The sequence below is a fragment of the Anomalospiza imberbis genome, chromosome Z (assembly GCF_031753505.1).
Source record: "Anomalospiza imberbis isolate Cuckoo-Finch-1a 21T00152 chromosome Z, ASM3175350v1, whole genome shotgun sequence".
Lineage (NCBI taxonomy): Eukaryota > Metazoa > Chordata > Aves > Passeriformes > Viduidae > Anomalospiza > Anomalospiza imberbis.
Genome location: NC_089721.1, coordinates 60,197,182 through 60,329,488, shown reverse-complemented (window position 1 = coordinate 60,329,488; position 132,307 = coordinate 60,197,182). Strand labels below are relative to the sequence as shown.

Sequence of the window (132,307 nt, the reverse complement as noted above, 5' to 3'; positions counted from 1 at the left end):
ATCCATGGTTGGCTCCATCTGGCTATTGGTGTTTGAGACATACACAATAGCCCTCTTGTCTCCTAGGACTCTACAGCAATGAAGTCAGACCAGTTTGCTGAGGACTCAATCTGGTCTTGAAAACCCTCAGCGACCTGAAATATAAACTTTAAGGAATTTAGAGATTTTTAGAGGAGCTAAGATTTTAGTTAGAGATAAGCCTTATTAGAGTTAATTAAAATAAATGAGTAGGCCTTGATGAAGTTAAGAGTTAGTAGTTAACTAATAATTGATTGCTTGTCAACACAATGTTTATTTAGCTGGGTTTATAATGAAGAATATAGAAACTGACAAATAGCTTTTAGGAACATAAGACAATTGTGGGCCTCCTCTGTTCTGAAACCAATTGAAGACAGGGAATGGGAGTTCTACCAAGGTTCATGTGTCATATTTGCATTGAAAAGGTAGAAAGGTCAGAATGAGGAAGACTTCATTTGCTTCCTCATTTTGGGACCCCTCCCCATGAAAGGGACCACTGACCCATTTCAAGGAACAAACTACGCATGCTTAATAGCTTTTGAAATGATTAGCATATGAAGCGAGGAATGGGATGTACCAAAATGATGAATATGTATTTGTATTTTGGGTATTCAATATTTGTATGGATAAAAGGACTCTGTAATCATTTGAAAGGTGCAGTGTGTATTTGGGAGCTGTCCTGCACGCTGCCCCGTGTTGCAATAGACATACACTTTCTAACTTTAAACTATTAGAGAGTTTTTGTCCGTCACAGTTGGATATTGGATCTAGATCAATATCCATATTTCTTTAATAAATCAAACCGAGACTGCACAACCTCTTTGGGCAATTGATTCTCCTGCTGGATCAGTCCTAGGATAGATGCCACAACACAGCCCTCAGATAGGGTACAGCTCATTAAGCACAACCCTCTGACCTCATTCAAAGTTGGATCAGTTACACATCCAGACCATAATGTCTTAGCTTAAATTCAAGAACACTAGTAGACAGAGATGAAAATGTTGCTACATTCAAGGTAAATAACATCCATTGCTCTCACCCATCCACAAATCCCATTCTTTTATCAAAAAAGGGCAATCAGGAATGTTCACTGTAATGACTTATCCTTGGTGAACTTGTGCTGATTATTCACAATTGCCTATTTCTCCTTCATGTGTTTAGAAATATCATGCAAGAGAACTTTCAGTCTTTTTTGCCAGGAATTGAAGTGTGACTGGACAGTCTGCTGTTGCTTGGGTTGTTATTTGAGTTCTTTTTAAGTGTAAGTTCAACATTTCTACTGTTTGCAGGGATATCCATGGCTCCTCAAAGATGATTGAAATCTTGTGTTGGCATCAGACGGCTCTCTCAGCATCCTTGGACACAGCCCTTGTATTTCTATGGACTTGTATAGGCCAAGTTTTCTACAGCAACTCCTAACTCACCCACTCATGATCATCTCTCCACTCCAGGAATCCCAGGCCTGAAGCCCTAGAAGACGTTGCTGTGTAAAGAAGGCATTGAGTTCCTCGGGTTTGATTGTGTCCACTTAGAGTAAAACACCCAACCTACTAAGTGACCAGATGCCATTTTCCTTGTTCAGCTGCTTACCATTTAGCAGCTGAAGCTCTTTTTGTTACTATTGACATGCAAGTTAAAATTCCAGCTGAGCTTTTACTTTCCTGACACCTTCCCTACATGCCTGGGCAATGTTTGTAAATTCCTCCTGTGTAGCCCATCCCTGCTTCCATTTTCTGTATATTCTTTTTTTGTATTGGAGTTCTGCCACAATTCCCTATTTACCCAATCTGGTCTGCTTATTTATCTCTTTTGTTTTTCCTGAACACTGTTCTTACATTTGGTCGAAGCTTCAGAGATCTCATCACTGCTGGAAGGAGTGACAGAATGAAAAGCAGCTATGCAGCGCAAGAGGTGGGGAACAAGATGTCCCGAGCTGCAGAACTAAGGAGTCAGATACCTTAGGGCTGTACCTTTGGGTTGACTAGCGCTGAGTAAGTTGCAACCCTTTCATCATGGTTGAGGCATTAGTAATATCTTCCTGCATGGATCATCTGCTTGCTGCTGACACTGCAGGTTTCTGTGCTGTGGTGCTAATAGGTTCTTGTCTCTCCTTAGCTACAGGTTTTCAGGAAACTGTAGGGAGTTTCCTGATGTTAGGAATGCTGTCTCTCTGCCATGTATCATTAAAACTTGGTAACATTAAAAAAAAAAAAAAAGAAAGAAAGAAAGGAGAAGGAAATAGGCAAACTTACTAGTTTTGTGCATTCTGTACTATCTAACGAGCCTGCATGGTACCTGAAAGTGTAATTAAAAGCCATGCAGGCTCATTAAATACAGAATGTGTGTATGGGGGTGGAGGTAGAATTAGGATTGCTCAAGCAATTTTTATTCTGGCATTTCCTAATGTTTTAATGTTTAAATTAGCAAGTCTTAATTAATTTTCATTGCACAAAAATATGGTGAAATGTGCTGTTGTTACATAAATGGATCCACTGTCCATTGCTTTTTTTCTTGCTAGATCTCAGAAGCAAAAAGAGGTTTCCCTGGGGAATCCTGAATTTTGTTTAATCTGGATGTTTTAATGCTAATTAAAGTGTTAATTTGTTTGGTTTTTAGCAGAGAGGGCTATGAAGACTCATTCTTCAGACCTGGAGGTCAGTAATCATAGTGTTTGTTTCCACAGTGCACAGTGTGGAAGGTGAATTGAAACAAACTAGTTAAATCTTTATGTCAAAGACTGCCATCATACAAGTCTAAGACCATTCATGGAGCTGATCGTAAATTAAAAAACAACAGCAACAACAAAAGATTTCAGAAGGGAGAGCAATTGTTGAGTGCACAGAGCAAAACAGCACCAAAGTATCTCCCAGACTGCAAGAGTGTTTTGCATATGCAAGTTCCACATTACAGGCAGGTATGCAGAGGAAATAGGAATGCAGAAGTCGCTGCACTGGCATGTTTGCAGACTGCTGAACCAGACACTTTCCTAGATTAGCTGCTTGCTTCAACGAACAGAGCAAAACAGGCCAGTCAAATCACAAAAAAATATCACAGGAGACAGCAAAACGCATGTCCAACACTCCAGGTAGCAAACCAGTTGTCCAGTGGATGAATCTTTTCACAGTGAGGCAGGTCCAGGGAATGATTCCTTGTGTTGCCATCACTAGCAGTTGTGAGCCTGGAAAACCAACTGTAAGGGAACTGCAAGCAGCTGCCAAAAGCATGGGAAGCTGTGTCACCTCTGCTGCTCTAAGTGCCAGTGCAAGACAAGACCTTTATGCAGTCTCATCTCAGAATAATTTTCTGCAGGGTAAGTTAAAAACTTGTCTACACTTTGTCTCACTCCTCCTTGTGGAGATGTACCTTCTCCCAAGGCTGAGTAAAGATTTATCTTCGTAGCTACAACCATTCCTTCAAATGGCGAGATCCAGTCTCACAACAGCTCTTTTTTGGCAAAAATAAATTACATATGCCTTAGAAAGTGGATCCTGTGAATGTGAAGTAAAACACACTCCTGACTGCTGTATTTCTGCTGCTAGTCTTTTCTGAAGTCTAAGATTACTCAATGAAAGATGTAAAAATTTCCTAGTATTTCAAGGTATTTTCTTATTTTGTATTTAGTCCTCCTTGAGCTATTTTGTTTCCATTTATAGTTGTATCAATTTTTCCCAGTTATACAAGACAAGCAAGTGGAATTATAGTTCATCTAAAAATCTATCCTTTATGAACTCGCAGCTTCCTCAGTGCCTTACAGAATAAATTTTTCAAGAACAGAAACTGAAATAATACTTCAATTTACAATTTTATGTTATTTTCTGTGTAGAAAGACATAATAATTTTAATGGCTTTGCAAACATGCATAGCTGAAACTATTTCAGAATCATTATATCAGACCATACTTCATGATCCATTTAAAATAAGCAAATGCAAAAGCCAAACAAAATAGGTCCAATTTATATTTTGAAGTAAAAGGAAATTTTATAATTAGCTTTCCTGAGGCAACATTGCCTCTGCTCTTCTTTTTTCTTTTTTTCTTTCTTATTTCTTTGTCAGCACAAAGGTGGCTCACTGGGTCAGCAGTGTCTGGACCTTGTCCCTCAGGTGTGGGCAAGCCAAGACAGGCTTTTTCTCAGAAACATTCCCAGATTTGTCCTTTGTTCTCTGCACAAAGAAATGTGTTAAATGGGAGCTAATAAGTGAAGTAAGGATCCACATATTGCCAACACGATTAGATGCCTGATGCTTCCAGAAAGCAACAGCTACAATTCCAGGTGCACTGCAACAAAGACGAAGATGAGAAGAGATGGTCAGTGCTATCCAGATGGAGCACACAAGGGACTTAGTTAAATCTGCTTTAAGGATACTGTGCAAAGGCCATACCATTACTGGTTTTAAATACCTCAAAACATTATTGTTCATCTTCCCAGAAAGCAGTGATACCTGTGGACAGTAGCTCCTTGTTCTGCCTTTCTATCTCCTTCTCCCTCTCTTTCATCGTCCCCTTTCCTTTTCCTTCTCTCCACAAAACAACAAAAAAGGTTGAGTGATTTATCTAGGCCTTTCCTGCATATTGGTCATCTTAGTTCAATTTCTAGTGTTTGGAAGACCTATTTTGTGGTATTTTCAGTTTCTCTTCAGTGGACTTTACCATGTCATTAGATGCACATTCTGTTATATGCTCCTTCAGCTGGATATTTTTCTGGAATGGAATTCCCTTCCTAAACTTAATTCAAAATACCAAAGAGGATGTTGTCATTTTTGACTGATAATAACTACAGAGTTCTTAAAAACTTTTTTTAGTTTTGCCTTTCAATAGTCAAAGGCACTAATGGATTCCTTCTGCTTTATACAAATTTGCAGATGTAGAGAGAAGCTCAATTATATAGGCTGGGTGAGGCATATATAGGCTGGCAGAGGATTGTCCAAAATCCAAGACCTTTGCAAAAGTGCAAAGGTCTGCAAGGTTATTTCCCTCCTCTTTTGTTTTGCCATTATCTGTGCATGCTAGAACTCCCCAGCAGGGGACTTCTTAATTTCTCTGCAGGAGGACACACAGAATGTTCTCACAGCCACAACACGTGGAGGCATGCATGCTTGCTTTGCTCCTGGTTTTCCACTGTCAGTTTGTGTAATTGGAAAAGAGCAATTCAATATTTTTATTACACAGTGGTGGCAGAAAGTGGCCACCAAAGTGGCTTCTGTGAAAACTTCACAGAAGTCCAGAATTAACCAGTTAATCTCAGTCCTTCTTTTGTTTCTGATATGGCTGCTGACCAGTAAATATAAAACAAACCAACTGGGCCTAAACCAGCCCAGAGAGATGAGAAATGGCAAAGTAATTATGTTTGTCATGGATGTAGTCAGTGTTACTGAAAATGAGAGCTAGCAAGTATTTGTAAAAGGACAATTTGCTTAGTGCTGCACTAGAAGACTCATCCTTTTGCCACAGGAAAAGTCTGTGATCTGTGTAAGTAACTTTTTGTGTGTGTTGACCTGTTTCAGTCCTGCTGAAAATCCCAAAGGCCTTGATGTCATATAAATTTTGTAAAAATTGGTCTTTAGGAAGACAAGAAGGAAAACACAGCACTGTGCATAAAGGAAGGCAGAGAAGGATCAGGTATTGTGTCTTCTGGTGGGCTCCCCAAAAGCTCAGGGGGAGAGTTAAGCTGGGAAGTTGGCACCCTGTCTCCTGTTCCAAGCCAGCCAAGGCACACACTGTCCCTTGGCCTGCTGTCCACTCAACCAAAAAGAGCTCAGGGTCATGAGAGACACTCTAGGTCTTAGAGGGAGACCAAAAGAAAAGATTCATGTAGTAGAGTGGATACTGGGAAGAAATGCATGAAAAATATGTGGTTTCTGCAGAAAGACCAGTTTGTTTAGATTTTTATTATACCAGGCCAGAAAGTAAAAACCAGCTGGTTAAAAACCATGCCTATTTTCTTGCTCCTTTTTTCAGCTTTAATGATTTTTTTTTCACAATATCACAGAGTTGTTAGGAAAATACGTAGGGTATAGTTTAGGTCTGTCTTCAAATTTGTTAGACTAGGATATTATTTCACAAAGAACCTCTTCTGTGTTCTGTGTTCTGCTGAATTTCACAGTTGCTTCCCACCTTGAGCAAATACCCAGTTCTTGTTTCCATGTATATCTAACAGATTTGAAGACAGAATTATTTAATATATATCCCAGTTGTTATGATTTTAAATTCTCTTTATGGCCCTGCAGAATTACTGAAATGCCTTGAAGCTCAACTCCTGTTAGAGCTTTATCCACTAGAGGCTGATTTGTTCTCTGTCCCATGCTGTCACATGTGCCAATATATCTGAAAATGCAAATACACCATTTAAATGTTCTCAGCAGCACAAATTTTTAAAATCAAAATTTTAAATACTTTTAGCTAATAATTAGCCTCTGTGTAAGTGATGGGGTGTTTACATCCTGTGGCTTGAGACTACGAAGCTGGAATTATCATTTGACTTTGAAAAACTCATAGACTGCATGGATGGTAAAGCTTCCATGTGACAGACCTGAACAATTTTTTATTCCAGCAAAAATAATGAGATTGATATTTGATTGTCATTGTGGCCTTTGCACATGCAGAAGAGAGACACTGTAATGTGTTACCCAGAGGAGTTTTTTAAACAAAGAGCATGGGATAAATTACATACTACAGAGGCCAGTGAAGGTAACCTGTGTAGAACTGGTTGCTTGTAAAACAAAGGTCAACTGTGATAGCAGAGCCAATGCAGTCAGCCATTCAGGCTGGTGCTGCAGTATATTATGCTGGCTCATCACTAATGTAAAGAAAAAAACCTACACAAAACCAATTTATTTTACTATATTAATGCTCTAAAATCCAGCTGTTCATTTTTGTTATAAATGAAATATGATCCAGCCAAATTAAAAAAATAAAAATAATTTATTTTAGCAATAGAGATCTAATTTAGCCAGCCACACGGAAAAGGACAGTGCCGAGCCTGGGATCGGCGCTGGGTGCAAGACACAGAGATCAGCCTCAGCAGAGGTTTCACTCTATGCCCCCACACCACCATCCTGGTACAAGTGATTTTTATAGGGAAAATTTTGCCTGAGGCCAGGATTTCGGCATTCAGTCCTTTGTTTCATTCAAAATCCCATAAGTTGATGAGATTTCCTTCTCGGCGACAAGGCAGAGAAATTCTAAGTCCGGTGTCGTGGGAACTCTTGATGAAATTTAGGGAACAGAGTATTCACATGTATCGGCCCGGGGGGATGATCCTGATGTCCATCTCGGGTCGTTCACGCGATGATCAGCGCCTGGGTGTCTCCATATCGCCTCAGGTAAGGCCCATCTCCTGGCGAGCCACATCCCCTTGCTTGTAAATCAGGTTTCAACACACACCTAGTTTTGCCTGAGAAGGGGGGGGGGGGGGGGCTTCTAATGCCAAAGGGTACATCCTAACAACTATTTAATATTATATATATATCATGCAAAAAAAATGGCGTGAATGATACCTGTTACATATAACAATTTTCACATTGAACACCTCATCAATTGCATTTTTAGATGAGCTTCCTTGTAAGGTTTAATGTAAAAGGGGAAGTGTGCACACTCATTTCATTAAGGTGAGGCTGCTTACTTTTCACCTATGCCCTCAGAAAATAACACTGTTGTGAAAAAAGCACGCCCTTACATTTCTCATGTCAGAAGTACTGTGAATTGCAGCAGGAATTACTGTTGCCTCCTCAGACACCACATTCCCACACTGGAAAAAGCAGCTTCCTGTTGACAATAAATCAAGCTGCTCTCCTCTGCTTTGTCTCTGAGTAGAGAGTATAATCAGCATGAGCGCAACTGTTTAGTCTGCCTAGTTAACAGTCAACATGATACAAGGAAATTTTATTTGTCAAGGTAAGCTTCTGATTTGGCACTGAAATCTAGAAAGAGGACCAAAAAAAGTTAAGAAAGCTGTGTCTTAAAATTAAATCTCTCTTACATGACTTCTTGGGCAGAGAAGCTGTCTGAAATGGGCTGTGAACTACAAGTGACTTAGAGACTGCCTGGCTCTTGTGCTTCACCACGGTATGCTCACAGGCTTTCCTTGCAATCAGCTGCTATACACTCATTACTTCTGACACTGGTGGAATTTATTTATATTCCTGAATTCCCCTTTGGGTTAGGGATAAGAGTGTAGCTTCTGATAGCTTTTAGTAAAAACATATAGGCCAGGTTTTCTCCTCTGACCCATCTAAATCTTTAGCCTGCATTTTATTTAAAAGATAAGGATTCTCTCTGTATTGGAATAAGTATTTCAAACACTTTTGAGAAAGCAAAAAGACATCTCTCTGCAATTTAGCTATACAACCTTTCTCCCACATTTTCATTTTCCTAAGAGAAGTATTTTGCGTAAGACTTATTGATAACATTCTTAAAACCAAAGCCATTCATACATTCAAACTTAACTAATTTTCTTTTTTGACCTCTGACTATCTTATTGAAGTCTTGGCAGACTCAAAGTTTGACCTGTTATGCTAATTATATTGTAAAAAGTATAAATAAGTATCCTTTATTTAGGTCTGACATCTAGGTTCACTGCAATAAAAGACATTATAATAAAATAATCACAGAAGGTCTCAGGGAGCTTTTCAAGTATGCATTTAGGTCCTGTATTAATAGTTCATGTTCTGCTCTTTAATCTGGTTTTAACTGGGTGAAGTAGCACCATTTCAAGTAACAGCATATTAATTAAGGAAATAAAAAACTAAGTAGAATTATATCACTGAACAGTAACTATGCTAGATAATGTTCAGTGTTTAAACTAGGGTAAGTATCTGCAAGCCAATAGTGAAGAAACTGTGAATGGAGACACCTATTATAATGAAGAGTATTGGTAATGGAAGGAAGATAAATCATAACAGCATGGACATGCTTTTGCCGAGAATGTGCATATGGAACAACAAACACCACTCGACAAACACCATTCAAACCAAAGCTTCTCGTGCTCTATGGCACTGGCAAATTGTTTGCCTTTCTATTTTGAAGGCCTTCTCCTGATGTGGATTGTTCTGGATCACAGGGTCAAATACACAAATCATCTGCCTTGGAAACATGGTTGAAGAGCTGTGGAATAAGAGCCAGTCACGTACTGACAGTCAATTCTCCTTTGACTTGTAGCTCAAAGGCACATCAGAAATGCAGTTTAACTAATCTTATTAATAACATGATGAAACCCATACCACACACATTGGAGGGCAACTGTTAAGCTAAAACTAATTTGCATGAAATTGTAGGAGTTTTTGATAGTCCCAGTGGAGAAAGAAGTGCTATTTTAGCATGTTTGTCATATGTTGCTGATGTCAAATGTCTGGAAAAAGTATTTGGTGTAGTGTGCCCAATTACAAAACATCTGACACAGGCACGTTGGCTGTAATTAAGCCATAGAGGGCTCTGATGTGACGTTGCTTCCCTCTTTATAGGATAAGTTTCCATCTATCTCTCTACACAGATATAATGTCTCTTGAGCATGTGTGAAGGCCACAATCAAAGTAAAATCTCAGTGAGATTTCTGCTGGAATAAAAATATCATTCAGTTCTATCTCTTAGAAGTCTGCACAGGCAGATGGAAACAAACTAAGGTCTCTAGGCTGCTGAAGCATTACTGCTTGAGAAAATGAAGAAAAGCTTTCCAAATCTGCTCCTGCAATCCCTCTGAAGAGCATGCAGAAAGCCTGGCTTGCATTTAAAACAAGCAGCAAAGGCACGTCATAGTAATGAATCCTTTTGTACAGCAAAGTACCTATCTCCACCAAATCCTCCTAAAAAAGACTTCTAACAAGATAATTTACAGGCCTGGCCTAAGTGGGAAAATGCCTATTATAAAAGTCTGCTCTGTCCTGAGCAAACTGGGGAAAGACCAACTTTTGGGCAATAGCACATCTGGTATGGCAATGTGGTTTATCATTTCCTTCTTCAGATAACGCCTTAATAACAAAACATTAACATGTCTAGTGGTTAGCCCCACATCTGCCTGACATAAACATTCAGTAATGAAGATAAGATAATCCCTATGCTTTCCATTTTCCCTAATGCTACATAGATGGTAAATCACTCATTTAAGAGAAATAAAATGTGAACTTTATCATTGTCTCCTGGTCATCAGGCTTTTAGGAGCTCTCATTTGATTTTGACATTATTTCCAGAAGTCTGGAATTTTACTTATGCGTTAAAGAGGTCTTTCTGGTATAAATTTTACATTCACATGCAGTCATACATACAATCAGAATTAGTACTCGCTGCAGAGAAATCTGGAGTGCACCACGGTGAGGGAACCCCAATGCCCATTTGCAGCAATGTCTGCATTGTCCAATGTGTTTTCCTTTATGGGAATTATTACTCAGACTCATGCTTGGCATAAAATTCGACAATGTATTGTTGCCATACCCACATCTCTAAATCATTTCAAGTTCAGGAATTTTTTCTCTTGCTTCTATTTAATGAGTCAGCAGTTGAATTATGTTTGTTTAATTTATGTCCATCGAGAATGATTTGTTAGGCTATTTTTTAGCATCCTTTTGAACAAGGTTCATTGTACAGAGGAGAATGACAAGATTGTTTTTGTTGCAAGAACATTAAAGAACATAATAAATTAGATCAGCCATGCCCAGGTAATTTCTGCATATAATGTGTAAAATTGCTCTTTAAAGTAATTTCAGGGCAGGAATGTATTTGTTCAGATTAACAACGTCTTAAACGGTATGCAAAATAAAATCATGTCAGCTCCTCCTATCCCAACAAATGTTCTACCTCTGATGTGCAGCCTGTTTTTCCTGCTGGTAGTTTGCTGTGGGTGGGTATGGGAGGATGTTTGGAGCATGGAAATGTTATTACAAAGGCAAGTCAGTACTCCAGAAGCCAGGGCTCCTAAAGTCTATGGTGTTTGTGAGGGTTTCTTATGTTTATCACTCTAGCTGCACTTGGGTCTGCTGTTCATGACCCTGCCAGCACAGTGCAGCTCTGACCCTTGAATCATGCTGCATGTAAGCCTGTGGACTTCTTGTTTACTCTGTCTCACCACTATGTCCCAGAGACTGATCATAGCTTTTTATTGAGGCCAGATGCTGGCTCAGTCTCTGCACAGAGCTTCCTCCCACAGGCAGGGACAGCAAGCAAGGAGTTCCTCAAGAACTGCTCCATCATCACCAAGCAGTTTCTCTTCTTCCATAACAATGTAAAGCTACCCTCAGCACCAGCACTGGCCTCTAGAGAAGCAGCCTGTGTCAACTGAAAGAAACCTTTATCACATCTCAGCTAGGAGTCCATGTTTTCTGGGCTTCTAAGCTTTGGTGTGTCCTTGATCCCCAAGTCAGACCAGGAAGTGCATGGGGCTTCAGCTCTGGTGGGGCAGCTCTGCTCTGCAGCTCGGCATTCCATGATGAGGTGAGCCCCTCACCATTATCACTCCGCTTCATCTTTCTTCTGAGTGTGAGCTCCTACCTAGTGACTCCAGCATGTCAGGAAATGCTTCATCTTGCCCTCACCCTGCCATTGCAGCTGGTAGGGGACTTGCTGGGCTCTGGCACAGAGCAGGAATTAGGAGCTGAGACCTCCTGACCTGGGGTTTGACTGGGGCGCTGCTCTGCACAGGGAGGAGGGCTGTCTTAGGGTGGCTGCTGACCACACCTCCTCATTGCTGTGGTGGGGATCACAGCATCACAGGGCTGCAAAACAGCTGAGGGTGGCAGCGGTCTCTGGAAGTCCTGGTCTAGTCCAACCCCCCTGCTCCAGCAGGGTCACTGAGGGTCAGTTGCACAGATGAGATGTGAGTGAGCTGGATTTAATTGCAGAGAGAGTTTACATTAGACAGAGTCTGCAAACTCTGCAATTAAAAGCAGCTAGTGGCTCCAAGACTGTAGACAGTAATTATATGTGGTTTCTCACTTCCCCATCATATGAGAACAGAGGCTGTGGGTTTGCAACAATAAGCCCTTGCCACTCCAAGGAAAGAGCTGATCTTGCTTTCTCCACTCCTAGGGTTGTTTGCAAGTATTTTTTATCCAAAATGTTTATAGAAGAGCTGAGTTTAAACCATGGGATTTACTCTGCTAAAGTGATTGATTTTGGTTTCTAAAATTTAAATCTTAGTCAAGCTACTTAGAATACAAAAATAACTGATCATTTTTGAAGTCCAGCTCCAAATTCAACAGTTTACTTAAAGAATATACAATTATTTCTATGGATTTTTGTGTCTAAAATTAATTCTGTCTTTTTAAGAAAAGCAGTTTCAGAGACAATTTTGGATTAATTCTTTAATTCTGAAAATAATTTGTTTCAATGGAAGTGGATAGCATTTAGATCATTGTACAAAGACAAGTCTTTGAGCAATTTCTGAAAGGTACTTACAAAAATGTGAATTAAAATACTGTTGTCAATGTTGAAGTATTAGTATGGAGTGTAGATATTCCACATAAAGGTTAGGGAGCCTTTCAATGGTTTTCTCATGGACAAGAAATCCCTCTGCCCTGGGTAGACAGGCAGTGGGACAGTATTCATTTTACTGTGCTAGAATCTGGATTACTATTTCACACATCAGCATCTGCCAGAAATGAAAACCAAAATTAATAAGTACAGTTATTTAAGGGGTCTCATGGCATAAAATAGATTACAATCTAATATCTGTCACTTTTTTACCTCTTATGAGGCCAAAGAAAATCAGGTACAAGGACTTAAGGCATAAGACAGTGGAAAGAAACACATCTAGTCCAGCATCCCTTGAGGAGAGTTCTAAATAGTATTCCCCTGCAGGGCTGGCACAGTGTTAAGGAACAGTTCTATACACCTGATTCTATGCCACTCACAATTAGATGTCTCCTCCTGGAAAAAATCAGTATCTGGTACACAAAAACTTCTTACCCAATAATTCCCCTGTCAAGTTCAGGAGAGCACCAAGAGCACCAGTGCTTCAGATGACTCTAACAGACTCAGCTGCCTGAATTTGCTACTGTGCCACTTCATCCCAAATTTAGGTGTTTTTCTCCTTGCATCAGCATCAGTGAGCCTGGCTGCATCTGGAGACCTGTGCCCAGTTTTGCCTCCTTGAAGCTGGGTAGCCACTGACTCCATGGAAAAAGCCCAGCAGATGCCACAGAGATAGAGAAGGCGCTGGAGCACAGTACATCTGGAAAGGGATGGAGAAAAGACTTTTATACAATCTGGAGACAAGAAGGGAGAGGAGGACTCTTTTGGATGTCTTCAACTTCCTTGTGGTGGAGAAACAGAAAGGAAAGAGACAGACCTCTTCTCTGAGGTACAGAGGGACAGTACCAAAGACAATGGCCAGAGACCAAAGGGGCCCCTTTATTCCCCAGCAAGATGCTTGACTGAGGAAGGCAGATACAGAGAAGCCATGGGATCTGCACTCCTGTAGATATTCCCTGCTATACTGAACAAGTCCTGAGGCACCCTGGTTCAGCTGGCGCTCCTTTAAACATGGAGTTTAAATGAGTGATGGGGCAAGTGGTGGATCACAGACCTCCAGAGGTCTCTTGTGAAAAAAAAAAATTCTACAATACTATGTCACAGCTTCCTGAACACTGTTTCAGCTCATTTTCTGAAATATCCTCTGCAATCTGTTAGCATTCCAGAGCTAACAGAAGTAGTGCTTGGTTCCTACTGCCCATTCCTCAAGAAGCTATGATGCCTCGATTTATCCCGATTTCAAAAGTTATTAGTGTTTTAAAAAAGAAACCTGTAATGTGTCATGTTACAGCCAGGCAAATTAGCTGGGATTCTTACAAGTAAAGCTTTAAGAAAGGCTTACAGGAATAAAGGGCTTCTGCAAGTCAAGCTAGATGATGGCTACTGTAGAGGACTAAGGAAAGCTGGTGGTGGTAGTAGCAGCACCAGTGCTGCAGTAGCAGCAAACAAGAAAAGACTAATGGCCTAATCCAGGGTGAAAGTAGCAGAAGACAACTGAAGAAGTTTATGAACATATTGCTGGAATAAACAAAACAAAACAAAACAAAACAAAAACCAACTTAGCAAGGAACAGGGTAGACCTGAAGTCTAACACAGGTACATGCTAACAGGGTAGACCTGAAGTCTAACACAGGTGCATGCTTTCAGTTTATCACAAAGATGGAATACTATCTGTTTGGCATGCTCAAGATATGAAGGTTTTTCAGGGGAAAATTATCACACAGCTACGGGACAATGTGTTTCCCTTTATAGATAGCTCTTCTGAAAAATAATGTGTGATTTATAGTTAGATATGGTCTTTGGGATTATTTTCTATTTCCTGAGTCTGAGCCTTGTATCCCATGATTTGCCCTGGTTTCCTTAGCAACAAAACATCAATGTGCAAACTGAAAACAACTGAGCTGTGATATTTTCCTCATAAGAAGCTAAAAATACAGTCTTTGTATTCCTCTGGTATCCAGCTTCACAAATGCACCCATTGTTTCTGTTTTTCTGCCTGCTGCACTAGAAATATTGAAAAAGTAGTGCTGTAGTTTCAGAGCTGTACTTGGGAATCCAAGAGCCCTCAAATCTCAGCTCCAAACTTCTGCATGGCTAGGACAGTGTTTCTGTCTGTGTTTTTGCTTTGTTATCTCTGGGGAACACCTTCATCCTCCTTTTAAAGTGTACTCAACTCCCCTAAAGGTCTGGCTGCTTCAGGAGCCAGGATTCCACACCAACATCTCTTATCACTGTAGTCTAAATCTGATACTGCACTGGTCACCATAGTAATACCCTGTCACTGTGAGTCTTTCATGCATTTCTCATCATGCAAATACATTTCTCAATTTTCTTTTTTAAATCTGAACTGCAGTAAGCTAACCCACAAATGTCTTGGCATGATCACACAATTAATCACTGGCATTGCTTTTCAGAAGCCTGGCATCTTGTTTCATTCTGTGTTTGCAGTTTGCTCTTTGATATTAAAGCTGACTTGTGAGAAGGGAAGAAAGGTGGGATGGCAGCTTTACTGCCCTCCAACTCTTTGCCCACTCAGGGCTGCAAAAGCTTATGGAAGTTCTATGCCACTGAAATAAACCTGCAGCCTGCAGATCCTCCTCCACATGCTTGGAAACGTGGCACAGATGGAGCTGTACTGTCTGTGAGGATTGCATACTGGGGAGAGTGGTTGTGCATGAGAACCTTGTCAGTATTTAAACCCACTCACTGGAGGTTCATGGGGTGAGTGGGTAGAAAAGAACACTGAGAAGGTTTATGGTATCCCAGTACTGGGCTGGGTACTGTCCTGGGCAGGGAAGCACAGATTGAGAGGTTTTCTTCTGACCAGAGAGAGAGAAGAACCTCTGGAGAACCACAGTGGAAATCGATTTCCTAACATCTCTAGGAAGGCCTAAGTGGGGCTGAAAAGTAGATTTTTAATGGGCAAAAGACAGGAAAAAAATCAAACTATGTATATTTTCTGTTTGTACAGAATGTGAGTTACAATCCAGGGACCTAAAAGGATCCGATCATATCAAATGGAAATCTGTCTTTTGCTACTGTTCTCTACAGGGCTGCTTCTGCTCAGCTCCTATTTTCAGGACACAGTAACTCTTCCATGTTACACCACGCGAAGGCTACACATATTACCAAATCAGGAAGTGCCAAAAATCGTTGTTGAGATAATTTCTCCTCCTCAAAGGAGAATCATGTGCTGTTTTGTATTCAGGAGAGTTTTAGGTTGTTCAGTGTCCATCTGGCATTAGACATGGGGCTAATGAGGAGGAATTACTTCTGAGGCCACTTACTCAAGTGTAGGTCTCTGAGCTCACGCAGATTTTTTTATTGCTGTGCTTTTTATACGATAGTTGAGCATTATATGTATTTTGGATAACATGGTAATTGAGCTGGTACTGTTGACTGAAGAGGCTGTTGTAATGAAGTCATGGATGGCTGCTCAGTATGCAAATGTCATAATGACACTGAACTCTGGAAAGCGAAAAGCACCCGTATGGGAACTGTTTGCTCTAGCATGCAACAAATCTTTGAACTGCCCAGTGTTAAATGAGCCAAGCTGAATCTTTAAATAAATGGGTGTAGATTAACCATTAGATTATTATCTTCAGTAATTGATTAAATTCTAACCCACAACACTCAACAGAATTCTCTTTGACAGAGATTTGGACTCCCCAGGAGAACCCCTTCCCACTCTCACCCATCTCATTCCAAAGAGAAAGGTCGTCCTGTAGGAATTTGCTGAGGGATTTGTTAATCTCTAAATAAGGAACATAAAACAGCTGCAACCCCAGCTCAGATGGTCCCAATATTGTTCTCAGTCCATGCCACAACCTATCGAGCAGATTGACCACTTCATTAGACTGGAGATAAATGTGAAGATTTGACTCTCTCTTTACATATAATGAAAATTTAATTTAAATGTCTTAGGCATAAACTTAAATGCAAAACTTTGTATCCACAAACTTGGTTAGTTGACCTTAGGAGCTGGATCTGATTTCAGAGAATGCTGGCTAAAGGAGCCATATAATTGGTATTTGCCTTGTTAACTGCTCACCTGCTCCAAAGTCCTTTACTGTCAGCCTAGTTTTCTTCCAGGTTAACAGTGAGGACTAGCTCACCAAAACAGTGCTAATAAGTAGCATTTGAGGTAAAAATAAGGAAGAAAAATGTTAAGAAAAAAATCCAGAATTCAAAGCAGGCTAGTACATGGTTGGTACTTCAGCAGTGCTTGTAGTTTTATTTTTTGTTCTCTTAGAAACATGGCACTTTCATTCAAGCAAAAAATTTGAGGGAACCTAAAAGGGATTTAAGAATGGAAGCTAGGTTCTAACGCAATTTTGCTTCTTATTAAAAAAAAAAATAAAGGCCAATATATTTCAAAAGGGGCTAAATGTATTGATTTAAGAAACCAAAACAAGATGCCTGAATTCCAGAGTGATAATGCAATGCTTCTTATACTGCACCAATTTGAAATACCCCAAGTCATTAATCACTGGTGAGTAACATCATCTTCAGAGTTCATAGAAGGAATAAATGTGTAGCTGTCCATGACTGGGAACCTTAGCAGACTAAGATTCATTAATCAGAGCTGCCTTTTCCTCGAGGAAAATGACAGCTCTTATACATTTTATCTGTAGTTTTCATAAGTGTGGGTGATTTGGCTGACTCATTAATCCAGGCAGAGACTGTTAATCAGTGGATGACTGCTATGCGTGCCACAAAACCATGATTCAGATTTGCTCCTTTATGGGAATGCCTGATTGAAATAATAGTATGTCTTACATTAAGCTGTAGCCTTCTTATTTTGATCTTTGTTTTCCTAAGAAAAATGGCTTATGTCTGCCTCCTCCAAATCTTTGATTTCCTCTGCCAATCTCCAAGATATTCAGCAGTAAAGTGGTGACCTCAGTCTCTAGCTGTCATGAGGTTTATGATAGCAGGTGGCTGGGTCGAGAGACACTACATCACTGTAGCCCTCTTGATGGAAAGAGCTGCAGTCCTTACTAGACCTGGGAGGAAGAAGGGGTACAGGAGCCAGGCCTTCACTTCCTTTGTTAGGCTCAGTGAGTATGTCATTAAGGGAAGCTCCTTTGTGGCCAGCGCAGGAGGAGTTTTAGATAGGCAATTACAGATCTCCTACTGAAATGCTTGCCCTTTTTCCACTCAGAGACCTGATTTATTTCTTTGGTTTTGAGGGAACTAGTTCTTCTGCAGTTGTGTAGAAAAGCTATCCATGTGTGCAGTTACAGAATGGGGCAGATACTGTAGAAGTGAAGAGGACTTAGAGAAGATAGTTAGTATTCAAATCTTAGGATTCTTCAGTTTAAACTACTGTAAAAAGGTTAGTCATAAGCCTGAAAGTATTGCAGGCTTTGGTACATGTTGCTGGACAATGGCTAACTGCCTCAAATCAGCAATTCCTTTACTAAAGCTGTTTAAAATAAATACGAAAAAAATCAACCCAGAAATTCCTGGGCTGCATTTTAAAAGAAGGCCTTCATTCTAAATGTCTTTTCAAAACTTGTCATAAATTCACAGCTTCAACTATATTGCAGTTCAGCATATGTTTTGAAAATAAAAGGAATGCACTAGTGTCAATTTGAAAATACAATAAATCTAACAAGCCAGGTGGCTTTAGGTCATGGCACATAACCTTGAGACACTGCCACATAACCTCTTAGGCTCAATAACAAAAAGTGGCAGACACAAACAGAAAGGGAGACACCCATTTCATTTTCCCTACCAATGCTTTCAAGTCTCCTGCAAAAGAGAAGTGTTTTTGCAGAATATCCGAAAGTCATAAATGGGGAAATGGCTTTTATGTACACTTATTACATTTTCTGTAAAACTTAAATCCAAACTTCATATGCTCTTTCTTCCACTTTCTCTTTTTGCCCTCTTTCTTCCCTCCTACAGACTTTCAAAGTTTATTTTATTTTTTTCCTCCTTCTCTGCAGTATTCTTTTCTCCCCTAGTATTAATCTGTGCTCAATTTTTCCCCTATTTAGTTTGCCTAGCAGATCTCAGGGTGCCTATCTCCCAGCCTCCTTTTATTCCTCTAACACAGCCCATTACTTTGCTCCTTGGCCATTCTCTTAGATAAAAAGGAAAAATACTATGCAGTATCAGATGATGGAGAAGTGGAGGAACCAGGTAAAGTTTTATGAGTAGGTTCTGTGATTATAAAGAGGAATACAGTCCAAACACTTTCAATGTCAATATCTACAAGAGATTTGCCTTCAATTTGAGATGTCTAAGACTGTCTTTGGACAATTATCCCACAAAATTGTATCAGTATCTCATACAAAAGAAATAGCTACTTTGGGGACTTTCAGTCACCATTAAACATTTATCTTTGTCCAAGGTTCTATCTGTTCCTCCTTATTGGTATAAACTCTTCCAAGTATATATCACAGAAGCAGGAAACTTGTTCCGTTGTGAGACAGGGTCACGAAGATCAACCAGAAAAAACTGATATATAGTAAAGGGCCTTGCCTTGCCAAGTGGCTTGCCAAGGTGGCTATTTTTCACTGAGTCACATTATCTAACTGAATATTAAATTATAAAAGGTAGTTCCTAGGTGTGGGTACAGCTCTTGAAAGGTCCAGGTCACTAGCAAACTGGTTTAATCAAACAGCTTCAGACATTCTGTTTGTCCTTCATATAAATACACATTTGAATCTTCTTCAGTCCTGGGAGTGAGTCTCTGCCTAAAGTTGAGTAGCTCACATGCTTCTGTGGAGCTTCATGGTAATTAGGTGGTGGTGTTAGTAGTTCCTGCTTTAAAAAAGGCCGTGAGAATCACTACATGATGCAGATCCAGGTATTTCACGGGATGATTTGTGTCACTTAGCACAGAAGGTCTCATACAGAATCCTGTAGCTCTTTGAACACAATCATAGTAGAAAGTCCCATCAACTACCATCTAAAGCTGCTCAGGACATGTCTTCCCCCTGTTCCTAGAGGTGCAGCCTATTCTTGTCGTACTCAAGTCCAGGCATATGATGCAGCTTATCATAAGATAACTTTTTCATAATGGACTACAAGTGTTTCTTCAGAGTGGGGTGGCTGTTTGTGGCTGTGGCTGGCACAGTATTAATATGCTAGTCCCCCAAATGTTTATATCAGAAGGTAAACATATGAATTCCTGAGGTCTTGATGGCAGTAAATTATTATTATTGAGCCTTTTTTACTCCCTATGTCTCTCTCCTGATTCCTAGGTCAAGAGCATATTTCATCTCAAAAGCTGCAGCGGCATCTGGAAACATTTGCACTCCAGTACCTCTGCTATTGTCACCAATCTGACAAACTTTAGCATATCATCAGGATATCCCCGTTTTTCCTGCCACAAGAAACCTGATCATAAATTTATAAATCCTGTGGTGGACTTTCCTAACTACTTGTCCAATTCCATATGGATACATTACCAGCTGACCACATTTATAGGGAAAAGATGTTTTCCATCAGCATACAGGACATGTCCATCTACTTACAAGATAATTCATTAAGCTCTTGTTATACCATTGTGAAAAATGCTATAGAGAAGCCTTCCAAAGAATTGGAAAGCTTAGGAGGGAAAGTCCAAGGATGCTCAGGACAGGTTTAGAAAGGAAATTGTTAAAGGCCTCAGGAATCCCTGTGCCTTGCTGAAGATCACAACATGGGCTATATGTGTCTTTCCATGGAAGGAAGTATTTGCACTTCAGCACAAAAGACAATAGGTGATATGAGTCAGGATCAGCCAGGATGCCAGTGGTTTTCTTGGCCACCTGGGCACAGTCCTGGCTTATGTTCAGCCAGCCATCAATCAGTACCTCCAGGTCCTTTTCCATCTGGCAGTTTTCCAGCCTCTCCTCCTCAGGCCTGTGGCACTGCATGGGGTTGTTATAACCCAAAAGCAGGACCCTTGTTGAACCTCATAGAGTTGGCCTCAGCCTATCAATCCAGCCTGTCCAGATCCTTCTGCAGAGCCTTCCTGCCCCGCAGCAGATTAACACTTCTGCCCAATTTGGTGTCATCTGCAGGCTGACTGAAGGGACACTTGTTCCCTTGTCCAAATCATTGATAAAGATGTTAAACAAGAGTGGCCCCAATACTGAGCCCTGGGGAAAACTGCTTGCAACCAGCTACCAGCTGGATGTAATTCCATTTGCCACTACTCTCTTGGTCCAGCTCTTCAGACAGATTTACCCACGTAATAGTGCACCAATCCAAGCCATCAACATCCAGTTTCTACAGAGAATGCTGTGGGAAATGGTGTCAAAGGCTTTGCCAAAGTTCACAGAGACAACATCCACAGCCTTTCTCTTATCCACTAAGTGGGTCATCCTGTTATAGAAGGAGATCAGGTTGGTCAAGCAGCACCTGCCTTCCCTAAACCTTTGCTGGCTGGGCCTGATTTCCCTGGTTGTCCTGTATGGGCTGCATAATGGCACTCAACATGATCTGCTCCATGTCCTTCCCTGATACCACTGCCAGAGTGACAGGCCTGTAGTTCCCTGGGTTGTCTCTCCAGCCCTTCTTGTAGATGGGTGTCACACTGACTAACTTCCAGTCACCTGGGACCTCCCTCTTTAGTCACGCCTGCTGGTAAATGATTGAAAATGATGTGACACCACCTTATGAGTGTCTAAGTGGTAAATCAGAAAATGCTGGATAGTCAAGAAGGAATTATTTTTATCCCTTTTTCTAAATGTTCCTTTCTCCTGTAGCCTGCTCCTCTTTACGGACTTTACTTCTAGTTTACCACCTCTGTTTCTAATTTTGTACAGGTTGCGTGGAAGTGTATCTGAAACTGAATTGCTGGAATTTAAGTATTGATGTTTGTTGTTTGTACTTGTGTAGTTTATCAAAAGACTGGCCAGTGTTCTTGTCAGTGTTCAGTCTGGCATACTAGAGCCAAATTAAAATTGATGGTCATAAAGAAGTCAGGAAGAGAACTTCCTCCTTAGTTTCAATGCAGTATCTATAGATGACAGTCACAGGGATAACACATTGCCTTATGCAATGCAGTAGACTGCTGATAATTTTCTTCTTACTGGAGCAAGCTCCAGGTTCTGAGAACAGAATATCCAAGATGCAGAACTCCTGGGAACTGAGCATGAGTTTCTGTTTTGCTTCTCCCTACTGCCCCCTGCCCTCAGTATAAATTTCATCATTTAGAAGTAAGTATATTGCTAAAGCTTTTGTGTTTAAAGCCCAGATCATTGAAGGGATCTAAGCTGTATTTATAGAAGTAATTAGTGGCAAAAGATTCTTATTTTTTGAGTCACTAAATCCCTCACTATTTCCAGTTTTCTATCTAATGCTCATCTTTGAAACACTAAGAGGTTTTCTGGTGAGGAAGACTTCATAACCAGAAGTTTCTAATTGCTAGCTAACAGTTACATGCTCTGGCAAGAGCACTAATCTTTCACGTACCAGTGGAAATATTTGTAAGACTAGAGATACTTAAACAACTGGTATTTGCTTTTTCCTCTTTTACAAATGATTGCTGAATCAGTTTGTCTTGTACCATTCAGTGGATTTGGCTAAGGAATGAACTTGATTTATTTGACATTGAGACCAGAGAGGAAATGAAGAATTTTTTTTATCCATGGGAAATGGAGGACCTTGAAAGCCAAGTAACAGTGACTATTGAACAGCTCAAGTGGGTTGGAATGATTGAGGGTATTGTTAAATATTTATCACCTGGGTTTAAAACTCTTTGAATTTTATAGTGTCCTTAAATCATAAAATAAAAATTATGCAGATCAGTTTAGGAATAAAACTGTTTAGCTAGAGACTAAGAGAATGCTTTATCAATTCTTTAGCAAGGACAACATGGAGAAAGATATCAACTCACCAAACCCAAAATATTAAAGGAAACAGAAATTTCCTACTATTATATAGATGCAGGAGGTTGCAAAACAGTTATGGAGTTAAAAACTTATGGTTATTATGCTTATGCTCAGGTAACATCTATAAAAAAATGCTGAACCGTATTTCATAATGTCAGAATTTGGGGAACAGTGAACATCCAAATAGTCTCTTGCAAAGAAGTTTGCTGGTTGATTGGCCTGTCCCCTATGCAGCTGTGTCCATAGGGTGTGGTAGCTCATCGCTCCTTCTGTAAAGAACGTCTCGGTCTTTATTTTTAGATCAGAGGATTAATAGACCGTATCTCTGAAGCCAGAATGTAACTGTGGTGAAATTGACGTTCAAAAGATGGTTCAATGGGCAAGAGTGAAGTTATCATTCTGGGGCAAGAGTGAAGTTATCATTCAATCCTTAGGATGACCATGCAGAATCTATAACGTAAGAATGGCAGAGCTTGGTCTGGTGATAACTAAAGAAGTGACACTGCTGCTCTACCTTATCCTCCTTTGTGCATGGAGACTGTCCTGAGTGATCTCCAAATGCCCCTTCCAACCTGTAGCGAGCGCGGGTCTCCAGGACGGTTTGGATGGATGAGAGATCTCTGAAGTCAGGTCTTAGAAAATGTGGTTTATTAAAAGGGGTGAAAGGCCCTGCTTGGAGTTGCCAGGCGCAACTTGTGGCAGGCCCAGGGAGATAGGGAGAGGGAGAGAGAGGGAGCGAGGGTTCCAGGTGAGGGTCCCAGGGGAAGGTCCAAGAGAGAGTCCGGTCCCTCGGGCACACCTCATCAGGGGGTTTCAAGGTGAGCTGGAACAGGACTTGGGCCAATGGGGTCACAGATACCTGATACTTCAGGGGAGGGTCACAGGTGTGGGATGAACCATACATTGGGGTGAGACAGAGCATTCCATGTGACCTTTGGACCTATCTGCAGGTAAAGGGCGTTGTTTAATCAGAAGGGGGGATTGCTTTCAACCTGGCTATACTATTGTTTTCTAGTTATTCAGTAGTCAAGGTTTGTTATTTCAAATCTAGTTCTCATCTCAATGTCTGCATTTTCCAAATCTTTTGCCAGGCAATCATATTTATACGGTTTTCCTATTTCATCTTCCCCAACACAACCTCACACATTCTCTCTGTGTGTGTTCTGATAATGCCCATATCTTATAGACTGACCCATTAGAATATGGTGCTTAAATAATTTGTGCCTGGTACATCTGTGTACAAGAAATAAGCTGGTCAGTGCTTGAGGTCTTTGGTGATGTTCGAGCCCAGCTCTGAGATCTTTGATTTCTCCATGATTCTCAGGAACCAGAGGGAAGCTGTAGTTCTCTAAATTATCTTTCTTACTGTTTTCAAAGACAGGTGAAATATTTACTGTTCTCCAGTACTGAAGGACTTGCCTGGTCACCGTGATCTCAAAAAGGTCATAGTTGGGGAGTAACCTTGCAATGCCATCTCTCATTGCACTCTCTCTCAGCACTCACAAACAGTCTCATTCACAGATCTACAGAATCAATGTAGCTCTTGTGCTCTAAGAAACTACTGGAATTATTAGTTCTCAATGTTTAACACTTTATCATTAATAAGTCTTAAATTACAGTAATTTTGTCCTTTATTTTCCTGCTTTGTGCTTTATTCATTTTATTTGCTACTCTTCTGCTTTATGAAAATGTGTTGCTTTGTTTGGTTTCTAGTAATTTCTTTGTTTATACCATTACTATTAACATGCTCATGCTGACCAGTTCCTTTTTACTCTAAGAAGACCTAAAGAAGATAAACCTGAGATGTTTGGGGTTTTTTTCTGTCAAGAAGTTCTCAGATTCTGTTCCATTAATTGTTTTAGCAAGGAAATACATGCTTCTAGAAGATAAAGATTCAATTTACCCATGTTCACATAATGCCCTAATTTGTGTGAAAATTGTGAGGAGTAATGCATGTAAAGCTAACTTCAAGACTCCTTTAAATGCAGTTCCTAGTTCTCCTCAAGTCACTCTCTGAAATTCTGTAGTTTGACCATGGGCTCACTGACTTGCAATGAATGCAAACAGAAATTTTCACTTCTCTTCTAATATCCAGTGTTGTAGTTCAGAAAAGGTACTCTAATTGTGATATTAGATACTGTAGTCACTGAAAAAGCTTATATTTCAGAAACATCACTTATGGCTAACACACACTTTAATGGTATTGCCGAAGGCATTAGAACTGATGTTAGGTGATGAGATTGAGAAGAGAGCAAACCACTGTCTGTGCTCTGAGGGTCACAAATCTTGTCATTTTGGGTATATTACAGTAGATTGCTGTAGTAGGCATGGTTGTATCATCTTGCTTAAGGCGCCATCTTTTAAAAAAATTCTCTAGTAAGAGAAAGTCAACACCTATACACCATGGCCTTAATGGTTTTCCTAATTTGTAGTGTTTGGTCTGGAAACACTAGGAAAAATAAGCCAACCAAACAAAAAAAAAAGGAGGCATACAGTTTATAATTTCATGCACATTCTTATAGTTTGTTACTTTTGCTTCTGGCTACCTGAACCCCAGTTCCAGGGGTCAGATAGGAAGCCCCATTACTTTCTACAACACACAACAAAGGCCCATACAAAGTAATTTGTGGTTAAACTGGAAATAGAATTTATATTTCAGATAGACAAGATACACTCATGTAACTACATAACCCTTGAACTGAAACAAAGCAAATCTAAAATGCTGACATATTTTCCATTAACTCAGGCTTAGCATCTGGAAAACATAGCTCCCAGAGCCAAGCACAGCCCCTGTCTTGGCATGCAATAAAAGCTCAGTATTTTGTAGAACATGGAGGGCTTGTGCCATATCAGATAGCCCATTTCCAATGGCATTTTTAGACAAGGTGGAAGATTGTCTCATGGCTCATTCTTTGCTGGAAAAGAAGTAAGAAAAGAGGGAAATATGCAGGTATTTTTAAAGGATTACATTCAAAATATATGCATATTTGGGAAGATCAGTTTGATGTCTTTAGACTTTGGACAGGTTAATTTTTTAAGTAGTTGTATTTGCAAGTTAAACTTTCAGCTGTTTGGTGCAAACTTGAACTTGGCATGGGCTTTCCAAGCTTTATGCATGCTCTTTGACCTGTGACTTCACACCTTCAGGAAGACAGGATCTTTGTAATTCAGCAGTCAGGAGTGTTTTGAGCCACCTACAGTTTGATACAGCGTGTCTTGCGACCAGCACTCTTATTAGTTTCTCCTTCCACCCAGCTCCTACTCAAGTTTCCACTCTCATCAGTTGGAAAGACACCTGTGTGCTTTTGAGGAAAACCTTTCAGCGAGAAGAGGGGGCTTGGAGCAATGCATAGGCACATCCTGCCTAAAAGCCAACCACCTTTGCTGATCTCACCTTCCTGCTCACAAGTTGCATGCATTTTTCAAGGTTGGGCACGTAGCCTCTGCTCCTACCTCTGCTCTCTGCTGGTGTGGCCCCACTTTGAGTGTCATGTACAGTTCTAGGCACCTCAATGTAAGAAAGGTATTAAGCCATTAATGTCCAAAGGAGGGCACTGAAGACAGCTTTGAGGGGAGACCATTCAAGCAGTGGCTGAGGTCAGTTGGTCTGTTCAGTCTGGAGGAGACTTGAGGGGGGATTGGGGTTTCCAACATCCTCACCAGGGCAGATGGACTGGCAAGCACTGATCTCTTCTCTGTGGTGCCCAGTGACAGGACCCAAGGGAATGGCCTGAAGGTGTGTCAGAGGTGCTTTAGGTTAGGTGTTAGGAAAAGGTTCTTCACCCAGAGGGTGGCTGGGCACTGGAACAGGTCCCCCAAGGAAGTGGTCACAGCACCAAGCCTGACAGAGCTCAAGAAGCGTTTGGACAATGCTCTTAGGCACACAGTATGATTCTTAGGGGTGTCCTGAGTAAGGATAAGAGTCAGACTCGATGATCCTGATGGCTCCCATCCAACTCAGCGTACTCTGCGGTTCTGTGACCGGAGCACGGCTTGGGGCCAGGCCTATCGGGGGCTCCGGACCCCCTTTCTCCGGCCCCGCTGCCCGGGGGAGGGAGGGAGGGGACGGCCGGCGTCGCGCCCGGGTGAGCGCCCCGCACGCATGCGCCGCGAGCGCGGCGCCCCCGCTCGGCTCCGCTCGGGCTGCACTCGGCTATTTCCGCCTCTTTGTTTTAAACTCCGGGCCGAGCCCTTTAAATCCCCCTTTTTTCTTTTTAAAATTTTCTTGGGAAAGGGAAGAGGGGCCGGTGTTTCCCTCCGCCTCGCGTTTCCGGCTCCTCTGCTCTCTGCCCTGCGGTGGCGCTCGGAGAAGGACGGGCCGGGAAGCGGAGGGTCGGCGGCGGCGGGGGGAGCCCCCGCTGTAGCCCCGAGCGGCGGCCGAGCCCCCCCCGTCAGGTCAGTGCGGGGCCGGGGGGGGCGTGGGGGTCCCGGCCTTGCCCCGCCGAGGGGCTGGAGGGCACCAGAGGGGCTCGGGGGCGGGGCGGGCCCGCCTGCGGGGTATTTGCGGTGTGGGCTGCGGGGTGAGAGGAGGGGGTGAGGGCCGGGTGTCTTCTCCGCACCGCCGGCGTGGGGAGCTGCGGAGGAGCGGGCCGGGGCTGGGGGGCCGCGCCAGAACTTTCGGGGCGAGTGCGGGGAGGGGGGGTCGGTCACAGGCGGGGTGGGGGTTTTGAGGGTTCCTCTGCCGAAACTGTGAGTGAGTCTCCGTGGGCCGGGGGAGCGTCTGTACCTGTCCTGCCGCGTGTGCCCACCGCGGGGGAAGGTAGCTCTCGGCCGCTGGGGGAAAGGAAACCCTCACGCCCCCCGCCCCACCCGTTCCTACCCTCGGGAGGAGTTGCCGGTTGTGTGGAGGGGCCTGGGCAGGGGACAGAATCCCACGGCTTGAGGAGAAAGGGTCTCTTTGAGTGGAGGGGTGAAAATGGCGTTTCCAGTAAGGTGGAGGTAGAGGGGACACGTCCCTTGGGTGTGCGACTTCAGCCGTGCAGGTGTGTGACTCCAGTGCTCTGTATCTGTGATATGAAGTTGTGAGAAATGTGAAATTAATCGATACTCACAGGGGCTGGAATTGTTTTACAGTTTAAAGTCTGTAGTCTGTTTTACAGTCTGGACACAAATATACATATATATATATGTGCGCGCGCACACACGTGTATATACACGTATATGTATTCAGTATTAAGAAATTTGGAAACTTTTCTAAACCATTTAGTTTCTAGTAACTTGTGGTGTCACATTTGGCCTTTTAAGTTGGTCACTTCTAGCCTGAAAGTGTTGGGTGTTACTTCAGTGTCCTGTGTGGAAAGTTTTGCGGGTCCCAAAGTTAATAAGGTTCAAAGGAAGTTTGATTATTGAGGGTTATCAAGCACTTGGATGTTATTTTGCTACTTCACATATTTGCAATTTCTTCTTTTTTTTTTTAAATTATTTTTATGGTTACTAAACTGTGCAGGCTTTCTGTCAGAACAGTTTAGGCTCTTCTTGCTTTCTGTATGAAATGCATGCCTCTGAGAAACGAGTTCAAAAAATTCTGGTTTATGACCACTGCATCCTCTGGAACGTTCTGAAAATATTTTCTTTAGTGTTTTTCAAATTAATACTGTGTATTTTCTTCCAGAGTATCACAGAAGAATTAAGTCTGTGGATGAAAAGCTTTGAATTAAAACAAAAAAAGTTGAGATAAGCCTTCATGTTTAGGGAGCATCCCATGTGTCATGTGTGTGTCTTCCATTATAGATTGGTTTTGTTTATACAGAATGAACAATTAAGCATATGGTAGCTATGCTGTTAAGAGTTGTTTTAGTACTAGGTAGTTGTTTTAGTACTAGGAAGTACTAGTAGTAATTACTGTTAGTTATTTTGGGGTAGGATACTTGTAAAGTTTTGTGTTCATTCTTTTAGTGGCAGATCAGATTAGAATCTCAATTGTGATACTCATCATGAGTCTCATAAAGGTGCTCTAAAATTCATGAGTGTCTTTGGTAACAAGGGGAATAGAAACCCAAACTTTGTACCCTTTCAGAAGCGTTACTATTTCTTTTGAAGCTTTACTTATAGACAGTTTATAATATGTTTAAGGGAATACAGAAGCTGTGCAGAACTTGGTGGAAACACATAGGATGCATTAGAAGATGGTCAGGCGACTTTCTAGAGATGCATAGGTGCACACTGACAGAAAGCTTGGAAATAAAACATTTCATAAACCAGTTTTTGAGGAAAATCTATTGGATTTCTTTCTGTGGGCTGATCTGGCTGCTTCAGTCTTGTTACGCTGCTGTCACTGTAGAAAATCGAGACTAAACACTTGTAAATGTTATAATAAAGTCAACTTAGAATTTGTAATTATCCTAGCCTAATAGTAATGCCAAGAATGGCAGAAATTAATTGCTATGGTATGAAAGATTTCTGCTACTAAGAGAATGTAAAGTACAGCATTTAGTCGCTGCAGCTGTCCTGCTCTTATATCTTCTGTCTACTTACATGATTTAGAGGAGGTCATCTCAAAGCTTTATATTTGAGATACAGATAAGTTTTCTCATCAAGAACCATTCTGCACATACTTTAATAGCTTTCATTTTTCTTATCCCATATGGCCATTTAATCTAGGTAGCTTGGCCTTTTTAGCTTTTATCATGTAATGAACTCCCAGGACTGAAATAATTCTGGATTAAATTCCTGAACTCCTTGGGTAACACTGTGAGAAGAAGTTGAGGCATTTCCATTAAAACTCTTTAAGTGGAGCTTCTAAGCTCTAAGCTATAAAGTGGATGTGGACATGATGTTTTGAAAAGCGTGCATGTTGATAGCCTTTCACTCTACAACTACTGTTTTAAATTGCAATACTGGATTACAAGAAAGTGTAATGACATCTTGTATTTTATAAAAGAAATATTTTCTCTACTTCTTGCTTTGAAACTATTGTCGTTTGATATATGTATGTAGTAAGTCAGTAGTTACTAAGTGGAAGTTTGTTTTGATAGTAGCATTTGGAGATGCAGTTGATTTATGACTTTCAGCATTCCTGAGAGTTTATTAATCTAAACTCTGGTCTCTTTTTGTCAGTGCTACTGAAGATGTTTAGTGGTGCTTAAACTTCAGTTAGGTTTGCTGTTATATTTAAAGGAAATGTGGAGGAACTCAGGGTAGTTTCACTGCAGTAAGTTAGAAGCTGGGCAGAAGGTGCCCATGTCTTCTAGCTTTCACAAAACTTACTTGGAAGCTCTGTCTTGAAGTAGTTTTGCATTACTTACACCACCCTTTTTAAAATACAAGCTTGCTATATTAGAATAGTATTGCAAGTTTAGCTAGTATGTGAAAGTCTTACATGCAGTACAAGAGAAAAAAGGAGCAGGTTATTCTGTGTTAAAAGCAATCTTACCTATTGTGATATGTAACATATTTTCATTGCTAACTGAAGAAACACTATAAATAGTGTTTGGAACCACTATAAATAGTGGTTTGTTCTATAATTGCTCTGAAGAGCCTAGACAGAACTCACTGCTTTTATCGAAATTCATAGAATCATAGAATGTTTGGGTTGGAAAGGACCTTAAACATAATTTTGTTCCAACTTCCCTACTGTGCAGAGGGACACCTCCCACTACTTCTCCCAGTTCTCAGGGCAGCATCCAAATTGGCCTTGAACACCTCTAGGGATGGAGCATCCACAGCTTCTCTGGGCAACCTGTTTCAGTGCCTCACCACCCTTACAGCAAAGAATTTCCTTGCAGTATCTAATCTAACCCTCCTGTCTTTCACTTTGAAGCCATTCCACATTGTCATGTCCAAGAGTACATGCTCTTGTAAAAAATCCTGCTCTTTTCTTGTAGGCTCCCTTCAAGTACTGAAAGGCTGCTGTTAGGTCACCCTAAAGCTTTCTCTTTTCCAGGTTGAACAACCCCAGTTTGCTTTGCCTTTCCTTGTAGGAGCTGCTCTAGCCCTCTGATCATCTTGATGGCTCCTCTGGACTTGCTCCAACAGGTCCATGTCCTTCCTGTGCTGGGACCCCAGAGCTGGATGCAGGGTTAGGGTTAGACCCATGTGGGGTCTCACCAGAGCAAAGCAGAGGGGCAGAGTCCCCTCCCTTGCCCTGCTGGCCACCACCAGCACCCCCAAGTCCTTCTTCCCAGGGCTGCTCTCCATCTGCCAGCTTGGTTGGCTCTCCAAGGCTTCCAGGTCTGGATGCAGCTCTGAGCTCTTGCTTAGGAGTCTCTGAGCTTGGGAACCTCCCTGTAAAGCTTGATCTAGTGCTCACCCCCACATTTAACTCAATCACTGCAGGTGATGCTGCCTCATTGTCTGACTGAAAATTAGCTTTTCTCAAGTTAATTTTACTGATTAAGTGTGTCTATACTTAAATCAACAGAATATGAAATTGAAATACTCAGTGTGGCGGGAACTAATTGGACTGAAAACCTTATGTGCTGCTGAAAGTTTGATTGCAGTTTGTAGAGACCTGAAGTTTTGCAATCATACCGAAGAGCCAGCATTGTAGGAACAAATAAACCAGCAGTGAGTTCTTCAATGCCATTATTTTCTTTCCCCCTTCTGCCTTCTTTCTCTTTAATCAGAAGCAATACTTTAGACTTGGAACTTCAAACTATATGTAGGAACTTAAGGGTCTCTTTATTCCTTTGACAAACACAACACATACTTTTCAAAAGTAGGAAGTGGTACGCATCATTAAAGGTAGGGGGAATGACGAACTCTGGTGAACTCAAGTTACTTGTTCTTTGTGCCAGAAAATGACTGTTCTCACAGTTATGACTGCCTCTTTCAAATCACAATTATAAGTTGATTGAGCCAGTGGGAGAATTTGTTGAGGGGGTGGGGGTGAGAACTGGAGTAAATCAAGGTATATGTGGTAGCATTACGATAGTGCAGGGATTGTAAGGAAGAAATATGCAAGAGTGATAATCAGTCTTTTTTGTAGTTTTGTTGTCAGCAGAAGAACTCTGACACTCTGATGCTCTGATACTATTTTTCATCTCTGCAAAGTGGCGTGGAGAAGACTTACTCTCCCTGCAGACATTTTTGATCTTAAGAGATAACTATTTTATATTCTGAATTTTTAACTGACAGTAACTTAGAACTTTGTCTACATTAAAAAGGTCTGTATTCTGGCAGCAGTAATGGTCCTTCTTGTTTGATACGGAGTCTGTCCTTATTGCTGGAAACTGTTGCTTTATGAGTAGTGTTATGTTCATTTTGATTTAAGACAGAAAGAATTCTGTGTATATTTGGTGTCAATGAGAAAATGCTGTGCAGTTCCTGTGCAATTAGGAGAGGAAAAGTTAATTTTTTAGGTTAATGGAATGAGTTTGATGTTATTTGCTAACTTGCAAATGGCTGCGTTGTCAAGATTTTCACTTAAGGACTTTTTTTTCTCTCTGCATAACCAGACTTCATATGATACCTTCTCTAGTAGATTATTATCCAGTAACATTACAATTACTATATATAATACAATTTTGGTGCAGATTCTTATATTATACCAGTACAGGTCATCTTTGTTATTCTTTTACAATATGCATGCAAACAATACAGTTTTTGTAATCATGAATGTCATTTTTCTTGTGGATGTGTCAGTGCAGTGTTTGATGAATTTTCAGGTAATGTGTTGTGCTGTACAGTTTTTTCTGATTTGTCACCTGAAAGAAGAAGATGAAAGATACAGTACAGCTGGCTAAATTATAAATTCTTTATTTATGAATAATTGTATGTGACACTTATTGTTCTGTTTGAACTATTGAGTACACAGATTGGCATAATAAAAGTCATGGGTCAGTTGATTACTTAGTTAAAGGACATTGCCAAATTTATTTTAACTGACTAGACAAAATGTTTTACAATAAAATTATTTTTGTTGTACTAAGCACTGGCAATCAGTAAAACAGATTTGAGGAACAGGAATTTTTGGATTTTTTTTTTCCCCAACATAGTGCTATCTTTTCCTTCAGAGTGGCTTTTCTCAAAAATCGTTGGAACATGGCGACATTTAGAAGCTTGAGTTCTGCCTTGGCACTAACATCAACGTGGTCTGGGATCCTAACTCCTGCTTGTCACATTATTGTATTTCATACTTTTTTGTTGTGATAATAACTGGATTTTCTTTCATTTACTTTTTTTCCCCTTGTACATAAATTATGTTCTGGACACAAGGACTCAGATATTGATTTCAGGATTCAAAATAGGAAGAGGTAAGGGAATTTTTTATGTGCTGTGTAAGTACCTAATCATGCATGCTGCTAAAAGTATATATGCCCCCGTTCCTACATCCAAGTATTTACATTTTAGAACATCTGTTAAAACTGTACTTGTTAAAGATACTTCTAATAGTATTTCATCACTTTAAGAAAGTGCTAACACACTGTATTCAGACCTGTCTGCTTAATGCTTGGAATGGTTTTCTTTCCATCTTTGAGTTACTCCTTTCCTCTGAGGTCTGGACCCCACACCAGTGCACAGTGTTTGCCTGATTGCTTCTCTCTGTACTTAGGGAAGCCCCCCAGCTGCAGTGCTGCAGCAAATGATTAATCTTTTTTGCTTTAGTATTGTATTAATTGCTTGTTTACTATCTGTTTTTTAAGCTTTACTGAACCTTTTTTAGGAAAAAGCAAGCATAACTTGTTAAATGCTCGCTTAAAATTTCTGGTCCGCATGTGCAAGTTGTTCTTACCGTGTGCAAAAGACTACACCTGTGGAAAAGTTCTGTGGTGTGGAAAGTGTAGTAAAAAATTACACTTTTGTGTGAAATCTGTGGTCTTAGAGAAAAACATCTACCTTTTTTAGTAACATTTGCATGGATTTATTCAATCTGTTGAATGAAATAAATAATCAAACTATCTTTTCCTGTAGCACTTGCCTTAAACTAATTGCAAAGCAGACTTCCATCTTAAATCAATTTGTGCTTTAAGATCATATGTTTTTTATTGGGTTGTCATAAGATGATGATTACTTCACAGATATTTAGTTCAAACACTAAAATAAAGTTCTCTGATTTATGCTTGTTCTCAAATTGCAAATGGCCAATATTTTTCTATTTTCCATTGAAAAAGCCACATAGGCCTTTTCTGTGACTGAAATTACTGTAGTAATAACATATTTTACCAAAAGTTTCAATCTAACTATTGTTGAATAGGAGGAGTTTAATTGAAATGCTTTTTAATAACATGTGTTCTTGTTAATAGTAGTGTTAGACTTGGTAGCACCTGAGTAAGTAATTTATTTGCATATCAGTTTATTGATTTATTGTTTCCAGTCTTGTACTTTTCTTTCTTCATTGACTAGAATGAGGTAGAAATCCTTCCCAAGATCAGGTTATTCTGCAGCAATTTCAGAAAACTTGTGTTTATATTGGTAAAATATTTCATTTGATATTCTTTGGCCATTTGACACGGGAAAAGCAGCCTAGACTTGTATCAGATGCATTGTAAATGGCACCACACCAGGAAAAGAGGACTCCAAGTGGAGCAGTGTTCTTCTCTTCACTTTCTTGCTTGTGAGATTCTTTCAAGTTTTGATAAAAGTCAGCAGAAGCAGTCTCTACACTGATCTATGTGGTATTACTGTCTTAGAAATACACAGGTGTAAAAGTACTGTATTAGTTGCAGTCATTTTTAATGTAACATTTTAAGGATAATCTTAGATACTGCCACTGGAAATTATTTATCTAAATCTGTTTAATCTGTAGCAGTTATTCAAATTATGTAAGGTTATTTTGTCCAGACAATAATAGCTCTTGGCTTGTGTGATTTTGATTTTATTACTAAAAATGGCTTGAATTTCGACAAAGTTTTGCAGATACAGGGAGGACAATAGTTGTTTTGTTTCCCATTGATTTTGGTAGTTTTGGTTTTTCTTTTTTTTTTTTTTTGGACAAAGATATATTTTACCCTGGCCTTTTTTCTAATTTACTGAATTTATCAGTGCTATGAATTGAAAATAATTGTAGGACTAATTATTTATGTAAGCTATTCTTGATCAAATATGTAAATTGATTGTGGTCTTTTGCTGCTTCCCTTAGGGAAGAGAAAGTACATCCTGTCCCCATTCTTCAGTTCCTCTCTCCATCACTCCACCAAATGGGTCAAATTACTTTCATAGTGGAACTTGATGTATACTTCCAAAGCCAGTGCTCTGTCAAAGCATTTGTTCTCCAGTCACAAGCATTAGTTGCCAATGAATTGAATTTCTGGAGGAGTTTGGAAAGTATAATAGTTTTTTTGTTTTGTTTTGTTGTTTGTTTGTTTTTTTTGTGGGTTTTTTTTGTTTTTGTTTTTTGTTTTTTTAACTTTAGTATGGGAAATCTAGTGTGTAAATACATGAGAAAAGTTTCTGGAGTCCTCTTCTGTAGTTTCCATTATTAGGCCTGATGTTACCATAAGATATTTTCCCTGTAAGAGCGAAGACAAGGGAAAATGAGCTGCTTTTGCTTCTCCCCAGATTCCTTAGCCATTTATGGCTTCCCATAAGTAACCTTTTTTTCGACTTATTCATCCATTATCGCCATCTGCAGAGTTTGACAATTTTAGCATTCAAATGGAAAAAAAAACCCAAATTCAGCTCTCTTCTCCCAACTTTAATCCAAAACCAAGGAAATTATTTTTTTTCTTTTTCCTCTGAAATTACTTATTTTGAGTATGAAGAGACTTATACATGGTAAATCCTGAGAACAGAAAGTCTTTCAGATGCCCAGGATTTGCTTTGTGGAAATCACTGGGAGGCATGATCCTTTCTGATCTTGTCAGCCGAGCTTTTACTGGTGCATGTTTGTTGTGATGAATGTTGTGTTCTGAAGAATGAAGGGAAGCAAGTGTCAGTGTGGGTGTCATCTATTAAAAAGTTATTGCATTTTTAATAAAGTTGGTAAGTTATTTCGGTTGTCTCTTATGGCATAGTTCAGTCACCAAAAGCAGATCTTCGTGAATTACAGAGAAAGACTAAATTCAAGCCTACAGATACTACTAGCAGACTGCAATAGTTAATAACTTGCAGTGAAAGATTTTCATTTCTTTTTACTGCAAGTCATACATCCAACCACTTGAAATTTGTTTAGGAATTTGTAGGGGTGTAATGAAAGTGATTAGGCTTTAAAAAATTCCTGAGGGTAGTTTAAAAGTGTATCTGGAATACAATTATTAAGATAAGTAGCAGAGATAGTGTTTATTTATTTACTTACTCCTTGCATGGACTGTCAGTCTCTGTTTAAGCTGAGTCTTTTCAGAGAATAGTTTATTTCTACAGTTTTTGAACAGTTTGTATCAATGTGCAGCTAAACAGTTTTGGGTGGTAATGACTGTGTATTTTAATGTTAATTATCAATTCTGTAAGTTCAGTGATGTTTCTAACGATGGATACCTTTTTATACAGACTGACCAAAAGATAATTATAAAAAGCTGTACCTCATCAATGACTTGACAGTGCTTTCTTTGTATTTTGCTGCTTTCTTATCTTAAACTTTGGATTAGAAAAGTTTATCAGTACATCTGAAAATTATTATGTCCATCTGAAATGCTGTCATGACTCCTCACAGCATAAAAGCCATTTTAGTCATATTTTAGTCATTTTAAAATCTACTTTCATACTAGTTTTCCACATAACCGATTTTACTTCATTTTACCTGTCTGTTAATGCTGTCTTTTTTTACTTGAAATTGGCAAGAGGTAGCTGGTTATTCGGTTTCTGTTCCAGCTTCTTTATTTTCACTAACAATTTCCCATTACCTATAAAAGGCATTGACATTAATGTCTTGTTTTAAGGGATTCTCAGGAGTTTTGTGCAGAGATGCACAACATGCAGAACATGTCTGCAACTCTTTTTTGGACTAAAACTAATATATTCCAGAAACTGTAGAGTACCATTAACAGGACTGGATAAGGAAGAGCAGCTTAAATTTTGCACTGCTCAATTATGTGTTTTCTATATTTGTAAGTCCAGAGAGGCTTCTGTTTAGCAAAATGACTATAGGCAAGACTGGAAAGGGAAACTTCTACTAGCTGCATTATGTGAATCTTTTGTTAATGTTGCAGCAAGTGCTGAGGTGCTTGTAAGAGAAACTGGTAACCACTTACTTTCTCTGGGATTCAGTTAAGCAGATGGTATTTGGCAATTGAGCAAGTGTTTCCTTCTCTACTCCTTCCTGATTAAACTACAACTCTTAATGAACTAGGGGGAGAAAATACAGAGTATCATTTTGGCCGATCTTAATAATGTTTTCTGTTAAAACACCACTTGAGAATTCTGTCTGTCAGGCAGGTTGGTGGAGGTACCTCTTTTTACACCTGCCTTTTTTCCTGAAGTTTCTCCTTGCCCTTCTGCTATATGAAGCCTATATTGCCATGAAGTTGCCTTCATAATTAATTTCTGGTAGTATCTGTTAAAATAAGCATCTGATTTGTAAGAAGGTTTTGCTTCCAGGTGGTCATCTCCAGCAAGGGGAGTGGACAGTTCCAATCAGTAGTTTCTAAAACTGAAGAAGTGAGTTTGTCTAGACTCTTGCACAAGTGAAACTAGCCTGTGGTGAGATTTTGTTGCCTTAGTAATTTAGACCTTTCAGCTCCTGCATACTGCCCAGCAAATTTTCTTAATTTTAAGCCAGCAAATGTCACCTCATGGCAGTGATTAGATGACAGCAAAGAATTCAGATGTAAGGGCTGAAGCATCTCATGCTACTGTTATCCATTGTGGGCAATGTTCATCATTGACACTGACAGACAAAATAGTGGTGGTGTGATGGTGTCACTCTGCTTTTTGGTCAGAGATTAAGGAACTATCTGTTAATAATGACTTTGATGAGATGTTTGGAATGATTGATATTCTCTATTTACTACCAGGTTTTCTTGAGCTGTGACCCATTATTAGATTATGCAATAAAAAAAATCATAACAGTAAAACTTTGGAAATCTTTTCTTTCTGCAACATTTACAGTGAAATATAAAAACAAACCCAAAACCCACAAACTAACCAACAACCTGAAACAAAACAATCAAAAAACCTCAAAGCAATGCCCAGCAAAACAGAACAAGTTTTGGTAACTGCAGATATTTTTTCTGTGAAGTATCATTTCATTATGGAATATAATGCATGTTTTCATATTGCTACACATTTAACTTCTTCCTTTCGTTCCTACGTGCATGCAAAACACCAGATCTAATGATGACAAAGAAATGAAAGTAAATAGAATGTGAGTGCTTTAAAGGTATCATTCTTTCTACAAGTGTAAGTTTTCAAATGCTGTCATCCTGCTGAGAATATTTTGAACTGGAAAGTGGAGTAATCCTCATTGCTGAAATCATGCAGACTTGGAAGTGTAGTAGTTGTTTTATATGAGCACACATAGCAATGTAAAGAAATTTCAGAGATGCCAGGCTCATGTCTCTGTAATTATTTCATTAAGCCTGCCACAGGCATGAGTGGAATCTTTCCTTCACATAATGGGACCAATCCTAAATACAAACATAGTAAGAAAAATTCAGAATACATGAAATGTGAGAGACATGGCTGATGAAATCTAGTTATGAATGTCTTCTGTGTTTTGGTAGAAGATCCTTTGAGATCTCTGTGCTGTCTGCTGGTTCTAATGGATACAGCACCTAATTGCTAAAAAATTGTGAAGGTTAAAAAAACCCTCTTAGGACAACTGGGTTAGTAGTTTAGGGCTGCTCTTTATGTTCCTATTTTGATTTAATTCGGTAAAAGTGGTATGTTCATTATGTCAAAATAAGCTCAGATCTTACAAGCTAAAATTTTACTGTATTGGAAGGATGTGGTTTCATGCTTATTGGATGAGTCTAGGGTTTTTTATGCCTTGTCTTAGTCCTCCTTTTTTCAAACTGCTGTTTTTCACTTTCCTTTTTATTACCTGTTAATGTGTCCATTTCTTTCCTAATTCCTCTCAGCAATTCCTTCTTCTGCTACAAGCCTACATGTTTTTGTCACTCTGTTGGCAGTTTTCCTTTTAGGCTGTTTATATTGAAGGCTGTTATTTGAGTGCAGTTCGCATTGGTACAAAGGAAGAAAAGGAAAGTTCTGCTAGGTTTGATTTGTCCAGGTTGCTGTATTTTCCCTGCCTTTGTTGGGCTGACAAGTACTTATTGCCCTTGATTCTGCAGAGGACAGATGGGCCTAAGGGGTTTTTGTGCAGCTGAGGAATAGTGTCTTACATTTTTCGGACAGTTCTGCTGTTCAGTTGCAAGCTGATGGAAATGGCTTTTGGACCTTCACTGCTGGCTATCTGCTGTCTTTCAAGGGAAGTTCATCACATGTCATGAGTGGTACCTGAATGAAAAAGACTTAACCATGAGAAACATAAGTGCAGTACAAGGCCTGTGGGGTTGACACTGAAGAGTGGTCTGCTAGAATAGGAGTGGATGCTGCTTTGTGACACATGCACTCTCACTAATAAGTGATGATGTTTTCCCAATATATTATTTTGCTTGCAGTGACTGACAAGTGTGGCTTTATCCCAACTGTTAATGGATTAATGTATCATTGAAATTAATTGCAGGTCTCCTTGTTAAAAAAAGGGAAGCTTTTAATAGTGTATTCTGGCATATATTTAACAAGGAGAAATCTTCCAGTCTTTGTGAATAACACATAAAAGTCTCTTGTGATTTAACTCCAGCCAGCAGCCAAGTAGATCCCTGTGTTATCAACACTGTTCAGCGGTATCCCTGTATTATCAACACTGTTCATCACACAACCAAGATGTGGCCCCATACTAGCCACTCTGAAGAGAATTAGCTGTGCCCTATTCAAAATCAGCAGATTCCACCCCTTATTCCATACCATTTACATCATGCTCAGGTTGCACACTATTCCATCCGAGCTCATTAATGACCATTCCCCTTCCCTCTCTTTGATAAAATACCCAAATGTCATTCCTGTAGTGTGTGGACCATCCCTGCAAAATGTCCATAATATATCCTTTGATTTCATTTAATCCATGACTTTGGACTCTATCTCTTATGGTAGCCACTCAGGACGGGAGAGGAGATGTGTTGCATGCAATTAATTAAGTCCAATTACTGGGCACCAAAGCCAGCTCAGATTGTGTCACTGCTGTGCTTGGACTTCTTGGAAGGTTTCTCCTTCCTTAGCTTGAGTAGTTCCTGTTATATTTATTCCTGCAACATACAACTCAGATAATGGATTGTAACAATTTAATGATATATCCATTATAATCTTCACACCTGATCCTTTTGGGTTTACAGGGTGTAATATTGAGTGAAATCCTCTTCTTGTCCCCAGCCTGGCTGCAAGGGGGTTCCTGGTAAAGTCTACTGTTAGTGGAGTCCACATTGTAGTCCTCCCGGGGCTGCAGGGACACAGGCTGCTTCACCATGGTCTTCATCACAGGCTGCAAGGGACTCTCTGCTTCCCCTACTCCAGTGTGGGGCCCCACTAATGGGAAACAGTTGTTCTTGAACTTTTCCAACGTGAGTCCTTGCCATGGGCTGCAGTTGTTCATAAACTGATCCAATGAGAGTCCCTGTAGAGACACAGGTCCTGCCAGCAAACCTTTTCCACCATGGGCTTCTTACAGTGTCACAGACTTGTTAAGTCATCTTAACAAGCCTGCTCTAGCAGGGGATTCTACATGGGCTGCAGGTGGATGATTCCTCGACCATGGAGGGACACATCACAGTCTTTTCAGCTCATCTTTGGACCAAAATTGACCCTTTCAGCACAGCAGCACTACCCTGGCCATCTTCCATCCCAGACACATCCATATGGTGTTACCAGAGTGTTCTCAGGCATAATTCAGGAAGGTGAGAAGTAACGCAGCAGTACAGAAAACAGTGAAAGCAAAAAGCAAGCACTAGAAAGCACTAGGTTCTTAATACGTGTCAGGAAAGCAAGCCCCGGGGCAAGCACAGGAGGCTGCTCTTTACCAGCTGAACAGTACTGACAGCTATATATTCAGTCTAATATGTCCCAATGGAATCTGTCATTATCTCGAACCCTTTGTGCATCATATCTGGTGCAAAAAAGGACTGTCACAGTTTAACCAAGCCCCACGCAGCTGCTCACCCACTCCCCTGGAGCAGGAGGGGGAAGAGAATCGGAAGGATGTACGGTAAAAAAACTCATGGGTTTAGATAATGACAGTTTAAGAGGGAAAGCTTGTGCAGAAGCAGAGGAAACAAGAAAACAAATTCACTGCTACCCATGGGCAGTTGTTCAGCCATCTCCAGGAACAAGGTCCCATCACTTTTAACTGTCACTTGAGAAGACAAATGCCATCAAGCCAAATGTTTCTCTTGTTCCTCTTTCTCCCCCCCACTTAATATACCAAGCATGATTTCACTTTAACAATATATTTGTTTTGAGAAAGAAAAAAAGATGGAAAATGTTGTCAAAACCAAAGTTTTAAGACATCAAGTTAAGAATTAAGGGAATTAAATGCTGAAAGAAATGGAGGACTGAACAGCTGTAGGTGGAAAGTAAAATAGTTTTTGTGCTCTACTGGTTAAAGTCCCACTGTAGTATTTAATATGAAATAAATAATGTAAACTATTTGTTTGTTTCTTATTGCCAGACGTGAGGATTGTGTCTGAGGTAAGAAAGCTGCTGCAGCAAGAGTTCAAAGGAGACTGAGTTTGTTGTATCATTGCTGCAATGTATATCTGAAAGAGCTGAATGTCAGAATAATGGGAGAATCAGAGTGCATCTTAGAGTCCTTCCAGGCTTTTAGGAACAAAAGAACAATTTTGCAAGGCTCCTTTAGAATTTGAATTATATGGTACATGGATAGCTAATTTTATGTAATATACTGTCTGTACATTTGAATACAGAAAGACTCCAGAATACCATCAAACCACTTGCAGGTTATGGAGCAATTCTAGCAACATTTTTTTGTCATCTGTTGCAGCAGCACAGAGGCAATTATTGGGCAGATCAGTGAAGTTGAAAGCTTTAGTCACCTAATTTTTTTAACCAAAGGATATGTAGTTTCTCCGGCCATTTCAAGTCTTAGAATTAATTAACCATCAAGTGCTGCTATCTGGGCTTAATCTACATGGGAATAGGAAAAAGTGTTTGTAGGTAAAATGTGTCTTCAGCTGAATTGTAGTACCCTCCTACTTCTTACCAGCTGCTAGCTTCTGGCCTGTCACTACAGATTTCTCTTTTACTGGTCTGCCAGTGTACCTGGACCAAAAAGTGGAGTCAGGTGACTGAAAACCTGAATTTTTATGAGACTTTTAATAGATAACAAGAGAAATTGTCTTATTACAATTATATGAAGATTCTTCCTCTCTATTTTACAAACTAATTGATAGAGAAAATTGTTTCTGATACAGATCTGTGATGAAAGATATAGAAGTCCTAATACTCAAGTTATCATACAGTTACTTGCTATGGATACACATTTTTCCTGCCTTTGTTAATAAGTGGTTGATTTCTGGGGTTATAGAATGGCATTTAATTTCTTACATAACTAGATATTTTTATTGTATAATTAGGATTTTTCAACAACGTAAGTTAAAACATACATGTGTAAGTGGAATGAGGAAGGCAAAGATCACCAAAGCTTAAAGATTTTGGGGAGTTGATGGCACAGATCCATAAGGCTTCTTGCTTCTTCATGGTAAACCTTTCAAGCCCTCGTTTTCTTGTCTGGATGAAGTCAGAGCAATCAGTTCAAACGTATGCCATTAGATTCAAATGACAACTGAAAGTAATTTGTTATTTTGAGTTGTCCATCTGTTCTGCAGAGGTCTTCATAAATGAACATTACAGTCTGTTTCAGCTGTGGTTAAGACCTTAAATTACTTCCCTGAAGTGCATGGATATTAAACATTCAGAATGTGATGTGAAATCAGGTAGTAAAATCTCACTGAAGGTTTTTTTTCTTCATGAGATTCAGGGGTGGTTTTGATCTCAGTTTTAATTACTGGAAGTTAAGGATCTCTTGGTCTGTGTGAAACAAAATGCTTTTTTAATGACTTGTAGTTTACATCTCTAAATTCTCAAAATGTAGTATGCTGGAATATATTCTTCCAGTGTATGACAAATGTCTCCATAAGATTTTGTCAAGACTTGATCTGGGATCAAGAGTAGTCTTTTCCTCAAAAGCCTCCTGCCTCTAGCAGTGATTTTGATTTCTGACAATGAGCCATATGTTATTTAGGGAAGGTCATAGTAGTGTTCATTACAGAAAATAAGTTCACTTCTGCAGTAATGCTTTGCTTTTATAATTTTTTAGACTTTGGGTACCTTGGCACTCTAAGACTGCTTCCCAGTTTTATCCATGCTTGTAAATGGATGTTGATTGGAAATGACCTCAGCACAAAAAAAGGAAATAGCAGAATGTAAAGAGTAATTTGAATGTAATTAAATCAGTGTTTCTTTGTCAGAAGTTGGAAAATGTTTAGTAGGATAAAATCTTGCCAGACAGATGTTTTTATTCAAGCTATCTTGCAGAGAATTTTATCTGTTGTTGCACAAATATTTTTCTCTGTCCCTGTATTTGTTACTTTGTTCTTGGGACTGTGTCAAGATCTTGTCATGAGCATATCATGGTCTGAACAATTAAGCATGTTTTAATTGGAAGAAGGGTCTGGAAAGCTCCTAAATTAAGAGTTTTAAAGGAAGTGGTTTCACAGACTGAGGAGCCAAGCTAGTGGTATTTTGCTGCCAAACAAATTTCAGTTTTTACCATGCAGTGCATCCTCTTTGCTTGAGCATTCTCAAGTTCTCCATTAACCTTCCTGTGAATAAGTGAATTTAGCAGTCCTGGAGAAGACCATCCGCAGATTTGAGTCATTCCCAAAGCATCTCTAAGCTTTGAAACAGCACTACCTGTCTGGAAGATACTGTTTTAATGTGACTCTATTAGGAGATGCTTTGAGCAGTTCAGTGGTGAAATTCTAAAGTTCTGCTAATCAAGACAAGCTAGATGTCAGTTAAGAAAACATGTTTTCTAATGTAAAGTGCAACAAATATTTCTCTTGCAAAGAATTTTATGGATAGTGTATTTTATAAAAGCCTTTGTAAGTAAAGATTTCATTAATGAAATTTTATTTTAAATGTATACCTTACTAGTCTGTACAGGACTTTGTGTACATATAGGTATTGTACAATAAACCGCAAATACAGTGGTAAGTGCATTTGATTTTTAAAAAATCCACCAAATAAAAACAAAGAATAACTGTGATATTTTAGAACTTTGAGACCATTAAATCACCATTTCTATTTGGATTATATTAGAAATACTTGAGATTCTCTTAGGTTTTCTATTACCAAATGAAACATCTGCTTTGAGACAGTGTTTTCTCTGTTTATGCTGCAGCTGCCTAAATCTTACCAGAATGAAATGGAAATGGCTTACATTACCATAACATGATTTCACATAGATACATTAAATACATTACTTGCATAGGTACATTACTTGCTGTTAGTGAAAGGAACTGTGTCAAAATGGTTTCTGTGGAGGGCAAGGTAGTGAGTGGGCTGAAATACAAACTGTAGGTGTTTGCTTGTGGCTGTCAAGCGAGTTTTAAAAACCATGCCCCCTCCACATTAACAGGTGAGTGCAGAATTCTTTGCCCTGTGAAATTTTTATATTTGATACATTTTTTTCCCTGGAGATGATACTTAGTCTGTCAGGGTGTGTAAAAGAAGGGCATAAAATTCTTGGTAATAAATTTCATCCTCTTTCTAAGTGGGCTTAATAGTATAATAACTGACATTATCTTTAAGTATATATCCCTAATTTCTGTGATACTGAGTACAAGCGCAGCCAAAACAAGTGCAAGACACCAAGTTTTAAAGGTGTTTTGTTGATTTCAAAATATTTTTGTCTTGCCCTTTCTTTCCCTCTGATTTTGTGCTGCTGACTCCTGCTCTGCCCACTGCATTACTTGTCTCAGGTTAAAAGGAGTGAATGATTAGGAAGGCTGGAGCTGAAAATGAAAAAAATCACATTTCCCTTAGCAGCTGGCACTGCAAGTACAACAAAACTTAGAAATTTTTGTGCTGTTGCAGTAGGGCCACCTCATATGCCCTCAGTTTCAGTCTCCAGATACACTATTGCTCATTGGAGATCTTTTGCCATACACTTTTCTTCCCAAGATACAGAAATTCAGTACTAGGTCAAAAGCTTGTAAATCTGATCCCAGTAATTAGGGTATCATACTAATGCAGTTCAATATCTTGCATCTGAAATTTGGCTGGCTAGCCAGTTGCTTTCATCCTGCCTGATGAAGGAAATGTTGATGTGGAAAAAGCATGTTTAAATTATAGGAATTCACAATACTAAATATCCCTGTATTTTTCTGGTAGTATGCTTACTACCATTTTAAATGTCATTCAAGAAACCTTGAAGAGCATAATCACCCTTTTATCCCCTTTATTGAGGTTTACAGTCTAGCTTTATGATATTAATATGTAAGACCAGTACAATTTAGGAATAGTGACTGTAGCATGCTGCTTTTGAGATGACTACTTGGATACAGAATAGTGAACCACTGTATAAACAATACTCCAAACCCTAGTATCCTCATACACTTCAGTAAAATAATAGGAAAAAAATATTAGCCAATCTGAAAGTACTCCGAGAATTGGATTTATCTTGTATTTTGTACATTTTTGGCTAGCTACAGGATTACATAGTCTTTATAATTAATGTTTCTTTCTCTAGGATGAATGTTTCTTCCAGTAGTCAGCCCCTGTTTTTTTTAATCCTTCTTCTTTATTAACAGCAGCAGTCTTTGGATTATTTTCAATAAATTTTGAATATAGATTTTAAGATAAGATACCATTTTACAGTGAAATTTGTATTGTAACTTTCAAGCTCAAGTAAAAGCACTGCAACTGCACTTACTGTAACTTTTAAAGTTAATACACTTATTGAAAGAAAACTGAAAGTACCTATAAAAAATTCTCATATAATGTATTACCTTATTGTCATTATCATGTTTTGTTTCTCATAAGAAATGCCTGCCATCTGTTGCCACTTGAAAAGCTTCTTTTTGATGAACTATGGGAATGTGATCTCTTCCATAATAACACTTCCAGTGTGTCTTGGGTGGATGTAATACATATTTATCCCTTGTCTGACTCTTAAGAAATGTTGAGGCAGTGGAAAAAGTGGAGGAGGAAGGATATGGGGAATAATGCACTGGGACTGACAGTTGTGATGGTAGGTGGAAAGCAATCAAGTCCAGGATGTTGCATTTAGTGTGCATGTATGTACATGTTCCTTACTTCAAAAATCTGCCATTTTCTTATTTCTCACTCTCATTGCTCTTCTTCCTAAACAGAACCTTTTAAAATGCCAATTCTGATTTAGTATTGGTGCTTTATGCATATTAATATAAGACAATTTTTAATCATCATTGCTTGACATCAAGAAAACCTTAATCTTCAATTGCTTTACACTGTGTTTGCTTTTGCCTTCAGAGCTTAAGGCAGCTAATGGCAAAATCTGTCTCCAGCTTCCTATAGAGAGGCAGGGTGCTTGTTTCTCTGCTCTCTTTAATTCCCATTTGTATGTTTTAAATGCAGTTTCATTTTCTTTCCTCTTGATGTAGTCCTGCAGCAAAACTCTAGCAGACTTCCATAATACAGATTTGGAGAAGTTACAGGTGGTCCTTATGAGAGGGGTTAAATAATGGTTGTACTGCAAGTCAGAGTTGAAAATATGACATTGTTTGGTTTTCTGCAGCTGGCATACTGGCAAGAAAAAAACACATTTATTGTAATTTTCTTGTGTTTGCTGTGACCTTGCTGTATCAAAGGCACCATCTTAGAGAAACTGTAAAGCCTGAAACACTGTCTGGGTCATTTAGTTAACTTCACTCTCCCCCTGTCTTTTAAGTAAACAAACAAGGTGCCTTATTACATTTCTACATTATCTGAAGTATAAGAGTATTACAGATATTTGGAAACATTTTTCTAAAGCCGAAATAAATATAACTCTTAGTTTGTGCATGTAGTTTCTTTCCAGTGTATATTTAATTTAAATAACTCTTTCTGTTTTCTCCTTATCTTGTAAGTAACAATCATATAGCCCTCTCAGACCATGATGTGATAGGTGAATAAAGGAAGGACAGAGGGGTTTTTTTACTCACGTAATGTTCTTGGTCCAGTTTCCTGTCCTTCTTCTTAATGCGTTCATCTAGAATTGAACATTATTTCAAAAGATGCTTTACTTAGTGGCTTACAACATTGCATTTAAGGCAGACTGTAACTATTTAAGTTGGCCCATGATACATTCTGGATTAGTCTCTATCTGATTATGTCTGCAGTAAATATTGCCAATGCTTGAAGCCTGTGCTTTCACATGTTTGGATGGAGGGTACTGTCCATGCAGTTTTTTTATACTGTTAACTCTTGGCATCTATGAATTAAAATCTACAATAAATGTAATGAAACTCAATATTTATTGAAAATGAAATATGAATCTCAGTGCAGGGATTATGTCTTTCTTCTTTGAAGTCGTATGTTATTGTTAGGTGAAGATGCAGATGTGTTTTTAAAGTAAACACTGTGTATAATAATGCTCTAGTGTTGCCATTTTTTTGACAAATATGTATTTATTGTCTTTAGTTGGTTTTATTGGAGGAATAATGGTTACTTGATTTTCAATGTATCTTCCTTAATTTAGTGCTTTATAAGTATCTGTTGCAAGTTGAAAATTCAAAGATCTCTTACTTTGATGATTCTGGTATTTGTTTATCTCTGGCTGCAAACACATTGATAGCTAAGTTTTGTAACCATTTTTAGCTAAATTTAACAGGTTCCTTCATGATTCAGGATTCTAATGCAGTCAATTAATTTTAATAAAGACTCCAAATATAAGCAATGTATAGGAGAAAATACTGAAATTAAACCTTATATTAAAATGTCATTGTATTCAACTCTAGTATTAAACAAATGTCTAGTAAATGAGATTTTTAAGATATTTGGCAAACTGAGATTGAATGGCTCTTGTTGTTTTGTGGTGATCACTTTGTGTGTGGGGAATTAAGTTGATTTTTAATATGTTTAACATTTTAATAGTATTTATGTCTTAGGAATTTTCTAAGGCAGTTAATTCCTATGACAGCTGGGAGGGGGTGGTGTTTTATGCTCATCATTTCATTCTTCAGATTGAAATGACAGAAAATGTTACCAAAATTTGTGTGAAGGGGTGTGGGACCCAGTTTTGAGTCACTCAGTGACTTAGACTTCAACTTCATTGCTATTTCTCCTGTCTGAAATGAAATCCTTCTTTTCTTTATTATGCCTTTTCACTGATGACATGTAAGACAGAAATTTTGAACATCTTTGCTATTATGACATATTACTGCAAGGCCTGTTTCATTTTCTCTGGACATGTGTTTGATGGAGAAGTACCAGATAGATCAGCCTCTCATTGTACCATAAAAGAAAATATGTGATGTGAATAAAGAGTAGATGGGTAGATTTAATGCTTCTATATCCTGATTGTTGCTTCTGCTTTATCTCAAACATTTGTGTCAGTTTTTACATGTCATTTATTATCAGTGCTGTTTTTTATTTTACACTGAAATGAATGAGCTGTGTGTAAAAGTGAGTGTGTTTTGCTTTGGGGTGAACTTTTCTTAATCCACTTTAATGCAACTATTAGTAATTTGAATATATCTTGAGTAGTTTCTCTTTAACAAGTTAGTCAAGTCTTCTCAAGAAAAGAGCCAGGCCTCTTGAGTGTAATAGATCAAAGAAATAAATACTACATGTTCATTTTCAAGGATGTTTTCATGAAAGTGGTGTGATAGTGAAGATTTCTTTGTTTTGTATTACCTGATAGCTGACATTACCACTGATCATGACCCAAGTTCTCTGAAATAACATAGCAAACTTAATTACAAATAAGTTGGCTAAAGATTCCATTATTTGTGCTTTGGTTGACTTGTCAGCTCTTTGTCTTTTGATCATGAATGTGAAATGGGTATTGTGTAGTGAATAGTAAGAACTTCTAGAATAAAAATCTGTCTAGCATAAAGCTCATCACTGAATCAGCCTCTTGGGAAGCAATATTGAAGATCAAGTTCCTATGTATAGGAAATTTTACCGCAGAAGTGTTCAGATAGAGCTTATTTGAGTTGCCAGCTGGTTGCAGGGAAAGAGAAAAAAACATTTCACTCATTTGTTTAGTTCCAGAACCAAGACTAGAGATGAAAAAAACCGAATAACAAAATCTAAACAAAATCTAAACAGCCTTTTCAGTTACCAACTCACACAGTCACTTTAAAACTAGGATCATAAGCTTTGGTTTTTAAAAAATTTTCTCCAGTATACTTGTGGCAATAGTAATGCTCTTGTATAAGTTGGAAATTTTAATAGGTCTGTATCAAGGATGTTTTTACTTGCTGTGTGCAAAATAAAGGTGGGGTTTTTGTCCTTGGTTGGTTTTCTGGGTTTTTTCCCCATTTTTTTATTTCCTCTAAACTGGACATGAAATAAATAAACTTAGACTTGGGGAGTATTTCAGGGAGAAAAATATGATAGTCTAGAGCTTTAAGTACTGCTCCAGTTTTTCTTCTCCTATCACCTTCCCTTTTGCTTAGTTGTGTTCTCAGGGTTTGTGAATGTGTTTGGTAAGCATTGTTCTTGGAAGCAGTACCTCTGACACAAGCATGCAGTAATACGAGTTACTGGGAAGAAAGCCATATTTTTCCTATATCTTAAATAGTTATCCCTGCTAAAGAAAGTTCCTAGTTTATTAAGGAACAGTGAAAGGTCTCAGCATCCCCATCCACCTTGTCCTTCCCAAGTATTGGGATACGTAAAAACAAAATAGATAAGGATGGTAGCTGGAGTCAGAAGGCATGGTGATTTTCTTCCTAATCACTTCATGAAAGGTAAATGCATTCTGATAACTTTTATATAGGTCTTGTATTGACCTAGTTTTTAATCTTGATTGACTGACCTGATCTCCTTCAGTGACAAGGTGACCCGCTTAATCAGTGAAGGAAGGGCTTATCTTGTTTATATGAACTTTAGTAGAGCCTTTGGCACCAATTCCTACAGTATTCTGTAGAAACCGGCTGCTTAGGGCTTGGCAAGTGCACTCTTGGCTGGGTAAAAAGCTCTCTGGATGGCCAAGCCTAGAGACTGGTGGGAAATGGAACTAAATCCAGCTGGCTGTTGGTCACAGGTGGTGTTCCCAAGGGCTCAGTATTTGGGCTGGTTCTATTTAATGTTTTTATCAACAACCTGTATCAGGGGACCAAGTGCTGCTTCAGTCAGCCTACAGATGACACCAAATTGGGTGGGAGTGTTGATCTGGAGGGCAGGAAGGCTCTACAGGGTTGTCTGGACAGGATGGATTAGTAGGCTGAGGCCAGTGATACGAGACTGAATAAGGCCCAGTGCCGTGTCCTGCCCTTGGATCAAAACAACACTATGCAGTGCTACAGGTTGGGGGCAAAGTGGTTGGAAAACTTTCCAGCAGGAAGGACCTGGGGGTGCTGGTCGACAGCAACTGAACATGAGCCAAGGGTGTGCCCAGATGGCCAAGAAGGCCAATGGCATCCTGGCCTGTATGAGGAATAGTGTGGTCAGCAGGATCAGAGCAGTGATTGTCCCCCTATAATCGTCACTAGTGCGGCCACACCTCGAGTTCTGTGTTCAGTTCTGGACCCCTCATGATGGGAAGGACATCGAGGTGCTGGAGCAAGTCCAGAGAAGGGAAAAGGAGCTGGTGAAAGGGTCTAGAGCACAAGTCCTGTGAAGAGCAGCTGTGGGAGGTGAGGTTGTTTAGTCTGGAGAAAAGGAGGGTCAGGAAGACCTTCTCACTCTCCATCTGAAAGGAGGCTGAACCCAGGTGGGGGTTCCTGCACCCAGGAAGCAAGTGGTATAAGAAGAGGAAATGGTCTCAAACTACACCAGGTGAGGGTTAGACTGGATATTTGGAAATACTTGTGTGCTGAAATAGTGGTCAGTCATCAAACCAGGCTGTCCAGGGCAGTGTTGGAACCCTGAAGGTGTTTAAAAGATGTGTAGATGTGGCAATAAGGGATATGGTTTAGTGATGTGCTTGGCTGAATCAATAGTTTATAGTGTCAGCAATTAAAATAAAGTGAGTGAGTGCTACTGACAAACTAACCAATCTCACCAGCATGGACAGGCATGTGTGTATGTTAAGGGGAAGATGGGTGGAACTGACTGTTAGGGTGACTAAGTGAGTCTGGATGGCTGCCAGGACACAGCAAGATCTGGAAGTCTCCATCGTGAAAATGATGGTGAATGTGTTGTTTTAATTCATTTTTTTCCTGTTTCAGAGCAGTCCTGTTTTTTTCAGTGCTCAGTTATTAAGATACAGCTACCTGCTTTATTGAAGGTAGAGTACTAGTGCCATCTGGTGGTGACATTCTCAGGAATGAGAAAAACCACTTGTGAGGAATTCCACTGAGATGTGAAAAATTGCTAGCATGATACTAAAAAAAGCACCTGGATATATTTTCTGCCTAGCATGTAATTATTTTTTTGAATTAAGTAATAAAAATCTGCACATGTACTCATAACTAAGCTTGCTACAGCAAATTTAAATCTTTAAATTTCATTCTGCTCAACAGAAAGGTTTGTTTCTAGTAGTTCCTTTTATGAAACAGTGCTTTGCAAACAGAACATAAGAGTTTTATTGGAGCTTACAATATTTTAAAACTCATAAAAGACAAAATACTTTCTGTTATGCCATTTTGCTAAAACCACCACTAACTTCTCACTGCTAATGTTTAAAGTCATTGTGCTCTTTTATAAGTTGTTTATATATTGTTTCAAAGTAAAGGTTCAACAACATACATCTGACAACAGTTGAAATAAAAAACTTTGGTATCCGAAGCAAAAGCAACCACAGTACGGTCTTCTTTGTCCGTCCATCTGTTGAAATAATGTCCTGCGTCCTGAGTTGCTTGCCTGAGGTAATATCCTCATCCTTCTTCAGAATACTGTACAGGCTGTATTGACATTTCTAGCAATGGAAGTAAGACTATGACTGCTTCTTCATTTCTCTTGAAGTAAATGTCTGACTGGTGAATATCTTGCTCTACAATGGAAAAACTTGTACAAGAGAAAGGTACTTTATTTTAAGCTGGTGAGGCTTTTTAAGTAATTTCATTTAGCTGTTATTCTTCATCTGTTGCAGGTCACCATATTATTTTAATAAGTTACTTTTAAATAAATTTCCTTATGGAACAGAGGTCTGTTTGTTCAGTAATGAACAACTTCTATCTTTCTATTGCAACTGATTAGAATAACAGACTATTTTTGTTCTAATCCAGGTAGTTGAAAAAGAGAAATTCTGTGCTTGTATCTCTTCATAATCTCTGACTTCATGACCATACAACACTTTACTTGCATTGTGATGGAAGTGTGAATTAGCCTTAGTTCTAATAACTAATTGCATTAGTTCTCTCATTACATGGTTGTGCTCACAATATCAGGAGCCATTTTTTAATTCTGTCTTTATGGAATAAGGTGTTTCCAGGCCTGTTCAGCTAGTACAGTTTGTGAATGAAATAGAAACAGCTATTAAAATTGAACATATATAATAGTACTTAGGAATTTAATGTTAATATTTAAATTAATTGTTAAAATGTTAATTTATCAATATTTTTTGGTCCTCTTTGAGAATAATGAAACTTATTGCCATAGTAAGGGCTATATTCTTTTTCTGCACTTTATTTCAGCTCATTGAAAATCTGGATTTTTGTACTGAGTGAGATGCATGACTTTCGTGATCTCACGAAAGTGAGATGGTTATGCCCGATGTAGGCCGCACAATCATAAGCATCAAATTTGAAATTTTTCTTTTCCACACTTAGTTTTGAATCTGAACAAAATTCTGTTGTTGTAGTGCTTTGTTCTTAGAGTTGTGACTTTTATGTTAAATACATGTCCTTGTGAATTGAGGTACACCTGTTGCTTCCAGTACGGTTGTCATTCACATTCCAGTGCTGTATGATTTTAGTACCTTTCAGCAAGATTATTCAGCTAAATTGTTGTTATTTGCTTCATTTAGCTGGTTTTCTCAGGGTTTCTCCACTGTGAGCATTATCCTTCTGTTTTTTAATGAATTAACAGTATTGTGCTATGTTTCAGCGAAAGAAAAATATGTATGCCTATTCTGTTAAAACAGAGCAAAGTTGTAATGGTTTGTAAATCTGCCATTCTCTTCAGTTCTGAATTTGTACCTGGTAAGAATAACTTTCTGTCTTGTTGTATCACAAAGCTAGATGGTACAAACAACAGTTACAGTTTCATAATCTGACAAGTTATTAATAGCAATCACAGCACTTAAGAAATCATTTAAAGGAAGTACTAGTACTCATTTCTAACTTACTACAAGGTCAGCACAATGATCCACTTTCCCAGTCTCCAGCAATCATCTAGATCTAAAAAAGAACTGAATTTCCCTGTTGTCAGCTTTCATAGTGCGTCACTATCACCCTGTAACTAGAACTGGAAGAATATGGTGATGATTTAGGACCAATTTGGTTGTTGACACTCAGAAATTGAGTGTCACTTCCTTTTTCCATGAACCAAAGTGTAACCTCATCATCTTCCAGCAACAGTGAGGGAAGATGCATGACAAGGCCTTTTGGAAGACTTGTTACTTGAGTTCATGTTGTGATGTGCTTTTGGAGTTGTGATAAGCCTCTGAGCTGGTTTCTTTAGAAACAGAGTAACTGCTCTGTTCTCCACATTTTGCTGGAAAAACAGATCTTTTAAATAAAAAAGTCTTAAGGAGTTTATTCTACTGTATGGGAGGCTTTGTGTCCTCAATTGGGATTTTTTTCTGTGGATTCCAACAAAAAAGCATCTCCTGCAACTCTGTATTGCTTTCAGTTAATAATATTTTTTTTTTTTTGAATCCAGTCAAAGAAGTTCACAGTGGAACTGCAAAGAGATTTTTATTGACATTTTTCTGAAGTTTTTGTCAAGTACTATCATTAACAGCTTGTTCTGTCATTGTTTTCATTAATTCCCTTAGCAATATAACAACAAAATCAGTAACTACTATGCCTTTGATTTTTTGGAGCAGGAAGATAGAACTAGTAGTAGTCTTTACCTGTCACTGTAACAGCTGAATCTTCCCTGTGTGAATCAATAAGAAAAATTGCTTCTTCTGTCAAACTATTCATGTGAGATTGTATCACCTTTAGCTAAAGAATAAAGATCTTATTTTTTTATTATTTTTAAAAATATACTTTTATTCTGGCAAATACCAAGAGATTCTGGAAATACTAGTTGTATCCTTGAAAGGATTTTGGAAGATTAAGATACAAAGAGCAGATTACTTGAAAACATAGCTTGAAAACTGAGAATGCTGCTTGTCTAAATGTGCATCTTCAATTCAAAATGTTTTCTTTTCTTACAGACTTTCTAGTCCATAGGTTGTTGTTAAAGAAATCTGCTGATTTATTTTGTTATTTTCCCTGTCATTTTTGAAGATAATGGATTTCTTTTTATTTTTCCATCACATGGTAACAGGACTTCTTAGGATTTCTTTTTTGAGCAATTTTCCTTGTCTAGCAGGGGACTGTTAAATCTTATTTTTCTTTCTTTTTCCTGAGGATCAAAATTTTTCCCCTTTTCTTGCTTACAAGTGCTTCTGCTCCACTGTTCTCTTAAATTAATAGAGATGCCTAAATACTTAGGTGAATTTAGTGAGCTGAGTATTTCTTTGTGGCAGCTGTATTTAGAGGAATTTTGGATGTTAACTTTCAGACTATTTTTCTGTCTTTTCAGGTCTCTGGATGGCAGACTCTGAAAAGAAATGCTGTTTTAAGAGGTATGCCTCATGTAGGCCAAAATATTCTGGACTGGTTTCTGTATAAATGATAAGGCTGTACTTCTGAGGAGTCCCTCTGCTGATCCTCTCTGTAATCTTGCATGAATAATAGTTTCAGTGCTGACATCCCTCTGAAATGTGAAAGCTTGTGCTGAGATAAGCAGGTTTATCTTACCAATTTTAGTGGAGAGACCTGTAATATGTTGCTTAACTTTTTGCTTGATCATCTTAAGAGAACACTGCCTTAGTGGACAAAGGGGATGAAGCACAAACAAAACAAGTTGACTTTCTGATATGTGCATGTCCCCTTTCAGCCTCTCATGACTTTGTGTGTGTGTGTGTGTGTGTTTCTTTGCTTATTTTTTAATTGGGAATATAGTCCAGATTTTGTAAATGCCCTCACTCCCTTTTTGGTGTTTTGTAAGACATCCAGACAGTGAGAGGCTGACACCATGCCAGCTGTGTGGTTTAAAATAGTGTCAGTTGGAACCAAGATGAAGAAATACTAATCTTTTTGCAAATGATCTTTTTTTCATGTTAGCTGAATGTTTGGAACATTTTCTGTGTTTGTTTGGGGTTTCATATTCCAGCACTGAAAGAAATTGTCTCTTCTCTCTCCATTGTTGGTTGGTATGTTGTTTTTGAATAATTCATTACTTGGCAGCTGGTAAGAAAACTGTCTCTTCAAAATGGAGTTCTTCTACCAGGTCTTCCATCCATTTCAAGCAGATGTGGTGGCATATGTTAGAAAAGTAGGCTTTGTCTTTGTAAGAGAAAGATTGGTGTGAGTATTTTCTTTTTTTAACTTTTTTAAACAGGATCTCTCAATTATTTTAAGCACATCAGAGGGCTTCCTATTTCTCTAAAGCGGTGCAGTGCTGATTTGTTCTGCCTCCAAAATAATAACCAAGATGAAGTACTAACAACTGGGTTAAGAGTGGCTCTTCAGCTATTGAGTAAGATTTTGGTGTTGCTCTTTTTTTATGCAGTGTTAACAAAACTCCTAAAGAAGATGATGCTAAGAATTAGGGAAGATGTTACTGCTATTTTCTACACAACCTGTGGACAGAAATCAAGATGATGCTACTGCATTACTCTTGGAGGTGCACACATGTAGGAAGAGAGACATTGTACCCAAGTTGCAATGCAGGAGATTCCTGTGAGACAGTAGGAGCATTTCTTGCCAGTGAGGGTGGTCAGGCACTGGAAAAGGTTGCCCAAAGAGGCTGTGGAATATTAATTGTTGAGCATTTTCTGAGTGAAGTGGGAATAGCCCACTGTAACTTTATTTAAGTGGGCCTGCTTTGAGTACAGGGTTGGATTAGAGAAGCTTGGAGAGGTTACTTCATAATATCCATAACATTATCCTATGAATCTATGTAACATGTTGAAGGGACACTTTATGAATTTTACATTTCCTGTAAAAACAGTTGAGGGTCAGGCTGGTGTATTGTATGTCTTTTTTAGTTGTTTTTTTTTAGGTTTTGTTTTGTGATTTTTTTTTTGTTTGTTTTGTTTTGTTTGTTTTGCTTCGCTTTGTTTTTTGTTTTGCTGTGTTCTGGATTTTTTTTGATTCTTCTTTTTTTTTGGTTAGTTGGTTGGTGCTTTGAGTAGAGTTTTGTGATTATAGAACTGAGGAGTGACTTCTTACTATTCCAGCAATATGGTTTTGAGGGAGAAGAACTGTATTTTGGCCCCAGTGTTCATTTGTTGACTAAGCACAAAATAAAACTTTAAATTTTTTTAATCAAGTGTCACAGTTCAGTCAGTGGATTGAAAGTTTCAAGGTTATCTACAGTTCTTAAAGTTTGAGATTGCTTGCTGTCATAGGTTACTATTTGAGCAGGTAAATCTCAGAAGAACTAACAATTTAATTTAGAAGAACTAAAGAATTTCTGTTTTACAGAGATTTGCCTTTCTTGGCTTTGACTTTCTAAAAACTAAATCAAGGTATGGCATTTTCTCTTGTTTGTTAACTGCTGTGGGAGTCTAGTGGGAGCCTGAGGTTTGCAGTGTTCAAATGAGCTGTTTGGTTTGGAAAATGATACTGTAAATGTTCAGAATTTGTTCTGTCCTTTGAATTTACCTGTTTTTATATAGGATGGTAGCTTTCTGTGAAACTTTTGCTTCTGAACTTGACTGTAATCCTGTGAAAGATTCAGAAGTGCTTGAGCATGCGTCTTCTACAGTGCATGATGGGTCACATTATGAAATAAGGCAAATGTAAACGGTCTCTTTTAGAGGCTTGCTACTCCTACTAAATCCTGCACAGTCTAGTGAGTCTCTGTAAAAAAAAAAAAGTGTCAATTAGGAGATATTTTTTGGTCTGATTTCTGATTTTTATATATATATTTAGGTAAGAAGGTATCAGCCTAGGTTGTGCTTTGGAAAAGTAAACTTATTTCCTATTATTGGTTCAAGCTGGTGTGCATGATTTCAATGTCAACATGATTCTGTATGTTTTCTTTTTACAGCAGCCAGTTTTAGTTGTTGAGCTCATGCTAACTTAATTTGAGTTGGTGCCTCTATGGTTGTCTAACAGTCATCAGCAGCTTGAGATCAGTCAATATAGTAAAAGTTCAGCTTGTTTATTACATGGATAAGCAGAGGTAGTAAATTCATAGGATGATATGATTCAGGTTAGAAAAAGATCATGTCCTTCATGTGAGGTGGTTACCTGTAGTAGGACCTGAGGGAATGGCATGACCTGTGTCAGGGAAGATTCAGGTTATATACTGGGGAAAGGTTCTTCCCTCAGAGGGTTGTTGGGCACTGGAACAGGCTCCCCAGGGAAGTGGTCACAGCACCAAGCCTGACAGAGTTCAAGGAGCATTCTGACAATACTCTCAGGCACATGAAAGCCTTTAGGGATGTCCTGTGCAGAGCAGGATTTGGACTTGACGATTCCATGGGTCTCTTCCAACTTAGATATTCTATATAATCTGGCTGCTCAAAGCAGAGTCAACTGAGGTCAGACCAAGTGGCTCAGTGTGTTATCCAGATATCTGTGCTTTTAAGCTGCTTGGTTTCTTGGGAATTTGTATTTAGACTTGTGTGGGGTTTTTTTTAAGGTTAGATTACTTGTTTTGGAGGTATGTGAATTCATTTTTAGCTTTTTTTTCAGCATAAAACTGAGAAACGGGAAGATGAGTTCTGTGAAAGAGGTCATCATTAATTCAGATTTGAAAAAATATCCCTTTTTCAAAGAGAAGTTGTTTAAGGGAGACCTGGATTTGTCTGGAAAACAGAAAAATAGCTTGTGTGATTCTTAGTCAAGTTTGATGTTTAGGACGTTGTGTAGTCTTGTTGTTTAGTTCTAGTTTGTATGAGATTACTGGCATGGATTTTGGTGGGGTAATAACAACTTGGCTGTCTTATATGATAAAAGTGGTGCTTAACTTTTGTTTGGCACTAGGCTGTAGAAACATGGGCATCTTGGGATGCCTTCCCAAGAGCAGATGTGTGGTTCAGGTAGTGCTAGTACCCCTTCTGAGCTGATAGTGTATTCCAGATAGGAGCATGAAAGACATCCTGTATTAGCCATATCCACACGGAGTGTTTCGTCTTAAGCATTGTGAGTAGTAGCTTAGCTTTGTATTTCCTAATATGACTGTGTATCATCTTCAAATGCAGTAATAATGAGAAAAAAAATAGTTGATGGTGAAATCTGCAATTATGTTATTTACTTCTCTCTGAAGTAATACAGATCAGGCAGGTGATAAATGTGGAATTACTTTACATAATGTGGAATTACTTAATGTTTTTAATTAGTTGCTAAGATTAGTGAATTTAATTTCTTATATGAGGTTGTAACATTAGTGTCTCTATTTTTTCTTTATATGTGTCATTAGTTCTGCTAAAATTTTTTTTCTATTTCCCTCTAGGAAGCAATTCAAGTTTTCTGCAAAGTCTGAGCATTTATATTATCTGACTGAACTGACATCTTGGTAATATGCCATTTTTTGTGAGCTTCTCTCTACCTTTCTAAACAGATATGAAGTGGTCTGCCCTTTTAAAAATTTTATTTTTATTAATTTTTTAATTCTTAGTAAGTCCTCTTATAACGGGTTAACTGTTTTGAAAAGCAAGAGAGGCATTCTGAGTTCTTTTTATTTCGCAAGACTACAGGACGTGGGTCACAGTTGTAGAAAATGCAGGCTTAAATAAAGTGTGACACTGCTAGCTTGCTTATAGACCTTAAAAGTTGCATTGTTTATTGGAGATTCAAGGTGTGCTGAAGCAATCATGTCTGGATCTCTGCGTGAGAGAGAAGAGATCCTTCTCCTGTTTTAGTAGCTGCAAGAAAACAGCATGGGACAGGCCTTCTGGAGAAATCTCCTGTAGGTTTTATCAGCTTTTGAGGTGTCTACTGCCCTGGAAAGACCTGTTACCTTTCTGTTGCTTCTTCCAATAGATCTTATTTTCAATCTTTTAAACATTTAATAAGAGCAACTTTCTGTCCTCCTTCAAAGGTGTATGAAATTTTAATAAGGTTGATTTGATAGACTTGCTCTTGATATTCTAGAAGATAACTCATTTTTCCAGTGCCAAAATGTGTATGATTTTTTCCTATTAAGTTGGAAAAGTGTGTATTATTCTTGATATCCTCTTTTTTTTTTTCCCCTGGCACAAAGGGCTTTATTTTGTATTATTTTTGCTTTTGTTGTGTGGTTCAGTCATTGTTCTCATAATATTATACCCCATCTGAATTTTCTTGGTTTTGTTTGTTGATGGTTCTTCTAGTGACAGCATTTATCTCTACTGTAAGGAGGAAAAATTGTAAATTTTTTCCTAGAAAATAAACAACTTCTTTGGTTCAGATTTCATGATTAAGTCTTTGGCTCTTCTGCCTTAGAAGTGCTTGGATTTCTGCCTGTGGTTTTCCTGAACACCTTCTTGTGAATTCCTGCCTAGACAAGTGACTAGTTGTATTGATACTGCCTTTTTCAGGATCTGTTTAGGTTAATTTCTCTTTTGTCTGTCATGAATTGTGTTTTTTAGTGTGCCCACTTTCAGATTAACTGGTGACTTGATGCCATCCCTTGATCTCTTCTTGAAGAGTGACGTTTAATAGCTCTTCCTCAGCACCACAGAAACCTACATACCTCATGTAGTAACATTTAACTGGTGACCTCATGCACTAACTTGCAAGGATTTAATCTGTGTCTGGTTTTCAGAGGGTTAAAAATAATTCTACAATTTGGAAAGTAATTCGGGTTCTGAGTATATGTTTCTTACCTATTTTGTCTACTGCAAAACCAAGCTGCTTTTTTATTCTTCTTTAATGGGAGGTTACTAGATTTATAACTAAATCTCAAATACTATAAAATAATACTGATTTTTTTTTTCTCCCATTGCTTACTTCTTAACCATGAGAACTGGAAGTCTTTCTAGTCTTTTATATAGGACAATGCAGATTTAAATGGGTGGGTGTTGGATATGTTTCTCCACAGTTTACAGTGGAACATACGGTACCTCTCTGCACGGGAATAGTTCAGATAGGTGTGGAAGTTTGCTGTTTGATAGTTCTTTATTCTTAGTACCACTTCACTGAACATAGGGAAAAAAAAGGTAAAATTAAAGATCAGACAACCTTGTTGCAATATTTCAGTGTGAAACTTGGGGAACATGTGTTACCATTCAAATTCTGAAATGTTTTCCAGACTGAGCTAGATGAAAACTAGTATTTGTGAGCCAGGGGTAGTAAAATCGCTTTAAAGGAAAACAGTGTAATTTGGTGATTACTGCAGTGCGAGAACCAAATATAGTAGGTTGTAAGCAAGTATAGCCTGCTCTGTTAATTAACTAGAATGCTGGTCAAGTTCTGGTAACAGTACAATTTTCAAAATATTTTGAAAAAAATAATAACAGCTGTGTTTAAAACGTAACAGTTTATTTGTAAAGGCATGAGCTTTGTGTGGTGTTTTCTCTTTAAGCAATTGGTGTTACTGCAAAATAAATGAGCTTCTTCATTTTTGATTTCTAATATTTTTTTCCTTTTAAAGATGCGTATACCATCCCATGCTTAAAAGAAAGGAAAAATGTCTAGTTCAAGTTTTAGCACAACCAACTGCTCCTCAGCCAAAGAAATTATCTGTAATGTAGTCTTCAATTAACTTGTGTTCAAATAAAAGGGATTTCAGAAGGTTTACTTTCTAGCCCCATTATTGAGAGACAGATTCAAAATTATGCTTTAACATAGTGCCACAAGGCGAACACTTAAAAGTGTGGTTAAACTGAACAGTTGCTTTGACTTTTCAATTGTCAAAACACTTTTGAATCTGAAATTACTTTGAGGATTTTCTTTCTCCGTATCTTGTGAGTTTTCTGTCATTACTAGACTGAGTATGATGACTCAGGTTTACCAGGATAGTAGGGTTTCAGCTTAAATCTGAGTCTGTTGGTTGGTAAAGGAACTCATTAGTAGCATACTGGAAGGGCCATTTTCTATGCTCTTGCAGTACTGGCTTGCAAAATAGTGTGGGGTTTACATTGTTTAGTTTCTGTTAAGTGACATAAGAGTTAGTGCCACCACTGTGTCCTCACACCCGTGTACATTGTACAAAAGTTAACACAAGTTAATCATTTATTCCCAAATGACTACAGCTGTGTTACTTTATGATACATCTCTTTCATAGACACCAAAGATGCTAACAAGGAAGATTAAGCTTTGGGACATTAATGCCCATATAACCTGTCGTCTGTGCAATGGATACCTGATTGATGCTACTACTGTAACAGAATGCTTGCATACTTGTAAGTAGAAGTATAAATAAATTAAAGTTGCTGATTTGGTTTCTGTTTGTTTCTGGTTTTGTTGGTTTTTTTTTTTTAACTTGTTATGCAACATGTTGTAATGGTTTTCAGTTGAAATTTAAAATAGCTATTGTGCATCAGCCAAAAAGAATGTACTTTACTAGATTGCTTTTCTTTAACAGATGATTTGCTTTTTTAATAAAGCAAATGGAGGGAACATTAAAGCTGTGCTGCATAAACTTGAAGCCATATACAATTAGAGGCAATGTAAATATTCAAGAATGCAGTCTGTCTTCATGCTAAAGGAATGTGGAATACCTAGTTCTGTCTTCTGTGACAGTTGATGTAGCATATGTTCTCCACCTGGAGCCTTTCAGATGTCTCTTTCTCTCCCATTCCTCTGCAGAAAACAGAGTAGTTTATCAATAAGGAATAAGTATGTTGTATTGTATCCTGGAAATAAGCTTGTATTCCAAAACACTGTGATAAGGTAGTTGTTTGTTGATAAGTTACTCAGTGAATTTCTATTTTCATGTAAGCAAAGGATGACTTAAAACCTTGCAATCCATCCCATGTTTTAAAATTGTTCTGCCACAATATTTATGTTTATTCTGATAAAGCTAGTAGGTTGTTTAATTAACTTAATGACTTAGTCCTAAATTTTCTAGAAGGCAATAATTAGGTGACTGTGTCTTTATCATAAAACAAAAAGCGTTAGCATCTTTTATATCTGACAAAGGGGAAGGGCAATGCTCGTAATTTGTCAGTGATTATGGTTTTTATTATATTCCATTTAGAATCTCTGTTTATCAGCCTTGATAAATTTGTTGCACTTGTCACACTTCATGTAATTCTAAATATCCTCATAGAATCTAGGACAGTAGAAGGATTTGTTCCATGATTCCAAGAATCACAGAATGGTCCTAGAATCTAAATTCAATCCCCTGGCCATGGGCAGGGTCATCATCTACTGGATTGGGTTGCTCCAAGTCCCATATAGCCTGGCCTTGAATGCTTCCAGTGATGGTACGTCCACAGCTTCTTTGCCAGTTACCCTCACAGTAAATAATTTCTTTCTAATATCTAATTTGAACCTATCTTCCTTCAGTTTGAAGCCATTCCCCCTTTTTCTGTCAGTACATGCCCCTGTACAAAGTTCATCTCCATCTTTCTTGTCGTGCCCTTCAACTTTTGGAAGACTGCTTTAAGGTCTTTCCAGAGCCTTCTTGCTTCCTGTCTCAATTTCTGTAGTATTGTTTTCAGAGCTAGACTTAGTTTTGCCCAAATTTCTTTACTGCTGCTAGTTAGAAGAGTGTATCCAAAATGAGTATCATAACAAGTTAACATGGCTGACAGAGAGCTAGAGAGAGGTCATTTTTTATTGTTCTTTAAAAATAAAACAAAACCTCACAAATACCCCTCAGCCGATATCATCCACACCATCTCTTATATTTGCTTGTGGAGGAAATACGTAGATCCACAGCTCTACAGCGCTTGCTGCAAGTCAGGAATTGCACCTTACTGCCTCTTCCTGCTGCTTTTTCTGGGGTTTTCTTTGGCTTTTTTCTCCCTTATTTTGACAGTTTATATTTTATGAATACTACTTCACTCTGTGCCCTCTAGAATTAGTTTTGTGAGAAGAGGTACAGAGTCCTGTCTTTTTAACAAAACTTCATACATGTTGGCATTGTTTGTACTGTGTAAGATAATGCTAATAATGTATGTTCCTGGAAAAACATCCTAGCAAAATCCATCATGGAATTACCCTGTCTGTTGAGATAGTGAATTCTCTTCTAAATTATACCACCTTGAAGTTTTCATTCTCTTCTACTCAGACTGCACATATTTCTTGCTTTTTCAATTTTTCTCTAATTTACTGATCTTCAGCCATTCAAAGACTCTTCAGTAGTAGATGAAGTTCTTTAGTCCTTTAGTGAAAGTAATTTGGAGGACCAAAGCCTGTCTTCAGGAGGAACAGGGCAAATTTTTGTAAAACTGAAATTAGGAGAAAACAAAGTGTTTTAGCTTTCTTTCCTATTTATTTCTCTGCCATGGTTTTAGTTTGCTGGTGGCAGGTAGGCCACTAAGTCAGTTACTAAAAACTTCATTAGTAGTAACAAAAAAAAGTCTTAAGTATTTTTTTAGTTTGTATCTGTTTCTTGATTAAACTTCAAGGCTAGGTGATATGTGCAGGTCTTGTTAAACTTTGTGTTTATAATGTCAGTTTTTTTAGTGTTTACATGTGAAAGCTGTCCTTCTGTGTTATGAAAGGGAAAACCTCATATGAAATGTATCATCTTCTGAATACATCAGGATGATAAAAGGTCGACTTGAACTAGACACAGAAATGAAAAAAGTCAAGAGAAATGAAACTGTTAAAATAAAAAAGTGAGCATTAGCCTTGCCCGTTCCTGTTCTGATTAAACCTTTCTGATGTGTTTAAGAAATCAGAAAATGTACAGCTCAGTTCATGTCCACAATCAGTGCCTGAATATCCGGGTAAACAGAGATCAAAAACTTGGAAAACCAAAGTAATGGAAAATTCTAGAAATAATATTGTTTCAGACCATAAAACGATTTCCATGTTGCCTGTCCAAAGACTTCTAGTTTCAGGAGAGTTTATAATCCCAACCTGACCCCAGAAAAAAAGAACCTAGATGGCTGCAGCACCATTCATAAGGCACCTAGTGGCACTTATTTGGATGCTGTGCTCAGACTGAAACCTGCTAGAATATTAGCTAACTTGTGACCAGTTCATTTTAGGAGGAGTTAGTGTTTACCTAGTCCATGCTGGAAGATCTACTAATATGGGATAATGTTTTAGATATCACAGAATGCTTTGGGTTGGAAGGGACCGATAAAAGTCACCTAATGCATCACCACTGCAATGGGCAGGGGCGTCTTCAGCTGCATCAAGTTGCTCAGAGTCCTCGGTGAAGCTGTGCTGGCTGTCTGGAGTCACCTCCCTGTCCTCCACATGCCTTAGCACAGCTTCTAGGAAGATCTACTCCATGATCTTCCCAGGCACAGAGTTAAGGCAGACAGGTTGGTAATTTCCAGGTGTCTCCCTTTATACCACTTCCTAAAAGTGGAAGCAATGTTTCCCTTTTTCTAGTCACCAGGGATTTCACCTGACTGTCAGGACTATCTCTGTTAGTGCTTGGCAACTACATCAGCTAATTCGAGACCCTGGGAAGCATCTCATCAAGTCCCAGAGACTTACATGTATTCACATGTCCAGGTGTTCATGAGTCTGATCTTTTCACACAGCAGAAGGGACTTTACAAACCCAGTGCCTTCTTTGTGGTTCATCTATGCGAGAGCTGTGGGAAGAGAAATTGCTAGAGGAGACTTGAAGCAGAAAAATTGAATACCTCAGCCTTCTTCTTGTCCCTTGTTTCTGGTTTGCCAGTCATGTTTGTCTGGAGGTTATACATTCTTTGGCCTCCTTTTTGTGACATACTTAGAGAAACCCTTATAATGCTTCATATCCCTTGCCAAGTTCAGATTCAGCTGTGTTTTGGCCGTTCTGGCCCCTCCCTACCCAAATTAGCAACATCTCTATACTCTTTCCAAGATACCTGTCCCTGCTTCCTCGATCAGATTCTGCTTTTATTGACTTGGCAGGAATAGAGTTTGGCTTCACTTTTGCAAATGGATCTGCTGTTCTGGCACTCTGCTGGTACAAACTGCTGTGCGAGATGAGGCTTTGTCTAACTTTTGCCGCCAATAGTGCTGTCATCCTAGGTTTGTAAATGCAAAACATAATGCGAAGTTACAGTACTTCATTTACTGTTACTTTTGTTTTTAGTCAATGGGTGTTTATGTAATTGTACTATCTTCTTGTTTGAGAGGTAGATGGCACTATAGTTACAGAAATCCTTTCATTTTGTGTGATAAGTGCATTAATTCTAAGACTACCCGAATTAGTGCACTTTCAAGAAAACCTCCCTTGTTTTCGCCATACCTTTTCAGTTGTAACTTCAAGTGAGTGAGGATTTCATGTAGTAGTGTATTTTATGAGTACTGTTTTGGGGAAGGAGAGGAGAGTGGTGTATAAATAACTTATTTTGAAAGAGATGGGTGATTGTGTGTATGCATATAGAAACATGCAGCTTAATACTGGATGACTACTTTAGCAACTCCTGGCAGGACATTTTACTAATAATGAGGGTCTGTGACAATGTAAATTTTTTTTCTGGTGGAAGTTTAGCTGTAGTATACTCTGTGAAAGTTAGAAATAAAATAACACCCAGATATCCATTTTCCTGCTTTGGAATTATTTTTGTGTGTTGCCATCACACACATTTGGTCTGTATGTGGCCATGGTCAAAGCAAATTTGTTTTGTTTAGTATCTTAATGGCAAATAGTTCCTGTAATGTCATCCATGCAAGCTGAATGTTGACCTGCTAGAAATTGTTCTAGTAAATTTTGAAGTGATATTTTGTGTTGGATGTTGTGTTAAGGTTTTTGATAGGTGTGGATGCTTTAATTCTAGTGCATCCTTTTCCTGTATCAGGAAAATTTATTGAAGGTACTGGAAACTGTATTCTGCAAGATTAGACATCGTGCACATATGGTATAGAAAAATGAACTTCATGTAAATGTCAGTAATGTCCATTCTGTGACTGTATAAAACCAGACTTCTGTTATGCTACTTTTATTTCTTTTTAATTGTGAATGTCTTTTTTACAAGTCTGTAGAAGCTGCCTAGTGAAATATTTGGAGGAAAATAACACCTGTCCAACCTGTAGGATTGTTATACATCAGAGCCACCCATTACAGTATATTGGGTAAGTATAAAAGCAGAAATGCAAGTAGCTTCACTCTAGACTGGTTTGTCCCCTTTGATACAGTACAGGTTCTCTCAAAATTTTCATTCTTGCTTATTATTATTATTAACATGCTGATGCATGTTAAACATTGAAAAAGAAGTATGAAGGAGATTGAGGAGGAGATACAGGATGAAACTTCTGCTATCAGTTTGCAAGGCCTTAGCATGGCAGCTTGTTCCAGACCTACAAAAAAGTGAACTGTATACTCAAATGTTTAATTTCTGTGTGATTTTTAATGGGATATAGTCATTCCTCATTTTGTATGCTTGGGTTGTAAAAATTATATATATGAAACATTTGTAGGAATTACACTATTACAAAATTATCAAAAATTAGTCTCAGTTGAACAGTGCTTTTCAGTGTCGGACAGTAATAAGAGAAATAATTTTCAGCTTTATTGTTCAGTTAATCTTTCAAAGGTCTGCTTAGGTTGTAGGAACAGATAAAATGTCATAGAATCATCATACAATGGTTTGGGTTGGAAGGGACCTTTGAGATCATCTAGTTCCAGCTACCCTGCTGTGGGCAGGGACACCTTTTACCTAGGCCAGGTTTCTCAAAGTTCCATGAAGCCTTGACTGAACCCCACCCCCGCTACCCTTTCTGGGGGTGGGGTATGCACAACTTCTCTGGGCAACCTCTTCCAGTCTTGCCACTCTCACTGAAGAATTTCAACCTAGTATCTAACCAGTATCTGTCATCTTTTAGTTTAAAACCATCCCCCCCTTGTCTTATGACTACATGCTTGTGTAAAAAGTCTATTTCCAGCCTTCTTTTGGGTTCCCTGCATGTACTGGAAGGCTGCTCTGAGGGTTCCCTGCAATCTTCCTTCTCCAAGCTCTAGAGCTCCACCTCTATCAGCTTGTCTTCACAGAGGAGGAGGTCCATCCCTCTCATCATTTTCATGGCTCTTGTCTGGACTCACTCCAACAGGTCCACCTCCTTCTTATTTGGGGACCCCAGAGCTGAAAGCAGTGGTCTAGATGGGGGCTTTTGCAGGCAGAGTACAAGGACAGAATCACCTACTTCCATCTGCTGCTGAGTTTATTTTGATGCAGCCCAGGTTGCAGTTGGCTTTCTGGACTACAAGTGCACATTGCCAGGTCATGTTGATTTTTCCATTTGCTAATATCCCCCAAGTCCTTCTCCTCAGAGCTGCTCTCAATCACTTCTCTGCCCAGCCTATATTTGTGCTTGGGATTACCCCAATCCAGGTGCAGGACCTTGTACTTAGCCTTGTTGAACTTTGAGCTTCATATGGACCCACCTCCTAAGCCTTCCTTCCTTCCAGCATGTCCACTGCCCCACACAGCTTGGTGTCACTGGCAAATTTGCTGAGGGTGCCCTCAATCCCACTGTCACTGACAAAGATGTTAAACAGTGATGGTCCCAGTACTGACCCCTGAGAGACAGCACTTGTGACTGGTCTCCTCTTGGACATTGAACTGTTGATCACAACTCTTTTGAGTGCAGCCATCCAGCCAATTCTTTCTCCAACAAGCGCTGCATTAGTCAAATCCATGTCTCCAGTTAGGGACAAGGCTGTTGTGCAGGACAGCATCAAATGCTTTGCACAAGTCCAGGTAGATGCCTTGACTCACCCTTTCCTCATCCACAGTCTCTGTAACCTCATCATAGAAGACCACCAAATTTGTCAGACACAGTTTGCTCATAGTGAAAGCCTTGCTGGCTGTTGCCAGTGGCCTCCTTATTTTCCATCTGCATTTGCATTGTCAAATTGCATGTTCACTAAGTATTTTTGGGGTTTTTTTCCTCCTTTTCTTGTCAGAAAAGACATTCTCTTTCTTATCCTTGAATGCATTGTAATGGTGTGTCTGCATTAGCTGTTGCCTATCAAGTAGTGTTTTGTCTTCTATTATAAAGAACTTGTGTTTGTTCATAGCATTTTTCAATGTGCCTTTCTCACTTCTATAACAATATCTGAAGCAGTGCTTTTAGCAAATGAGTCTGATTGCACTTCTACAGGAAACTGTCAATGTTCTATACACACTTACATTGCTCAAGCTTATCCTTACTCAGGAGCCTGAAGCTAAGTATGCTGTCTCCACATTTATATAATGCACTCATACTCCTGTATGAGTGTATAATTAAAGGGACAGGTACATGCAAATAGGCAAGAATGAATAAATGACATGTAAGACAACATGTTTGCCTTGGTTCAAAAACCCGTTTTTTGTGCAAAAAGGTGCCAGGAAATGACATGATATTGACAACAGCTAGAAGGCATGATATGGACAGCTAGAAGGCAATTTGTTATTTGTTTTTTATTGTTGAATACACTTTAGCTTAAGTAAGCTGCTTAACGTAGTTGTAAAATATTGCCCCATTGAAACAGAAACAGACTTTGTCCAGCCTACTTTTGGATATATTTGTTTACCTTTTTTCAAAAATACTTGACAGTCCGGAGTTTCATAAGGTGTTTGAAAATGGAGATTTAAACTCCTATTCATCTCTGTCTGTCTGAAAACTAGGTAAGCCAAATGTGTCTCCTTGTTTACATTTCTAAATACTGTTAAATAGCATCATAGAATCTTAAATTCTGTGGGACCTTGAAGATCATCTGTATGATCTACTTCCAACCCCCAGATTGTCACCTCTGATTTAAAGGTGATGTCTTATTTATATATTTTTGTTCAAATAATTTTGGTAATGTGTTTGCAGTCCATATGTGACACTTCATAATCCCAGCCAGTACAAACGGGATTGCTACTGGTGAAAATGACACGAATTTAGGATAAGTGATATTCTGACTAGCACTACAACTATCTTGTTGTAGTGCTACTTAGAATATTGTAATTACTCTTTGTAAATGTCTTGATTTGTCACCATTTCTGTACTTGCTTACTGCTCTCCACTACTGTGAAGTGCTCATGTCAGGTGATAAGACTAGTCTTGTAAGCTTTTTATGTTCAAGTCCAGATCAGGACTCAATACTGCAGACATTTTGGAGGTAATTGTGGTGGCTGTTGTTGCGTTGTTGGGCCTCACCCCCTGGTTGGGGTGGCCCGGAAAGGTGGAAAAGTCTCTCCTCCAACCTGAGCTTCCAAAGAAAGACTCAGTAGTCTTCAGTTGTCCGGTCTCAAGGTAGTTTATTGTTATGTTATCTAAAAGATTTCTCCCTGAGCTGCTGCGGTCCTTTCAGCAGTCAGGCAAAGGCACACTCTGCACCCTCTCTCTCTCTGTTTCTGACACTCTCTCTCTGACGCCCGGGGGCTGGTGCCTTTTTTTATATCATACATTAGGTATTAGATGTTTACAGTTTTTCCCCAATGCCCATCACCTATGTTGAACAGTGACTTTCTACTCTAAACCAATCTGTGAGTGCCAACATCACCAAGAACATGGAGGTTAGGAAGAAGAAGGAAAGAGGACAGGGCATACCCAAGTCCCTCCATCTTAGAACTTCTGACCCCCATGTACAAAACTCAGACCTCTCTGTACAAGGCCTAAAACCCCCCTGTACAGCACTCAAAAACTCTTCCTCTCACTTTGTGACTACTTCTACTGTAATATCTAAACTTTTGTGATTTCTTGTTCTTCTTGCAAAGTTGGTAAATTGTTCCATGGATCAGGTTCAAAGCCACAGGGGTCTGTGGCTGCATTCCAGGGTCTCAAATGCTTTTGACGTGGGCCCGGAACATCCAAGAGTGTCCAAGGGACATTCTGGGTTCTGACAGGTAATGACATTGCAGCAGCCAAGGCAGAAACCTGAAATGTTTTTTATACTATTTCTTAATTAGAATTTAACGTAATACTTAATTTCTTTGAGACCATAACTTATTTTGGACTAGAACAGGTTTTTTCTAGGTGAGCTGGGGGTTAAAGTTTAGAATCTTAACTGGCCCTACAGTTCTACTTGCAGTGGGATTATTACCTTTTTTGCATTTGAGCCACAATACTTCTACAGGCTACTTAGCTTTATAATGTTTCTCACAGTTACTTTGTCCTTTAAAAAAAAAAAAAGTATAATTTAGTTGTTGTCTTTTTCTGTGAACTGGTCTCATGCATTTTAGAAGAATCCTAGTAAAGATAACTAATCTAGAAATGTGAGAAATTAGTCTATAGGGGTGAGAAACAAGCTATTACTGATTCTTTTGTAATAAAAATAAGTTTATCTCTAAGCTAAAAAAGAATTTTAGATTATTGCTGATATACTTGTCTTGACAGAAGGACATACTCAGTGGGGTGAATTCTTCTACAGCCTAGTCTTTCTTAAACTTCCATTTGTTTTCTGTCTTAGCTTGTACTTTTTCATAATTTCTTTTGTGTTGCTGTTCTTTCTGGTTTGATAGAAGTACTGAATGAGAAGTTCTTCTTAGATGAGTTTAGAGATTTTTGCAGGTGGTCAGTACTGGAACTTTTTAAAGAGAAATGTTTTCAATCAAAATCATGAACTTAAGCTTTTGATTTTGTTTTTGTTTTTTTTTGTTGTTTTTTTCCTTGCTAGTCATGACAGAACAATGCAAGATATTGTTTACAAACTTGTGCCAGGCCTCCAAGAAGGTAAGTTGTGGTGTGACCTTTTTAAAGGTCAGTTTGCGCACACTTCTTTGATACTAAAAAAAAAAATAAAGTTTAAAGTGATAAAAAAAGGGGTGGGGGGGCAACTGAGAAAAAATACAGTGGAAAACCAGACTCTTTCACTTGTGTAATTTTTAGCAACTAATTTAATTTCATACCTGTGCTTTCAGCAACTCAGTGTGGGGGTGGTGGGAGGCAACAGGGGATGTTTCTTCCAAAAGCAGAATTATGTAAATCAGAATAATCATTCAGCTTTTGAATGTTGCCATACCATAACTCTGATTCGTTTTTGTTAAACTGTATACCTGTTTTGCAAGCTTTCTAGAATTCTCAGAGGTAAAATGCAATTTTAAAATGCTTTTGGTTTCTGCTGTTTTGAGAGTTCTTTCTTATTAGAGAACTTTCAATTACTGTTTTCATAATCTTCTTTGACACTAGATCTGTTAAACTAAAGAAATACTTTATAAATATTGTGCAGTGTTTTTTTTTTTTTGTCTTAATGTATATTAAAGCTTTCATTTAAATAGAGTATTTTAATCTATTGAAGCTGCTTTTTAACCAGAGCATTTTCAAATATCAATGTGATTAAATAGGTACTTAAAAATTATTTTTGGGATATTGAAAATCAGAACTATGAATAAAAATTCAAAAGCAATGTGTTGATTGAAATGTGGTCATATTCAAAATAGGGGATATTCAAAATTAGCTGCTAATTTAAAATTAGTATTTTAAATTCCATCTCATTATAGCAGTAATACTATAGTAGTAATTATGCAGATAACTTTATGCTTTTGTAATTCTGAAAAATAAGACTTGGATGTCTGAGAATCTGCTGTGAGAAACCTGGGGTTGAGCTGGTAAGGAATCCTGGTCTGAATGTGAGTGTAAGGGGCTTCAGTCCCAGCTTAGGTGGTGTGAATGTGACTGCCTGAGTGGCTCCTGGATGGTCAGACAGGTTTCCTTAACAGCACTCTTGCTAACTTACTACATATAGTAATGATAATATAGTAGTAATTATACAGATAACTTTATGCTTTTGTAATTCTGAAAAATAAGATTAGGCATAACTTGATGTGATAGGAGAGTTAGAAGACAGTAAATAATGACACCATCACCACTTGTTGGCAATCCTTAAGTGGGAAGGGATTTGGAATAACTTCATAAATATTGCATTAGAACTTTATTACAGGGATTAATATTTGCAATTTTAAACAGCGGAAATGAAAAAGCAAAGGGAGTTTTATCACAAACTGGGCATGGAAGTTCCAGGGGACATCAAAGGGGAGACATGTTCTACAAAACAGCACCTAGATTCTCATCGAAATGGTAAATAGTCCTTTATTTATTCTGTCTTTGGTGGGTGACATAGAGTAAATTGATAAACAGATCTGTTGGAAGTATGTGCCCAGTGGGTATATAACAGTCACAATTGTTTCCTAACAGCGAGGAATAGAGTCAGCATAGGATTGTTGCCTTGTCCCTTATTTGTGCACAGAATTTTTGGTTTTAGTTGTTAATAGCATGTTACTTGTGGCAAAAGTTGGTCTTGATAGTAGTGCCTACATGGGAGCTGTGAAATGACCCAACTTCTGGGCTGCTAGCAGCTGAACTCCATAGGTGTTCTCCTCTTTCATGTCATGGGCTGTTGCCTGCAAGTGTTGCTTGAGCTGATAAGCACAATTTGGGAATAGCAAAGCTTTTGCTATACTGCGGTCCTGAAATGTGCTGTTTTAATTGTACTAGCACTGTAAGCTGCTGCTGAGTAGATCTGGGGTTTATATATGAAGATAATATATATGTATCCCATATATCTGGGTTTTTTTATCTAAGGTGAAACTAAAGCAGATGAAAATATAAATAAAGAAACTTCGGAGGAAAAACAGGAAGAAGATAATGACTACCACCGAAGTGATGAACAGGTGGGCTCATAGGGCATGCTCTAGTTTTATCTTGTGTTTTAGCTGTTGTGTTTTGGAAATGTAACTTTGATAATCTAACAGAGAAGAAAATAAGCCTCTTTCAAGCTACTTTTTCTGTTCTCTGATACAAACATGATGCAGTTTGGGCAGTGCTTTTTTGTATGCATGAGCTTTTACCTTTGGGTTTTGGTAAGAATAGAGAATATGTTCAAATCGTCATGCAAATGTCTTTATAGTTCTGACTGTTTATGAGTCTTTAAAGTTTGCTGCCAAAACAAATTCATGTAATTTTCCACCTTCTACAGGAGTGTACCCCAGTGTTACCACGATACATTAAGCTGAATGTGTATTGATAATTACGAATTAAACCTCTGGCACTGTTAACACATTCAGTGTAGTTAGCTCAGGATGCAGTTGCAGTGAGAGCTGCAGGCTGAGTTCTGGGTGGGAGCCAGAGGCAAGAGGCCATGAGCTGCCGACCCTTGGCACAGAAATGGGCACAGGGACCTGTGGCACCAGCCTGGGGACTGGACACTGAGACACAGCAGCAGCTGAGACCCCCAGACTTTGGTGCTGTGAGGGTATGAAAGCCCAGGGGTTCCTTTTTCAGGGCCCCTTCTCAGGGGCACCAGCTGGAGCTGTTATTTACTTACTGCACCATGATTAAGCTATTTGAAGAACCTGGATGTCTTGAGAATCTGCTGTGGGAAACCTGGGGTTGAGCTGGTAAGGAATCCTGGTCTGAATGTGAGTGTGAGGGCTGTAGCTGTGAAGGAGCTTCAGTCCCAGCTTAGGTGATGTGAATGTGACTGCCAGAGTGGCTCCTGGATGATCAGACAGGTTTCCTTAACAGCACTCTTACTAACTTACTACATATTTTGTTTTCAGCCTTTAATACTAAGTCAGTATTAGCCCCTGTATCATAAAAATACCATAAAAGCAAGGAAGCCCACTGTTAAGTTCTAAACACAAAGCTTGTTTGAAGGTGAAAACTCCCTTTGGTATAAAAAAGCCACACATTTGGTTATGTGTGTCCAGAGTAACTTTAGCTTGGGTTAATTTTCTTCTCAGTTGCCATGTAAGAGAATTTTCAAAGGGATTGTACTTGTTAGTAGATCCTAGTGCAATACAAGCATACCATCACAAAGAGTTTAGACTCTAATGAATAGCTGGATGGGAAAAGAAGTGAGAATTTGAAATACTTGTCATATCATTTGTATTCATTCTTTTTAAACATGCTAAAATTAAACTAGATTAGCAGTTGCATTAACTGTAAGAAATTAAGTTAGAAGCAATCATTAAGAATTGACAATGGTTTTCTTACTGTTTTCTTTCTCTAGCTTTTAACATATAGTCCTCTTAAGCTATTGACAGCATATGAATTTGGACTGAAGCAGCCTTCTTCCAACATCAAAAATTACTACTTGAACATTTTTGTCTTATTACTTACCACTCAGCTTATGAAATCTTAGAAAATGTGGTTTTCTTAATAGGCATTTCTGTTTAAAGAACACTAGTACTGTAGTTCACTGTATTGGATTAATAAAAACTACATGTGGAGTACATAAGGGGGACTGCCGAAAATTGTTGCAGCCAACTCTTGATTTTTTGCCTGTTCCTGAAGGTAAGCATCTGCTTGGAGTGCAATAGCAGCAAACTGCGTGGATTGAAACGAAAATGGATTCGTTGCTCCGCACAAGCAACAGTCTTGCATCTAAAGAAGTTCATTGCCAAAAAACTCAACCTTTCTTCTTTTAATGAGGTAATATTTTAATTTTTAAAAATAAGCTTACAGATATGAAAACTTGAAAGGGGTGAGTTTGTTCCTTTGCAAAAGGATGTCTTTTATTCTGATTTTATTTTCAGAAAACAGAAGCATACACTGCTTCTTGAATTATATGTTATATGCTAATTTTCTTGTCCTTTCTTGGGTCTGTACAGGACTGTCCACTTAGTTTGCAGTGCATCTTTTCATGTGCATTTATAGATGGTTGAGCAAAAAGGCTTGGTTATGTGCTTCCACATGTGTTGAAATGGACTCTGGCAAGATGATTTCTTTGAGAGATTGTAGTTGAGTTTATCCCCAGCGTTTGCACTCTACAGGGGCCAGACAGAAACCAACACTTCAACACCGAAGCCTAGTTGAAGGGAAAGCAGCACAAATACGTTGTTCTTTTCTGTGCTCTTAGTGAAGCTCAATCTGAAGTTGCTGCCTAATACAACCAGAGTCTTTGCAGGGTATCATGGGAATAATTTAAGTTGAAAGGTACAGAAGGAAAGGCAATACTTTGAACTTCTGTTAGACCAGATTCAAAAATTAAAAGTGGCAAACTATGAATGTAGTCCCTGTTTATCACTTGGCTAGATCTTGGTAACAGTTTCTGGACATCTCAGTTGACTCTCAGCGTGACATCTCTCAACTCCATGTTATGACACCTGTTCACTGAATTTTATTAAGACATTTCATCCAAATCAAATCATCTGCTTTCTAGACCAGTGTGTCAACACCTTGCTGCTCGAACTTGTCAACAGCCAATTTGAATCTCTGTCACTTTTCCTTCATAGCTTCTGTACGCTTCAAACTAGCACTCTCTTCATCTTATGGTTCAAGTATATCCCCAAACTCTGCCAGTCTTCTTGAAAGAAAGCCATGTATCCCGTCTTGTTCTCAGCTAACTCAGAGGTGGTTGATTTAGCCCAGCAGCCACATAGCTACAAGAACTGTTTAAAAGGGTTTTTTTAACATATTCTTTTGGTAATATGTTGTAATATATTCTTTGGCATGTGTAAGCCCTCCAATGCAGTGTGCCAAGATGTGACTTAAAAATCTACTTATTTCTACTGAACTTTTCTGGAGTACTGTTTATTTCTTTGTTATCCCTTTCTGCCTTCTTAAAAAGTACATAAATGGTTGTGTAATTGTTGTACCAGTACCAAGTAACACAGAAGGAGAATTTGAGCTTGTGGTTACTTGGTTGCTTGATACAGACTATTCCAGGTTTGAGTTACTGCCAATTAAGTAGACTGCATGCACATTCAGACCTTTCTGGGCTATGGAGTAAAGCATTGTAACATAAGCCACCTTGGTGGAACTTGTTTTCATACATGTTCCCTGTTTTTAGTTCATGTTCAGATATTGTAGTTCAGCTGATTAGTCGTCATATGATCCTCCCGCTTTTATGTTGAGATCTTCCCTGTTCTAATATCAATATTCTTTTAAAGCAGAGATAGAAAACAAAAAATACTTGTTGAGTATCTGTAAAACCCCTGTAAATATAGCATATAAGTATATGGTAGACAGTGTTAATAAAAGTCTGTCCTGGTAACAATGCCAACTGACTGGTGTTAGCTAAAAATAAATTCACAGTATGCTAAATAACAACTCTCTTGGACATTTCTGTCCCCTTGTTCATGTATTCAACCTTTTTAAAAGCATGTAAAGCTTTCAGGAAAGGACCTTAGTACTGCTTGGGAAGATAAACATTAAATCCATATCATACTATATTTCTTAGGCAGGCGTTGACATGGTCTTTCAGTTCTTTATGTTGAAAACAGATACTATCTTTTCTTTCCTGGTATGATTTTTGTCTGCAGGGCAACTTCAGGATTACCAGTTCCAGTACCTTCAGAGAAAAAAAGTTTTGTCAAATGTGTATGTGTTATGTGAAATATGCTGTTTGGTGCACTGGGTCCCAATGAATTAACTGTCACCTTTATTTTGTCAGCTGGACATATTATGCAATGAAGAGATTCTTGGCAAGGACCATACGCTCAAGTTTGTAGTTGTTACTAGATGGAGATTTAAGGTATGACACAGTGATACAATGGAAATCATGAAGGGGTCAAATAAAATTCTTACAAAATAGCAATAATTTGGAACTATATTGTGGTATACCTTTATAGAAGGTACTTTTATAAATATTTACTACAATATCTTTAGACACCAAGTATTTATTTGTTTCCAGTAAGTGAAGGAAAGGAGAATTAAGTATTCATTGCAAGAGAAAAGAGAACACTGCATTAGCTGTCAAATTGTTATCAGGTCTGTCAGAGGAGGTAGAAGCTACAAATGTATTATTTTTAACCCCTTCAGGCAGTAAGAATGAATAACAAAACTGAACACTTAGGAGGGAAGTCAACACTGAACAGAGTCAGTATATGTATACATGGGATTATTGGAACTAGAAGTTGGTATTTGTAATGCAAAAGCAACACATTCTGAGCATACAATGTACACTGAGGTGAAATCACTCAGTGGCTTTGGATGCATATCTGGAAGAGGTCCATGTGGGAGTAAAGAAGCATTTTCTTATCTTGGAATTACAAAATAATTGACATGTGTAAGAGTCACAGGATAAAGTCACTGTGTGTAAAAAATGCAGAAATGTCACATGTGGAATCCTGCTGGAATCTGTTTTATATGGTGTTTCTGGAAATGGATTTGAGTAGTTCATAAGCAGTACAGTGACATCATTGTCATTAATTAGGTTAGTGACAGATTGATGATAAAGTATTGGATGAAGTCTTTACAGTTCTGAGTGACAGACACCTGAAGTTTAATGCAGGTATAGATAAAAGGATACAATGCAAACGTTAGGGTTTTGTAGCCGAGAGAACCAAACATGAGCATCAAACTGATGTGCATCTGTACATTTTGCTCTTCACCTGTGAGAGATCTGTGTAATTGTGAGTCATGTGGAAAGCAGAACTGTAAACTGCCTTCCCAAGTGAAAGAAATGGTGGATGTAAAATGGAACTGAGACATGGAAGGTCCAGAACAAACAAGCTGAAGTAGTTGTTTTTGTGAGACACAGAAGTCCATGATGCAGGATGATGTTGTTGTTAGAAGTTTGCCTACTTGTAAAAAAATCAACAGATGCTTTTACAGAAGAGCTATTAAATGTGAGGTACCACATACTCTGATACTGCTTTCTAGACCTCCCTTACTTCAGGGAGTTTTCAAAGATAAACAGATCTGCTCCTGAGATAAAGGGGAAAGAGTTCTTTATCACTTGTTTGAGTCCCACAGATGAAGTTGCAGCTTTTCTTTGCCTTGGTGAATTTTTGACAGATCAGATAGTGCTCTTGTCTTTAATTGAAGCTTTAGTTTTTCCTACTGAACAGATTAATTCCAGATTTGTTTCTTAACTTACTGGTATTTCTGTCTTGCAGAAAGCACCTCTACTGCTACATTATAGACCCAAAATGGACTTGCTGTAAGGGAACTTTATTGTCCTTCTGGACAGAGCTTTTTGCAGAGACTATCATCTGGCACCTTCTTAGTGCATCACTAATCACATGACACAAACCAGCTGAATAATTTTGGAAGACTGGAGGGCTTTCATAGTGGGCTGTCCTGAATATTTCTTCTAGCATTTCTTCTAGCAATGTGTTACCTAGACTTCTGGGCAGACAATATTTATACTTTTTTTGTACGGAAGAAAGAAGTTTCAACTCAGCAAGACACTACCAGCATTAAGTTTACAGATACTGAAAACACTTCACAGTTCCATGTAGCTCAGCCTGATTTGTCTCTTACAGTTACACACAGAAAAAAAGTTTGAGTGTTGTGGGGTGATATAAATATGTTGCTTTTGACACCAAGTTGCATTTAGTTACTTCTCGCATTCTAAATCTTTAAAAACTATATTTTTGCAAAGTGTTATTGTCTTATATAGTATGCCTGATTGCATTGGCTTTATTCAAGTTATTCTGTAGAGCATTGAACATACCTAATAATACAGTGACTGGTGATAATTTATTATGCTGCATTGAAAACTTAAGAAAATCTGGGGAACCAGTAAATTTGTCATTTTTGCCCAGTTATTGCTCTCCTCACCTTGTGTTTTAATAAAGTTTTGATACTTCTGTATATGTGTTAATTTGGTAAGACTAATAGAAATAATTTCAGTTGATTTTAATGTGCTGTGATACATATTTTGGTATGGTATAAATTGCACCACGTAATGACAAATACTCACAAGTGCTAGATTTGTGAATTTCTTAAAAAATAAATATTTCTTATGTATTTGCGGCTTGCAGAAATCAGTTTTTAATTTAGAGAGAATTTGTTATCACTAGCTATTGAAACAGTGGCTCTTGGACAACTTTGGGAGTATTGCAGATTTTTTATTTCACTGATTAAAACTTACGGGCAGCTTTAAATTTCTTTAGCTGTTTTCTTATGAAACCATAGCACTCAATGCAATTCCTAACTTACATGAGGTGGGGAGGAAGGGGGAGTCAAGACAAGATTATTTTAGCACCTTTTGGCCTTAACTAGTAATTTTGCTTGCATCAGCCCTAATTGATGCAAGGTAATAAACATTAATATATGTTTGGGTACATACATCTATATACACATGTAACTATGTATGTTAAAGAAAGCACCCTCAATGGCACTTAGCAGAGCTCACTGCACTTTTTTGTAAGGCTTTTGGAAACAATTGACTTTTAAAAAACTGTAGTTGAAAGTGATTTCTGCAAGCTATATCTACCATGTATCATCCACAGTACAATTGTAAGAACATTTGTCTGGCACAGATGTGAAGTCACTGAAAACAGTGTATGCCCTATTACTGCCAGCTGGAAATAGTTAATCTAATTTTTGGGTGAGTTTTCCTGTCAGCTGAAAATGCTAGTCGCTATTCCTATTATTAAACCCTGTTATTTTTTGATGAATTGTCTTAGGATAAGAAGCCCTGCTTCCTCTTGCTGTGCTCCTTTGCTTCTTCTGCTAGAAAGTGTTACTTGGTAACCGGAAGCTGATTCTGCAAGAGATTTATCTAAGCATTTAAAGTATTCTTCCTCTTGAGTTTTCAAAGCGCTACATTCCTCAGCACATTTCCCTTAATTTCCTCTCTCGAGTCTTCAGTTCTTCTTTCCCAGCTTTGCTGCTGCTTGTGCTTACCTTTGACAACAGGGCTCCATTTTGATTACAGTCACAGATGTGAGTAGGAAGGAAATGAAAAAAAAAAAAATTATGTGAGCAGAGCATGAAAGGGAGCCTCCTGAATTGCGGAGTTGGAAAGGAGAGCCACACAAAGGCCACACATGCTGCTGTCCTTGTGGGTGAAAGTCTAAGATAACTGCATTTGAATGTTTAGGTTACACAGAACTCCACATCTGGTTCTTGTGTGGTGTTTGTGTGCATGTCTGTGATTCATGGAATCAAATTTGGCTCTGATTTTGTCTTGCTGTTTCTGTATTTTCAGCTTTTTTTCCTGTCTTTTAGCATTACTTGATCTGGCAGAAAAGAACAAACAAGATCATCTGTCTACCATTTTTAAAACTTTTCATGAAAGCAGTCAATGCAGGTGGTATGGATGTGTACACAAGCTGACATACTGGGCCTCTCTGGAGCTGTTTCTTATGTGATTGTTACTGTTCTAGTGTAAATAAGAGTCTGGCTTTGCCACTGAGGTCCTGAGAATGTGGACAGGACTGTAAGGGTCCCAGCTCTGTGCACCCGGAGTATACATGCAGTGGCTGTACCTGATGTAGACATTAAACTAAAGCTGCCAGACAGCATTCTGATTAACCACCTTAATCAGAATATATCTATATATATATATATATATATATATATATATATATGTATATATACTAACAAAATTATATACACATATACACATATAAATGAGATCTGTCTACCTCAAGTGTGTGTACTGCAGAAAACTTTTGTATGACTAGATATTGACTCAGTGCCATTAAAGTACATTGGGATTTCATTTCTTCCTTGTGTACTTGAGCAACTGAGAAATTAATTACGAACACACAAATTCAGAAGCCTTTCAAATCTATCTCTTGCTGTAACAACTTACAATACAAAATGTATAAGTTTATAACCATCTTTAGAATCACTTGAATTTGTTATGGTGCTATCAGTATATAGAAAACTCTGTTTATATGGATACATAAATTCAAGCCAGTATTAATACCTATAGCTGGGGTTTTTGCTTGTAATTGTGTGTAACTGCTTTTGCAATGTGTTTAATCTGATAAAAATGCACCAGTAAAAAAAAAAAAAAGGCAAAAAAAATACAAAGAAAACCAAACAACCCCCAAACCAACAAAAAACCCCAAAGTTACTCAGTTGTTTTTCTAAATCACATGTGATAACATCTTCACTATAAAAATTGCCCTCAGGAGTGGTGTGACTGTGTCTGTACCATATGTTAGTCTCACTAAAAGACTACAGTGTAGAGCAAGGTCTTCTCTGGGACAGAGCCTTGTTTGATTTCTGTGACACTTAAGAGACAATTTATATCAAGATTATATTGGGTAAAGTAACCCTGATACTGTTGAAAATTGAACTGAAATTTGGACTAGGCCATAGATATTTCTTAGTCCTGATGAGGTCATGGTAGTTGATTTTGGGTTTTGTGAAGATGCCATTACTGTGAAGTAGTTTTTACAATTTCTTACGCTGGTAAATAGTTGCAGTAAGGAAGTACCTTGTTGCATTATCCTCAGCAGCAGTGAGACTGATGAATCACCTGGGCTTAGAGTCTCATTAAGTATACTTTCATTAAAAATAAAGAATTCAGATAGAATATATAATATTGAATTTAAATAAGATTTGGGGGTTTAAATTTTAACTTTATAAAATTATTTATTCTATTTTAAGCCTTCTGTCTTATTTTACCATCCAAGTATTTTTGGTTTTAGTGGTCCAGCTTTATTTACATATAAATGGAAATTTTAAGATGTTTTTACAAGCTTCTTCCTTTTACATTGTTTGACTAGCTTTCATTTGTATGTTTTTGTTTTGTATGGATAAAGAGCATTACTTATGCTTTTGTGCAATAGGTTTGAAACATGCATTTATTAGGCTTATGTTTAAATTGTAAATGTAGCATCTACTTACCATTACATTTAAAAGGAATGTAGATGGCTTTTCTCACTTGTTCAAATGGAGTTTTATTTGGGGCTGTTATTTGGGGGTGGGTGTGTGTGTTTTATGCTTTGTTCCATTTTTAATTTTAAGAGTGAAATGGGGGATTTAAAATTTCTGTAAGTACAAGAACTATCTGTCAGCAATATTTTAAAATAAATGATCTTGCAAGAAACCTTAATGTGAATTGTGGAAGCAATCAACAAGACTTGCAGCCTATCTGAAAATGTTTTGTGCCATTGTTAGGTCTGGTATATTTGTGTACTATCACACCTGGGAATATTTTTTTCTACTGGTTGTGCAATAGTATACACAACACTGTCACTCAGGAGATATGGGACCGTAAAAAATATCAGACTTACAGCTATGATGGTGCTATTTTTTCCAATAGGCTATGAGCCTTTGAAAGCTTATCTGGCTCTTATTGTCTTTATAACAACACAGTCCTAGGGGATTTACAGATTTTTTTTTTTCTACTAGATGAATAAATATAACTTGCTATTTTACAGCATTCTGCATATTACATTGAGATAAATATACTAGGAAAAAGCCAACCAGTCTGTACATCAGTGGGATGAATCTTAGGTACATTTTGTACAGAAGGCTTTACTGAACAGAAAAATCAAGTTTCTACTTTTCCTCAGGTAATCACTTCAGTTTGGTTGTTTCACTGAAAACATTAATGCAACTTTAGTTAGTCTGCTTAAAGTTGGTAACATTACTTGTTCCACACACAAGTCTCCCTACATAAGATATAATTAGATGTTACTTGGGTCTTGAGATCCGTTTTTGAAGAAAAAGCTGCAGAGAACACTGAAGAATATGGAGCAGTGCTTCAGTCTCTGCTCTCATCAAAACTTGCAGTCAGGACAAAACATACTTAGGAACTTGAGTCTTGTGGCAAGTTAACAGGTAATGTTTCACCTGTTTATTTGTATACAAATTAAAGGTATGACTCTACCATTTGTTCCGTATTTTATCCTACTCAGAGTTTTTTGGAAATCTTTTGAAGCCACAATGACCTGTCCATGTCCTGGAGGTAGGGTAGAAACTAAATGTCGAATTCTATGAATATTTACATTGGTAACTTTACTAATAACCTGAATGGTTCCACAGAAACCAGTGGGATCATTTATTCAAACAAAGGTATGGCTGAAGGAAGATCTCCTGAGTTTTGAGTACTGATATTCAACTATTTTTGTTATTTCTGTTTGAAATACAAAGTATTGGCTTGATGGAATCTTTAATTCAAGTGACTTATCTGAACAAAAGGAAAGTTTGTTCTTTCCTTCTGCAAACAGGATCATTTTGCAGTTAAGGGACAATTAGCCAGTGCAACCACTAAGCCTTTTATCTTCATATGTGGCATAATAAAGATTCTAGAACTGTCAGAGTGTAAAACCATATTTTTGGCTTAGCTTCATTTAAAAGTTTACAATTTTTTATGCTTTGTGTTGCTGTGTAATTTCTGTACTACTGGTGGCTAGTTTTGTCTGAATAAGCCTTTTGGGGATTAATGCTTAATGTTTTGATTTTATGATAGTGAAGCTTGTATCCAGTGTTTTGCCAATGAATATTATATGCTTGTTAATAAAAGCAGAGAAACTAACTGAAATGCTGTGAGGCTGAAAGTTTTTGTCCCATTCTCTCCCGGGAACATAAGGAGCTAACAGTCATCGTATCGCTGAATAAATGCAGTGTGACTGAAACAGAGGTGGTGTTGCATTGCATTGTCATAAAATCTGCCTTTTACTAAAACAGAAGATGGCTTAAAGTATTACTCCACTGTAATGTCTGTGGCAAGTGTGTGTCAAGTAACTGCCAGATAGGAAATAAAATGGCTTCAGTCACCAAGAGGGAAAACAGCATTATCCTGGTGTCTTTATGTACCTGGATAAAAAGGTACTTACCTGACTTGTATGTGTTCCTTTCAACCTTAACCTTACCCTGGTTGAGACATTAACAAGGCAAAAGAGATGTTACAGTATTTGAATTTCTTGCAGCATCTGCATTACATGCAGTAATGCAGATGTTTAGCTTGTGAACTGCTCTAGATGCTGAGAGGACAGTATCTTTATTTATGCTCTTGGCTTGTTAGGAACTGCCAGCAACTCGGGGCTGCTTTGAAGTCAGTTTTATTCATACACGCATTTCTTATTTGCACTGATATTACCCATGCATAATTGTCCTTTTTTGTGTGGAAATTGTGAGGAAATTAGGCATTTACCACTTACTAGCTTCATTTAAATATCAGTATGAGAGACTAACTGCAGAAAAGTCCCTTTGCCTTAAGTGTAGAGTCACTTAAAATTGGATGAAAATTAGCACTATTTCAGCAAGTGTTACATTTTGGAAGTCCTCCATGCCTTTATTATAAGTGGTCTTAATACTTACCTGAACTTTGCACTACTGGTTGCTTCCATCTATCTGTGAAGTAACCAGTGCTGGGCCTGGCTCCCTCCCTTTCCTGAACATGGTGTTATTCTAATAAACAAAGAGTAAAAACATCTCCTATTTGACTGAAATTGCCAAGCATCACAAAAATAAATTGTGGTAACAGTTGTGTTTGCTAGCCCTGAAAGCATAAACCTGCCCTTCAGCCAGTAGGAGCTAACTACATTTTTTTCCCCAGAGAAAATACAATATGAAAAAGTTTTTACTGGTATTTCTTACTTTATATGTAACTGATATTTTCTTATTTTGCTGATTGACTATTCTGCTATTAAAAAAATCATTACTTTGAGTGTACTACCTTTTTTGTGCAATAATTTCTTCCTTGGGATTAGAGCAGTCAGAGAAGAAATCCATATCAGTTGAATATGTACATTTAAGATAAATTCAGCTGTTTAAACCCATATGTAGACGTAGTCACTCAGCATTCAATTGGTCACAACTCAAGTTAGGCTTAATCCAGTGCCACAAAGGAATAGAGGTATATTTCAGTGCAAATCCCTGTGTACCTCCATAACAAGTCCCTGTACATCTTTAATTTCCAGCATCATCCTCATTTAGCTTTTTGTATTGATTTTTTTAGGCTTCCTTTTCATGAGTTTTTCTTTGAGAAAGTCAAGCAGTGATCTGGCATTAGTGAAGCAAAAGGTTTACGAGTGGAGTCTGAGAGATTTGGCTGCTAAAAGGAAGATGTGGTCCATGTCTGTATAAATATGTCTTTCACATGGCAATACGTTTGCACTTGTCACTATGTAGAGGTGTTTTACTGAAGGGCTTGAATTGGACATATCTGTGCTTTGTGTGTTTTGTCTAATGATTGCATGTTGATGTGTCCATGGAAATAATAACAGAACAACAATGAAAGCCATTGGCTTCTGTCTGAAGACTGATGGGGTGATTTCCATGAGATTTTGCTGTTAAAGCCATGTTTGTTGTTTCCTGCCCCTGTTTGTAGGTTGCAATTGTTTCTTTACACACCTGAAGAAAGCGAAACTTCGATCTCATGAAATTCTTTAAGGCTATTTGTTTGTTTTCTTCTTTGATGCAAAGTTCACTGTCCCTTGCCTGAATCCTTCTTCCAAGAGAACACAATGGCTTTGATTCTGGGTGGTCCAAGGCTGCACCATATGACAGTATTGCATTGCTGATGCAGTAAATAATGTCTCTACTCCTGGTCTTTTCTGCTGGTGCTCAGTGGGGTGCAGAGCAGAAGTTCTGCTTTGGTATATTTTGTAATACAATGCATTGTCCAAATGCTTCTGTTTTCCCAGTTGAGCAATGCCTTTGTAACTAGCTGCAATGGATTGTATTAGCATTACTTGGATTATTGTTTAAATGCATTTTACTGTTTTACAGATGTGCCTAGAAATAGACTAGTACAAGAGTGAATCTGGATGTCAGGTAGAATGTATCCCTTGGGCTGCTCTCACACATCTGGAAAAGATTCCTTTCTCTGCTTCGTGTCTGTTGCAGACTGCAACTTCAGCATCTGAGACTGGATGATTTCAAGTGAAATGCTCAGCTTTGAGGCTCTCTCTAGATTTTATTGCAGCTATTGCAGTGGGCATTGTTTAGAAATGGTCAGTGCTGATTTGAAACATATACAATGAGTTGCTTCTGGATCCTCTGCCACTGGCACCTCAGCAGATCCTCTGTGTTGTGACTTGAGAAAACAGGCTTTTCTCTCTGCTGTCTCCTCTTTCCCTAGAAAACAAGCAGTCCCAAGTCTGTGCATTCTGATATGACAGGGACTGCTCCACCTTTTCTCTTTTCAAGAGCTTTTTGAGATTACAGTATCCTTTACAGACAAGGTTTGAAGGGATACATGGAATAAATAAATAAACTCCACAACCTGGGGTAGTTATGAAGTGGGTATGTATTGTAGGCGCCCGGCACAAGCGAGATAGTTCTCCAAAACCTTGTGCCCCAAGCCTCAGTCTGGCCCACACCTTTATTCCCAAAGGTGTTCCATATATAGTACATTACACAACTTTTCCATGCATATTCAACCCCTGGCCCCGCCTGTCCTCGCCTCTCATGCTAAATAGGTCCACGCCCTTCTGGGCATGCGTGGTTTGCTGTGGTGGTCGTGGGGGTCTCTGGTGGTCTCCTGAGGCTGAAGATTGTGGTCTTCTTCATAGTTGAACTTTTGAACTTTACTCCTTTGCGCATGCGCTTTTGGTCCTTTGGTGCTTATCTGAGTACGTTTTTCAGTCTTGATAGGCGTGGGGACAGAGGAGCCTCTTTATCTGGGTTGTTTGCATCTTCAGTCCTTTCTGGTATTGTTCTTTATGCAAGAATCTTCAGAAATTTGCATTTTCTTATGTCCTTTGTACCATGGCAGAGGTTTCTTAAGTAAAAGGTTAAAATTTAACACATAACTCTACAAGCTAGAATATAAATGCTTAATTCATTTTGGTAACTTAAGTGAACTCCAAAAATCTCTGTTTCAGGTTGTCTATTCAGGCTCACAAGGCCTCACAAGTAATTTTGCTGGTTTTAATCAGAATGGCTGGAGGCTAGGCAGGTGCCAGGAGTTGTTCAAAGGGCTGTGATGGGCACCTGAGGAACCTCACATTGCCTTCAAGAAAGTTCTCAGATCTGAAATAGCAGATGGGTCCCACTTTCAGTATTTTTCATAGCTGACTGGTACTGTTTGTTTGAGCTCCGAGGGTCCTTCTTAAGAAAGTATGCTTTCAACTTGCCTTGGGCCTCATACTCTTGCTTCACTGGCCTTGGTGGGTTGACTGCCTTTGTTGCTGCAGTGTGGGAGCTGTTCCTGCTGGATGTGACAAGGCCTCATTTCTCCATCTTTCCCTGTTCAGTTACTCTGATCTGTGCCCCATTTGATGCTGCACATCGTGTTGTAAGTGATGCATGTGACATTTCAGCTTCCTGCTTCACACTGGGAGCAGGAGCCAGTTCTGTTGGTGCTGTTACAATCTGCCCCTGTCATGGAGGAGCAAAGAAAACTCTCAGTGAATAAAGTAGGACGAACTCAAAGGCTCAGTTATTCCCAGAAAGAAGAATAAAACCAAAATGAGGTTAGACACTGATACCAAAAAATTTCTATATATTTTATTTAACAGTAAAGAGGCAAAGAGACAGAAAAGTAGAGAAAAGTTAGAAAAAGCTAAGGTTACTTTAAAAAACATAGTATAGCTCACCACCACACTGTTGCTGCCTTTTTTTGCCACTGATACCAGGTTGGGGTGAAGCAGTTTGTGCCTTTTTTTTCTTATTTTCTTCCATTTGGAGTGTCTTATTTGCCGTCTCCAATCTTGGGAGCAGCTTAGCTGGAAAGCAGCCACCCTTCCTCCAAAATGCAGGTACAGTGCCTGATCCCCACAGTCAAGCCTTGGTCCACTCACAGTGCTCTCACCACAAAAGGCAGGAGCAGGGAGATGGGGGGTTTCCACAACTCGCTTGTGACTTGGATCCAAGGAAGAAGGATCAAAAGGTTCTCCTCGAGCTGGCAGCATCGGCTCCTGGAGGCCTTGAGGTGTCTCGCAACAGGCATTGGTGGGTGAGGGAAGGCAAAGGTCAGAGATTTTGCCCTTCTCTTTCTTCTCCACACTTTTGCACAGGTTTTGCCTTCCTTTTTATGGATCTCAAGCGGGGCTGCTCGCAATACATCATGCACATAGTTTTCAGGTGTCCAGAAGAGCTTTTGATAAGCAGACTTAATGATGAAGCACTTTCTGTAGTCTTTCTCTTAATACCAGGTTCTCCAAACACAGGTACTCATGATGTTAAAAATTGTCTACTGTTTTCTGGATTTTGTGCTGGAATTGGAGAGGAGGCTGATTCTATTACTAATCAATCATTATCCATAATTCATGGAAGAGGTAAGAAGTGTGTGTAGACTAACACACTAAGTGCCTGGAACATACAAAATTTAATTATTGTGGCTGTGGATCTGAAAGGACAGCCATTGTTACATAATTGATGATAGACTTAATTTAAAGTCGAAGAAAATAATGGAATTCTGCAGGAGATTCTGAAGGTCATCTGGAAGGGTAAGCTGACTGTGAAACAGTGAAGTTTGTTCTTAGACAACAGAAAAATATGGGCTTCACAGGGGTTACTTGGGATGTCTGAGAAGTCTATACACTTCTGGATGCAAAGTAATTGGAAACAGACACAAAGGAAAAGAGAGATGAGTTGGGAAATGCCTGTTTCAGTGCATGAGGTTGCTTTGGATTCTGTATCATGTACCACTAAATGTCTTGTTGCATGTTGGAGGTGCTGGGCCGATGTCCCTGCACAATTCCTGGTGACCCAGCAACCCCAGTGCAGAAGCTGTGCGAGAAGGCCCTTACTGAGTCTTGTGGCTGTAAGGGAATCGGGTCCTTGTTTAGAAAGGAGGCTCCAAGGTGGCCAGTCACAGCTAGAAACTCTGCCCTGGGGTATTCCAGGGTCATTGGATCACTTCTGAGGTGGTCAAACAGCCAGTGGGAGGGGTAAGCCCTGGAAGTAGCAAGAGGGGCAGCCAAAGACAAGCATGTAGCTTTATGGACAGCTACCAGCCAGCCAGCCTCAGGCAAAAGAAGGCATATTTTTGAGAGAATGGGTATGCCCACCATCAAAGTGACAGCTAGGGTGCAGTTATTAACTGAGTAGTTAATGGTCCACCTATCATCCATCTGCCCTCTCACAGATCAGTTTTATCAGAGATGCATGCAGCTATTTTAAACTTAGTACTGATCCAGAGCCAGTGTCAGCTAGATCCCACCCATCTGCTGGCAGGTACTCACAGGAGCTTTAGGAGCACATCTGCAAGATTTCAACATGAAAGCAGGTACAACTTAGCATTCTAAGACCTCAAAGTTTTATACTTACATGTTCAAGCTCTTTGCTCATTCCACTTCTGTTAGTCTTCTTGGTCTTGGAGTCTAGAAATGGCTCTGATTATTTTACTACTGGATTTTCCTGATTTAGCTGCAGTTTTTCTTTTTTATCAAAGAACTCATTAGCTGGTTTTCCCTTACTTCTTTTGCTTCACTTTAGGGCATTTTGTATCACACTATGGCAGCTCCTTTCCAAGTGCTTTTTTGGTCTGGTTCATTTCAGTGATTATTAATGGTAGCAGGGCAGTGTTGGATTGCTCAGCTGACCACCCTCGAAGCAAACAATTGGGCCAAGGCAGTGGTGGATCCATTCTCTGAACTGCAGCATAGAAGCAGTTAGAGATTCCCTTATAACTACAAGGTCTAGAGATCTACAGATCTCAGAGGAGTGGACGGGGTAGAAGATGGCTGCAGATGATGTGATGCAGTAGGGACAGCTGACTTTGTCACTGTACACTGGGCTGCATGCTAACACATCTCTTTTACCATTAGAATTTATAATTCAGGAAGCCTCTTGGTTTTATTCTCCACTGTTTATAAACCCAACTTCTTGACAACAGACATGAAAGCTGAGTTACATGGCCTTTCCTTGACACTCATGCATATGTTTTTTGTCTTACTGTGCAATGGGTCTATTTGAAAACCGTGTTCCTTGCTAGCCATTTCCAGCTTGTTTCAGAGCAGACAGTCATGCATAATGTGTAGCAAAAAATCAGACGCTGAACAGCACACTGCTTGCAAAAGTGCATTTGTTAAGGGAGAGCAAAGTTTTGAGAAAAACAGGCACTTTTTTCTAAAAACCAAAGACAAAACAAAAGCTCAGAACTGGCACCAGTAGCAGAACATGTGGTTGTGTGTGCTTGTGTGTGCTGGGGCCTCTGAGCTTTAGCTGTAGTCATTCAGGGAAAGCATTTACTCAGTACAAGGTGGACTGGACTCAGTCCCTTGCCTGTCCAATAGCTGGACACCAAATCCCAGTCTCCCCAGTTGCTGTTGCTTGGGCATACATGTCTTGGAGGTCACAGCTCCATTCCAGCTCCTGGTACCAACCAGCACATACACATCACTCACCATCCCCCAGACACCTGCACACATAGCTGAGTGCCCCTATGCAGGAAGGGGGTGGAAAGGAGTTCCCTGTGGAAGATGAGGCAGATGCACACCAGGTACACTGCACAGTAAGGCATAGGTACTGGTGAGCTGGCTATTTACACAAACCCGGTCCTTTTAAATCTCTTTACAGCTCTGTTTTCCTATGGGTTTTTTCATGCCTCCAATCACCTAAGCCTCTTCCTTTTCCTGCCTTTGTTTCCTCCCCTAAACATCCCATAATAAGTCATGTGCAGTCCAGAACTGCTTTTCCCCTGCATTTCATAAAACACTTCACAGCCCTAGGCAGCAAACCCCCTCAGACACCTGATCTGGAGAGCTGCTCCTGAATGCCTTATGAGGGTGGGTATGACACCTGAACATTGGGCATTTCTCCTGGGACAGCCTTCAGAGGGGTTGGACAAGGCTCCTCAAGAGTCATTCATTTTCCTGCCACTGTGTCCCTGTGTCAGAATTAAATAAAGCCTAAAAATAAATAATCCTGGTGCAAAAGTGATTCAGTTTTGCTGCTGTGAATGTGCAGAGTAGAGGAGGAGTAGTAGACAAGAGCTGGTTGCAGATCTTTCTTGCTTCTCTTTTTGGAGAGACTGGATGGGATGACCACTGCTGCAAGCTATCCTTAAAGGTCAAAGAAGCACATCTCAGCTCAGCTGCAGGCAGACTTTGTGCATTTATGAATTTTCCAAGGCATTTTGAATAAACTCTCTTTAAAGCCCACCACTAATTTGTAGAAGAGAAGAAAAAGCCTATTACTTTTACCACTATCAAGCATGCCTATGTTAAATACTTCCCATCTCTTGCAGTGGGGTGGCAGTTCTCACCTTGGCAGGAAAAACAATTCTTCCTGGAAAGCCTCTGTAGGTGATCATCATGAGGTTTGCTAAGTGCTTTGCACAGATTCCTCTCCTCATCTGTTCAGCTTTGCTGGGGATGGAATATATTTCTTCAGGGCAAGAATAAAGGATTATAGCTGGCAAAGTAAAGCACAAGCTGAGCTGCCCATAGGTTTTGAGTGCAATAACAGCAGTGCGGCATCTACCTGATGGCTTTTCAAAGCAACAGGCTATCTAGACAGACTGGAAGTGGGGTCACAGTCAGGGTTGGACTGTTGTGAAATGTTGCACGAAGGAGGACTGACATTTAGAGACATTGACTTAAAGCAATGGCTTTTTTTATGCTATTCCTCCTTCTGGCTTACATTTTGGGGGTATTTCCATGCTTGTGCTTTCAAAAGTCAATTTTCTTGAGCTAATTGTGGGCTCTGCAGAGCATATCCTAGTCCAGGGAGTGCAAAAAAAGCTGAGTTTAGATTAATGTGCTGTTTGATATCTTTTCTTCATCCTGGTCAGCCTTGCATTTCTCTAACCATTTTGCAAAACTTCCCTCATCCATCCATGCTTTTTATGTGCAATCTGTGGGCATGAAGGGACTTCAATAGATTTGGTTCACTGATCGAAGTATTGGATTATTGAACAAAATGAAGGGGCTTGGGGACAGGAAAAGTAGAGCTCTCATAGTGAGTTTGGCAGTAAGTTTGGAAGTACTTTGGTAAAGCAGATCTTTTCTAGATTTGCAATAGAAACAGATTGTGAGTCTAAGTCAGGTTAGTCCTGGAGGTCTGGATCATTTTGGAGGTCCTTCCAGGCTTTCATCAGCTTTCTGGAGCATAACCTAAAGCTCTTCTTTGCAGGACAATTCTTTCAACTGCTTTGCGCCAGAGGGAACCATCAGTGTATGCAGAATGTTATATGCTGACATAATGAAATATTTCAAGGGCACCTCAGATGGCTGGGCTGGTTATAAATAGTACTGGAGGAAAGCTGCATGAGAGTCACATCAACCACTCCTAAAAATCTCTGCAGGGAGGTATTTTTAAAACCCACCCACTGCAGTTTCATTAGCACCACCTGTCTTACATTTGGAGAAAGACAGAGATTATGTTCTCCAAATATTTGTGGTACCCTAAAAAGCAATGTATGCAAGTGATTAAATATTCATAGTGTGCCTCCATATTCAAATGTTTCTTTTTTAAGCCTGCAGCTGACCATTGCCTGCCTAAGAGAGACACTTGAGGACTGCAGGATTCTGTGAGATTTAATAGCTAATATCTGAAGCAAATTAACTGTTGGCCCTAAGAAACTTTCATTTGAGGTGTTTGTAATAAACTCAGCCATGGGAAATCAGCAGAAATTCTTGCATATTTATAGTTGCAAATTTTATTTAACTTTCCAAAGGAATATTTGAAATTATGAGAATATAGTAGGAATACATAAAATTCAGGGGGCTAATCGAGTAATACATTAGCTTTTTAAGAGTAGAAAATCTCCCATCTGCTCCAGGGAGCTAGCAGGGGTAATTTGAAGCATACTGTAACTTCGTGGCTGCTCTGCAGATTTAGTTAGGATGAGTAAATGGAAGATTTGAGACCAGTCTAACTGGTCCCAAAACAGTTACTGAAATTTTCCTCAGGATACAAACTTTTTCAGGCTTCCTCCTGCTTCAGACGTCAGCCTCTTACAGTAATATAAGGTAATTCCTGGAGTCCATGTCTAGTCCACATCCCAGCTTTTCTTGTAAGTGAAGAACTGCAGTGGTTCAGTTCAACCAGGAAGTGGCAGTGTTTGAAAGGAATGAGAAGTCAAGCCTGCTCTGCAGCTCCCATAAAGGCAAATTCCCAAGGAGATGGATAATCGGGTGGGACAGTGGGATGGTGGGATGGAGAGTCTGACCCAACCACTAAAGCTGTGAGTAACATTTATGCATCACTACATCAGATCTGAACCCTCTGCAGGGGTCACCTCTATTCAAGATTTAGCAAAGACGTAATGGCAGAACTAAATCACCAGTTGCTTTGTTTCTTGCCTTTCAGACCCTCTACCAGAACACAGGTAATTTGGCAGGTTCCTTCTTGCAGTGCATATGTGTTTTAATGTTTCAGAAGGTACAATACAGAGAAGAGAAGACATACAAACCCAGGTTGTTCTCTTAAGGCATCACATCTCTTCTGGAAAGCCTTTTCTTCCTTAAAAAAAAAATCAGAAATGCCACTGAGAGATTGACACCTGCAAAATTAAAGATGTGTCTCATGTTTTGCATGGTGATCTGGTGGTGCTGCTGTTCAGTACTATTACCTGTGAGACAAAAGAGAGCACTGGGAAATTTTCAAGGCATAAGACACTGATTTAACTCCTAGAAGTTGATTTAACTCTTAGAAGTGATTCCTTCTGAGGGAGAGAGGAAGAGTCTCTCTGCCCCAGGGAGCATTTATTTCACAGCTTCTACTCTTGTGGACCACTGATGTAAGCCTTAGCATTTTCCAAAATGATCAAATACCAAATAGTCATGTCCATAGTTTCCCCTGTGCACTGCCTGTTTGGTCTCTTCCTGTAGCTTGATGGCAAAGAACTGATATATGACCACTAGAAGGAAGACATCAGCAGGTTGGCCATTGTGTAGCACTTGAACTTTGGAGTCACCAGGTGTATTTCTCTGAGACTTAATTTTCAGCAGCAATTTTTGGAACTTATTGAAGTTCACTACATTGTAGAAAAAAATGTCCTTTTTCCTTTCCTTTCCTTGGCTTGTCTTTTGTACAAATATGCTCTAGGTAATGACATGCTTTGATAAACTGACTGACATGCAGCTCCCTTAGATTTTTGGATGGAAACAGTTCCTTGATTTGAGTGTTTGTGCAGCTGCCCATCAGCATAGTGCCATTGTATGCCAATATCACCATGCAGAGCTCTGGGGCCTGGCCAGTGGGAAGGTGCAGGCTGGTGAAAAACTGAGTATAACTCCTCCTCTGCCATTGCAGGGATTTGCATCCTCATTCCATGAAGACTGTCTGTGTCTTTCACACTGTGGCTGCAAAGATTTAGGGGTGCATCAGTCAGAGCCTCTAACAGAAGTGACCTGGGAGAGGAGTGTGTGCATGGACACTGCTGGTGGATTTCTCCCGTGACCCTGTCCACACTGGTTAGCATTAGGTATGTAGAAGTAGAAAGGTAAAGCAGTCCTAAAGACTGAGGTATTGTCATGAACCGCTTTTTCTGATCTTGGTTTCCAGGTCATTTCATTCATTCAAATCTGCTGTAGTATTGTTATGGGTTATTTGTCCAAAGGTTTGCATTAGATTTGTTTTAGGGAGGCAGCTGAAACAGCTAGCTCACCACCCAAATATTTTCAGTGTTAATATTTCTTCTGCATTTCCTGACCTGCCAATATAAACTGCTACTGAGGATCTCCTAGCAGAGCTGTAGTAGTAAACATATAATTCTCTTGGCAGTCTGTAGCTGCTTTATAAATTTAGACAAACTAAAATATATAAGCATTTCTGAGTAATGTATTGAGGTTCCAAAAAAAATGATTCATCCATTTGGGATATTTTTTTTTGCTAAATAAAACATATTTTGTTAGGCAAAAAGGTGGTCCAAAAGAGAAAGTTAATAATCTAGCTTTTAGTTATATCAAAAATCTTCAATGTTTCTTTCTACATATCCATCTTTTACAGTTCTTATGAGAATACTCGTATCTCCTCTTGGGAGAGTACTGTATTTAATGAAATACATGTATAATGGTAGTGCAGTGACTCACATTTAACTTTTCACTCCCGTATAACCTAGTTTGTGTGATGTATTTTCAGTGCACGAGGCATTTAAGACTTCTGGTCTAGGCATATTTTTATACAGGAATTCTTGTATTTGGTCCTGGGGAAACCTGTGGTTTCAGACTTTCCCCTCAATGCTGGAACAGGATTGTTTCCTCACAAGGCTCCTCCCTCTGGAGTGAGACCAGGGCTGGTGAAGGGTCTGAAACACAAGTCTTACAAGGAAAATCTGAAGGAGCTGTGTGTGTTGTGGAGAAAAAGAGGCTTAGGGCTGGCCTTATCACTCTCTACAACACCCTGAAAAGAGGCTGTAGCCAGGTGGGGACCAGCCTCTTCACCCAGGCAGCAAGTGACAGGACAGGAGGACACAGTCTTAAGCTGTGCCAGTGGATGTTTCCATGGGACATTAGGAAGAGTTTCTTCACAGAAAGGGTGATTGGACATTGGAAGGGGCTGCCCAGAAAGGTGGTGCAGTCACCGTCTCTGGAGGTGTTTAAGCTAAAACTGGACGTGGTACTAAGTCAAAGTAGTCTTGATTGGTCAAAAGGTTTGGCTTGATGACCTCGGAGGTCTTTTCCAACCTAATCAATTCTGTGATTCTGTGCCTGTGCTGCACCACCTGTCCCAAACAACCTCACTGGGCTACCATAAAATTTACCTTTGACAAAATCAAGGCGCTTTCTTGGAATTTTGGCAGCCCAGACCAGCCTCTTCACACTGTGAAGAGCGAGGCATGCGCCTGCTGACAGGGAAGATAAAGGCTCTGTAAGGGCAGCTGGCTGCTCTGGCTGCCCTTGGTTAACAATACGAGCCAGTCCAGCTGGCAGGATTTCCCAAAGTACATTAGCGAAACTACTTCAGAACTGATCGATGACTTTATCCCTCACTTAAATTCCATTACTTAATTTTGGAGGCCACAGCCTGAAAGTCAAACTGCAGTAATGTAATTTGGGTGGATAATAAAAAAGGAAAAGGCAAAACCATCCTTACAAATACAAGATACATCTATTTTGCATAATGCTATGGGATATGTTCTAATACCTCTTATTCAATGCAGAATAAAGTTTATTAATCTAGGTTTATTTTCCTGCAAAGCTGTTGTGTATTCACTTTATTTGAGGGTGCAAGCCATTGTCTTATTGCTTTATTAATGCAGAGTATGTCACTGCACATTTCCTACATATCTTCTTTAGTCTGACTTTTTTATACCTTTGCTTTGCTTAGATAGCCTCCACACATCAGGTAAAAAAAAAAAAGAATTACAGTTGCCCCAGGAGAGACCGTTTCTATCTTAAAATTCATGGTAAAATGAGTTTTCTGCAAGTGGTCTGATAAGTATGTTCTTTTTTAATTAAACCTTTTAGCCTATCAAGACTAAGGAAGTCAAGCTGGTGATTCAGTACAGGGGAAAGTACCAATGCATATTTTGATACTTGCACTTCTTATTTTTCTATGATTTATTGCTATTATATACCTTAGAAGGACTGAGAATCAGAATAGATCGTTTTTATTTTACTGCCAGGCTGTAAGAAATGGATAAAAATACCTGGTTTTGTTTAAGAAAAGTTGTACTGGACTTTAAAACATACTGCTCATGGATTTACAGATAAGATCTTTCTCTCTGGTTAGGAATAGTGCTTGTCTTCTATTCAGTGTTCTTCTATGGAATTTGCAATAGAGTGGATGGGATTCTCACATTGTCTTCATTTCCACCTGGACAAGAGACAAAGAAAGAAGCTCAGAGATGGGAAGAACAAATCATTTCAGTTTTTGATCGTCAGAATATTTTGGGACAGACACAATCACTGCTTACATAGTTTACTGTACTCAGTAGTGCGAGTAAAGAAGAGTTTTGAGTTATTTTGTTTGGAGCCTTTTTCTCTCACAAGAGAAATTAATAAAAATTTTGGTCACGGTGAGGATTAAATGGGGGACAATGTGGAGCTCCTGACAGCTCTCTGCTGGAGGAAGAAAGAATATTGCTGTGATAGACTAAATATAAATATTATGGGGAAACAATATCCCTCTAACACATCTGGATGCAAGTTCCCTTGAATAGCACTGTGATTTTACAGATTGAGTCCAGTCATGTAGCATGGCTCTAAGTGAAATATTGTATTTCACACTTTTTGGTTATTGCTTGATTGATCCTTGACTTACAGCACCTGAAATCCCAACACAGCTTTTGACTAGAATAATTCATGTCTGACTTGGCTGAGCAGTGTGGCCAAACCTGCAGCAATCTGCAGTGGAGCATGCCAGCACCCTCTCATTCTATCTCCAGGAAGACAGGAAACTTGTTTTCCCATCATTCATCCCAGTGAGGATAGAAAAAAACTTGAGGAGAGCTGGGGAGGAACATTCTCCACAGAACCTTTGTCACGAGAAAGCAGTGTCCCTTTGGGCTGGTACAGAATGAAATCCCTCCAAGGCCTGCAGGCTGGCAGACAAAGACTTGGACACTAGTGCTCCACTGAGCTCTGGCTGGCTTTAAATTTCACCTTCCCTTTGTCTTCCTCCTCCCCACATGCTGCTGATGTTGCTGTTGTAAGATGTTAATTAACATTTCCTACCAAAGCAGCCATTTCCACCTGATGGAGACACATCTGCTGCTGTTACTCATTAGGTCTGCAGGATCAGGTCTGAGCTAGAGGCTGGGAAGAGGTGTCTGATGAACTGTCCCAAGGCCTGTCTGCCAGCTTCTCTGCCTCATTAGGTAACAGATTGAACACTCTTCAAAAGAAGAGTTAATAGCAAAGTAACCTAGAGAGAAACTTGGTAAGCAGCCCAGCAGTTGGAGGCACAAACTGTATGATCCCTCTTGCAAACATTTTGGTTAGTCACCAGCAGCTCTGATCTGCATGTGTGAGATTCCTGAGATCAAGAAGTTGGAGAGGGCTGCCTGGGATGGTTCTCCTGGAGCTGTGCAAGGGCAGGTGGAGAGAAAGCTACTTGGAAATCTTGATAGGCATGTCAACAAGGAAGAATTTCATTTAGCAAAACCAAGAAACTATTCTCCCCTTCCTGACAAGGATCCTAATGCAGCAATCTCAGATTCACTGCACACTGTGTGTGCAGGGCACTTTATGGATGAGGGCAAAGAGCCATGCATTTCACTGATAATTCTGAAAGGTGCTTAAGAACATTGGCCATTTCAGGCTTCTGATTCTTCTTTCTGATAACTGAATTTGATTTGCCATCACACTCACAAGATCTACTTGAATATGCTTCCTTCACACCTTGGGAAAGCAGAAACTCTAAGAGGGAGAAAAGGTAATTTTCCTAGTTCAGCTAGAAGTCAAGATTTCTGCCTGTCTCATGCTATGATAATATATGCTGTGATTGGTCCATCACTACTAACACAAGGCAGCTTAAAGTGCACTGAAAATGGAAATAAGAGACAGAGAGACGCCTTAGGACCTCAACTGCTCACAGCATCCACTTCTGCTTTAAACCTGTATCTGGCACAAACTGAAACAATCTAACTGTAGAACTTTGAAACTTCTAGTGAAAATGGAGTGCATAGCAAGGGGGAAGACAGTTTGGTTTGTGATCGGACACAGAAGTTACTTGTAAGACATGGGACCTGTGCATTTTGAGGTTATATGGGAATGAGGTTTTTTTTCTTTAGAGGAAAGTGTAGGTAAGAGGAAAATAGCATTACTTACTTGGAGCAGTAGCAAAATTTAGAAATTGGTTGTAGCTTAGCGAGGATGTTGATGAACCCACTGGAACAGCTCTGTTCTGGTTTGTTTCCTACGGTGTGCCAGAGCCAGCTCTTGGCAGGATTATAATTGTATTGTTTTTAATTATGTCCACCTTTTGACATTATTGATTTTGTAAGGTGCTACTATTCCAGCATGCTAGGCTTTATAATCTATAATTAGATAGGTTTGCATATGGCCTAGGAAAACATGCTGCAAAGAGTGACCACAGTGTCACCAAGAGTTGTTTAACCTGGAAATGCCTCATTCCTTCAGGTATTAATTCCACTTCCTTCATATCCTGTACTGCTGTTTCCAAGATGCTGTGCTGTGCTGGTGCATAAGGAATAAATTCAGTGATGACAGTTAACAGATCAGGGAAGCAAGTTGTAGTTTATATCTGGTCTAGAGTTATGTAGTTACATATTTACCTAACTACAGGTCTATAGTACAGAACTGGTGTTTTTGGTGTATCATCAACTAAGATACAATTCCTGAGGGGTTCTTATTATCTCAGAGAGCATCATTTTATCTATTAAATTGATGGCAGTATTTTTCCCACGCTTATACATAATTTTGTGCTTATCCACATAGAATTTAATCTGCTCTTTTATTGTCTAGTCACTTGATATTACCAGATACATATGCAAAGTCAGCTCCTGTCTGGATAACTGTGATTAGGCTAGTGAAGTTTCTGGCCCCCCTGCTTCTCTTCTGACCTTTTACAAGCTTATTTGAGACTGTGTGGAACAGCAAAGGTCACTGATATGCAGCTCTCTTGAGATTTTCCTCTGCTGAAATAAACCCCCACTTTCTCATGTTCTTTATCTTTTCTCTTTTAACCATTTATATGAGGGCTTTAGCCTGCCATCCCATAGTAGAGTTGTATCTCTTGAGGGCTGTGTTGAAAGCCATCTGAACTGTTTCAAGTTGGCATGTTTACCAGGCCATCCCAAGAACACAAATAAATTAGTAAAGCACATATTTCCTTCACAAACATGACTGTGACCTGTTCTTTGTGCCTGCAGTTCATCCATGTGCCTGTAAGCTCTGTTGATTAGAAGACTCTCTGTGAATTTGCCAAATACAGACGGAGTGTTTGCAGGCCTGTGACTCCCCAGGTCTCATGGCTCTGGCTATTGGTGACCTGATTGTCTCTAGAGAGGTTCCCAGTCAGCAGCAGAGTCTGGACATGTAATCAGGTCAGATAAATATAGATTTGCCTGAGAACATGCTGGGAAGAAAAGCAGAGGGAGAGGTGGCCACATAGGGCCTTCACTGTCCTTTAAAGCTCTAGGCAAAAAGGAACAGAGGAGCTTTCAACTCTCTGCTATGAGTGGCAGAAGAGTGAAGACAAAAGTTTTGTGAAGGAAGTTAGGTGAGGAATGAAAAGTCATTCAGGGATAATGGGAGAACTGACAGAATGCTGCTTTTTGGGAAGTGCACACAGATATCTGTATTTTAATTTTTGGCTGAACTGGAGAAATGAGAAGAATTTACATCTCCTTGTAACTGATTTAAAAATAATAATAAATATAAATAAAAGAAGCAGCAACATAAAAACAGTCAGTCAGGTCATGTTTCTTAATTTTCAAATCAAAGTCAGTAGCTTCAGCAGAGGAGAATTGATGATAGATGCACAGTGGTATGGATATTTATCCCTGGTTGTGGTGATGTTTCATGGGTGCCAAACTATTCTAGCAGATAGAAAAAATGATCCATGCTTGTGCAAGCTTCAGTTTGCGTAGCTAATTCTCTCCCAGTATACAAGCAAACAAATGCGTGGGAGAAATACCTTGGCTACCTGATTGCAGAGCTGCCTCCAGAGTAGTTTTCTACATTCACCTTTGGCCATCACGACTGCTTATCCTATCTGCCCTCGACTGCTTCAGTTCTTCTTGCTCTCCTGGCTGCCTCCAGCAGTTTCTGCTCAGGACTCAATAGGTCCTGAGGTTGTGTGGAACCTTCCTGTACCATTCTTGCCCCAGTTATTGGATGTTAAACTTTTCTCATTGTTCAGAACATTGCCAAAAGCCTAGTGCAATCATCAGTAGTAATAGCAGAAAGTTATCATTTTGAGTCTGACTAATAGAGTGAAGAATAGAGTGAAGGCTTCATTACAGTAAAGGCCTTGCAGACAGGAAAAAGTAATTATTGCCACCTTGGAAGGCTTTTGGCCTGGGGATGCATTTCGTGTTCAACACCTTGTGATTATTTCTCTGCTGATATAATAGAAAAATAGTAACTTTGTCTTCAGATCATAAAGGCTTCTGAAGTCCTAAAAAGTAAAGCTGTGAATTCCACCCTCTCCAAAGCTATTACCACTGATTTTGTAATTTTCTGTTCAGTTTTCAGCAGTGTTGGTCTCATAGTAACAAAGTAATTTTCTTTCAGGTTAATGAAAAAGAGCTGTGAGAGCACCACAGATCTTTCCTGTCCTCTGTATACTCTTTAAAAGACCAGTGTACACATACAGACATATCAAGATCTCCAACCCTCCCCTAAAACCATAGCTCAATATGTGGGTTTCTAGGTAATTTTTTGTGTTCTTTCACTGCAGAGCTGGCTTTCCCTAAAGGTGTTGAATGGTTCGTGATGCTGATAAGATGAATTCACAGTAACAGCATTTTCATGACAGCATCTCCTCTTTTGAAACTCCCAAACCTCTGAGGATTAATAAGCTGAACCACAGTTACGCCTAGGCCCTTCTGTAATGCCAGTCAGTTTACTCTGCCTATGACATGGCCCTGTGACATCCTGGAAACAGAATTGCACTTGGCTGGGCACGCCTCTGCATCTCCCTCGTGCTCTGGTGTTGGTTTGAATTATCAGGTATGTGATTCAGAATGACCTGTTTGCTCTTCTTAGATGGCAGTATAGACCAGGCCCTGTGCATTGTTGTGACACAAAGAAAAGGGAAAATGAGGCAGAGGTGAAAAGATATTACAAAGAAAAGCTGCTGTGGTACATGCACCCGCAAATGAGATCCGTGAACTGGGAGAAGAGGATTATGAAGCTCTTTCAAAAATGCACCATCTAATAGTGAGGGAAAAAAAAAGTAAAGGGACAGTTTCTAACCTCTTCTGTGCTTTAATCAAATGGACACTGGGAATCATTGAAACCATAGGAGGAAAGCCAAACAAAGTGCAAAACCTGTGCATGCACAAGAGACTCATAGAATAGGAGTTCACCAGTAGAGAAAGATTCTTATATTTTTGATCATGCCATGGCTTATCTGACTTGGGAAAAAAAGCAGTGGGAAAGCTGTTTTGAAACAAAATAAGTCCTTTCAGCCATTATGTACATATGGTAAAAATATAGATACTTGCCAAAACTTTCTGGAGTTCACATAAACCATCTGAGTGAAAAGTTAGAGGGGTCTTTGAACTTACTTCTGTTGCAGGTAAAACCCAGCTGCTGATGGATGATATGCATCAAATTTCTGCAAAGCACTGGAAAATTCTTCAGAAGCTTAATTGATGCCTGGAGCTGGAGTCTTTCTGGTGTCTGAAAACTGTGAAGGAGTTATCAGGTTGTGCCATGAGAGAAACACCCCACAAGCATGAAGATTTCTAATGATCATTTGGCTCTCTTTCAAAATCTTTTGTCTCTCTGTTGACAGAACTTTGCACAGAGTCGAAACAAATGCCATCTCCTGGCTGTGGCTGTAACATTCTTGAAGTGCCTTATCCATATGCTCAGCTTGCTTGATTATATGTGAGGAGAAAAAAGTATTTGCTAAATTCAGGTTTTATTGCCTTAAAACAGAACTCTCCCAGCCGATGGGCAGTAAGGGCTCCATATGTTTGTGCCAAGAGTTTCAGTGGGCAGATGATACAGGAAACTGGATAAACTTAGAAGGACCAGGGACAAAGACACACACATTTCTGGGGACCTTGTGGGACTGTTTTATCTCAGGAAGCAACTGAAAGTAGTTGGGAACATGTCTGGAGAAAGTGTTTGCAAATGCTTCATTTCAGTCTGTTTTCTCTGGCAGATTGTTTTCTCTGTTAGAGAATTACTTAGTTCATGGTTTTTCTGTTCCAGTAGCAGAACAGAGAAAGCTGGCATCTGAGGATGCTCACTAGCACGACACAGGTACTACTTCCTGTCAGGTTTTTGCACCTTCAGGAGTGCATTATGGCCTGCAATACATAATTTCCTGGGAAGAGCCCTTGAGCAGGTATCCTCCCACGTGTCCATTGCCTGTGAGGACTGTGGGAGATCTTTTGGAGAGGAGGGAGACCATTGGGTCAGTGTGCTCTGCTCAGGCAGCTGTTTCCCAGCTGCGGAGTTTGAGGAAGAATGCGCAGCTTAGCAACCACTGTCGGAGTCATGCCAAATCCTTGTACTTGTAAAGGCTTTTTAGTCAGCAAGTGCAAAGCAGCAAATAAGCTCACTGTGTTTGTCATCCGGGCAATGCCTTTGTGAAACAACTGAGAATGAGAGTCGCTGCTCTTGCAAGTGAAAGGACTTGAACAGTCACAATCCATGTGCAGTGTGTGCTTGTGTCCGTCTCTAGCCAGCTGCTTCTTTCAAGCCATGCTGCGTAAGTGCTCCAGAGCCAATGAAATCTCTGAACCACATGGCAATAAGTGGCTCTTGATGCCTCAGTTTCTGAGCCTGAGGAGAGCTTGGAAGGCCAAAGCAGATTGTGATTTAGAGTAGTTTTGTGTATTCAGATTTTGAAACAATCCATAGTCTGGCTTTCTAATGCCAGCATGTGTTGTCCTGCAAAATTTCTGTCTGCTGCATTGAAAATGAAGGAATCAATCTCTTGTGAATAATGTTTTTTGGAATGAGAAACTAATGAAGCAAAAATAAGAAAGTTGTTGGTGTCCATGATATTTTCCTGGAAACAAGCTAAACTCCAGTTGCAAGTGAAAACCTGCTCTCTGTTGTTTTTTGTTTTTTTTTTTTTTTTTTTTTCCCCTTGGGTAACATAAACAGCTTAACTTGTCAGCAGTTACATCAATTGTACACAGAAGTGCTTGTGTGGGTTTTGTGTAAAGCAGATTTTTTTATTTGGAGTTATTTCAGTGAAACATTTCCCCCTCTCCCTATGTCACTAAAGGATGTTTTGAGACTACAGTGTTTTCTAAGTAATTAGATTTTCTAACTTGCTGTTCTGCTCTTTACCCATCCTTGCAACTAATTTTAGATGGGGAAATTTGAGCTGGCCTGCCTGCTATGGGGATTTTGCACATTGCAACAACCTGCGATGAATACAGCGACAGATAGAAACACTGTGTAATGTGGTCAGGAAGGAAAGCTTCTGAAGGTCAGGGCTACAGCAGTCTGTGGGGAGGGAGAGTGAGCTAAAATAATGCCACAGGAAAAGTTATGGGGATGATCTCCTAGGGGCTTGAGGAAGGGTGAGGTCACTCTGTGTCTACCTTAAAAGCTGGTGTTCTGTAACACATTTATTCTTCTTTTTTCTTTTTTTGCCTTGTGGGAATTTTCACTGCTTTATTTTATTATTCCCTTCTGATTCAGAACAAAAGGTTAAGTCTAAAAATAAACTGTGGACTGGAAACAGGAAAAAAGAAACCACCAGCCTACAAACACACATGCGTGCGCGTGTGCACACACACACACAGACACACTCTCACAAATTTCAAAAGAAGGGAGTTAAGTATCAAAGTCGAATTATGAATGTTTTTAAAGCAAAAAAAAATTATAAGCTCGTCTTTTCTTCACAGTTTATGGGGACCATTGTGTTTATGGGCAGAAAAAGGAGCTTTTACAACCAGCTGCAGGCTGATGACTGTTTTGGGTTGTGTTTATCCTTCTCTGGGATCCACTGTTCATTCCTGCACTTGTGTTTGTTTAACTGATCCCATGGGACTTGCTCTGTAGTACTTATCCTTTGGGTAGTTGATGCAGTTGTCCATTCATCTGCAATTGGTCTCCCTAATTGGGAATTGAATCAGGATTTGATGAGATTCCCCAACCTTCATCACCGGCAATGATTTGTTTTTTAGTTCTTCACTGAATTTTATGTTTTGGATGGGTCTGCCTTTTGCCATGTGTTTGTGCAGATTGGGAAGGTGCTGCCTTCTTTCCCAGCCGCCTCTTCCATGCTGTCTTCTTGGGAACACACAACCTGTTATATTTTCATTCATTTGCTTTTCATATCCAGGTTTGCTTTCTTAGAGTGCTTCCAGCCTCACCAAGACTCTTCTCATTTCTCATCACAAAGATGATGAGATTTCTCATCACACTGTGGTGATTCCCAAAGGAGAATTTCAGTGGTGTTGAGATGCCATGGTGAGCCAGGGTAAGTTGAACAGGAGAGGTGCATGCCCCTTTCTGTTGAGATTTCTAGGCTGTCTCCTGCCAACTGGCATCAAACCTCCTCCTCTGCAAGTGAAGCATTGTCTTCAGGAAGCTCTGTGAAAGCTTTTCACCATCATTAGCAGAGGAACAGAATAATAAGTTTTCTCTGGAGTGCCCCCTCAAGTGGGCAGAGGTGCCGTGCTGTGACAGAGGCATTGCGCTCAGTTATGTGGTCCCTGTTTCCACATCTAGATTGTTGAGTGACCTTGCATTGGTGAAACAATTCCTGCCTTTATTAGCAAACCCTGTCCCTCCTGGCTCAACCCCTTTACAGCCAAGAACAAAGATCACTGCTAGCAAGTGGTTCTTCCTGACCCCAAGATGTACATTTCTCTCTCACCTTTTTTTGAAACATTTTATCTGTTAGATGTAGTTGAGAGAAGACAGCACCTGTGAATACCTGCTCTTTCATCATGTATTACATACAAAAGGACATGAAGAGTTTGTACAAGGAATCTTAAGGGGTAATCCGGAGTTTTCTGCAGGGAATTAATTGTGAATTATTTTGGTAATGTTTTATTCAGAGCCTCCAGGATTTTAGGGGTTAAAGGGAAGTTAGAACATGTGTAAAGTTGTCCATTCTCATTCAGTTCAAGTTCTGGAGTCTGGTACTTGGCAGAGAACATATGAAGGAGAACTTTCGTGGCACTCCAGCAGATCAAATTTTATGCAGGAACAGTGTGAACAATATGCAATTTTCTAAATCAATTTTCTGTGTGCTTGGTAAGAAATACTACTTTTGTTTTGTGATTTCTCTGTTAAGAAGCATTTTGAAAAAATTCTGTACCACCTCAAATAGAACATTTTGATTCCTACAGAAAAGGGAATGGAAGAATGGTGTTTTGTCTGCTTGTCCACAGGTTGTTTTCTGAAACTCAGTAGTCTCAGCTGACTCCTTTCAGATGAGATTTGCTATAAACTGGAGGCTACAACATTTCATGGACAGTCAGGGAAGATTTTGGCAAATTAGAGTACCATAGTATACATAATCTTACTGTCTGTTGCTTATTACAGTAGGTACCAAAGCATTTAGTGTGCTTTAATGCTGATGTGTGTCTCTCAGTACTATCTGATACTTAAACTTTGATTACTTCTTATGCAATCTAATTTATGTTGCAGCAAACCTTCTGTCAGTGCTTATGCTCATAGCTTGACAGTTTGAGAGATGTATCCCATTAATTTCCAAATAAAATGTAAAAAATATTGTCAGAATCAACACAGTTAAAATGGTAATGAAGAGAGCATCTTCACAATGTGTACCATTTGTTCAGGGAGACAACACTGGAAACTAAAGGAAGAAAATAATTACAAGTTACTAATGGCTCAGTGTACTCTGTTCAAAGCCCTGTCCAGGTATCTCTGTTCATGCTCTGTCATGAAGGATTTCTTTGTAAAAAGGAAAGTGTTTTCTTTCAGAAAATAAAATTTTGACAGTCTGGAAGAGATTTCTTAGTCTTCCTCCAGTTCAGTCTCCTGTGTTTGTGTGCCAAGTATCTTAGACAGCATTTGGTAGGTGTGGATAAGAGATGGAGTTGAGCTTGAATTCATTATAAGTTTGAATCTGAAAATAGATTTTTGAGGGAATTGACTTTTTCTTCTAATCCAGAAATATGCCAAGGAAGAGTTGCTGGAAATTGTCAAGGCTTGCAGCAATAAAATGAGTAAAGATGAAAGTCTAAATCTACAATAGAAAATATTTTTTTTATCAGTCGAATCTTTGAGAAAGGATGGTTCTAGTGTGGTACACAGTATGCAACCAGTATTTGCATCTCTAGCTCTCCTGTTCACTTGAGCAAAGTGTGTCCCAGTTCCTTACCTCTACAATTTAGTCTAGTCTTGTGAAGATCAGATTACCTTCTTAAAGTCTGACACACCAGGTCCTCTTCTGATTCCCAGGCTCAGCCTGCTGGTGAGTTTCTCCATGGCCTGTCCTTGGAGAAACTACAGGTGTGGATCCACATGTCAACGAGTGCCTTGTAGGTCTCAAGCAGCCTAAAGTCTGCTGGAAAGTTCTGGCTTCTCTGCTTTGGGACTTCAGTATGGGACAGAAATACAGATATATATACTTCAACAATTTAAAGTACCTTGGTAAACAGAAGTACATAGTCCGTTGCTTGGTCTATGAATATATTAAAACATTTCTCCTAAGGAAGATAATCCCATTCTGTTGTAAGGAGAAACACCTCTCTAAGCAGAAAAATGCATTTTGCAGAATAAAGAAAGCTAGGGAGGGGGAAAAGGAAGCATTCTTTGAGTTTTGCTGCATAGAAAGGAAGTTAAAAAACAGGTTGTGCAACCATAGCAAAGTACAAAACTGTCCCTTGATTTGACAAATCATCAGTTTATCAGAGATTAAAGTCTATGTCACTGCTGAGTACTCTGTCCTTGAATTTTTTTTGCACTCAGGCCATTCTGACCTGTTCCCAGGAATGGCACAGACATCTTCAGGGGGTCAGGGAGCTGTGCTCATACATAAATAAGCTGATCTTTCTGATGTGGATCTCACAGCAACTATTGATTTTCTTTTATCTGAAAGTACACTGGAGAGGGAAAATGAAAAATTTTCTTGTGCATTTGTTCTTCATTGGACATTTATTATGTGTGAAGACACAGTTTCTATTTCAAAGGCATTAGAAGAGAATTTTTATTTAACCCAGCAGTATCTGGACTGCAAAACCTTCTCTTTATCTCCTTTCTGAAGATTTCTGGAGTCAAATTTGAGGCAGTGAATAAGAACATTATAAATGTGTTGCTATAATCAAAGTCTTTCTCATCTAATGATTCATTTCCAGATTTTTTAACTCAGGATTTAACAAAGTAGTTCAAGGAAGTGTTCTGGATAAAAGTTCCCTAACAGGAATTTTTAAAAGCTGTCCTTCCTTAGCTGGTGAAGCTTAAGCATTCATAGCTGAGGAGCCCTAGCTCATACCCTCATATCCATGGAGTCCTAAGTCCCCATCTTTTCCCTTGTGAGCTCTTACAAACCTTCCAGTGTATACTATGGAACACAGAATCCACAGCCAAAGCAAGATGGAGGTGAAGGAGCAACTCAGACCTCAGTGTTTTCTTATTGTGGTGTCATTACTGAAGTCAGGCAGTGTATGAATAGCTGCAGCTTAGCAAACTTTCTATTCAGTCAATTGCACACTGTGAGAAGTATATTAGTTTTGTAAATTTCCTTTTTATAGTCCTGTTAGTGGTCTCAGATTAGTTGAAAAGATACAGGAGAACTAAAAAGTGAGCGGTAAAAGGTTTAGCTGTTGAGTTACCAGTTTGCACTTGAAACATGCTAAGAAGTGATATAGCTTGTATGGAAGCAAAATTTAGAAGCAGCTGTGAGCAGATTTCTTATCTCAGACCACCTTGGGAATTAAATGTGTCAGAAGATTTCAGCCCAAATAAATGTGAGACATTTAAAAATTCCAGTGAAAACAGCATGTGGTACTAATAATTGAAATGTGACATTGCCCGATCCCAAGTCCTCTGGTTAAATGCAAAGCAACTTTAATAACTCAAATTAAACAACTCAAATTGACCAGAACAGCAGGAGGGCTAGACTGTATGAACTCTTCATGTTCATGTACATGGTACATTCACATGTAACCATGCTTTTAAAGACTATGAAGGGTTTAGTAGCCTCTTGTGATATTTGAGCCACAGAAAGATTTCCATAAAGAGGATGCTTGCTAACAAGTAGGTAACTACTTGAAAGTAGAGAAGTGCCAAAGTCATATTTGGAATTGGTTACTCAGTCCTTTGAGGGCTCTAAATCTTCACAAGCCTAGTAAGACTGGGTTAAAAAAGTTGTAATCCATGCTGAGGAAGGAAGGTACATAGGTATCAAGTGTGAGCACAGCTGACTTGTTTATATAGAAGATGCTGTGGGGCATTTTTTGAGCTGCTACACTCAGAAAATGTGTGAAATCTTGCAGGAGGGAGAAACAGGCTCCAATACAAATACCTCAGTAAAACTAACTAGGCAATGTAGTGGATATGAAAATTTACTCAATCTATGCAAATATAAAATAAAATCCTACAGCAATATCCATCTAATGCTTAAGTCTACAGGAGTTCTATCTCTTATGAGGAGCCAAACTGCTATCAGGGAGAAGCTCAGGGTTTTGTCTCAGAGAATTTGCACTGACTATACAGTAAGGAAATACAGACCTGCCCAGAAGATTTACTTTTCTGACTGTTTTAACACCTATGAAGTGTTTTAAAGATAAAAGTCGCAAATATTTGTTTTAGTCATCGTTTGTTGCCATGTCCAGTGCAACTATAATTTCATAGTTGTGTTTTCTGCCAGATATGTCAGACCATGAGCAGAGGGGTTTGTAGTATGTTCTAAATCTCTGTTTTATTTCTGAATTATTTTTATATATTCTAGCACTTCTGAGCATTACATTTTTGCAATAACTTCCTTCCAGTGCACAGGGGAAGAGAAGAATTCAAAGGATTTATAAGACCCACTGGCACTTCGGTGTTGGTTGAGGCTGAGCTAGGTTGGCATGTGCTGTCATGGTACTTTTAACTCAGCAGATGGCAGTGCTGGAGACCGTATTTGTGCCTCCTAATGTCAGACAGGACCCAATTATTTCTCTGAGAAGTTATGTGGAGGTGTTGATGGGTGAAGCTTGCTGCTACCTGAGTGGGGAGCACAAGGCACACATCTGGTTCGTCTCTGGTTTGGTTGAGAATGCAATGATGGCTCTGTAAAGGCAAGTTTGTCTTGAGCCACACAGATTAACAACTGCACCGGCAAGGCAAGGATGGAAGAACTTGGTTGTTTCTGGCTTTTGCAATTTAGGACACCAGATATGCCTTCCTCAAAGCTGAGGCAGGGGAGTTAAAAAAAAAAACAACAGGTTTGTGCTTTCCTTATTCAGAGTTTCCTCCAGAAGAGGATGTAAGTGACACATATAGGTGACTCCCACTATTATCTTTTAGGAGACTGAATGAGTGTGTATGTGTGCATTTAGGGCTTTTTAGCCATGCTGTCACAAGTGTTATCTATGGTCCAGTCACCTCCAATCATGCTGTGGGTCCAGTGCTCAAATCCTGGCCACACTCTCGCTGTGGGATCAGCACTGCTCATGGTGGTGAGAAGCCTAAAAATGGTTACAGAACCTGTGAAAACCGTGGCGAAGGTTTCCATCTCTCTTTCAAGCCCAGAAAGGCTGAACGGGGCACTCACATTTCTTTGCATCTGTGAAAGCTAGAAAGGGAACTTTTCCCCAGCAGAAAGGATTTTGGTAGAATATAATGATCACAGGAGGTGTAGATTACCATGCATGAGTCATAGATATTTCTGGCTCTGGATGCAAGCAGAAGTACTATAATCAAGTATACATCCAATCTCTCTGTACAGTGCAGCAGCAAAATTAATCACAGAGCTTCAAACATCTTGTCAAAATCGCTTGTATTTTCTTGATTTTGCCTTAAAGACTGTCTGTAATTTACAGTAGAGCCCTTTTCTATTCTAGACTGAAGCAGCAGGACCAATTTCTGGGTGTGAAAAGTGACAGTTTTTCTCAGTACCACTGTTGCAGAATGAGGAATATGTCGAAATTATCTTGAATTGGGATGTTCTTTAAATACTTTAGGTTGGCTAATTAAGACTTTCCTATATCAGCAAGAAAGGACTCTTAATCAGTGGAACAAACAGCATTCTTTAGTCAAGGATATCTGACTAAAGAACCAAGCTATAAGAGTGCAATGAGTGAAGCTGTTGTATGTCTATGAATGTCACTGAATAAGCTTCGCAAATGACTCAAGGACCATGTATCCCTTAGAGGAACTGTCTGTATTGTAACGCTGAAAGTCATGCCTAAAAGTCAGAATGACACGTGCCTTCCCTTGGGCTTGTGTAGAAGTTAGGATTACCTTGTTTAAATGGAAGCTACTAACCAGTCATAAATGAGTGGGCTGTACACTTCGAGTATAAATAATGCTGCAGAGGATCCTACCAATGTGCTTTTTTTTTTTTTTTTTTTTTTTGTGGAAAACCTCCGTGCACACAGCACAAATCTGAAAAAAAAGTGATCAATGCCTCTGTCAATGTGCAACTAGGGGCTTGTTGCACACCACGTAACAAATCCAATTTTGTGGACAATACCACCATGCTTTTGCCTCTGCTCAGAAGGGCTCATGCAGCAGTAGAGAATTCTGGTGTGAAACAGGTGGCTCAAGCAAAACAGGGAAGCTCTTCAGGGATGTCTTCTGGTGCTCATCTCTCACAATGCATGTTTTTGAACACTGTTAAGAAATTATACAGGACTTAGAAATAATGAAACCATTTTCCTGAAATATTTTGATTCTTCTAGGAAAGAATGACATCTGGAAGTGCTTCAGGCCTTTCACTACATAATGTTACTTAAAATGTAGGAAAACAGCTGGAAAACATTTTTATGAAATGCTGATGTGACATTTACAGATCTTTAGCAAAAGTGATTTTCCTACAATTTTTAAGCTGTGAAATTGCTGGGGAATTTAATGCTTCTAAAGGCCATTTACTATTTTTAAACACCATTAGTCACACTATTTTACCAGTAAAAGCCTTCCTTGCAGCTGATGATAATGTACTTTCTCTTCCCAACTTTAATGAGGGAAGGGTGAAGTGATCAGAGACAGGAGGCTGAACCATTATGTAATTCCTCTCTACAGCCTTGGCTATTGCAGCTTGTGTGCACAGATGGGAAGATGAGCTATGCTTGTTTTGTCTGAAGTGGCATCAAGTGTACCAGAATGCTGACAAATTTCAGAGGTAAGCTGGTTAAAGTTGCAATTTCTCTCCTATAGAGATATTGTGACATTTTCATGTATTTTTCACACCTATGGAAAGGGGAAATGACACATTTCTCTTGCAGCTTATGAATTCACTTTTGAGTCACTTTCTCCTAGTTTCCAGCAGCCTGTCTGAAGAAAGCTGGGAGCCCCAGAGCCCCTACCTGTCAGGCAGTTAGCAGAAAGACTGTCTGGATGACTAGCATGTTCTCCCTAGCACCTGAAGGACCAGTTGTTCCTAGGAAAACTTGGGCTAAACCCTACCCTACACTTTCAGAATTGGACAGCATGGCCCAAAGGCTGTAAGGGAGTTTTGGGGGTAACTGGTCCCACTGTCTTGAGCATCCACAACACTAACTGAGCTGTTGATGAGATATTTGATGAGGGTGCCAAGTAGCTTTTTCCAATGATGTTAAGGACAGTTGTTCCGCTAAGAAAGCTTCAGAGAGAGATTTCTGCTTCCCTCTTCTTATGGGGCCCAGACACCTCTTACCATGATGGGAAGGAGAGCAGAGAGCTGGTCTCCTTTAAAAACCCCTTCCTTGTACTGATTTTTTGCCCAGTAAAAAGTGAAAATGCAGAGATTTTTTGACATTCCTGTTGATGTTTCAGGGATGTAGTCACAGGCTGTCACTTAAAATGTGAGGTGATGTTCCCAAGTTGCATCTTGTTCCTTTGATGCCCTTTCTGGGGCCAGGCACTAGATTTGGGCATAGTCTAACTGCTGTCCTTGTTATGGGAACCTCTGATAGAAACCGCCCATGCTTTTCCAGCCTCACTTTCACCAATTCTGGCCCGCCTGAAAAGAACCTGAATGTCTGCAGGCAGTAGCCAGCATCACTGAGCAATGCCATCCCTGCTGTTTCTTGTTGTACAGACTTGTATTAGAGCTGTCTGTGACATTTATTTTGTTTATGAAGCAAAGACTCCTACACCCACTCCTGTTTTTGTTTGTTCATGTAAATTACAGCACTTTGCAACTTAATTGCTATGGGCTTTATGAAACTGCATTAAGGACTGTGCTGGTTGTGAGCGTGCTCCCTTCCTATTTCTGAATAGATTTTGAAATTTTGTAATTGGATGTATTTAATTTTTTGTAACTTTATATAATGAAATCGTGGATTAATATGAAAGAAGCAGAAAAAGTCTGGCTCTGCATCAATGCAGAGCTGTTTCTAGCAAAAGGTTTTGTGTTCTGGGAGTTTAGGCTAGTTTTCAGAACAGTGATTCTGGGAAATACTTAAGGGATTGGGATTTGATAACTGGAGAGGATTCTACTCCAAAGAGTATCTGTTTGTACTCTTACAGGTACAAACTGTGGAACCTCCCCAACCTTCCCACCTGTCAGAACAATAGGTCAGGGGAAGTGGTTTTGCTATGAGGTACGTGGCATTTGTAGAAGTACACGGAATTTGTAGGAAGTGTTCAGTGACATGAGCCATTTGGAAACATGAACATTCAGATGGTGGGTCTGGCTCACTGCAGGACAACATCCTAGGTATTAGAGTAATGGGCAGCAGAGGGCTGAATCCTTAGTTAGGAAATATTCTTTCAGAAAAGTTATGCCTCTGCATTGTCGGGATGGCGAACATCCATCAGTCATTGTTTTCTGTCTGTCTTTATGAGCCCATATACTCATATAAAAAAGATCAACAAATTTGGTGAAGACAGTATTTCCACAGATGGCTGGCCAAAGATCCAGGCTGTGGATTAGACATTTATATATGAGTTACCTATCAAGTCACTTCACCTATTCTGGTCAGTGCCTCTATGCAACTATGAAAATTGTATCATATTCAGCAGTTCAGTGAACCAATCCTACTTTTTGCTGATCCAGTCTTTCATGGTGCAGTTAAATCCATGATCGTGAAGAGCAGCAGATGGGCCCAACAATTTGCAAAACATTATTTTTGTCTGGTAAAATGTCTTTGTTGTTTTTAACCCCATTTCATAGTTTATGTTATTCTTTCTATTTTATCTAATTCACTGTGGAAATGAAATGGTGTATTTGGTTTTCAGTGCCAGGTTTTAGTAGAGAGGAGGGGAGGGGAGACAGCTGTAGGGGTAGTTGCTGTAAGAAGCTGCTGGAAGCTTCTCCCATATTTGTCAGACCCAATGCCAGATGGCTGCAAAACAGACCCACCACTGTGGGCCAAGTATGAGTCAATCAGAGATGGCAGTATATGACTCTGTGATAACGTCTTTAAGAAGGAAAAAACTGGTGAAGACTGTGGTGAAGCAGCTGTCCCCACTTAGAACATGGAGGTACATGGAGGGTGCAGAGATACATCCTCAGCTGTGGCCAAGCCCCACGCTGAAGCAGATGGATGCCTGAGAGGAGGCTGTGACCCTGTGGGAAGCCCAGGCTGGACCAGGGTCCTGACAGGGGCTTGTGGATATGTGGAGAGAGGAGCCCACGCTAGATCAGCTTTTCTGGCAGGATTTGTGACCCTCTCTGGAGCAGTTAATGAAGAACTGTAGCCTGTGGGAAAGGCTCAGGCTGAAAAATTTAATTGAAAACTGTCCCATGTGGGAGGGACTCCTTACTGGAGCAGGGGAAGGATTCCTCTCCCTGAGCAGTGGTAGGAACAGTGTGTGGTGAACTGACCATAAGCCCCATTCCCATCTCCCTGTGAAGGTAGAGATGGGAAGAAGAGAGGGTTTGGGGAAGGTATTGACATTAGATATTTGTTTTGCTTCTCATTATCTTGCTCTGATTTTGATTGATAATAAATTCATAAATTTCCTTGGTTAAGTCAAGTCTGTTTTGCTGAAACAATATTTGGAGAGTGATCTCTCCATGTCCTTATCTCGACTCCTGAACCTTTCATTGTTCTTTCCCTCCCCTGTCCAATTGCAGAAGGGAGTGATAGAGTGGCTTTAGTAGGTTTCTGGCATCCAGCCAGGATAAACCACCACAAACACATGATAACATAAACAAGAAATCTAACCTATACAAGAAATCAAACTTACATTGTCCCCACTTGCCCCCCAGACAAAGAAGACTGGATGGTTGACTTAAAAACCAGGATTTTTCTGTATATAAATTAAGCTCTATAAACTGAACATCAAAGTGTTAGGTAAAGGCTTGTCAGCTAGGCTTTTACCTTAAAGCAAAAAAGATTTCCACCTTCCAAATCTTTGCAGGATTATCTGCATGATTCACATTACAGGAGCATTATCAGCTCACCATATTCCAGCTAATATGTGTGGAATATAAGGATCCCTGGTTTGTAGTGATATCTAGTTAAGGGCTATTCAGCAAAAGAGACAAATTTAAGAGGTAAAAAAAAGTAATAAATAGATGTATATACAAGCTTTAATAAGTTGACCAGAGTTGTAAGGTCAGGTCTTTGCAGGAACTAAGCATAGCCTCAGAGACATTTAACTGGAGATGTTTCCAGTAAATGAAAAGGGGGAAAAAAGATGTCTTTGGTCTCCTGAGAATAAGTAAATTTATTATGAGCTATTTTAATGGGCTTGCGCAACTGCACAAACTTTCCATGGGATTTCTTAAATGGATTATGGAAATGTATGGGAATCCTCCCCAACTTTTCCTCCATGCGTGTGGTTTTGTTACTCTTTCTTGGATGCATCACTGTCAGTGAGACAAAACCTCAGCATTCTCTGGGGTTTTCTAGTAGCCTGTTACACATTTGCAGATGTGAGAGGGACATATATGTGCTCGTATGTCCACGTGGTGTCAGATCAGTAACAGATTATTCCTGCCTGACCAAATGGATAAACCTGTTCATGGTATTACATTAATCAGAGTGGTTTGTGGAATAAGTTTTTGTGTTCTTGTGGTTACAGATACCAACAGCTACTGCTTAAATATTATTTCTTTGTAAGGTCGTCTATGTTTTGAGGTTTGTCTCTGGCACTGGGACAACTGCTCTCCTTTTTCCAAGAATGGATATTTGCCCAGTGATGAATATAAACACAGGCAATGTTCTGTACTTTGCTTTAAATGGATTTCTTTTTGACTAGTTTGGTTTCCCTTGATTGTGAGGAAAGTTTGGTTCTTCCTTGGTCATCAAGAATTGAGAACTTTTGATCATTTATTTTGGTCTGGTATTGGAATTCATTCTTTTCCTAGTTGAGAATGGAAATTCAGCTGGAAATAATGATTATGAGCCTGTTGTAAGATGTGCATCAGGACAAGGTGAGGTCTCTGTGTGTCTTGTCCTTCATTTTCTGCACCCAATTCTTAGGTGAAGTGACTGTAAAACAACTGGCTTTTTCTTTGTTTTTGGAGGAGCACAGGTTTACCTGCCCACTGGATTGGTCCTGTGAACTTCAGTGAGAATGAGCCCAGAAGAAAATCCCTCAGAATATTTTCTCAAGGTAGAAAAACTCCAGCCTGCTTTTAACCTAAGTCCAAGGTTTCCTGTTCATAAGAAATGCATTTTAGTTTGGTTCAGTTGTGCAGGCCTTTCCTGTGAGTCTCTTTTTGAGCTCTTATCTCTGACAATGCATGTCACGAGTATATCCTTGCATCACTGACGGCCCACCCTGTGGTGGGCTGCATCACTGAAGCATAAGCAGCTGAATTCAATGTGCAATTGCAGGCAAAAGATTCTAGCTATATCACTATTCAAAGGATTTGCTCTTTCACCCTTCAGGATATGGACTTTGGGGCCAGATTGAGAGCCCATGAAGAGATTTTGAAGCATGGCTTGGGATATTTCTGCCTGTCTGCAGTGTTCAGTACTTTCAGCTTTCTGGCTAGATTGAGAGTTTCTCTTCTCTGCCTGCCTTTATGTCCCCTCAGTATTCACTGTGGAGATACAGAGGCAGATGAACTTGGGTTTGCAACCTGCATTAGTTCTGTTAGGGAAGAACAAGAATTAGTCTGGTTGATGAAGAAGTTTGGTGGAAGAGGTTCATAGAAATGCTGTTTGTAATGAAGTTTGAATGCATGAACAAAGGTCTTCATGCCAGGAGTATGTCTGCTCACTGCAGGAGTCTTTTAACAAATACAAGTCTGAATTGCTAGTTTTCCTAAATTTCATTGGAGTTGTGTCCATAAGCCACTATCTATCTCCTGCTTAGCGGAACCAGGTTGTATCACTGGCAGTCAAAGAAGATGAGGAAATTCTTGAGTAACAGTCAAGCAGCAATAAGGGAGTATTTTTCTAATGAGTTCAATCCACAGTGTAAGTGCTCTCTCTCTTGAGGATAACTAATGTGAAAAGCAAGCACTCTTCATTGGGAAGTTGTCCTTTTTTGGGTAAAGTCCTCTGTGTATCCTAAGGTTGTATTCCAAGTGACAGGGAGTAAGTGTTGCTGTGGGACAAGGGGCTTTTGCAAAGCACATGTAAAGCTCCCAGATGAACAGCAGAATAGGTTCATGAAGAGAAAACCTGCTTCACACATCAAGGGAGAAGTACTTATCTTGGCGCATCTTGGAGAAGCTGGAGGGTTGCTGGGAATACTACTACAGGCCTCTGGCAAGACAAATGCGTTCAGTGCCTGTTGTGTATCTAGCCTTGTTCCTCTCTGTGTTCTGGAAGCACAGTGAACTGTAATGTTCTGAGCAAGCACTGACCAGAGCTAGCTCATGAGGACAGATGCAGTGAAGGTTTCAGACATGCCTCAGTTAGTTCAGCCTGCTGTGCTCACCTGACTGCTCCAGCTGACTGGCTCTGCAGCAGCAGCGGTTTTTAGTTTGCAAGAGTTAGTGATTGCACACTCTTCCTGAATGCTGTGTCTGTTTCTCAAGGAAGGTATTTTGCATTTGCCTCTGGATAGTTTTGTAGTAAGTTCTAAACAGGTACTTTGGTCTCTCTAGGATATAATTACCCTGTTGTCCTAATCAGTTTCAGACTACATGTCATGTCTTTCTTGATCATTGTGGTCTCCTTACAATACTGCATAGAATGTTTTCTTCATACGCGATTCCTGACTTTTGCAGTTGTGTGTAGCTAGGGCAATATCACTGCAGAACTGTGAAAAACAAATTGGGCAGGAAAAGGGAAAATAGACATCTAGAGTGACCAATTTTATTTCTGCACGTTAATCAAGTGTTGATACAGTTGTTGACATGCTCTCTCATGTTAATAAAATAAGTAATCTAATATTTATTAAATCAACAGTAAGTTCCAAGAACAACTAGTGTGTAAGACCCTCTGGAAAAGCTGTACATTTGTAAAGAAGAAGGAAGGATTTGTTTTCACTTTACTGCCTGGTTGACTGACATAACCAAATCATGTTATTAGTAGGGGCTGCCTGATTTGTTGAACTGAGACCTGAGGAAAAGCAGTTTATAAATAAAACAGTGGAAAAGCACACCAGAAAATAAGACAGGACCTTAAATCTCTTGGCATAAGTGAGATGAAGAATAGGTTGGATTTGGAGGAATTTGCATACATATCTATTGTCGAAATAGAGATTTTATCCAAATTACAGTATGACCGGTGGAAACCTCTGCACCAAATGATAGATCTGCAGACATAGCTCTTGGTTATGGCTACTTTGCATTCAGAGCCTGGAACCTGTTCTCAGATAATGTGTCATTCTTGGCATTTCACCAGTCCTTTGACTTTATATTGCATCAGTTAGGCAACCTGAAAAGTTTTAGAATATAATCAAGCACTAAAATTTAACACTTGAGTAATAGTTTTAATATGATGAATCCACCCTAATTTCTTATAGCTTTATTTGATTTGAATTGCTTTCAATAATAAAGAGATGAAACACAGGTCTCTAGGCTAGCTTTTTGATTTGAGAAGCCAGTCTGATAAATGACAGCGCATATTTAATTCTCCCAATAATTTATTTTCAAATGCCTTTAAACAATTTTTTATTCTAGTGTTTGGAGGAATCTCTGTTTTGTTCACTGAGTCTGATTCCTAGTAAGAAAACCATTGTTTTGAATGGGAAAGAAACCAGAAAACTGGAAATTTCACTAATATACACTGCAAAAAAAAAAAAAAAAAAAAAAAAAAAAAAAAAAAAAAAAACACCAAAAACATAACCAGTGAATTAACCTCCTTTCACATTCCCACTCTTAGATATATGAGTGCCATAAAGTGCTTGTTTTGTTTATTCTTGTGTCAAAGTTCACATACAGGGAATGACTAGTGCTCATCAGCAGGAGCTTCTCTCTAAAAGGTGTGGAGCTGCCAACAGAGATTTCTGAACTCAGTAAGACTTCTGGAGGACCTAAAGACCAGAGTTTGTCTGCAGTAGGCAAACGTATCTGTTATGGTTTGACACTGGCACAATGCCAGCACCCTTATGAAAATGCACTTTCCCAAATAATTGCTGTGAGATGTGATCAGGAACAGAGCAGAGCAGGCCCAAGCTTAATAACAAAAGGAAAAAACTTTATTAAACTACTACTACTATAAAAAAACACAGACTCTAAATCTAGGATGAAGACCCTCCAAAACACTCCTCCTCCCACTCAATTTCTAAACAAACCCACAGTGAGACACCACTCAGGATTCCTGATTAAGTTGCTACTCTTCAGATAATTAATACTCAGTCCCTCAAGAGAGAGAAGTCTCTCTTGCATCACAGACTCCCCCAGGAAACACAATTGCCACCCTTGTGTTTCCATATCACACATCGCAACCGCCCGGAGAAAATCTGCCATGGTGACACTCTCCATGTCACAGTGCTCTCACCACCGTGCATGGACAGACTGCTCATACGGCTCTTTTAGGGATGCTTTGCCATGGACCAAAAGAAACAACAGTTCAGTATCTCATCTTGGGACCACAGTCCCCCCTATTTTCTTCCTCCCCTGGGGCCAAGGGTCTCAAGAACAGAGATCATATTCTTCTTGAAGACAGAGGGCCTCTCCACACCCTCTTCAGCTTTCTTCTGTTCTTTCCATTTCTTCTGTTGGTAGTCACTGAAACAGGTCTCTTGCATCCCCCTAAATGCAGTCTCTGTTGCAGGAGAATTTGGTTCAGTCTATGGCTAACAAGAAAAGTCCAGCCACAAGCCACTCCATCATCTCCTCCCACTCCAAAATTTCCTCTTCTAACATCTCAGATCCTAGACTGTCTCTTGTACTTCAAATCAAGGAGGAGTAATATTTTACAAAGCCTTCATTTCTCAGGAAAGGGTTAAAAGTTCAGACTCCCTGGACGGCTGATATCTCTGCCCAGCAGCCGATTCCCAAGGCCAAGGCTGGCACCTTCCCCCGCCCTCCTTCTCCTCCACGCCGGCAAAGTTACAGGTGCCATCCGGACTCTCTGTTTCTTCCCTCTGGGGGGAAGACGACAAAGGCATCTCCGCTTCTCTCCACCCTTCCGTCCACAGGAGCTGGCTCCGTTCCAGTCCTTCTACCCCTCGGCTCACCTCGACCAGGCCTTATGGCTTCCCCTCCCCCACCCAGCCCCATGGCTGGGCGGGGGAGATCTGCACTGCACCCTGACCGGAACCAAAGAGAGCGAGCTCTTGGGAATTCTTGCTTTTAACCCCCTGTGTTCTCAGAGGCGTGTCCAATACCTTCAGTGGTCACTTTAGGTGCCAATATCCAAACCTCACTACTGATTGGTTTGACCTAACTTCCTGAAAAAAATTCACTTCCATGTCAAACCACAACAGTATCCCAGTAAGAAACTACAACCAGGTTTCAGAGGGGCAGGCAGATTAAAAATATGACACCCTGGGGATGACCATTCACAGTCTAGGCAAGGTGACAGCTGTCAGAAAAGATTGTGTCCCCAAGATTTGCATGAATTTTTTTTCTATGAGGCCAGAAAACATAACAATGCTAAGAGTGAAACAGAGTAAAAATTTTACGGGGTAGAAAATCCATTTGGATTTAAGTGAAATGTGCCGCTTTGACCTTGCTAACATAAGTAAAATATGCTGTTTAGTCTGGTACCTGCAGCACTAGCAAAACTGCTCCAGCTAAGGAGAAAGAATGCAAATTTCCAAGCTAAAGAGGTAAGAGATAAGAGATAAGAGATAAGAGATAAGAGATAAGAGATAAGGAAGACTCCTCGGACCTTGAAACAGACAGCGCAGAGTGACCCAGGAGTTCTCTCTTTACTTTCTGACAAAAACTGAGTACAAGTGTAGCTGTAAGTGTAATGCGAAATCAGCAGAGTGAATATGCTTGAACCTATTGTGAAATTCTATGAATATGTAAATTAATAAGAGTAATAAAAAATGATCGGGAGTTTTCAGGGGCACGCATGTCCTTTGAAGAGGAAATCTCTGCATGCAACCAGTGCTGTAAATAAAAACATACCGTTCCCTACAAATCTTTATTGGAATTGGATTTTTCACTGCAATTCAAGAGATGATACTTGAGCTGATGCTGGAGAATAGAGCTTCTTTTCCACTTTCTGAACACACTCAGACCAGCATTGTTTGGCTGGGTGCTCCTGCCTACTGAATCATTCTTATTTCCCCTTTGAGTACTTGTCATTTACATTTGCAGCTGCAGCCCTGTAACTTGGACAGATTAGGAATAATTTCAAGCCTGTCAGTATACCCAGGGCAATTTAGGTGACCTTAGTAAAATGTTTCTCCATCCAAAACAGCTATCCCTGATCAGGTACAGCAGCCTGTGAGAGAAATCTCTCCTAAAACACAGGATGTTTCTTGTGCATGGTTGGAAACTCTTCTGCTTTTCTCATTTAAATGACTCTAGTGCAGACAATCTGATTATGCAAGGATGGGGCCTGATCAGAATTTTATTAGCTTTACTTGCCTCTATTAATTTTGATATCTGCATCTAACCCACTCCCAGACCCCACCCTTTCAGCATTACAGATTTTACTTCTTCAGAAACAAATGAAATGGTAAAAAAGGTGAACTCAAGGAAGTTATTGGAGGGAGACATGAGATAGGAATCAGATTATGCTTCCTTTGTTTAATTCAGTGTTCTGAAAAATCTATTTATTTTTATTTAAATGCAGATTCCATTGAGCAGTACTGCTGCTGCAAGTATTTAGTTATATTTCCCCTTTGCTGTTTTCAGGTTGACCATGCAGTGAAAAAAGTGCACACATCAGACTCTAAGGAGGACATTGTAAATCAGAAATACACTATGACAGAAAATATAACAAGACTAATAACTCTTGTGCTGATTGTTTCCTTTCCTGAGATAAATGGTAGATTTTTTTCAGGGAGCTGTATGTGGCTTTAATAATGATGTGGATATTATGCTGAACTGGAAGTGAGATTGTGAAGTGGTCCTGACTGCAAACAAGTATGTAGAAATAAAGACTCTGGAGGAGCCATGAAATAAAGAATACAGTGGAAAATGTGACCTCAGGTGAAAATCTCTCAATTCAAGACACTGATGGGAAAACAAGCAAAACTTTAAAAAATGCAGAGTAACTCTGTACACTGTGAATCAAAAGGAAGATGATCTGCATTAAACTACTGAATGCATGCAGCTGGACCCTGCATCCACTTTGCACCTGCATAATGAGCACTTTGGATGGAAGGGGAGAGAGGAGCTGGGAATCAGTTCTCATATGACTTCTTCTGAATTAGTGATGACTTGTGCAAGCCCATCCCCTTAATGTAACTATTCCTTATCCTACATTTGGAGAAAGTGGGGAATTTAACAGTAGACAACTTGGGATGTGTGTGGATGGTTCAGTCTCCTCAGGAAGATGACAGGCACAAACAGCTACTGAATAAGTCATGCAATAGACTGCTAATGGCAAGTGATAATTTTATACCTAGAGCATAAGGAATTTCAAAGCCTTGAACATGACTGGGCTCTGCTTTGGGTAGGAAAGAGAAGGCATAATAGTGAACAGAGGAGATAAGCAAGAGCTGGGGAAGAGATAAATATTGCCCTTTTATCTGAAATTAGTTTTGAGTCAGAAGAAAGCTCAGGGCTGAACTGTGTTGAGTTGTGTTGGATTTGCATGGCAAGATTTTGGCAGTGGACTCCCAACAGAGCCAATGCCAGATGGCTCCAGGACAGACCTGCCGCTGGCCAGGGCCGAGCCAATCACAGATGGTAGTAGTGACCTGGTAACATATTTTAGAAGGAAAAAAAAATATTGCACAGATATAATTGTGCTCAGAGAAGTGAGGAGTCCAAAGTGAAAGGACGAACTCTTCAGACACCAAGGTCAGTGGAGAATGAGGCGGAGGATGATGTACTCCAACTGCCTGAGAAGACATTCTACTTCAGCCCATTGTGAAGGCCATGGAGAAGTAGCTCTGCCTCTGCTTCCTGTGGAGATCCCTGGGGGATGCAGAGATCCACCTGTGACCCATGGAGGAGCTCCACACTGGAGCAGGTGGATGCCTACAAGGAGGCTGTGACCCTCCGGGAAGCTCATCCTGGAGCAAGCTCCTATAAGGGACCTGCAGACCCATGGAGAGAGGTGCCCATGCTAACGCATTTTTCCTGGTCAGACTTGTGACCCTGTTGGGGGGACTGTCCTGGTTTCAGCCAGGACTGAGTTAATTTTTTTGCAGTATGTGTGGAGAGGCAAAGCCTGAAGCCATGTGGGCATGTCTAGATTGTTATTCTATACCACTTCAAGTCACAGGCAGAGGTGGAGGTGAGGGACTTTTGGGAAGGAGGGCGTGGCTTGTGGTCAAAAAACCCAAAAAGTGTGGCAGAGTAGGGAACCTAATTGCCATTGTCTTTGATTGAGCAATTTTTATGTGTATCACCCTCTATCTGTACAATATTAATAATTTCTGTTATTAATATTGTTGCTGTTCCTATTTTTTTTTTCTTACCTCATTGCTCCTTCTAGGGAATTGTTCTTACCTCAACCAGTGATTTTTGCCTTTTGTACCTCCAATTCTCCTCTCCAGCCACTCACAGTGGGAGCAGAAGAAAGGGGAGGGAGAATGACCAAGCAGCTATGTGGTTTGGAAAGTCTTGGTGGGAGAACTAAACTGGGGAGTACCACTCCTTAAACCATGACAGGGACCAACACTAGAGCAGGCTGTGCCTGAAGGACTTAACCCTGTGGAAAGGAACATAAGTTGGACCAGTTGGTGTAGAGCTGTTTCTCATGGTATGGACTCACCTTGGAGAAGTTAATGGAGAATGGTCTCCCGTGGGAGGGACCCTATGCTGGAGCAGGTGAATGGCTCCTCTCCCTGAGCAGCAAAATGTGTGATGACTTGAACGCAACCCCCATTCCCTGTCTCCCTGTGCCACTGGGAGAGGAAGCAGACCCCAGGAAAAAGGGAGGGGTAGGGGAGAGATGTTTTTAAAGATTTGTTTTACTTGTTATCCTGCTCTGATTTCATTGGCAATAAATTCAATATCCCCAAATTCAGTCTATTTTGCCCATGATAGTAACCAGTAGTGATCTCTCCCTGCCCTTATCTAAACTCATGAACCTTTCTTTTCACTTTCCCCAGGCCATTTGGGGAGAGGAGTGATAGAGCGGCTTTGGTGATACCTGGCACCCAACCAGGGTGAACCACCACATGAGTAATGGAAAACCTGCTTTCAAATTTAGCTTTTTTGCTCTCAGAAAAAAAGAGCTGTCTCACTCCTTCCAAGCAGTGAATTTAATTCTCCAGGAGGACCTCTGCAAGTGGACTCTCTACTGACAGAAAGAAGGAAGCAGAGAGAATCTAGCACACATTTTTGCAGAGAGCATTGCCTTAGCTGTGAGGTACCTGCACAATCTCTTTTTGTCTCTGTCCTGGATCAACAGCATTTTTCAATCAAGCCCATTTTTTTCAGAGTTCTACATTGGGTAGTTATAACTTTCAGAGAACTGTCTGTTTCCTGGGCTAGCTTTTGAAAATCATGTCCACCAACACCATTTGGTATTCTGCTCCTACATTTCCAGTCTTGGTATGAGTGCCCCCCTTCTACCTTCTCAGCCTTAGACTTGGAAATTTCTGCTTTTCACATCCATAGCAGATAATGCCACCACCTTTCCACCTGTCCCCAATTCTTTCTCTTAGGCAGCACACCTTCAGCATTGTGGCCCATTTATACTCTCAAGCATGGCAGCTATGTGGCTGGAGGGAGGTTGCCCTCTGACTGATTACATTTCATTGCTCTTGAAGAAGAAGGGGAAGGAGAGAGCAAAACAACTGTAGTTGTTCCAAGTATCACCCTTGCATAAAGTAGTGTCAATATCTTTGCAGGGACTGTGATTTTTGCTGCTGTTGCTGCAGATCAGTACAAATTAAAAATATGAATGTGTGGAATACCAACCTCCTTGGTGATCCAGTCATCTTGTTTTAATTGTAAGGTATCGTGTCTGTGAGCATGGCTGCAGGAAATAAAATATCATTGTGTGTTCGTAAACAAAAGTACCCTGGTAAACTTAGTCTGAAAAACACAAGACACTAATTTATAATCAGCAGATAAAATAAATATTGAAAATCTGTCTGTAACACTTCAAAGGTTTGTGACAACAAACATCTGAGTACCAGCAAGCTGATGTTTAAACTGGCTTTGGCTTTTAGAGAATCATTCTGTAAATTGCACACAACAAACTGAACCCTAGATTTCTGAGAGGCTCCACTCAGAGGGAGGTGCTGGTCACAGGTCATTGTGGTCCAGGTCAAAGGGTCTCACCTAAGATCACTTTGTGGGGTACAAGACAGTGGGCTTTAGTCACAGTAATTTTCCTTCCTGTCTGAAATTCAGATTGGTAGCTTTCTTTGAAATTTTGATGACGATGAAATTATTATTCCACTTTGGTTTTTATTCCAGCAAGAGAAATAAGTTTCCAATGGTGTTTGTTAAAAACAGGTGTTTGTTAGATAGCATCAGTTCCTGGGAGCAGACTAGGTTTCTGATAAGCTCAAGAGGAGCTGAGACGAGGTGCATTCATCAAGGCTGAGGCCTAACCAGCATTTCTGAGATCATAGTGTGACTCCAGGTTTGAGACAGGGAGAGAGGATGCATCACCACAGCTATACAAGTAAGTCCTGGAGGCTGGGTGAAGGTGGGATCTGGCTCTTCTGTTTCACTAGACCAATATATGTATCACCTTCTTACAGCCTGAATAAAATGCAGAGAGTTACCTTCCTGCAGTGACTGCTTCTCTGTCTGCATTCATGTGGACTGTGCTTTTGGCATTTTCTCTGCTGGGTGGGCAGGCAGAGGATCACTCGTGTTGCTGATTGACAAGCTTGAATGGTCATGAACTGTGAGTGAGCTAAAATGTTTGCTTACAACAGATCTGTGAACCTATGCCCAGGATGAGAGGTATATTCTGTTTCTTGGCATAGTGAATGGGAGTTTCTGTAAATGGTGTTTTAGCAGATGTCCAGTGCTGTGGCACTTGCTGTTCAGTGTTATTTCAGTGCTGAATCAGTACTATCAGGGGCCAAGTCTAGATGCTGAAAATTACATTAAAATGCTAAATGTATCTCTGACTACTATAAGAACCTCTCTGACCCACTGTTTTGTAACATAATTAATGTACTCTTAATGTGACAGCAACTGTTATGTACTTCCCAGGTGGAACTTTGATTATTTTGGCTATTGTTAATAGATCATAGGCTATCCCCACAAGTTCAAGTGTCTTGATTCAGGTAGCATGCGCATGCTGTTGAGTGCATGCCATGTTTCTGCTGTGGGTTGTGCAGCCTGAGAGTGAACTTTCTGTTTGGGCAGGAGCGACATATGGGAGGTGGCACTGGGATGAGTGAAGTACCAAGAGAAGGACTAGGAACAGACAGACTTGCAGAAGAAATAACCGGGAGGAGGAGTGCAGAGCAGCTGAGGCAGTTGGAGTAGCTGGGAGATTTGGTACAAAAGAGTTCCCTATACTAGAAAAGGAAGAGGTTGATGGAGACTTCGTGAAAACTGCTTGGAGGCAAAGCCTTCCCTTGGTGGGAATCAAACTCTGTAAAGGTACTGGAGGGCAAGCCAAGTTGTAGAGAAGCCTGATCCAGAAAATGCGTATGAATAGCTGTGTGAATGAATACTGTGGAACACAGTAAAACCGTCTTTAGGACTTGAGAACAGATAGGAATGCCAAAGGAGGAGGAGAAAAAACCTTTCTTATGCAGTCAGTGGAAGAAGAAATGAAGGCAGAGTGAGAGAACAGGGGTCCTACATCAAGAAAGGTCATACTGAGAGCAAAACCTGTGCAAAGCATGTGGACAATGTTGCTTTCCATGCCCTGCTCTTGGGAAGCACTGGCTGAAGATCAAAGAGACCTGGAAAGGTTGCAGCAGGACAGGGACTGATGAGGAATCCTTGTGTGGAATAACAGGTCTGAAGATCCTGAAGGCAAATCTCTGGTGGAAGGGACTAACATGGTCCTACCTGTCTAAGAGTATTTGCAACAACCTTGAAAAGGAAATGTTTCACCAAACATTGTGTCTTCTGCAAAAGCTTGCCATTAGCCCTGTAAGCTGGACTGCCTTCATGAGTTCATGAAGGACAGGAGAAGGATACTGTGTCCATAATGGCTCTACCATGTTTTGATTAAGCATCAGATACTTGAAGGATGTCCTTTTGCAAGACATGATGACAGATCTGCTCTGCAGCAATTCCCTGGATAATTCCTGGAGAGCAGGCCAGAGGCCTGTGGGACTTCAAGAGGTAACAAAGGGTCACTGTCACCTGATTCCCTTCATTTTACTTATGCTTTGAAAAATGGCTCTGGTAACTGTTGACAACACAAGCAAAGGTTGCTCTAGCTGGTTCCTTGCCAAGGCCATTCAGTTTACAGGAATGTGTGACACACAGCAGTGCAGGACTTATGGCTCTGAGTGCCAGGGGAAAGTATCAGGTGAGGAATCACACTAGGGCAGCATACCTGTCCAACCAAAATGCTGAGGGTGAGTCCAGGGAAGATGGAATTTCAAGGCTGAGTGGAAGGACAAAAGTTCACCTGTTTTCAAATTCAGATTTTCTGTGAAAGACAGACCTTATGGTACATATGAGTTTTTGTTTATTAAGCTATGTTTAGTAGGTCATGAAAGCTACCACAGAGATGGCAGGGAGTCCAAGTGCTTATAATAACACAAAATTGAAAATTTAAATCTGTTTGGGATTTTTTTCCCTATTTGTGTCTTGTCAGTTAAAAGAATAATTCACTAAGCTCTGGATTGTTCTCCCTCAAAAGAGAAACATGACCTAAATTTTGGCTGTTGCAAGAAAAGTTAGTTACAGCTTTAGAAGCAAAATAAAAAATAAACCAAAAAACTCCAACACCACATATACATAAAATCTGTCGTGGTTTAACTCCAGGTGGCAACTAAGCACCACGCAGCCACTGGCTCACTCTTGACACAGTAGGGATGGGGAAGAGAATCAAAAGAGTGGAAGTAAGAAAACTCCTTGGTTGAGAGAAGGACAGTTGATTAGGGAAAGCAAAAGCCATATACACAAGAAAAGCAAAAGAAGGAATTAATTCACCTCTTCCCACTGTCAGGCAGGTGTTCAACTATCTCCAGGAAAGCAGATCTCTATCACATGTAATGGTTATCTGGGAAGAAAAACATCATCATTTTGAATGTCCCCTCTTCTCCCAGCTTTATATGCTGAGTATGATGTTCCATGGTATGGAATACCACTTTGGTAAGTTCAGATCACATGTCCTGGCTGTCTTCCCTCCCAGCCTCTTCTGCACCTGCTCAATGGGAGAGGATAGGAAACTGAAATATCCTTGACTTAGAGTAAGCCCTACTTACCAATTGCTAACACATCAGTGTGTTATCAACATTATTCTCATAGAAAACCCAAAATAAGCACTGTACCAGCTACTAAGAAAACCACCTCAATCCTAGCTCAAATCATGTATGAATGTTTCTCAAGGTGCAATTTAAGTATAGTAATGATGTTCAAACGACACAAAAGCTCATTTTGTAGGGAGGTCTAAGCATTACTTGAGTTAGTAATGCACCCCCAAGAAATATTCTTTGTCCACAGAACTGGATCTTTTTTCTGAGATGCAGGAATGTGGCAATTTTCAAGTGAGCCGTGCATTTCTTTTTCCTGTTTTTCATAGCACTTCTGATATCCCAGAGATGCTGTTAACACTTCCCAGTTCAATGCTGTGAATTTAAATAGCACACAGCTGACCCTTATCTTCTAGCTAATTAATAAAATGCTAGAAGATACCTGACCTATAATCTGGTTCTTTGAGAAATACTACTGCTTGACTTAATTCACTGCTGTTCAAGACTGCCCTTTATATGCTAAATCCCTTCATGCTGCTGAAACTTATGCAACAGCATTGACAGCTAAGATGATCCGAGTTAATACTCTTGCATAAGACTGTTACAGTTTTTGTTTTCAAAACCAGGAAGAAGCTTCATCACTGTAGTCCATCTATAGAGAGAATACATGAGAACTGATGTAGTAGCTATTACTGGGTTAGCTATTTGTTTTGAATTATAGAGGTCCTACACAGTAAGTTATAGCTAACTGTTAGCAAAAGAGTGATCAGTAATTATTGTTTCTTTAAAATCTCTGAGTGTTTGGAAGTCATTGGAAAAAATCTGACTTCTGTGAGCTTGGGGTTGGATTCTTTGCAGTTCAGGCCTCTCGTACTGTATTTTCACTGTTAGTGGTTGTGGTGGTCTGTGATTGTTTCCCAGTGAGGCCCTAAATGCCATGTAAGTAATCAATACAAGCTCATAAGTGTTCATGTATCTTTTGCCAGCTTATTACAGAATCTCCCGTACCCATCTGGATGGTAGAAATAGTGTTGGATCTTTTTTACTCCCTTGCATCCCCATGGAGCTTCAGAGAAGTAGACGACACATAACTCAATCCACATTCTGAGTCCCCCTCAAGTATGGTTGTTGGCTAGCTTTTTCTGCCAGGGCACCAAGAGAAGCTGTTATCCAATGTTCTGGAAGGAGTTTTGTCATCCATTTGTTTACAGTTGCCAGTTTGTTTTTAACTTGGCAACCCCAAATCAGTCTGAAGCTATAGAAATACTGCTGGTGATTTTTGGCTTGAGGTAGGCGTAGATACACTGTGCAACATGCCACCGGTCAGCAGTCACATTGGCATCTTTACCAGTGCAGAGAAGAAAAGGTATCCTCCCATGAGTCTGAATTTAGACATTCAGGGGAAAGAAATGCAGGAAATTATGAATATTTGCTTCTAATTTGAAGACTGATTTAGAGAAGCACAGATGTAGGAAATTAATCAGAAAGCCAGGGATGAACACTGTTTAATATTTACTTCGTTGTCCTCAGGACCTAACTACATGCTCTCTGAAACTGGGGTCTGAAGAGCTTTTATGGGAGCAATTCCTAGAGAAGTGTAGCATGCCAGGACAGAACAGGGCTTCAAAGTCAAATGGCACTTGATGAAAGAAGATGCCCTCTATTCTCTCAGAGCTTGTGTAGTTATGGCTTGCTAAATGAAGCCATTATATAACAGATGTGATCTCTAGCCCCCTGGAAGGGGATGAAACTGTCTGGTGCCAGGTGACCTCTAATGCTTCTAGCTGAGTGACCCTGTGGTTCTGTCCTAGCCCTGAGCCATAACCTCTCAGTTGGCCTGCTGCTCCAGCAGCTGTGTAGAACATGGTGATCCCTGCTCATTTCCTTTCAGCTCTTAAAATAAGGGATTTTTGTCATTGCCTTGCCCAGCAGTCGAGCACTGAGGACATCTTCTGCCTTTTTGTTATTTTTCCTAAGGTTTCCTGGATATGATACAAGGACTGGGAAGGGGAGCAGAAGCCAGCTTTCTCCTTCACTTGGCCAGCATGGGGTGAGTTGATGGAGAGATACCAGGGCTCTTCTTTATCTGTTTGTCTTCAGCAGATGGCTGAGGCTATGAGAAAGGACTGGATGAAAGTGTAGGGGATGATGCAATTTTCTCTGTTGAGCAGAGTAAGAGGAGAGAGACCTCTTTTATGAGTCTCTAGTATAGCCATCTCTCACATATTGCTTCCTGGGAGTACGGGAAGAAGTGGAGATGTTGACTGGATTAGTAGGCAGCTTATTAGTTTGTGCTAGAGAATCTCTTGCTGCTACTTTTTTTGCCACTTTTACTTGTGTCAGCTGAAATACACCATCCTGGTCTTGTTTATTTCAAAGTGCACAGGGACTTAGAAACTCTGCTTCCCATTTAGGCTTTATAAAGCTTTCATTATCATGGATCATCAAGTGTTCCAAATGCACAGGACATTAGCCAGCATCTCCTCCATGCATAACTATTTCCCATGCCATTCCGGCTTTCTTATATTTTTTTCAGTGCTGAGCCAAGAACTTTTCACCAATGGGCTTATATTTATTTCTGTTGGAGCTAGAGCTCCACAAACACTCTTTTGGTTTTATTGTAATCTCAAAAAAGCAATTGTGCTTGCCTGCTGCTACACCTGCATTATTTCTATTAATAATAAATATATGGCATTTAAACAGGGGCTTTTTACATGCTAAGTGCTTCATGAACAATTTCAAAAACCAGTGTTAAAAGTGTATAAATGTTGTATGGCTGGGCACTTGAAAGCTGGGAAATGCTAATGCGAACCTGGCTACCATGGTTATGTGCTTTGTGCATAATTATTATTTATTAATTCTTGGCTTATTCAAGTCCCCAAAAGTTTCTTTTGTAGGAGGAGGATTCCAATGAGCTGGAAATACACAGAAAGTGGAACCAGGGATATGTGGCCTAGGGAGAGTACAGGGAAACAGTTTAGATATGTAGGGATGGGATCAGCAAAGCTAAGACACAAATGGAACAGAACTTGGCAAGGGATGTAAACAATAACAGAAAGAAACCGCATATGTAAATGAGTCAGAAAAGAAAGGCCAAGGAGAGTGTACCCCCTGATAAATGAGAAAGGAGAACAGGTGTCAGAGGATCTGGAGAAGGCAGAGATACTCAGTGAGTTCTTTGCCCCAGTCTTCACTGGCAGTCAGGCTTCCCACTTCTCTCAACTCCCTGAACCTCCAGGTAGTGGATGGGGAAATGAAGTCCCTCCCAGTGTAAGCAAAGAGCAGCTTCAAGACCACCAGATGAAACTGAGTAGGCACAAGTCTATGGGGTTTGACAACATACATCCCAGGGTCCTGAGGGAACTGGATGATATTGCTACCAAGACAGTCTACACTGTATTTGAAAAGTCACAGTGGTCAGGCGAAGTCCCTGGTGATTGGAAAAAAGAGAATGTCACTCTTAATTTAGGAAGGGGAGAAGGGAAGATCCAGAGAACTACAGACCAGTAAGCCTCACTTCTGTGCCTGGAAAATGATGGAGCAGATCCTTATGGAATCAATGTATATACAAGACTAGGGTGTGATCTGAGACACTCATTATAGCTTTCTTTACTAAGGGCGAATCATGCCTGACCAGTCTGGAGACCTTCTGTGATGGAGTAATGGCAATGGTCAACAAGACACGACTGATGTATGCCACCTACCTGGACTTCTGTAAGGTTTTTTTATATGGTCCCACATCACATCCTGATGTCCAAACTGGAGAGACATGGATTTAATAGATGGACAGCAGATAAGGAATTGGCTGAATGGGTGCAACCAGAGAGTTGTGGCTTTATGTCCAAGTGGAAGCTGGTGAAAAATAATGTCTGTCAGGGCTCTCTCTTGGGACCAGTGCTCTTCAATGTCCTCATAAATGGCACAGACAGTGGGATTGAGTGCATCCCCAGCAGGTTTAGAGATGACACAAAGCTGAGCAGTGCAACTGACACAAAGATGAGATGCCTTCCAGAGGGACCTGGATGAACTTGAGAATTTGGCCTATGAACTTCATGAAGTTCAACAAGTCCAAGTGCCAGGTGCTGCACCTGGATCAACAATCTCAGATGTAAATACAGACTAGGAGGTGGATCCACTCTCCTTCCCTGCTGAAAAGGACTTGGAGGTTCTTGTGGGTGAGAGGCTGGACATGACCCGGCCATGTGCACTTGTAGCCCACAAGCCCAACCTTATCTGGGCTGCACCAAGCAGTGTGGCCTGCAGGATGAGGGAGGTGATTCTACCGTGCTCTATTCTGGTATCATGAGACCCCACCTGGGGTACTGCATCTAGCTCTGGGGTTGTCAGCATAAGAAAAACATGGGCCCTTGGAGCAGAGGAGGTCCCTGAAAATGATTAGAGGGATAGAACATCTCTTCAGTGAAGACAGGCTGAGAGAGGTGGTGTTGTTTCAACCTGGAGAAGACCAGGGAAGGGTTGACTTCATTGTGGCCTTCCAATATTTAAATGGGGCTAAAAAAAGTAGATTAATTGGCTTTAACTGGAAAGAGGACAGGTTTAAATCAGATATTAGGAGGAAATTCTGCATGAGAGGGTGGTAAGATGCAGCAACAGGCTGCCCAGAGAAGCTGTGGAAGCTCCGTCCCTTGCACTGCTCAAGACCAGGTTGGATGGGGCCCTGGCCAACTTGAGCTGGTGGACATGATAAAGCTGCCCATGACAGAAAAATTATCTTTAAAGTGCCTGATAACCCAAACCACTGTGTGATTCTATTTATTCTGTAACTCTATGGTTAACAACTGGTTCTTCTTTTGAAAAGGAACAGAACAGGAGAGGGATTGCAGGATAAGAGAGAATAGACCCTGGAAGTAGAAGAGTA

At 39.7% G+C, this 132,307-nt stretch overlaps 1 protein-coding gene across 11 annotated transcripts; it reads left to right on the top strand.

Moving 5' to 3' along the window:
• Positions 1-26,410: 26,410 nt before the first annotated feature.
• Positions 26,411-80,181, top strand: PCGF3 (polycomb group ring finger 3). 11 transcript variants are annotated; one of them, XM_068176043.1, is made up of 12 exons: positions 26,411-26,703; positions 54,025-54,067; positions 55,974-56,017; positions 57,952-58,014; positions 60,706-60,823; positions 65,521-65,617; positions 70,128-70,183; positions 71,417-71,527; positions 72,032-72,120; positions 73,745-73,882; positions 75,846-75,926; positions 77,293-80,181. In XM_068176043.1, exons 5-12 carry the CDS (start codon positions 60,715-60,717, stop codon positions 77,338-77,340), a joined length of 729 nt encoding a protein of 242 aa, XP_068032144.1. In that variant the 5' UTR covers positions 26,411-26,703; positions 54,025-54,067; positions 55,974-56,017; positions 57,952-58,014; positions 60,706-60,714; the 3' UTR covers positions 77,341-80,181. The 11 variants fall into 11 exon arrangements, with proteins under 11 accessions (XP_068032144.1, XP_068032145.1, XP_068032146.1 ...); XM_068176044.1 differs by lacking the exon at positions 55,974-56,017 and adding an exon at positions 54,609-54,693; XM_068176039.1 differs by lacking the exon at positions 55,974-56,017 and adding an exon at positions 32,464-32,501 and having other exon boundaries at positions 26,412-26,703.
• Positions 80,182-132,307: the final 52,126 nt, after the last annotated feature.

Coding starts and splice junctions, on each gene's coding strand:
- PCGF3 (XM_068176047.1), top strand. CDS start 60,715: ATGCTAACAAGGAAGATTAAGCTTTGGGACATTAATGCCCATATAACC. Junction 65,618..70,127: donor CACCCATTACAGTATATTGG/GTAAGTATAAAA, acceptor TTTCCTTGCTAG/TCATGACAGAACAATGCAAG. Junction 73,883..75,845: donor ACCTTTCTTCTTTTAATGAG/GTAATATTTTAA, acceptor TTATTTTGTCAG/CTGGACATATTATGCAATGA.